The sequence below is a fragment of the Hemicordylus capensis genome, chromosome 1, assembly GCF_027244095.1.
Source record: "Hemicordylus capensis ecotype Gifberg chromosome 1, rHemCap1.1.pri, whole genome shotgun sequence".
NCBI classification, from domain to species: Eukaryota; Metazoa; Chordata; class Lepidosauria; order Squamata; family Cordylidae; genus Hemicordylus; species Hemicordylus capensis.
In genome coordinates, this window is record NC_069657.1 from 271,327,983 (window position 1) to 271,472,161 (window position 144,179).

Below are 144,179 nucleotides of genomic sequence, written 5' to 3' on the forward strand. Positions count from 1 at the left end.
AAATGGAGGGGTTTTTTTTCTGAAGCTGCAGCCTGACTGTAAACTTCCTCAAAAGTTTACAGGAATTTTCCACCCATACCTGAAATTTCTCCTGTTCCATTTCTGACATCTTAGACCCTCAAATTGAAATTGCTTTTAGGATAAATTGCAGTTTTAATGGTCTTCATTGAAACAGGACGTCTGTCTAGCCAGAAGTAGGGATGTACACAAAATGGTTTTTGTGTTTTGTTTCAAACTTGAAACAAAACACAGATGGCCAAAATGTTTCATTGAAACCATGGTAAAAACCGCTTGTTTCGACGGAACAAACCTCAAAATGTTTTGAGTGTTTCGGTCATAGGGAACAATGGGGAAACATGAAATACCCCATTGCTCCCCATGGGTAGCTCATAGCGTCACCAAAGTGGGTTGGATGGTAGGACATGATGGGTGCTACCTACCACACAATGCACAAAGAAATGGGCAAGCAGGCAATTTTAAACAAAATTTTAACCTTTCCCTAAAACCTCCATAGGATCCTATGGTTTTGGGGAAAAGTTAAAAAATGTGTTAAAAATCACACACTTTCCCATTTCTTTTGTGGGTTGGGTAGTAGATAGCACCCATCTTGCCATACCACTCAACCCACTTTGGTGTCCCTAGGACCTACCCATGGGGAACAATGGGGTGTTTCGTGTTCCCCATTGTACCCTATTGGAAGTCCATTTGGAAGAAAAATGTACAGGTCATACTGGGTAATTGTGGATTTTCTGAGCAATTCATACACCCCTTAGGCCCAGATTTAGTCAAAAAAAGTTTTAAAACAGATAATTTGGGACCTGGAGAAACAAAGGGACCTGAGTAGGGTCCCTATTGGAGCTTATAATAATTACTTCTCAAGTTACCCACTTCCAGCAATTTATGTACTTGTCTGCCCTGACCCAAAGGAGAGCATTCTCCCAGGCTCAATTTAATGTCCTGCCATCTATGGTTTTGGAAGGAAGGTATAAGGGCGTCCCTTATAAGGATCGACTGTCCCTGTGGTGCAGAAGTGGTTGAGACAACTGCACATGTGCTTTTACACTGCAACTTTTACAAAACCATTCATACCTCCTGGCTTGAACCTTATTTGTGCAAATTTTTGGGACATCAGGATGAGTTCTGTGTTGAGCTCTTCCTGTCAGGTTGGCACAAGGGAATTACCTTGGCCATGGCCAGATTTTGTGCAGCTGCTATAAAAATAAGAAATGTTTTAACTAATTTTAATTGATATGTTTTCTGTGTTATTCTTTTCTTCTTCTTCTTCTGATAATTGTACTATTGCTGCTTGTTGTATGTACATTACAGTATGTTTGGTCTTGTACCATAAATTTAAATCTGTACCCTATGGGCCAAACAAGCAGATTGCACAAATTTTGAAACCCTGCCTTGAAAAAGACTGCAGAACAGAAGCACACATTCCCAACACAGAATGCCAAACACACAGTCCAGAAATGGCCAAAGAAGAATAACTGACCCAAATCCATTGCCAGCCACAGTGCCTGCATTGCAGTAACATTATTGGCACAAGTTGCTCTCTCACACACAAGTATGACTAGGGGTGTACATGAACTGTTCGAAGTTGAACCAGTTCACATTGAGCTGGGCCAGTTCAGCAGCTCAATCATGAACCAAACCCAGGCCAGTTCAATTCATGATCAAATAAAACTAAGCCTGGTTTGGGCAGTCTGGTTCAACTTGGAAAAGTGGCAGCATGAGGGGAGTGGTGAGAAAGGTAATCTGAGGTTCCTATTGCCCGGCCCAATTGCCAGTGCCACCACTCACCACCCCCTAGAACAGCCCAGTCATCATCACATCCATCTTTATGCAGGCTGCCCGCATGGTGGTGGTCCGGTTCTGGCCTCTGTGGATGTGCAGAAGCCATTTGTGTGGTCTCTGGGCATGCACGGAGGCCATGCAAATGACCTCTGCACATCCACAGAGGCCGGAACCATGGCACCACTGTGCAGGCAGCTTGCTTAAAGATGGCTGGGGTGGTGATTGGGCTGTACTAGGGGGCGGCAAGCAGCTGCACTGGGCTGGGTCAGGTAGTAAGAACCCTAGATTACATTTCTCACCGCTCCCCCACTGCCCTATGCAAGATTCACCATCTCCTTTACTTGTAAAGGGGAATCCTCACTGGATTCCCCTTTACAAGTATTGCTGCTTGAACCGCCAGACTGGTTCGGCCGAATGGACTAGCCAGTCGGTTTGACCAAATCAGTTCGGCAGAATGCAGTTTGGTTTGAATTTGATTTGAATTCAAACCAAACCACATTTTTGGATTTGTGCACACCCCTACTCCTTACCAAAGCTGCCTCAACACAACCCTTAGCAGCCAACAATCATAGCCATAAGCTCAGTGAGAACAATGTCATCAGCCACATTTTGACTGAGTACACCTTGCAATGCAGATTGCAGAGCAGGCCAGGGCAGTGAGTGTAAAGCACAGGTTAGTCTCAAGGACAGACACGGAGCTCATCACAACAATCACCAAGAAATATTACACACAGAGACAGAGGTGATTTGTCACTATCCATTTCTTGCCACAACACCATTTCACAATCAGACCATCCACAATGCAAGGATGGCAGGCAGGTACCCAAGTTCTGCCTTTGTCAATCTGAGATTCAGCAAAAGCAGATAGCTGACAGCAAGCAATAGCAAAGCAAGCATATTATACTTGCTCAGTGCTAAGAAAACCACAAAATTCAAACCTTCCTTCCTCCATCCTGCCTGCCAAAGGGAGACAGGAGCAGTAATGGCCTGATGGACAAGAAGAAACAAAGCTTTTAGACTCTTGTCATGAGAAGAACTCTTCTTTCTTCTCTTCTCCAGCCAGTTCACATCCCTGTCTGCCTGCCTGCATCTAGATAACACCATAGCTTCAGATTGGTGTTGGGCACTGGCTGACAGCCTGACACATGAGTCAAGGCATGAGTCCATCATCTCATCATTAACCATGGCAGTAGCATGTGTCTGTGTCTATGTGTGTCAGCAGCACTAACGGGCAGACTGTGACACATCTGGGTTTGGGGTTGGCCAGGGTGAGGCAAGCTGTCATTGGGTGTTGCAATGGGTGGGGGAGACCATGAGTGACTCACCCTCCATAGTCAGCTTGGGATAGCCCAGCAAGAGGAGGTTCACATTCAGGAAGACCAGCTGCTTCACCATGTCATCTATGAGTGGACAATCCTGTTGACACCCTGATCTCCCTCTGGTATGAGAAGATGGGTCAGGCGACACGGTAATGCCTAGGCATCCTTTCCTGACCTTCCAAGTCCAAGCAACTCCCTGCTATATACGTGAGTTGCAGACAATGAAGCAGGTTGGTAGATGGCTTGAGTGTCGGCGGAAAACTCAGAATGAATGTAACCGGAAACAGGCTAGAGCCCATATTAGGGCTTATTATATGGTGGTGATGGAGAAGAAATCTTACTTTTCCACAATCATTATGTCTGCTCAATTTTGTCCAGCAGAGCTTTTCCAAGTGGTTCGGGGCCTCCTATGTGAGGGCCCCAAAGACCACCATATCATGGATGGGTTACACACTTCCAAGCCACACCTCCTTGCCAGGCTGTGGATGTCTGGCTCTTGCTCCTGAAGGCACCAGAGCAATAGAAAGGTAGAGTTCCACCAAGTTGGAACATCCTGAGGGATCAGGTGTTCAGATAGGCAGAGTTCAAGCTGTCTCTCGTTGAGCATCTGCCTAGCCTTTCATTCCGGTGGAAGAAAGCTGCTATCTTGTAGCACCTCTCCACAAGAGCAGCAACAGGATGGTACCCAGTGCCTGCAGTGGGGATGTTTTGCCTGGCTGCAACCCCAGAAGATCTAAGCACACTCCACATGACCATGTTCAGAGTGTGCACCACACAATGGACATAAACTGACCCTGCTCAGCTGCCTTAGTTATGTTGGCAGCTTTGTCAGTGACCATAAACCTCTGGTGAAGGTTTTGCTGCCTGGACAGCCATCCCCCCCGCCCCGCCCTCGGTGACCCATGGCCACCAACAGCTAATCCATCCTGAGCCATTTTTGGAGGGGTGGCATAGAATTCAATCAATCAAACAATCAAACAAACAAACAAACAAATATGGTCAGTGTATAGCACCTCTACATGTAGCACAGCCCACCTGTGCTATGCTGTATGGGAGGTGCTGGCCACACCAACAGCAGGAGCTGTCCCCTCACTCTCCTGCCCCTACCAATGCACCATGAGGGGCAAGAAAACAGTGTGCCTCTGACTGGGACTAGTCCACAGATCCACAGTGAAGTGCATTCTGGTGTCAGGCACTGCTGTGCACAGAAGCCCTGACATGGCTTCCCTGCACACCTGGGACAGGGAGAGTACCACCCACATGCTGAAGGCAGTCTGTGTGGAGGCAATCCCCATTGGCAGTGCTACCCTCCCATCTGAAAAAAGGAGGAGCAGGAGGCACTACCCTCCATCTGGGGCTGAGAAGGTCCAGGAATTCAGAGGTACTTCCTGCTCCTCCTTTTTTCAGATGGGAGGGTAGCACTGCCAATGGTGATTGGGAAGGATGGAGAGAGCCATCTGTCAACACCACCATCTCCTGTTCTGCTGCCACAGGAACTTTTGACTGCAAGGAGGCTCTTATTCAGGACTTTAGCCAAATTATCACAAGCCTGTAACCAAGACTCTCATTTAGAACCTTAGTTAGATTATTGAATTGTCCAGCCAGACTGTCTTTGCCTTCTGTAACCCCTATTTTACCCATAATAGAGCTTTAGAACTGTACCTACATCTCCTCATCCTTTCCAATATACCAAGACTGCTAAATTGACACTGTGTCAGAACTGCTCCCCCAATCCAAGCTTATTTCCCCACTTTAGCCAAAAGCATAGCTGGAGCACCTTAGCCAATTGCTCCAGGGCAGAACACAGTGCTGTCTATAGCACTGTGGTGCACACACAGAAGTTAGAAAAATTAAATCCTCCCAAATAAAGAAGCAGGCTTTATTTCTTTGGAGAGGGGAGCCTCTTTTTTCTTTTTCTTTTTTTTTTTTTTTGAGTGGACCGAGCAATTTTTGAAATGCCCCATTTCAAAAAGCCCCATTTTGTAGTAGTAGTAGTAGTAGTAAATGGAATTAAATGCCCCATTCCATTTCCTTAGAATGGGGCACGTCTAAGGAAAGTGAAGGCAAAGGGCAGGGGATTACTGTGGAATGTTTAACCCAAGCCCACACCTCCTGTCCTATAGTCCTACTAGTACATAATCCCTCCCTTCCCCAAACTGGGCCCTATTAAAAAACTCTAATAACCTGACCAAGGTGGGATGGGCGGGTGGCTCTCACCTTCCAGCATCTTCAGCTGGAATCTGCCAGGTTTTGCTCTCAGAGGCACTCCAGGCTGAGCAGACACTGGGACTCAAAAGCTGAGAGATGGGGAGATGGGCACCAGTCTGGAACCCATGCACCCACACAATTTTTTAAACCTGGGGGGGGGATGTTTAAAGACAAAAACAAAAAAACAAAACAAAAAAAAACCAAAAATCCCTCTGTCCCAGAATCCACTGCCAGCCACAATGCCTGTGCTGTAGTAACATCATTGGCACAAGTTGCTCTCTCACACACCCTAGCATTACAACAGCTGCTAATGCAGCACCCTTAGCATCAAGTATAGCCATCAGCCCAACCTGAGGAACTGTTTGGCTCCCCCATCTCTACTCCCTTCCCCCAGCCAATCTCTACTCCCTTCCCCCAGTTGTCCATGACAACACTGGATTTGTGCAGCAAGCCAACCAAAAAGAAAGGAGACCATAAGTTATAAGACCATAAGAAAGGAGACATATATGTTATGTTCTTATGTTCACACAGTGGCCCACCAGATGCCTCTGGGGAACCCACAGGAAAGAGGTATGTGCATGCCCTCTCTCCTGCTGTTGATCCCCTGCAACTGGCATTGAGAGGCATTGTGCCTCTGAGGCTGGAGATGGCATACAGCCATCAGACTTGTAACCACTGATAGACCTGTCCTCCCTGAATCTGTCTAAACCCCTTTTAAAGTCATCCAAGCTGGTGGCCATCACCACATCCCATGGCAAGGAATTCCATAGATAAATTATGCGCTGTGTGAAAAAGTACTTCTGCTTGTTGGCTTTAAATTTCCCAACTTTCTGTTTCATGGTGTGACCCCTGCTTCTAGTGTTGTGAGAAAGGGAGAAAAAAATTCTCTGTCTACCCTCTCCACTCCATGCATAGTTTTATACCCTTTGATCATATCTCCTCTCAGTCACCTCTTTTCCAAGGTAAAGAGCCCCAGATGCTGTAGCCTAGCCTCATAAGGAAGGTGATCCAGGCCCCTGATCATTTTGGTTGCCCTCTTCTGCATCTTTTCCAGATCTACAGTATCCTTCTTAAGATATGGTGACCAAAGCTGTACGCAGTACTTCAGATGTGGCCACACCATAGATTTGTATAAGGGCATTATAATATGAGCATTTTTATTTTCAATCCCCCTCCTAATGATTCCAGCATGGAATTATCTTTTTTCACAGCTGCTGTGCACTGAGATGACACTTTCAATGAGCTGTCCACCACGACCCCAAGATCTCTCTCCTGGTCAGTCACTGACACCTCAGATCCCATCGTATCAGTGTAGATGTGAAGTTTGTGTTTTTTGCCTCAATGTGCATCACTTTACACTTGTTTACATCGAACCACATTTGCCGTTTTGTTGCCCAGTCCCCCAGTTTGGAGATATCTTTTTGGAGTTCCTCACAATCCGTTGTGGATTTCACTACCCTAAATAGTTTAGTGTCATTTGCAAATCTGGCCACTTTGCTGGTCACCCCAACCTCTAGACAGTTTATGAAGAAGTTAAAGAGCAGTGGTCCCAGTACTGATTCCTGGGGGACCCCACTCCCTGCCTACTTCCATTGTGAAAACTGTCCATTTATTCCTACTCTCTGTTTCCTGCCCTTCAACAAGTTAACATTCCACACATAAACCTGTCCCCTTAATCCATGACTACTAAGTTTACTCAAGAGCGTTTGGTGTGGAACTTTATCAAAAGCTGTTTGGAAGTCTAAGTATACTACTGTTTGTCAACCGGATAACCTTTATCCACAATCCTGTCGACAGTCTCAAAGAACTCCAAAAGATTTGTGAGGCAAGACTTTCCCTTGCAGAAGCCATGCTGGTTCTCCTTCAACAAGGCCTGTTCTTCTATATGTTTAACAATTTTGTCCTTAAGTATGCTTTCCATCAATTGACCCGGCACCAAAGTTAAGCTGACCGCCTGTAATTTCCAGGATCCCCCGTGGATCCCTTCTTGAAAATTGAAATCACATTCAATGTGGACATTGTGAAGGAACTTTTTTTCATATGTGGTGGTCTTGCGGGAAGGCAAAGGCCTTTTGGGATATGATATATAATGAGTTGAAGAAAAATTTTTAAATGACATTTCCTAAGAGGCCAGAATCCTTCTTGCTGGGAATAACGCAAGGAGAGTTTTCCAGAAGAAACTTAACATTTTTTATGTATGCAACCACGGTGACCAGAATAGTATATGCGCAGAAATGGAAGGACAATGAAATGCCCTCAAAAGAAGATTGGTTGATAAAAATTTTGGAATATGCTCAGATGGCAAAACTTACAGTATTGATAAGGGATGAAAACTTGGAATGTTTTAAAGAAGATTGGAAACCATTCTTACTATATTGAAAGAACTATTTTTCTAATATCGACTTTTCAGCAGGGTTTGAAATTTAGTAATAATAGCAGGTTGGGTAGAGTAAAATCGAGTTTGCAATGTGTAGGATATATGTTTTGAATTACTATAGCAATGGTTGACTTGTATAGTTAATGAATCATGCTAATTGGTAAGCGGGAAGTCAATATTTACTTAATCAGAGGTAATGGGATTGTTAAGATATTGTAAAAAACAATAAAACTTTAAAAAGCAAAAAGAAAATTGGAATCACATTGGCTACTTTCTAGTCCTCTAGTACAGAGCCTGATTGTATGGACAAGTTTTATATTTTTTTTCTAGGAGATCAGCAATTTCACATTTGAGTTCCTTCAGAACTCTTGGGTGGATGCCATTTGGCCCTGGCAATTTGTTAATTTTTAGCTTTTCAAGACAGTTTAGAACATCTTCCCTTGTCACCTCAAATTCACCCAGTTCCTCAGCAACTAAACCTGAAAATTCTGGAGAGGGTATTCATCAGTATCCTCCGCCGTGAAGACAAATGCAAAGAACTCATTCAGCTTCTCTGCAATCTCCTTATCCTCCTTAATAATCCCTTTCACACCTTCATCATTTAAAAGTCCAACCACCTCCCTGGCAGGTTTTCTACTTCTGATATATTTAAAGAAGTTTTTGTTATCCCCCTTGACACTTCTAGCTATATGCTCCTCAAACTCTCTCTTTGCATTCCTTATTGTGTCCTTGCATTTCTTTTGCCAGAGTTTATGTTCCTTCCTGTTCTCTTCGTTTGGGCAGGACTTCCATTTCCTGAAGGAAGTCTTCGTCCCTTTTATAGCTTCCCTGAATCTACTTGTTAGCCACACTGGCATCCTCCTCAACATGGTGGTACCTTTCCTCCTTCTTGGTATATATTCCAACTGTGCTTTTAGTACTGTGGTTTTGAATAAGTTCCATGCTTTCTGGAGTGATTTGACCCTCCTGACTTTCCCTTTCAACTTCTTTCTTACCAGTCCCCTCATTTTTGAGAAGTTTCCTCTTCTGAAGTCCAACGCATCTGCGTTGGACTTCCTTGACAATTCTCCACTTGCATATATGCTGAATTGGATCACATTATGGTCACTGCTACCCAATGGTTCTGCAACTCTGACATCTCACACCAGGTCCTGGGCACCACACAAGATTAAATCCAAAGTCGCTATCTCTCTGGTTGGACTCAAAATGGGTTTGTTTTGTTTTTAGCTCAAAGCAGGCTCTTATTTAAAGAGTGTTTTATTTTGAGCTCGAGGCACTCAAAACGGTCCATTTTTAGTTGAAAAATTTCAACATTGAAACATTTTGCACATCCCTAGCAGGAAGTGCAGTCTGCAGTTTCAAAGCTGAGAAAGTGATAAATGTGTTATCTGTTCAGACACTGCTGATTTACTGGCAGGAAGCAAGTTCCCCTCTTTAATGGAGAACTCATTAACATTCCTGAAATCTGACAGTTACAAAAATAGGATAGGTATTTTGAACTTCTGGAAATTACTAGGTTATTTAAACAATATGGGCTGGTTCCCTCGTGCATGTGAATCATTTGATACCTGGTTGGCAGCTAAATGTGTGAGCGGACTCACAGAAAAGCATTGCATTTGAGTTGACATACAAAAATGCAGTGTTTAAACCTCTGTCACATATTCACATGTGCAAAATGATGACGATGTTGCAGTCACCACTGAGCATGTGTGAATGAACTAATCCTGTTATTATAGCATATGTAGAAGGTAGAACTCAGGTTTCATTTTGACACAGTTGAAAATTTGTACTTCTACAACTTCTACAATTTCCAAAGGAATGTTGTACAGAGCATGGATCTCCAACCGATGAGTTATGACCTGCAGCTGAGTCATGCCTTGGCCTAAGGAGTTCTGGTTACTGAAGACATTATGGCTGTTCTCATGAGCAGCCCAACCCAGCTAGGGCAATCCCTGCATTGAACCTGTGGGTAGCCCAACTTTTTCTCCCGGCCTTTAGCCAGGGTTTTAATGGCACAAGCATGCCCTTAACCCTAGGGCTATGGTCATGTGTTGTGTGAATCAAACACAGATTCAGGCTCCTAGAGCACAGGGGGTTCCCCCAATGCATCATGCTTGCCATATTGTGCATTGTGGGATATCTGGAGCCAAGGACACATTGTCCCAGCCTCCAGAGATCTGCACTGCTCAGAGCAGCATGGATCATGTGGGCACGTGAGCTGCGCTTTCCATCAACAGACATGGATCGCCTGAGGGGAAGGTAGGTTCGCCCCTGCGTCTCCCCCACCCAGCCTGCCTGCCCTGGGATCAGTTGTAAGAATAGCCTTATAATGCAGCTAAAATTGGGGGACCAACATAGATGAAGTGGTTGGCTGGTTTTTAATCAGCAATCTTTTGTGCTTTGTATGCTGTTTCTTCTTTTAAAAGAACCCATAGGCCAAATTCTTTCCAGATTTCAGAGGCTCTGCATAGGAGAATGTCTGTGTGAAGAGAGTGCTGTCTTTTGAAAAACAAGGGCATTCTGGGTAACAGAAGCCCCATGGCATGCTAACCTATTCAGAGGAAAGGCTGGCTGACTGCTGAAATTAAGCAAACAGAAGCAAAGCCTGATAAACAACTGTGAGCTGTGGAATTGCTGGAAGGGTGTTAGAAAGCTTCTAGCTTTCTCTTCTTGTTTCTCTCTCTGTAACTTAAGTCTCAAAAGCTCTTCACTCTCTTAAATGACATATAATAGTCAATCCCTCTCAAGCAGGTTGTGGAAAAAAAGATTCCATACAGACATGGGAGACAAGCAAATGACAGAACTGAAGGCATGCTGTGCTAAGTGTCCAAAGAGTGCTCAGTGTGCCTTTTCTGCTGTTCAGAATACATCTTGACAAATTCCTTCCAAATATCCCTCTTTAAGAATGTGTCCAGTTTACAGCTTGCACTAAAGTGATTTAAGGAATGGATTTTCCTGTGTTCACATGTGGCACTTGGGATTATTCCCATATCTTGCAACACACATTTGCTGCTCTCTTCTCAAGCAGCCAATCAAAATGTTGACTGTGTTGTATGTCTTGAGAAATCAAACATTCACACACTGAAATTAAATTAGGCTGTACACATTCAGGGTAATTTTGGTTAGCAGTCTAGTAACAAGGCTGTTACTCTGGACTGTTATTTACCTTTTGTTATCAATGGCATAGATAGTTTGGATAGCAGAGAAGCTACATGCCCCTGCTAACCAACCAAATATCTAGGGATGTGCAGGGAACTGATTAGGTGCTCCTTTTCTGGAAAGCCAAACTAGTTCGAAGTGCCGGCGTTCAAGCCGGTTTGGAAGCTGAGGAGTTACTTTAAGGGGCAGGGAGGGTGCCTCCTACCTGCCCAGCCACTTCCCTCCCACCAGTGCTCTCCCCAAAAGCGTGGGTGCGGGGATGCAACGTACCTCCTTGCAGCCCCATTCAGTGCTGCCATGCAAATGCCCGATGCGCAAGCACAAGCAGGTAGGCTGAGGAGAGCGTGGGCAGGGGGAACCGGTGGGGCAGGGATGGGCAGGAAGAAGGCATGCTCCCTGCCCCTTAAAGTAACTTCTCCACCCTCCCGAGAGTGCAGGGAACCAGTTCTGTGCACATCCCTACAAGTATCTGTTTGGTTGGTTGGTTGTTTATTATCATATTTATAGAAGTCCTGATATATGTGCCTCTAGACAATTTAAAACACAACTAATATAAAAGGAGTAAAAACAAACAACTTCACAGAATAAAAACAGTTAAAACAATTTCATGAGATAAAAACAATCAGTTGACAATTAATTTCAGTTAAAAGCCTGAGAAAACAGGTGTGTCTTGAGGATCTTTTTAAAAGCAGTCGAAAATGGAGATGCTCTTATTTTGAGAAGGAGCATATTCCAAAGCCCTGGGGCAGCCACAGAGAAGGCTTGGTCGTGAGTTGCCACCAAACGAGCTGGCAACAACTGTAACCGCAGGGGCGTAACTATAATAGGGCAAGGGGAGACAGTTGTCTGGGGGCCCACTGCCTTGGGGGGCCCCCCAGAGGCAAGTCACATGACTGACTCCCCCAGCCACACACCTGCCGGGCTTCCTTCAGTTGTATTCATCCTCCAAAACTGATGTGAGTGTTAAGACCTGGAGCAACCAGAACAGCATGTCTTTCTCTAGTACCATTAAATGACTTGCATCATCCACAATTTACAAAACCTTTAAAAAAATCATTTAGAATGATGTTTGATTGTGGGACACACACACTTCACTATGCTTTTTGTGACCACTATTCAGCCTCATTTAAGATTTCTTTACTTCATGAGCTGAGCTTCAGTGAGGGGGGGGGCCCATTTTAAAATCTTGTCTTTGGGCCCCCTCCAACCTTGCTACGCCCCTGTGTAACCGGATGTCCCCAGATGATCTTAATAGGTGTCAGGGTTCATGACAAAAGAAGGCACTCTCTTAAGTACCCAGCATACAAGTTGTTGAGGGCTTATTATAGGTAATAACCACCACTTTGTAATTCTCCCAGAAACTTATGATCTGTCTGATGCGAGATCATTGGATCTAGTTTTGCTGGAGGAGTTTAAATTATTGGTCCCCGAGGATGTGGACAAAGTGTTTAGTCGAGTTTGGCCAACCACATGCTTACTTGACTCTTGCCCTTCATGGCTTATCAAATCTACTAAGGAGAGAATTTTTAGCTGGGTTCAGCAGGTTCTAAATGCCTCATTGAGAGAGTGGTCCCAGCTTCATTGAAGCAAGCTATTATTCGACTACTCCTAAAAAAACCCAGTCTGGACTTACATAGGATGTAAACAACTATAGGCCTGTGGCCAATATTCCCTTCCTGGGCAAGGTGTTCGAGCGTGTCGTGACTGAACAGCTCTAGACACTCTTGGAGGAAACGGACTATCTAGATCCATTTCAATCAGGCTTCAGGCCCAACTTTTGAACAGAAACTGCTTTGGTCACTCTGTGGGATGACCTATGCAGAGAGAGAGAGAGACAGACAGACAGACAGACAGACAGACAGGGGGAGTACAACCCTGTTAATTCTCTTGGATCTCTCAGCAGCTTTCAGTACCACTGACCATGGTATCCTTTTGGATAGGCTGGCCGAGTTGGGTGTGAAAGGCACTGTTTGAAGGTGGTTCCACTCCTACTTCAAGGCCCAAAATGTGGTGCTGGGGGACTACTGCTCAACCCCTTGGCAGTTATGCTATGGGGTTCCGCAAGGTTCCATTCTTTCCCCTACGCTGTTTAACATCTACATGAAACTGCTGGGAGAGATCATCAGAAGTTTTGGCTTGAGGTATCATCAATATGCAGACACTAAATTGTATCTCTCTTTTTCATCCAGAGACAGGTGAAGCGGTGACTGTCCTGAATTGGTGCTTTCCAGAGAAGACAGAAGTACTATGGTCAGTGGTTCCTCTGCCTGAGTGAATGCTGTTCAGTCTGTCCTAGATGGGGTTGCACTCCCTCTGAAGGACCAGGTTTGTAGTTTGGGGGTGCTCATCATGCCAGCACTGTCACTAGAGGCTCAAGCTTTGACTGATATACCTACTGTGACCTTACCTGGACAGAGATAGCTTGGCCACAGTTACTCATGCTCTGGTAACCTCTTGCTTAGATTACTGCAATGCATTGTAGGGCTGCCTTTGAAAATGGTCCAGAAATGCAGCTAGTACAAAATAGGACTGAAAGATCATTAACTAGGACGGGACATTTTGATCATATTATGCCAGTGCTTTGTCAGTTGCACTGGCTCCCAGTCCATTTCTGGCCCCAATTCAAAGTGCTGGTTTTAACCTTTAAAGTCCTACATGGTTTGGGACTGGGTTACAGAGAAAGCCTTGCCCCATATGGCCCTACCGAACCTTAAGATCTTCAGAGCAGGGGCGTAGCAAGGTTGGGGTGGGCCCAGAGACAAGATTTTAAAATGCCCCCCCCCCCCCACTGAAGCTCAGCTCATGAAGTAAAGAAACCTTAAATGAGGCTGAATAGTGGTAACAAAAAGCAGAGTAAAATATGTGTGTGTGTATGCCACAATAGAACCACATCCTAAATTATTTTTTAAAAGGTTTTGTAAATTGTGGACGATGCAAGTCATTTAATGGTACTAGAGAAAGACATGCTGTTCTGGTAGCTCCAGGTCTTAACACTCACATCCATTTCGGAGGATGGATACAACTGAAGGAAGCCCAGGCAGGTGAGCAGCTGGGGGAGTCAATCATGTGATTTGCCTCTGGGGGCCCCCCCAAGTCAGTGGGCCCCCAGACAACTGTCGCCCCTTGCCCTATTATAGTTACGCCCCTGCTTCAGAGCCTCTCCTCCGGGTGCCCCTGCCAAACATGGTGAGTGGTTTTCAGTAGTTTATGGAATAGACTCCCCAGTGAGGTTTGCCTAGCTTCCTAACTTTGGTCTTTTAGATGCCAGCTAAAGATCTTTTTGTTTACCCAGGCCCTCTAAATTCTGGTTTTCAGATTTGATATGATTTTTACTAATTTTAAAATGAGTTTTTAAGCTGCTTTGTATTGCATTTCGTATTTTCTTTTCACCTTTTTTGTCTATTATGATTTAATGTGTTTTGTGTTTTTATGGTATGGTTTAATCTTCTGTTGTGAGCTACACAGAGAACAACTTGTTATGGTGCAGCTAACAAATAAAGTGTATTAATTATATAATTATTCTTAATATTAGCAGCCAGTGCAGTTCTTTTAACTTCACTGTTGTATGGTCCTTTTGTGTTATCCCAGAGACCAGTCAGGACTATGTGCAACGGCAGTCCCATGCAGAGTGCATTACAATAGTCAAGCTATTAGATTATTAGTTATCATAGATTACCAGCATACGCACCACTGTTTTAAGGTCATTTACCTCCAGAAATGGGTGTAGCTGATGTATCAGCCAAAGCTGATAAAATGCGCTCCTGGCCACTGGCTCAACCTGAGAAACCAGAGAGGGTTTGGGATCCAGGAGTACTCCCAAGCTATGCACTTGTTCTTTTTTTGGGGGGGGGGGATGTAACCTCATCAAGAAGACAGATCTAAACCATCTCTCAAGTCTCTAACCCCCACAGTCAGTACCTTATTTGGATTCAACAAATCCAATTCACAGTCCATCTTATTTGGATTCAACTTGCAGCATTTGCCTCTTCAGACAAACCTAACTGTGAACAGCACCAAGGTGCATGTGTGAGTGAATAATGTGCGGGGGGGCAGGATTTCTGCACCTCGTTGGGAGTCTTGCACTCACATATAGCCTTTTTAAAAATAACATCCCAATAGAATTTCTGTCACACAAGCTGCTTTCATTGGTTCTTCCTTACACTTATAGACACATACTGATAGAGCTGGGGGTGGGGGTTGCAATGGATCACTTCACGAGCTCCGATGGTTCTCCCACATTCCACAAGAATCTTAGGATATCTTCCTTTAAGGAAGCAACTTCCAGATGATGATCAGGCATTGCTTTAAGGCAACAACCATTGTGAGAAGCCACAGATATTAATCAGACCCCATGCTTGTAACTATACTACGGTTGTGACACTTTCCCCGGCAACTCATTATGTGATGCATTGCCATTGTGATATATAATCACCAAGTCACCTTCACCATTAACAGGTAATACATGTCACTGTAGCAATGTGTGATCAGCCAAAGAATGACAGCAATTATATCACTCGAGGGACCATGTAAACAAGGCATGTTGGGCAGACAGAAGAAGCAGAGAGGTGTTTTGAGAGATAAAAAGAATGTGGGAGGGGTATCTCATAGCAAAAAGTGGACTAAATGTGAAACGTTGAAGCTGTTTTCTCCATTAAAGTGTTTAAGGAAGTTGGTATGTACAGGAGTTACATGTCTGCATCACATCATGAATGTATGGATATGTCAGTTGTGGCAAATCTATTCAAAATTCCCCGTGTTCCTCGCATCTGGCATGCAGTCATCACAGAGTGCCAGGCATTAGGAAGAGGAGGTAGAAAGATAAAGCCTTCTATTCTTCTTTTGCTACCTGATCCCATGAATGGTGATGAAAGATAAAGCCTTCTATTCTTCTTTTGCTACCTGATCCCATGAATGGTGTGGTTCCTTCTGGGATTGGTAGGTTTTTTTTGATACTACAGTTATGACTGCAGCCTCAGGGGAAAACTCCATTTTCCAGAAGCAACCACACCACTCACAGGACCTAGAAGAAAAGTTAAAGAAAAATACCCCTTTTAAATCCCAAACTACAGAAGGCAGCTCCCTGCATGTGCATGCTTCATCTTTGCTCTGGAGGGAGCAATGGAGCATGTCCCCTGCCTCCACCCAGTCAGAGGGAAATGAGAAAGAGGATGCAAGGGTCCAACAGAGAGTCCAGAGCATGAGGGTCTGACAAAAGTCATTACAACAGTATGGATCCTCCCACCAGTTCCAGCTGCCAGGAGGCTTCCTACTGTCACGCCAGAGTTCTGCGAATTCCTGACACAGGGCTATTCAGGTTTGATAGATCTGTTGGATCCGACATGATGCACAGCCCTACTAGCCACTGCTCTCTGGGCAAAGCTTAACCAATTCAGTAAACCCATGGATAATCTGCATTTCCACAATGTTCCATAGAGGAAGCTAGGCATAGAAGTCATTTTACAATCCTGTGAAGATGGTTTTCCCTAGGATGGTTTCCCCTGATATCTTATCAGCAGTATGACTATAAATAAATACATATCCATAGCAAACCTTTGTTTCTACAAACCAGAAATTCCACATAAATACAAACTGGATTTCCATTGAAACTGCTGGAGATGTTCCAAGTTATGAAAATGGTTACTTTCACATAAGGCAGAAAAGCCTTTTCCCCTTCACACCTAATAAAATAAAATAAAATAAAATAAAATAAAAATCAACAGCTAATTATTTATATTGAACAAAAGCTGGGGAAAAATATTTATTATCCTGTTAAAAAAAAACCTCTGACCATAAGCTTGTTATCATTAGCTACAATTATGCATGGCATCGAACTGGAAATCTCCAGATGCCGCAACCATTTCACATTAGATCCATAAGGCATATGATACGGAAGCCTTGCAAAAACCAATTGAGCAAGTCTGAAAAGCAAAACGCCTCCCAAAGGCAATTAACATTTTTCTGGATAAATGTGCCTGATTTTTAGACTATGTGGACCAAAAAGAAAATTATGTGGGAAGGATAGAACCATAACCATGCATATCCATGTTGTAAAATAGTAAAGGCAAAGCATCATATAAATATATTATATATTATTGTATTTTAATTTTTTGTAAATCACCTTGGGACATCTTATGAAAGGCAATATAGAAATTGAACCACCAACCAAGCAACCCTAAAACTATGGACGAATTGATCCAGAGTTAATTTTTGCCATCAAGTTGTAAATGGTATGTCTGTTGAGAGGTAGGAGTCTGGCCAGAGAATCCCATCCTTTCAGAAAATGGAAGCAGGCGCTTTTTATGTGGTGATTTTCAAACTGTGTGTTGGGGCACATCAAAGTGGCACAAAAAAGGGTGAAACACTGAAAAATCAAGCCTTCAGGCTGGATGCTCCCACCACTCCATGCCCTTGAAAGTAAGCAGACTGTGTGCAGCTATTATCCCCTCCTTCTTTTTGTCAATGGGGAGGGGAGGGGAGGGGAGCAGCTGTGATTAGAATTTATTTCTATATGTATTAATTAAGCCTTATTAAGGGCTATTATGATCAAGTTCAACAATCTAATGGTGTATTAAGAGAAACTTCATCTACCAAAGTTCTCTTTTTATTTATATCCAACTATTTATTAAAGGCAAAAGTGCACTTTTGGACTCTTAGAGAGAGGAGGGAGTGGGGAAATAAATATGTGGGATGGGAATATGTTAGGTTGCATGTTGAAATGTTTCTGCTAATGCACATTAGGCAAGAAGAAAACTTTTCTTATAAAATGGAAGTATTTCTGTTGTGCTTGCTTAATGATAATAACACTCTGTTTTAGTTGGTTAAACCATCCACCATCATGACCAAGCTCTCCCCCCACTGGTTAATAAAAACAGTTCAGAGTTTTTAAACTATGTGGATATGTATTTGTTATTAATGTCAAGCATACTCCTGTTAGAATTGCTTAAGGAAACCCACTTACTGTTTTGTTGAATTGTTTTAACAATTCAATAAAATTTGAAATTTTATTGTATTTATTAAAATCATTGATTCAGAAAATTGCAATTTCTGTTGATTTTTGCACAACTTCAGTATAAATGCCCCAGGCTGCAAATTGTTTTTAAAAGGCCATATAACCTGGCCTATCCCCCACTTTCATGACCCCCCCTCCCCACAAGACTTTTAAGCTGGCTACAGGCCTGGCATTATCAGGAAACAGTTACATTAGGTATCTGTTCAGAGCTCAGGCGAGAAACCATTCTATTCACAGATCATTATTGACACCCTGACATTTGTCACCGTCTTTCATAGCAGTTAAATCTTGTTTTATCTGTAAATGTCACTGTGTCATTTATTCATGAAAAAGGGTCACATTCCCAAAATAGAAAACTCAGGGGGTTTTTTCAAAAGGAAACTTGAATTTTATTCACAGCAGGTAATCCTTGGACAAATTCACTGCTGATAATTGTTTTTCCTAAAACAGTTGTTTACATCTGTGGATACCAGTTTTAGGGTCTGTGTTTGAAAAACTAAAATCTTAACAGGAAAGGGAAAATAACTCCGATTTTTTTTTAAAAGCTCTTTATCCTTTAAGCTCCCTATATACAATCCACAAAGCTTTATCAGTACTCCATTTACCTAGTGAGCATAGTCTCTTTAATTTGACATTTAAAAAAAACTAATATGTGAAACCAACTGTTTCTCTGTATTTCAAAGAGCTGCAAAGAGTTCCTTTATGGGCTTCTGATCAATCTCTTCAAATACATTAACTTTTGCAATCCCAGATAATTTCAAGGCCATTTGCAAAGATTAGCTAATCTCTAAAGGAACACTTAGAGTATGAGTGTATTAAATATAGCACTCTAGGCTACAGCTGTAACATCTTCCTTACTATCATAGGGATAAGCAGTTTCCCCCCATTTCATAAGAACAGCCCTACTGGATCAAGCCCAAGGCCCATTTAGTCCAACATCCTGTTTCCCACAGTTGCTCACCAAGATGCCTCTGGGAAACTCAACAGGCAGGAGATGAAGGCATGCCCCCTAAGAACATAAGAACAGCCCTGCTGGATCAGGCCCAAGGCCCATCTAGTCCAGCATCCAGTGGCCCACCAGGTGATGTTGGAAGCCACAGGTTGGAGTTGAGGTCATGCCATCTCTCTTGCTGTTACTCCCCCGCAACTGGTACTCAGAGGTAACTGGTACACTGGTACCCCCTCACCTGCCTCTGATCCTGGATGCAGCCTCAGCCATCAAGATTAGCAGCCATTGATAGATTTGTCCTCCATGAATTTGTCCAAATCCCTTTTAAATCTATCCACGCTGGCAGTCATCACCACACCCTGCAGTACATAATTCCATAGATTAATTACGCTCTGTATGAAAATTAATTCCTTTATTGTTCCATAGATCATTTCTGCCTTTTATCCCACTCCTCTTGAATTCTGGTTTAACCAGGAAAATTTCTAAAATTAATTATATAATTGGTGTACATGTAGTTTGCTACAGCTTTCAGTTCTTTGAATATTATTGGCTACATCTTTGTGCCTTCTGTATTACTGATGTGCAGGTGTGCATTTATTTAAAAAAACACCGCAAAAAAGGAATCTTGATGTGACCCTACTATGGCCACATAAAATTTCTATGTGATGCTTTATTGATGTGCATGAATAACCCCACTCCTCTTTAGGTTAAAAACCTAAGAACTTTTAGCCTTGTCCACTAGGGGGCCATAAAATGAGGTATGGGTTGCCACATATGATTTTAAAAGTGGATTTTTTGTTTGTGAAATTTTTGTTTGTTCTCCCCCCCCCCATTTAAAATGATATGTAAGACTGATTAATCGGTTTTCTAAAAATTTAATTTTTCTGATAGGGATGAGGTAGGAGGATTTCCTCAGGAGGACTGAGGGGAAAAGCCTGGTTTGTGGCTTTTTGTTAAGCCTGTAAATTAAGTATTTCAGTCATGAGGGGTTTCTACATCTTTATTTAAGGTAGGGTTCTGTATTTAATTATTATTTGTTATTTCTATAGTTTATTATTGCTGTTGTATTTATAATTGTGTTTCATTTTTATTTTATAATGACAATATATTCTGAAAGAAGTTTTGGAGGAGTCAGAGAGCTTGCCTGAGGGGATAATTTACTGCCTGGTTTTAGGTTCATTGATAAGCCTGTAAATTAAATATTTCTGGAAAGTACAATCTACAAACAAGTTGTTCGAGTAAGAATTACTCTGCCTACTTTCCTTTCACTATCCCTACAACTGGACTAAATTTGGCCCAAATAGGTTAGGCAGTTCACAAGTTAGCTCACTTGCACCTCAGATGTTCATGCATCCAACATCTTGAATTGGGGTAGATGACATCATCACAAACTATTCCACTGAGATGTCGCTATGTGTCCCTACAGCTGTTGCAAATTTGGTTCAAATCAGTTAGGGAGTTCACAAGTTAGCCCACTTGCTCCTCATATATTTATGCATCAACCATGGCATCATTACAAAGTATGCAGTTGAGGTATCCCTACAACTGTACCCAATTTGGTTCATATTGGTCCAGGCATTGCGAAGTTGATAGGGGGACAAACACAAACAGACATGGACACACACGGAATGTGGGGTGTTACTGGAAAGTAGGCTAAAAAGGAGGAGAAAGTAGCAAAAGATCAGATCTCACCACAACCAGGAAGTAGGCGAATCAAGCAAGGGAACTGTGAGATACCAGATTTGTGGGACATTTATAGGAACAGAGAGTGAGAACCCTACTGGATCAAGCCCAAGGCTTAAAGTTGCACACCAGAAAATGTTTCATCATACACACAACAGGAGAGCAGCTATTTTCAACTCTCACCCCTTCTCTCTGCAGCTTATTGTGCCTGCTGAAAATATTTCCTGAGGGTTGCAGGACCCGTGGGGACATATTTTTGGAGGAATAGAGGGCTTCAGAAGGGCGCACACAGAGGGCACACACAAACACACATATACACGCACAATAAAATTCGACACCGACTCTTTTTTTTTTTTTTTTACATTAAAGCTACTGTAGGAGCAGCAGCATAGCATCCAAAACACAGTTTTGTGATTAAATAAAGGGAAACAATTAAAAGGTTTTGTCAGGTGTGGGGGATGGTTTTCAGTCATTGTTTACAAGCTGCCAAGCAAGGAAGCTGCCTCAGTGTTACATGTCCCACAGGAGTGAATTTCACACTTTGGGTGTGATAAGGATGTAGTTGTATCCTTGTAAAGCCAAATATGTGTGTGTGGGGGGGGGGATGAGCCTACAAGAACCAGGATGGAGCAGTGTCAGCCATTCCTACCCTGTGTAGAGGACTGCATTTCTTGCACCGATGACAAACTGCATCCACAGTACATGAGTAACTCAAAAACATTAGTACCACCATCCAAAAAATTAACAAGCCCAAAGGATGCTAGCTAAGTACCGATTGCCAACTTACTTGCATCAGTGTGTGTGTGAGGGCTGGTTCAGCAGCAGCCCCTTTGCAGGGACCCCTACATTCAGGCAGAGAGCCAAACCCAAATGCACATAAACGTCAGCCATTAACAAATGACAGCAAAATTTAATGTAGATAACTTCTCACTATAAGAAATAAATCCCTAGTCTGATCCTCCAGGGACAATTAAAAATTCAAAGAAACCATCTGGCTATTACTTAGTCATTTGCCTATTAAGCAATTGGATGCCCTCCCGCTAATGTGTCGCTTGTGACAATGTTTAGTACATCAGGAGATGAAAGGTTGTCTCAAATGTCATGTCTAAATCCAGCCCATCAGCAGAACAGCTTTTCTCGCTCAAAGCCAACAATTTCATAATTGATTTCCAACATCCAAAGTCAGTCAAGGAAAAAAAAGGAGAGGTTTATTTGTGAACTATCCCAGTGTCAGGTTTCAAAGGTTGCAGTGCAGTCATTAGATGAGGTCTGCACATTATTGCTAGAATTTGAATTTAAATAAGAAGTCAGCATTTACACAACATTTTATACTCAGAGTTTCATTCAGGAACATGATTGCACTGTTTGTCATGGTATAATGCGCTGTCAAAGAATCTCTGTATTTGTTGAGGCTGCCTCATTCTATGCAACTACAGGCACAGAATGTGACAGTGGCCACATAGAGGTCATGGAAATCACTTGCTCATGTTGATTCTCCACACAATCAGTGTAACATTCAAAAGATCCATGTGCCAGCCCATACACTGCTGTGTTTCAACACCAGCATAGCTGTCTCTTGGACAATTCAGTTCAAACATGTGCATGCATGTGGGCTGGTGTGTGAGGCCATAACTGCATTCCAAACCTTATACTACCCATGTGGAGCACCTATAAAAGGAACTGCTTTTTTGCTGCATTTGTGAAGCTGCTGTTACATCTAAATCTGGTCCTGATATTGACCTCAGAGTGGTGATGGATGAGCTCCTTCTTGCTCACTTCATATTAACTCAGTGTTGATCTGGTTTCTTCTCCCTCAAATCAGGAAGAAATTGGATCATTTTCTGCATCAAAATGAAGCCCAGAAAAGGATCGCCCTTACCTGCCAACACACAGCTCTCCGCTTTCCAGACCAGGACACCTTGAAAACACCTCACCCGCCCTTAACTAACATTGCTGTGGGAGAAGTAGCAGTGGAGAAAAGTGGGAAGGAGAGAGAATTCCCCCTCCCTCCCTTCCACATCTCTGCAGCACCCCAGAAGTAAAGCAGGCTCCTTTCCAACAGCTACCAAAAATGGAAGCAAATTAACAAATGAGCAGAAAAACAAAGCAAAGCTTTAATGTCAAATACAAAAGGGGTATTGCCTTTTAAAAACTTTTTTTCCCCATTCACACTCTTATTGGCTGGCTTGGCGTGTGGATTTATTTCACTGCGGCCTCCCAGAGCTATCCAGCCATGCAAAGGGTTTGGACCGAAGTACTTACATTTCTTAATGTATTATGATATGTCCTTCAACCATGCTGGAGATTTTAAATTATGCTCTGCAGATGAAGAGGACAACTGTGTAGAAAGGAAAGTGGGATTATTCTATTGGCCATGTAAATGAATTCTATTGGCTTTGCAGTTGGTAAGGATCGGGTCTGCTTTACACACCCCCAAAATTTGGGTCACTAAAAACTAGCGATGTGCCCAAATCGATTTTTTTCCATTCAGTCTGTGCCTGAATCAAATCACCCTTGATTTGTTTTGTGTTTGAATCTGTCCCCACAAATCACCCCAGATTCAATTTGGAGTTGATTCAATTCAGATTCAGATCAATTTGGACCACTTAACAAGGTCCTAGATGAACCAGATTTGGGTGCTGGGTAAGTCCCCATGGGTGCCACCTACCACCAAAATTTCAAGGAAGTGGGGGCACTTGGTTGATTTGTAATGATTTTTTTTTGTTTTTACTGATTTTGTATATTTCCACCATAGGAAATAATGGGGATTTGAAGTTGCCTCATCCTAACGCTAACACGAATCCCCAGCTTTAATTAAATAAAAAAAAGCTAAGTGCTAGCCCTTGTAAAAGTGGAGTTATGGAGCAAAATGTGCAGTCACCATTTTTCAAGTGTTTGGATTCTTGGGTGTATAATAACTTGTCCTCATAATGAATCCCTATGAGAATTCATTGCGCAACCATGTCTTCTGTTCATTTTGACCATCATTGGACAGTGCCAATTATCAGCTGCCATGTGCCAACTACACACACACACACACACACACACACCCCTGCAAGGCAAAAAAGTTTATTTTTTTTAGGAATATTGAAGTGTTTATTTTCTTTGGTGTCTTAACAACTTTTCCTCATAATGAATCCCTATGAGGATTCATTATATGCCCTCATTTCTTCTGTCCATTTTGACTGTCATTGGACAGTGCCAACTGTCAACTGCCACATGTCAACTGCACAACCCCCCCACCCCCCCACACAAGGGTACTCAGTTTATTTTTTAGGAATTTTTGAGGTGTTTTGACTCTTTGGTGTGTAATGAATCCTCATTGGGATTCATTATGAGAAAAGGTTATTAGACGACAAAGAGTCTAAACACTTGAAAAAAATCCTAGAACATAAACTGAGTAGTACTCCACTGACTTGTGGGTGAGAGGAGGGTGTAGTTGGCACATGGCAGTTGTTGGCACTGTCCAAAGAAAGTCAAAATGAATAGAAGAAATGAAGTTGTGTGATGAATCCTCATAGGGATTCTTTGGAGGACAAGTTATTATACACTAAAAAATCCAAACACTTGAAAAATAGTGACCACACATTTTGCTCCATAACTCCACTTCTACAAGGGCTAGAGCTTAGCTTCTTTTAAAAATGAAAGCTGGGAATCTGGGGAGATGAATAGGAGGAATCCCAATCTTGAATTGATTCAAATCTAATCTGGTGTGATTCAATTTGGACACAAATCTAGCCAATGGACCACAGGGGAGATTTGTTCTATCTCCAAACCACCCGAATCAGCCAGCTTCGGGTACAAATTGATTTGTACCTGAATCGATTTGCACATCCCTACTAAAAACAAGCAGCAGTTTAGCCTCCATCCCACTATATGCCTTTATTTTCTCTGATGTAAGTGAATGGCAACCTCACTCCTGTAGAGAGAGAGAGAAATTTACAAGGGGTCAAACATTCCCCTCCCCTGACACTGGGTGGTCAGACCTCCAATGACAGGGCCCCCTCAATGAGGCACAATGCCCTAGGATCACTGTATTATACAGGCTCTCTTCACCTGTTTGTACTGGGATAATTTTCTTACTGTTGAATAAGCAGCTGTACTAGTAACAACAGCAGCAGCAGGAAGAAGCAACGACTGGAATGACAAGCGACTATTCTGTGTTTGGGATGTTCTACCACGGCATGTGCTCTGCTCTTGAGCTACAGCCCCCTTCCCAGTCTCAGAAGCCAGTGGGGTCACCAACAGAGCACATGCTTTGCCTATATGAAGCTGGCTTTTGTTCAATCACTGGTCCACCTACCTCCTAGAAACATATACGGAATCAGACCATTGTTCCATCTAGCTCAGTATTATGATTGGCAGGGGCTTCAGACAAAAGTCTTTCCCAACCCTATCTGAAGATCCCTGCTCAAGACTGTCCATGTTGCTTAGCTGTGCCTCTCCAGGCTATCAGACCGGGGTCTTTCCTAGTCCTACCTGCAGGTGCCAGAGATAGAACCTGGAACCTTCTGCAAAGGATGTGTTCTCTCACTGTGCTAGAACCCTTCCTCTACGTGGCCCACATAACCAGTACAAAATCCTGTCACATTTGAAATCTCAAGCTCAGTAATAATTATTTGCCCTGACAGAAATACATTCAGGACATCCAGATGAAGTGCAGCATCTTCAGCAGCAAAGTGACCTTCTCTTTGTGTGCATGTATCATTTCACCAAGTACGAATGCCAGTCTTGCCAGAGGGATCCCAGCTCTACCTCCGAAGGCCTTCTTGGCGTTGTCTTTATCTTGTACATGCAGTCCAAGGAACAACAAGTTCCTTTCCTCCATATTTCTTTTTATTTCTATTTTAATTATATTCATTTAAGGATGAAGGTTTTACATGGTTAGGCACAGGAGAGAAAGGCGGGTGGTAGCACAGAAGGCAGACACAAATGTCAAGATTTTCGAAGCTGGAGAAACATAAATCCACAGAATTGTAATTTTAGCTCTAAATTAGAAAGCCAGAAGGAGGCAAAAAAAAAAGAAAAAAAAAAGAGTTCATTTGCACTTAACCTGTTATCCAACACTCTTCCAGAGCAGCAAGAGCCAGTGCAGATTATTTTTATTTTAATCATTTGGAGATAATTATTATTTTATCAGGAGAACCTGTGAGTCATTTGAAAGAAGGCACTGGCAAAAAGAGTAAGGTTTTGTACAGTAAAGTGCATGACTATCACCAAGTCTGTAATTTGGGTTTCAAATATATATAAAAAAGTTAAAATGCAAGTCACACACCAGGGAGTCCTCCAAACACCACCACAAAAGAAAAAGCTGGTGCAGTAAATACATGACATGGCAAATGAAGGGTTGTGAAAGTAGTGTATAAAATCTTGGCAAGGGATTCCTTGGAGGGCAGGAAGAATTGAGGGGGAAATGAAGTCATATCAAATGTGATATGTGTTCTTTTGGAACGGCTTTAGCAAGGGATCAGAAGGCAAAGTGTACGCCAGGGTTTCTTTACCTTGGGCCCCCAGACGTTGTTGGACTACAGCTCCCAGAATCCCCAGTCACAATGGCCATGTCTGGGGATTCTGGGAGTTGTAGTCCAACAACATCTCGAGGCCCAAGGTTAAGAAACCCTGGTGTACGCCACTGTTCAGCAAAGTTCATGTTCTCCTTCTTTTCATATGTTATGAATCAAGGCTGGTTTATACATTTGTCTAAGCAAGAGGGAGACAAGGAGATACTTGCCTCTCATGTCATGCAATTCACCAAGGTGAGAGGGAGCTGAAGTTCAACAGAATAGAGTCCCTGGAGGATGCAGTAAACGTGCAGGTGCATACAGAGACATTGGGAAACTGTGTTCCCTATGGCTCCCAGCATCCCTGGGCACTGAACTCCACTCCTTAATGTGAGATTTGCTGAGTACCTCTCTGCATCTCTCTCACCACATTAAGATATGAAGTGAGGTAGAGTAGTGGGGGGGGGGAAGGGCTTCGGAGAACAGCACAGCAGAGAGACTACAGCCACAACGGTTCACATCTAGTTCAGATCAGGCCAGGACACGGACACCCTCTCTCTCTCTCTCTCTCTCTCACACACACACACTCTCTCTCACACACACACACACACGGTCATGTCTCGTCTAAGGGCCAGTTATACATAGGTTGACGCTTCATATTTCTTTTTTAATTAAAGAGTCATTGCAGTGGCAGTCAGGATCAGGCCCAGGCTCCTCCAGTACGTTTTGTGTCTGAGTGGGAATCTGTATGTGGGTCAAAGTCCAGCACTTTTACCATTATCCCAACCTGGCTCAGGACACACAAATATTGTGTGTCAACCAGGTGGTCTTGTGGTCGCAAGCATGACTTGTCCCCTTAGCTAAGCAGGGCCCACCCTGGTTGCATATGAATGGGAGACTAGAAGTGTGAGCACTGTTAGATATTCCCCTCAGGATGGAGTCGCTCTGGGAAGAGCATCTAGGCTCCAAGTTCCTTCCCTAAGATAGGGCTGAGAGAGATTCCTGCCTGCAACCTTGGAGAAGCCGCTGCCAGTCTGTGAAGACAATACTGAGCTAGATAGACCAATGGTCTGACTCAGTATATGGCAGCTTCCTATGTTCCTATGATTAATTGTGTAACCACATCCTAACTGCCATGGAGCCAGCCGTGCCTGAGAAAAATGGTGTAGTGTGAGCAGCCTGAGCAGCCACTGATACCGGGGAAGGAGGGAGGGAGAACAATACCATCAAGCTCCTCTTCCATTAGGATTCTCCTTCCCCAGTTTATCTCTGCTTCCACTTCCTCTCCTTTCTCTGTTGTCTGCCTTGAGTCAGTTTTAGACTGCGAGTCCTCTGAGGCAGAAGCCTGACTTCTTATTGTTTGTAAAGTGCCATGTTGACAGATGGGACAACACAAATGTATAAATAAAAGTAATAATAGCTGTGTGAGCCTCTCCGTGAGAACTCAAATGGTGTGTCAGGGCACACTATTGTATCACAGGGAAATTGCCAATGCACTTCCAGCTTTGTATACAGCTGTCTATATAGCCCCATCCAGGGATGGGGCTGTAGCTCAGTGGCAGAATGTCTGCTGAGCATGCAGAAGTTCCCACTTTCAACCCATGGCATCTCCAGGTAGAGCTGAGAAAAAATTGTCAGCCCTGGAGAGCCATTGCTAAATTCAATGCACCAATGGTCTGACTCAGTAGACCAAAGCTCGCTATGTTCTGCACATGCACATGCACCAGTTTCCATTCATGTGTGCCTTTCTCCCTCACGAGATTACCAATGCACATGATAAAACACTGTGAAAAAGCAGCCTTCATGGACAGGTTCACATGACCACCACCTGCTCTGGAAGTGAGGAATATGCCAAATTGGGAGGTATATGGGTGGTAGCAAGCATGACTTGTCCCCATAGCTAAGCAGGGTCTGCCCTGGTTGCATCTGAATGGGAGACTTGACGTGTGAGCACTGCAAGATATTCCCCTCAGAGGATGGAGCCGCTCTGGGAAGAGCAGAAGGTTCCAAGTTCCCTCCCTGGCAGCTTCTCCAAGATAGGGCTGATGAGAGAGATTCCTGCCTGCAAGCTTGGAGAAGCCGCTGCCAGTCTGTGAAGACAATACTGAGCTAGATAGACCAATGGTCTGACTCAGTATATGGCAGTTTCCTATGTTCCTATGTTCCTAAGAGCGCACGCTCCTGGTGTCATGATGTCTGAACTCATCAAAGTCCACGTCCTGCCCTCACTTTTCCTGAGATTTTACTGACTTTTGTCTGCAAGTTTTGAAGTTGGGCAGGAACTGGACTTGGATGGGTTCCGACATCAGGCCTGCCAGGAGAAGTGAGTAGAATCTCAGGAGAAGCAGGGCAGGAAGTGGACTTGGATAGGTTCAGATGTCACTCTGGGGACATGAACCCTTGCCTCCTGATATATTCCCCGTTCAGACCAGGTGGTGGCCATGTGAACCCACCCTAAGTGTAAATATCTTATAATCTTGCATGCAGAATTGTATCAACAATATTTTTGTGTGGTGCTTTACCAGTACACAGGAGGGCAGATGTGCATTTCTAGGACTTCACGTCAAAAGAAGTTTGTTGCGGTTATCCATCAAGATTACACTACAGTGCCATGATTTATCAAGGGACACAAGGGCACTGGTAAAGCAGAGGGGGAAGAAGCAAATCAAAATAAGTAAAAGCTGTAGCAAACTGCCCATGCTCCAATTCCAGTTAAATTAGCAGAACAAACCCAGGGAACAATAAAGCAACTGAATGGAGGAAATCTGCTCACTTTGAGCTGTGCAAAAGAAACATGCCTCTCATTTTAATTCGGGGGGGGGGGAGTGTGCCTCTGTGGTCAGGAAACACAGATCTATGTGAGAAACTGCCCATTAGTGAAAGAAAGAATATGCTTGTGTGATGTGTTGTAAGGATGTGAAATGCTGTGCAGGTAACTAGGTGGATTGCAGGGTTTAGAGAGAAGGTTTTTGTTTTATAGCTGCTTCCCTCTCAAACACAAAAGTAATCCTATGTAGATTTAACTAAGAGCTTATTCAGAAACCACTCCATTTTCTCCCCCTCCCTTTCCCTTTGTGACTCCACCCCCCCACACTCTCTACAGGATCCCCACTGGGACAAACATCTAAACAAAACATAAAAAATACTGGATGGAATACAGCAGTTTTATCCAAGCGCAAAGAGACATTTGAGACAGGGAGCCCTTTCTCAGGACTGGTGAGAAAAGGCTCGAGGGGAAGTGGGAAGGAAGGCTGCTAGCACATACTTCCCTGCAGACGACCCCTCTTCTCTTTCAGGGAAGGTGAATCGCCCGCTCACACGATTGCCAGTAGCCGCTGGCTGCGTGGAGGGTCGGGATAGGAAATGGTGGGCCGCCACCCCCAAACCCCCATATACACTGCACGTGTGCGTGGTGCATTGTGGGGATTCCCCCAATGTCGGCTGGGGACAGTCTCCAAGCCGTCGGGGCTGGCAGGCGACCGAGAAAATGAGGTTAAGAGAGCACTTACTTCCTTAACCTCATTTTGCAGGAGGGCTCTGCAAGTGGGTTTGCCGTAGCGGTGGCAGCCACTTGCCTCCTGCTGCTTCACACGAGCAGCCAAGAGCAGGCTTGGCTGCCTTAGTCCACTCGTGGCTACTCATTAGAACAACCTCAGAGTAAATCAGTGACCCACCATGGCTTTGGTGAGTCAGTAGCAAGCAGGACTTGTCCCCTTAGCTAAGCAGGGTCCACCTTGGTTGCATATGAAAGGGAGACTAGAAGTGTGAGCACTGTTAGATATTCCCCTCAGGGGATGGAGCCACTCTGGGAACAGTATCAGAAGGTTCCAAGTCCCCTCCCTGGCATCTCCAAGAGAGGGCTGAGAGAGATGCCTGCCTGCAACCTTGGAGAAGCCCCTGCTGCCAGTCTGTGAAGACAATACTGAGCTAGATAGACCAATGGTCTGACTCAGTATATGGCAGCTTCCTATGTTCCTATGATCCCATGCTATGAGGTGACATGACAGTGTCTAAGACTCCTCCTCTACCCAATATGGAAATGTCTGATAATCCCATCCATGGATGAAATAACTAACAAGAGCCTAATGGATTCTGTAAATTACCGAGGCACATTTTAACCAGCTGGATGCTAATTTCCCAGCACATCCATGCTCTTTACACCTGTCAGTCCTACTTTGTTTCCTTCTGCACAATTCCAGCCCCTTCCTTAAGCTCTGCTGATTGACCTGACCAAGTGAGCACACACACTGAACGGCATGCTTGGTGGTTACTCTTGGTCTTGGGCCAAGGAAGTAGCCGTACTCTTTTGACCCCTCCCTACAGTGCACAGCTTTTCACTCCCTTCTGTCCAGTTAGTAGTTTTTGAAATGGAGGGAGTCTGGAACGCTCAGCATATAGCCTTGCTGTACATCCATTGCTTTTTGCTCATATCTACCCCCTCCCTCAGCCTCAAGTCTTACCAGGCTCAAGATCAAGGGGTCAGCTTTCAAAATGTTGGAGGAGAGCAATTTATCTAAATGATTCTCATTAACACGAATGGAACTTAGACAACTAATCCTCACACAGTTGGCTGATCAGATCTATTTGCAAAGTCAAAGCCAGCTTTGGATAATCTTGTAGGATGCTTTCTGTGGTGAGAGGCAAATGAGATATCACGTTAAAGCACTGAGCTGTAGAACTGCAGGGGAAAAATAAGGGAGGCTGCCCCCACAGGAGACATGGACACAGAGAATTAGCCTATGAACAAATGAATACAGCTATAACCTATATTTGTACACCTATTGGCTTTTCCTTCATTTGAAATGAACGCCCCCCCCCCCCGCCGCCTTGGTTCAGCTTTGATGTGCTATGGAGTGCTTATGAACATTCCAAATGTAGAGAATCCCCACCACCACCACAAATTGTCAGCACTCAAAAGATCTAGGACAAGTGATTATACGTGCTTTTCTCCCTGGTAGCATCATACATCAACCTTTTTTTGGCAAGTATGACATCCAGGAGAACAGATGAGCAGGCTCAAGTGCAGCCTAAAATACATATGCAGTTCCCGTGCCATGGAGCAGTATTCTCCCTGGTAAGCTGAAGAAACAGAAATGTAAATCTTTCAGATATGTAAACACAAATCTAGCCAAGTCAGGACGTGGCGGGGGGGGGGGCGCAAAGCGGGCTTCAGAGGGAAGGAGGGTTGGCAAAAGTTGTCCCTCCCCACTCATGCAACAGTGCAGCATTACTTTGGTTTTCAGCACTGTTACACTAGTGCAATACTAGTCCAGATGGCAGCCACTGTTATTACTAACTGACATGCAGACTAAGGTAGCATCAGCACTTCCAATGGTGTGGTGCTGCTTGTTCTATGTACTGCCGTGCATGTGCCCTGAGGGGAAATGATTTTCACTGATCTCCCCTGTTCCCAGAAGTAATCTGTGCAACCTGGAAGGAGGTCCCTCAAAACAAACACTTTTGGGGACATGGGGGATCTGCAAAAATTGTCCCCCCCATGTGAGCAGCAGATCAGCAGCAGCACTTTGTGAGAAGTACTGGTGCTTTAGTCTACATGTCAGCCATAGGTATTGTACATAGGAGGCTGCCTTATAACAAGTCAGCCCATTGGTCCATCTAGCTCAGCATTGTCTACACTGACTGACAGTGGCTCTCCAAGATTCCAAGCAGGAGTCTCTCCCAGACCCAGGAGGTTTTTCACACATGGTTCTGTGCCCCGGGGTATCTGAAGAGCGAATCTGCTTTGCTGCAGATTCGAGGCATTTTAATTTTTTAATTCGAGGGATTAGATGGACCATTTGCATAGCCATCAGCACCTCCATCAACACCTTCAGAGAAAGCAGAAGCCCCAGAGTTGTTCCCCCCCCCCAAGCTGCTGAAAATAGAGGATTTTTTTAAAAATCCGGACATAACTCGGGCTAAGCCAGAATTCACAGCCTCCCTTCGGAGCAAAACAAAGCCCTGTCTGTCCTGGTCTCTGATAGCCTGCAGGGAGGTCAGGTTAAATCCAGCGAACATGTGGACCGGCATGCTCCAATCAGGAGTGGATTTGTGGGAGGGGAAGCCCTGTCTGTAAGGTTTTACAGACAGGGCTCCCCCCACAAAAAAATCTACTCCTGATTGGAGCACTCCAGTTGGAGCTGCTAGGGATTGAACCTGGGACCTTCTGCATGTGAGCAGATGCTCTACCACTGAGCTATGATCTCATCCCCTAAGGGAAACATCTTACAGCAGACATTGCCCACATGTCACCCATCCAAATGCAAACCCTGGCAGACCCTGCTTAGCAACATGGACAAGTCATGCTCGCTACCACAAGGCCAGCTATCCTCTCCGATAGTTCCTAAAAGGGGCTCGCACTCTTAAAAGAAGAAAGCATGGATATACTAAATCATGATAAACTTCCTGCACTTCCAGGCTCTATATTGGAGTGCAGCTCTAATATTCTTAGAAGGGACAGAAGAAACCCAGTGTATGAGAAACGATGGCTAGACAAAACTCTGTTACTCACAGTACCGCTTAAAAAACATGCAAGAGCAACTCCACCAAGTCTGAAGTTTCCTACTTTCTAGGTCTCCATTTTTATTATTTATTCTCTGCAAAGTACAGGTCTGATGTTGTTGTTTCCTATTTGGAAAGTCTCATCACACATATACAGTCAGCATAAGATGAAGTAATAGCTTTCAACGCTGCTTCTATTATAAGAATTTCGACATCAGCCCAAATTACCTGTCATCAGCTGTTCGAGTCTTTTTCCTATTACTGACAAAACAAATGAACAGCTGTTTGCTTCATGAAACGGATGCACTAAAAGAGAGAAAGAGAGAGGGAGAGGGAGAGAGATGCTAATAATGAAGAGGAAGGCAGGATACAGCAACCAAAATAAGAAAGCGAGGAATAAGAAAGGAGGGTTTTTAGGGACATGACAAAAATATTCTTTAGGAACTAATGCAAGCTTGTTATTGACTTGCAATGAAGAACTGATTCCACCCTGTGCCTTTAAGCAGTGCATTATAGTTCTCAGAGCTTGCATAAGAAATTGAAAACCAAAGGATGTAATCCTTGACATGAAGCAGGAGGACATGATCTGTGGAAGGAGAGCACTGCAGTGAAAGGCGTTCCCCCATCTCTCTCTCTCTCTCTCTCTCTCTCTCTCTCTCTCACACACACACACACACACACACACACACACACACACACACTTACTTTGAACTGGGGGAGGGGGGCAGTCAAAAGCTTTCCCTGTCAACTGTAATATGAAATGTACTAGAGAGACAGGGTCAAGCTAAAGGGCTGGAAGGCACTGATTAGTACCAGTGAACATTTCCAAATAAAAGGAGGTTTAGCTCTTCTGTAAGGAGAAAGCAACAATCTCACTCTCTGTATGGCCGCGCAGCCGTCAGTCTCCCCTCAATCTTATCTTTTCTTTTGAATCTGCCCACTTTTTGAACCTTATCTCTTTTGTATCCACCCATTCCCGACCTTCTCTTTTAAGTTACTCCCTGGTGTCCCAGGCCTCACTGTTGGTTGGAGCATTTTCCTTTTCAAAGCATGCTCATTACTACCAGTAGCCACAAAAGGAAATGGATCTGTGCAGTGTCCATCCAAAAGATCTGTTTAAGCTGGCACTTTAAACACACACACCCCCCATAAAGCTATTCACAGGACCGGGAGGTGGGGAGGGCGGGGGGGGGGGCTAGGCTATGTAAAATGTACCTTTCCCCCAGACAATTCTGCAATGTTGGTGGAAGCGTAGACTGCATTAACTCACACTGCTGCATGTAGCGCGGATCTTCGAAGGCCAGGACAATGTGTCCTGACCTCCACATATCCCGCAATGAGCATACTGCATTGGGGAACACCCCTGTGAGACGGGCACTCTAGGGGCCCATCTTTGTGCGCGCTCAGGCTGCAAGCAGCCCAAGCATACACACGATCCGTCACCGGGATCCCAGCACCATGCTCAAACCTCAGGCAAAGTCCAGGCTTAAAAGTGGGGTTAGGCGATTGGGCAGCACCAGAATCTACAGGAATCCCAGCACTGCACATGAGCAGCCTAATCGAGGCTGGGCTGCCGTAGCTTGGGTTAAGCTGCTCGTGAGAAGAGCCTTCATGTTATAGATCCATTGGCAACAGCGGGAGTAGAGACTAAGCAGCGAAAGAGAAAAGTGAGTTGCTGGTTATTTCTCCCCACCCCAATTTACTGTCCAGGAAGAAACAAAGAAGGAAGGGCAGAATGAAAGAGAAAAGGAGGAAATTACATTTTTTTTTAAATTGAACAGAAAATTCATTCCTAGTCTCAGTTTAGTTTTGCAAGGAGCTTTTGTGCAAGGTGAGACACAATGGTCTCCCGAGCAACTGGGACACCCAAAAGGTAGCCCATAATTCTGGTGAAGATACCAAGGATAAGCTTACATCCTCTTGGAAAACATGAGAATATGGTCTAGTACAGTAATGGTGTCCACATACTGGGCAGCATCCAGGCTAATTAGTCATAATTAAGTGTAATCCTGAGTTTGTGCAGCCCTCTGTTGGATGGGGAGAGCTGTTAATTCTTACTTACGCCATTCCTTTTTACTCTGGTGGGTTGACCGTGAAGGAGAGAATTCTGAGGGAGATGTTTTGTGAGGAAAAGAAGGAGATCTTGAGGAGGACTGAGATTAAGAAGGAGAAGAGTTTGGGAGAAGAAGAGGAAGGGCAAAGGCAGCAAGAAAAAAGAGAACAGCAGCTTTCTCCCCAGCACCACTCTGTCAGAGTCAGCAGCAGGAGCCAGGGAGACTGCTGGACCTAAGAACTGCAGGAAAAGCTTGAGGAGTGGCTGCTTCACCCATCCTGTGGGCATTACAAAAATCTGCGAGACTCCTGTGGCCTATTATGTTTTACTGGTTTCTGTTGTTCTGAACTGGGGATTGGGGTTGTTGTTTTTAGTCCTGTATATACGACATGTGTAGAATGTGTATTTGTTTAAGTTGGTTACATTTAATCCTTTTAATTATTAGATTTGCCTCTACATCGTTTTCAGTACTGGAGGTCATGCACACGACCTCTCTGGGGAAGGAGGGCGGAAGTGCACACACGACCCCGACGAGGGGTTAAGAGAACGCTGGCTCTTTTAAACATGACTAAATGCCAGGGTTAAAAGTCAGGTTAGGCGGGGTGGAAGCATCAGGATTGGGAGCCATCCCAGCACTCCACATGAACAGCCTAATCCAGGCTAGGCTGCCTTTATGGCCTTATGGCCTCTGGAGTGGGGACTCTGGGAGAAATAGGTTACACAAGCATCACTGAAATCAATGAGACAAGTTAGTCATGACTAGTTCAGTCCCAATAATTTCAATGGGGCCAAGTCATGGCTGACATAGTATGGATGCTGCCCACGTTTTCTAGTTCTGCTATGGCTTCATTATGCATAGCTTTAAGCTTAATTCATATGTCAGCATGAACCAGAATCATATGACCCCTCTTCAGTTTACTTAAACACACACACACACACCACACACACACACACACACACACACAGTAAATGTGTGAGGGGAAATGATTACATGCTGAATTTCCACACACACATCTGTGGTGACATGCCAACTAGTCACACTCCTGAATATTTGTTCATTCAGAGCTTGTCTGAAAAACAAGCGCTGAATGTACAAAGGCTTTCTCCACATAATTTAGGACCCCGGCTGGCCTAGTGTATGCAGAGAAAACCTCTGATGTGTGGTTTGCATACAAGTGCCCAATGCACAGCTGCTTTGGGTGTGTGGCTGGTTGGCACCGTAATATTGGCTTTCCTCTACATGTTCCAGCCTCATGCCTGAGTAGAACTGTGGGTGGCTCTCTACGTAATGAGCAGCTTTTATGAAATTGTACCCACACAGTTTCGGCCAACTCTCAACACACGCTCGTTTCAGGGGGACGAAGGTTTGGAGTGTCGATTCTGATGTTATAATGTGGGAAGTAATTCACAGAAGCACAAAAAGAGGTTACAGAAGTGGCTGAGAGGCAGCATGGTGCTGTGGTTGGACTAGTACTGGGAAGATCCAAGTTCAAATTCCCATTCTGCCATAAACCTCACTGGGTAACTCTGAGCCAGTCACTTATATCTCAGCCTCAGGGCTGTTGTGAGAATAACCATAACCATGTATAACACTCTGAGATCCTTGGGAGGAAGAGTGGGATAGAATTGTATAAACAAATAAGGAAGAGCAGGATAGAAATGTATGTATGAATGAATGAATGAATAAAACTATCCTAGCAGCAGCCAGGCTGCCCAGGTAATATACGAATAGGCTGTGAGAATGGTTACAGGCATATGTAATGATACATCCATTCTTGGTTAGGGATGCTTCCAAAATTCCCTTCATCCAGAACTTTCCCCAGATTTTAGAGTTCCAGGTTTCCCAGTCTTTATTCTGAATTGGAACTAATACATTAGGAATCTTCCACAGTTCCTTTTTTTAAAAAAAACTTTACAAATTCATACCTGCACAGTTTGTCACAGGTGTCAGTTCATTAGTGTCTTCCCCCCACCTCTCACCTGCCCTGTCTATCAATGTATTTATCAATGCATTGATAAAGCGCGGCAAAAAAGTGGTCTATGCACATGTGTCATGCAATCTACAGATACAGCTGTATCAAAAATCTTCTTGTGTACAGGAGTGCATGTGCATCTTTTTGTGTGCAGGAGTGCACACCAGAGCCACACACAAAATATTGATGCAGTTATCCATACAATATCTTGATGCAGATATCCATGTGATCACACCAAGACTGCTTTTTTGCAGAGTTTTGTCAAAAGACACATGAGCACTAGTAATGTAGAGGGGAAAGATGCAAATGAGAAAAATAACTAAAAGCTGTGATAAACTATGCATGCCCCAATTTCAGTGTTAAGTTGATAAATTTCCCTAGTTAAATCAGCAGAGCAAACTCAGGGACCAATAAACTTACGAATGTGGGAAATCTGCTCATTCTTTTTCCTGGTGAAGGAGGCTAAACTGGGCAAAATAAGTTGTCAGGGGAGAGGAAATTAGTAAAGAAAGTCATGAGTTCTGCTGCTTCTTGCTCCAGTGGGGAAGTATTATAGGACACCAACATGCTTAAGGAATGCTCTGTTTCCTGCAACACTGAGGAACTGCCTTATGTATATGGAGCACCACATCAACAGTACACTGCATTAAATCTCTCTCAAACACAGAAAGGGAAACACAGTAAAGTATTCTTGGATCTATTTAGTGGAACAATAATCAGTCCCCAAAAGTCATCCTGTGAGACGTTATTCATTCAGACTCTTGGCTCTTATTGCTTAATTGCATAAATGCATAAGCAGTCAAGGGATTAGGGGACAGGTTTATTAATGGATTGGTAACTGGTCGAAGGACAGGAAACAGAGGGTAGAAATAAATGGACAATTTTCACAATGGAGAGAAGAAAGAAGTGAGGTCCCCCAGGGACTAGTACCTTTTAATTTATTCATAAATTATCTAGAAATTGGAGGAAGCAGCAAGGTAGCCAAATTTGCAGATGACACTAAACTATTTAGGGTAGTGAAATCTAAAATAGATTGTGAGGAGCTCAAAAGGAATCTGGGTGAGAGGGCAATAAAATGGCAAATGTGGTTCAGTGTAAGTGTAAAGCGATGGATACTGGTTCAAGAAATCCCACCTTCACATACATATAGACTGATGCAGCCTGAGGTCTTCTGCAACTGATCAGGAGAGGGATCTGGGGGTCATGGTGGACAGTCACTTAAGATGTCAACTCAGTTTGCAACAGTTATTTTAAAAAAAGGCAAATTCCATGCCAGGAATTATTAGGTAGGGGATTGAAAATCAAACTGCTAATAATATAATGCCTTCACAAAACTCTATGGTGTGGCCACATTTGGAATACTGTATACAAAGAACAAGAAGTACTGGTAAGAACTAATCTGCCTACTTTCCTTTCACTATAATCTTAATTGGTAACTTCCACCTCAAACATTCACAAATCCACCATCATGAATTGGGGTGGATGACATCATCATAAACTACACAGTTGAGGTGTCCCTGTGTGTCCCTACAACTGTACCAAACTGCGTTCAAATCAGTTCCACTTGTGCCTTAAATATTCGTGCATCTGTCATCTTTAACTAGAGTGGATGACATCATCCACTTTGAGATGTCCCTATGTGTTGCTACAACTGCAGCAAATTTGGTTCAAAAGGGTTAGGCAGTTTGTTAGCCCACCTGCACCTCAAATGGTTACCCATCAGCTATTTTGAATTGGGGTGGATGATATAATCACAAACTACACCACTGAGGTGTCCCAATGTGTCCCTACAAATGTGGCAAATTTGGTTCAAATACATTAGGCCAAGGTTTTTTAACCTTGGGCCCCCAGATGTTGTTGGACTATAACTCCCAGAATCCCCAGACATGGCCTTTGTGGCTGGGGATTCTGGGAGTTGTAGTCCAACATCTGGGGGTGCAAGGTTAATTAACCCTGCATTAAGCAGTTCACGTTAGCCCATTTTCACCTCAAATGTTCACGTGTCTGCCATCTTGGAGTGGATGACATTATTACAAACTACATCATTGAAGTGTCCCTACAACAGTACCAAATTGGGTTCACATTGGTCCAGACATTACAAAGTTGATAGACACACACAGCTGGGTGAATGGCTAAAAAAGGAATACTGTGTACAGTTCTGGTCACCATATCTCAAAAAGGGTATGTTAGAATTGGAAAAGGTACAGAAGAGGACAACAATGATGATCAGGAGGCTAGAGGGAAAGGGCAATTTTTGTTGATCTCCCCTTTCCTCCATAGCTGATGGTGAGTTCTGGAAGTATGTCCCTGAGGATTTTCAGCCTTAGGGGCATTATTTCCCTAGTCACAAGCAGTGACCAAGGAAAGGGGAGATCAACTAAAATCATCCCTCTCCAACCCATCTTATTTGAGCACTTTTGTTGAAAAGTGGTATATAAACATTTACAGTGTTGCTGTGTGTGCTTAGTCTAGATGGCAGCCACTGTGTGAAGCCATAGGACACTCATGTTTGAAAGTTTCTGTGTTTCAATCCATTTTTAAAAAATTAACAAAACTAGAAACTTCACAATCTTTCTTAGCAATATACTTCATTACCTGGATACATCCAAGGTTAAGATACTCTTTCCAAGACCAAACCTTTTGATTAAAGTCCAAATTACCTCGAACGTACACAGAAAATGTGTTTTGCTAATTAACATGGCCTCTTTTATATAATAATGATTATACCAGATAATGGTGGGGAAAATAAACTTTTAAAGCTGAGATCATGGATGCCTGTGGTGAAATTCTGAAAGCATTGAAGTAAATGGCAGAACTCCTATTAACTTAATGGAGTTCAGAACTCAGCCTTGCATTTTAGATTAAGGTGATTCAGCAATAGGTCTGATCTGAAAAGGGAAGAGATTTCCACAAACATTTTTGTCAGCAACAAAGCGTGCCACCCCGTTTGGCAATTTTTTCACTGATTGCTTCCGAGGGAAACAAAATGCTTCACCTTTTCAAGAGAAATGGCACAGCAGCTGAGAGGGAAAACAATGGCAGCCATGGCAGAAAACCAATATAATTGTATGTTATTCTTTGATGTAAACTGCCTTGGGGATCCTTCCCAACTGAAAGGCAAAATAGAAATCAAATTAAAAGCAACAGCAGTGACAACAATTAACAGAGTTAGGAAAAGGTGACCATTCTTGCAATTCTGGAGTATATAATAATAATAATAATAATAATAATAATAATAATAATAATAATAATTTGATTTCTATACCGCCCTTCCAAAAATGGCTCAGAGCGGTTTACACAGAAAATAACAAACAAATAAGATGAGGAAAAAATGTTTCTGGCACCCATCCTCCAAAGCATTACGTTCAAATGGCTTAGGCCCTGGGTATTTAAGAGAACGTCTTCTTCATTATGACCCCCACTGCCCATTGACGTCATCTGGAGAGGTCCGTCTCCAGTTGCTGCCTACTCGGCAACACGGACAGGCCTTCTCAGTTGCTGCCCCAAGCCTGTGGAATGCGCTCCCTACTGAAACACGATCCTCCCCACCTCTGACCATTTTTAAAAAGCACTTGAAAACCCATCTCTTCAGCCAAGCTTTTTCAGCTTTTTGAATTGTTAAGTTTTAATCTGTTCTTTAACTTTCAGATTGTCTAAATTGTTTTAAGATTTTTGTGTATGTTTTAACTTGATTTACGTCCTTGTCAACAACCCAGAGACAAACGCTTGGGACAGTGTACACATTTGACAAATAAAATAAATAAATAAACCAAAAACCAGAAATGGGAGAACAAGTTTTTGAGTACTGTTTGAAGATAAGGAGGAATAGGCCACAAACATTTTCACTGGGATGGCATTCTGGTGATAAAGCACAGCTATACTAAAGCATCAGACAGAAGTGAAGATCTTGGGCTTTAAAGAAGACAGGTGGTGGGCACAAAGAAATGGGAGCAGAAAGTCACAGGGATGCTCAAAACTGTGCTCTTGTGCTATTGCACAGACATTCTGTGAAAAACATATTAAGCATGCCACAGGGTGCACACCTTGTGCACAAGCGCCAACTGTTTTACACTATTGCAGCACTAGTCTGGAATGCAAGCTCTAAGCTTAGTGCAACTAGCTAGCACAACAGTCTTGCGCTAGCACAACACATTTGTGCAAGTGCTCCATTAGTCTGAATGTTTGCCACTGTCCTTGGCTATCAAAAGTTTGAGAAACCATGCGCTGCAGAGTCTAAATAAAACCCTCAAACACTTATGCACATTAATGCAGTTCCCCAATAAAGATTGACAAGTTGACTGGTGGATATATCAGTTTGTAAGACAGGATAAGAAAGGGTGTGAAAATAGAGTTTGTGCAAGCGAGGAGAGAGCGTGAGCAACATACGGAGAAAGACACCTTATATTATCACACCTCAAAATGACCCTTGCGGTACCTTCAAGGCTTACAGATTTTTTTGTGGCATACGTTCTGGTGGACTTGAGCCCACTTCATTGATGTATCTTTCAAAACTTGTACCACAGTTCATTTGTTAAGCTTGAAGGTGCCAAAATACTTATTTTGTGAGTTTGACGTAGCAGATTGGAATTAAACTAACAGAAATTTACCTGAAATCCCCTCACTACTCATTGCACAGAAATCCAGGGAGCCAGATGATAAAGTGCTAATGTACAGAGAAGGTGTAACACAAACCTCAGGTAGCTGGGGCAGTATTACAGTATGGCTGTTGTGGCAATTTATAGAAGACACCAAGTGATGCGCCAGACATCATCAAGACAAAGCAATTGTTCAAAATGGTTATCATGGAAGAGCCTCCATTGCCTGGTGATGGAGACTTTTTAGGCGTGAGTGCTTTTTATGCATGCGTGTGCTAGAGCACTCATGCATAAAAAGTCTCATTGGAAAAGACTGCATAAAGTGACACTACTTACCAAAGTCACTTAAGGACTCTGTTTTATTATATGCCTTGCAGATGTATCCATAAGCAAATAAATAAATCCAGGAGCAAAATAAAGCTCAGAAGGTGGTACAAACATGTCAAACAAACAGTGCCTCTTATTATGAAAAGAAGATTCACACACTGATTTATTATCATTATTTTTATACTTATCTACTACTTTTCATTAAGAATAACCTCAAGGCAGTATATAAGGAGGAGACACCAAGAGCTCAACATATAAAATGTACAGTGTGTCATTATGATCCTAGTAAAGTTGGTTCTTCTGAGTAGTCTCTCTCCTTCACGCTATTGGGCTTTGCACCTGTGTGAAGGTAAAACCTGGAACTTTCCAAGCTAACCTTATCTCTCAGCTTTTTGGTGGTGGCTCCACCTGCTTCTGATCTAATATCACATGACCAGCCCTCTCCTCATTTTTTCCAACTTTTTTTTTTAATGGCCAGTGCATCTTCTTTCAAAAGATGTATTAACTGCAAGGCCAAATTTCCCTCTTCTGGCGGCCACCAATTGTGTTTATTTTGTTTAGGAGAAACACATATTGTTCAAGCTTGAGTGCACAGTCAATGATTCACCAGATAGGTGCATCATAATAGGGCTCCCAGGCTCCAAGCTAGTCTGTGGGAACAAGCACTCCTTTAATCAAATGACATGGATGTTCTGACTAATCCATCGGCAGATCATGCTCTGCCCCAAACACCAAATATTGCTTCAGGTACTGTCATAGGTTCTGAGTCTTGGTCCTCTGAATTGGGACCTGTTCCCTGATCTCAAGCCTCTCTCCAGCACTATTGAAAGCCTCATCTCCTCAGTGTCAAACCAAGTAGCCCTGGCTCCCTTGGGACTGGCTCGAACCAATCACAGTTCTGTTCCAACAGTGCTTTCTCTAGCGCCCACACTGAAAGCAAAAAAAAAAAAAAAAAAAAAAAAAGTTTTCTCCAATTGATGAACACATTCCAGAGCAAAAGAAAGTACCGTCTTTGAGAGTGGGGCAGGCCCTCTAACTCCACCCCTGACTCAGCATCTAAGGTTTCCACAGCAATGTCTAAGAAGGAGCTTTAAAAGACCATAGGCCCTCAAAGTCTCTCTCAAAGCCTGCCATGACACCAAGTGGACAGCAACACTCTAGTTTACAAACAGAACCTGAGGGGCCTGTGGGCTGCCCAGCTGCCTTAAATGTTTTTATCCTTCTGACTGTGACAGAGAATCTAATTATTCCAGCCCATCACTACAGAGGGATTACACCCCTGCCTCCGACAGATGGTAAAGATCAGATCACTATGCAAATTCTCCCCACTCATTTTCACAGCAAGAATTGCAGGGAAAGTTACTCTTGTCCTTCCTGCTCTCCAGATACAGCTACTTCTATGATCATTGCTTTAATTACAAAGCAAATAAACAAATAACCAAAGCTATGGTGTCTCAAAGCTATGGAGCTAGCCATGGTTCTTGCTGAACGGTGGTATATCTAGTAGTATGAAGAAGTTGTTTACTTAACTTGAAAACTTCCTTCTGTAACCTGATGGCTGAGACTTTTATCTGGAGCTAAGAAATCCAAATATGGCTGCAACTTCTCCTATTATAAGTTATTGTACCTAGACATGCACATTTGATAGTTTGTGATCAGAGACCAGATGGTATATAATCACTTCAATGGATCAGAGGAGTGAGGTTTAGGAGCCGAAAGAGCCTGTGTAGACTCAGTTTCTAGTGGGTTGGTTGTAAGCTGCAGCACCCTGGGTACATCAGAGGCCTGTCATGAAAATGTTGATGAAGGAAGAGGGAGCCCTTTAGCAACATGAATAATATGTTGTACACTGCCCAGAGCCTCTGGATGGGGCAGTTTATAAATGTAATTATTAATAACAACAACAACAACCTTGGCCCCCAGTGAGGCAATACCTTGGTGTGGTTGTGGGGCTTGCATGGTCTGAGGAAGGTGAGAGCTATGCCAGAGGTCCAAACATACTGGATAGGTCTCACCAGAGAAGCCAGACGAAGAGTGCCTCTCCCATCAACAATATGGTGAGACATAACTTTAGTAAATCTATACCGGATCGGTCGTCACCCGGGTCAACAAGGACCGCGCCAGGTGCTAGAGTTCTTGGACATCTGGTGGCAAGTGGGCTATAGGACTCAGGATCTTCAGTTGAGTAACCAGGGCTGGAGACTGCAAGGTTACTGGAAGAAACGTTGCTTAACCGAAAAAAATACGAAAAACGCCAACAAGGAAATAATGATCTGCTATTACAAGTCTAGTCCAACTAGAAGAGGTTATTTAAAAAGAATGTACCAAATTTGGAAAGAGAAGCATCCAGATACAGAAAAAACAAAACAAAGGCTAGCAGACCAGAGAAGATTCATAATAAGAAATAAAGTATTCCCAGAAGTTGAGCTGGAAGAACTGCAAAGACCAACACAGCCTCAAGATATGGAAGAAGAATTACCACCGACTGAAGAAGTTGCTCAGGCGCAGGTGGAGGAGGAGGTGTTGGAAATAGAGAATGCCACTGTTGCTGAACTGTTTCAAAATCAAAACCAGGCAACCTCCCCTTTGCCTTCACCTCAAAAACCCAAATGCCGTTTAACAGAAAGGCAACAAGAACTAAAGCAAAAAATAACTGAGCACATGAACCAAACAACCACCAGGGTTCAAATTCCAGCTCTAAAAACAGTTGCCAAGAAAAAACTTGCTCAGGCATTAAAAGATGTCAATGCTGCACTTGCAGAAATAACAACCAAGAATTTGCAAGAAACAAACCAACTAATGTACATTGCAGCAACAATAACAACACAAGAGCTGGGATATAAGATCAGTGGACCTGTAAAAAAAGAAAGCAGTACATCACCTAAATGGAAGATTAGATTAGAAAATAAAATCTCCAGGCTTAGATCAGATGCGAGTAAACTGAAAGATATGAAAGACAAGAAGCTGAAGAATGAAAACACCAAACAGTATCAGATCCAAAAATACCACCTAGATTCAAGGAAAATTAGAGAAGTCCTGGAAATAATAAAGCAGCAAATAACAGCAGTGTCAAAGAAGATTAGCAGATATGAAGCCAGAGTTACACAACACAGGCAGAATCTCCAATTCCAGTCAAATCAGAGACGTTTCTAAAGCATAGAAGGAGAAACTGCAAGAAACATAGAAACACCAAATAACAGTGCAATTCGGGGGGGTGGTGGTGGTGGTGGAAATTATGGGACAATCCAATAGATTATAATAAAAAAGCAGGCTGGGTGAAAGAGGTCGAAAAATGTAACCAACAAATGCAAGATCTAATAATAACACCAGAATTAATAAGTGAAAGAGCAAAGAAAATTAAAAATTGGACTGCGCCAGGCGATGATGAACTGCATGGCTTTTGGCTTAAACACCTAACAAGCCTCCATAAAGAACTATCAAAACATTTTGCAAGGAGGTGATATTGAACAATGGCTAACAACTGGGAAAACTCATCTCATCATGAAAAACCCAGCAAAAGGTGCAGTTCCAAGTAATTATAGACCGATAACCTGCCTGCCAACCATGTTCAAATTATTAACTGGAATAATAGCAGATGAAGTCATGCAACACTTATTAACTAACAAACAGCTTCCAGTTGAACAGAAAGGAATTTGACCAAACACCAGAGGCACAAAAGACCAGCTGCTGATTGACAAAATGATTTTAGAAAATTGCAAGAGAAGAAAAACCAATCTAAGTGTTGCATGGATTGACTACAATAAAGCCTTTGACTCATTGCCTCACACATGGATACTAAAATGTTTAGAAACAACTGGTGTCAGCAAAAACATTCAGATATTTATTTAAAAAGAAATGAGCATGTGGAATACACAGTTAACAATAAATGGTGAATTATGAATGCTCTGAAAACAATCATGGAAATAACAGAAGCAATAAATCAAAGTAAGTCCAACAAGGCCCCAGGACCTGATGGATTGTCAGCTTTGTATTACAAGTCATTCAAAGACCAAATTTTACAGCCTTTTCAATGGACTATGAATGATATTTTACAAAAAGGGATTATGCCGGATTCGTGGAAGTATGCAAATATTGCAGTAATCCCAAAACCTGATCAAGACCTAACGTTAGTTAAAAATTATAGACCAATCTCACTTTTAAATAATGATTACAAACTTTTTGCTGCAATTTTGGCAAGAAGAATGAAGGTTATATTAAGACATTTTATTCATGAAGATCAAGCTGGCTTTTTGCCAAAAATTGAGAGATAATGTGAGAACAGTCTTGAATGTATTGGAGTATTATGAAAAACATAATGACAAACAGATGGCGATGATTTTTCTGGATGCAGAGAAAGCCTTCGATAATGTTTCGTGGCAATTTATGTGGAGATCATTAGATGTAATGGGTGTTGGCAACAACTTTAGTAGGGCAATTAAGACAATTTATTCGGATCAATATGCTAAGATTATTGTAAATGGGGAATTATCAGACAATTGTGAAATACAAAAAGGGACCAGACAAGGATGTCCACTTTCCCCATTGCTTTTCATATTGGTCCTAGAAGTGCTTTGTAGAAGTATTAGAGAAGATGATAAAATATATGGCCCCAAAATTGGGAAACAAGACTACAAGTTGAGAGCCTTTGTGGATGATGTTGTGGTTTTTTTTAGAAAATCCAATTGACAAGATTGGAAGACTCTTGGAAAAAATACAACAATTTGGCCAGCTGGCTGGATTTTATATAAACAAGGCCAAAACTAAGGTTCTGACTAAAAATATGGATCAGAAGTCCAAGGATAGATTCTCTGAAATAAGTGAGCTGAAAGTGGTGAAGAAAATCAAATACTTGGGGGTCTGGCTAACAAACAATAATTCTTTGTGGTTTACAAATAATTATGTTAAAATATGGAATACAGTGAAAATTGATTTACAAAGATGGTCTAAAATGAATTTGTCTTTAATGGGAAGAATCTCAGTGGTGAAAATGAATGTCCTGCCTAAAATGTTATTTCTCTTTCAGACTATTCCTATAATCAATACTTCAACTTGTTTTAAGCAATGGCAGAAGGATATAACTAAGTTTGTTTGGGAAGGGAAAAGACCAAGAATTAATTTTAAGAATTTAACAGATGCAAAGGAAAGAGGTGGTCTTACCTTACCCGGACTTAAGGTTGTATTTTGATGCTGTTTGTTTAACGTGGTTAAAAGAATGGATAACATTAAGAAACCCTAGAATACTTGACTTGGAAGGATTTGATAGAAGGTTTGGATGGCATGCATATCTGTGGTATGAAAAAAGTAAAATACATAGAGATTTTTTGAACCATTATGTGAGAAGGAGTTTAATGAGGGTGTGGCTAAAATATAAAAAATGGTTGGAACCTAAAACTCCGTTATGGGTATCTCCAATTGAAGCTTTATCACGTAAAAAAGTAAATATGCAACTGCATTGGGGTACCTATAGGGATTTGCTATATTTTCAGGACAAGGACTGTAAGTTAAAGAGTTTAACTGAAGTACAAAATTTGGTCAGAAATTGGTTTCAGTACCATCAGTTAAATGAGTTATACAAGAAGGATTTTAAAGTTGGATTTGAAGATCAGACTTCGAACTTTGAGAAGGAATTATGTGAAAATGATGAAAAATTAGTTTCTAAAATGTATAAACTTCTACTTCTGGAGGAGACAAGTGAGGAAGTGGTTAAAACGATAATGATAAAGTGGGCTCAAGATGTGGGGTGTAACATAGAAATGGCAGCCTGGGAAAAATTATGAAAAAATGATTTAAAATTTACTACATGTTATACTTTAAAAGAAAATTATTATAAAATGATGTATAGATGGTATTTGACACCAAAAAAATTGGCATTAATGTATAAAAATGTTTCAAACAAATGTTGGAAGTGTGGACATTCTGAAGGTACTTTTTTTCATATGTGGTGGACCTGTGGGAAGGCTAAGGCCTATTGGGATATGATATGTAATGAGTTAAAGAAAATATTTTAAAAATGACATTTCCTAAGAAGCCAGAATCCTTCCTGCTGGGAATAACACAAGGTGTAATTTCTACAACTAATTTAACATTTGTTATGTACGCTTCTACGGCGGCCAGAATAATATATGCACAGAAATGGAAGAGTAATGCCTTCAAAAGAAGATTGGCTGATAAAAATTTTGGAATATGCGGAGATGGCAAAACTTACAACATTGATAATCAACCAAAACTTAGAATGTTTTAAAGAAGATTGGAAACTATTTTTGTTGTATCTAAAGAACTATTTTCCTACTATGGACTTTACAGCAGGGTTTGAAATTTAGTAAAAATTGCAGGTTGGGTAGACTAACTGTGTTTCTAAGGGTTTAAATTTATGTTTTGAATTATTATTATAGCAAGGGTAAATCTTATAGCTGATGATTCACGAAGAGATGTGTGCGGGAAGTACACTTTTGTTTATTTGTTAATGATAATATTACTATTGTTAAAATCAATAAAAATTGAATTTGGGGAAGAAGAAAAAACAATAAATGGTGAGACACTTGGACAGATTAGCATTAGAAGAGGTATTTTCCAAGGGGACTCACTATCCCCTCTGTTGTTTGTAATCACCATGACTCCACTTTCACAAATATTAAACAAAACAGGCCTCGGATATCAAACATCTAAAACATCAAGTAAAATAAACCATCTGCTGTACATGGACGATCAGAAGTTGTATGGAAAGTCCCAGTCAGAAATCAAATCACTGCTAATCACCACCCAGAGAAGTAAATTTTGGGCGGTATAAAAATGTTTTAATAAACAAACAAACAAACACTGTCCGTATATTCAGTAGCAATATAGCAATGGAGTTTGGACTAGACAAGTGTGCTGCATTAATAATGAACAGAGGGAAAATAACAAAAAGAAAAGGAATAGAACTGCCCAATGGAAGCAAGATCAAGAACCTGGAAGAGAAAGAACATTACAAATACTTGGGCATTCTCCAGGCTGATAACATCGCACATACTGAAGTTAAAAGAAAAATTGGAAGTGAATACATCAGGAGAGTTAGAAATATCCTCAAGTCCAAACTCAATGGCGGGAACACCATACAAGCCATAAATACCAGGGCTATACCTGTTATCAGAAACACTGCAGGAATAATAGACTGGACCCAGGCAGAGCTAGAGACGCTCGATCGTAAGACCAGGAAAATCATGACCATCAATCATGCTCTGCACCCCCGCAGTGATGTAGATAGGCTATACCTCCCTCGCAGCTCAGGTGGAAGAGGAATGCTGCAAGTCCATCAAACAGTAGAGGAGGAGAAAAGAGGCCTTGAAGAATATATAAAGAACAGTGAAGAAGATGCACTTAAAATGGTCAATAATGAGAAACTATTTAACTGCAATGAAACAAAGCAGGCCTACAAGAAAGAACAAGTCAAGAACCGAGCAGAAAAATGGAAAAAGAAGCCACTGCATGGTCAATATTTGCACAATATAAGTGGAAAATCAGACATCACCAAGACCTGGCAATGGCTTAAGAATGGCAACTTAAAGAAAGAAACAGAGGGTTTAATACTGGCTGCACAAGAACAGGCACTAAGAACAAATGCAATAAGAGTAAAAGTCGAAAAGTCAACAACAAACAGCAAGTGCTGCCTTTGTAAAGAAGCAGATGAAACCGTGGACCATCTAATCAGCTGTTGTAAAAAGATCGCACAGACTGACTACAAAGGCATGACAAGGTAGCAGGGATGATACACTGGAACATCTGCAAAAAATACAAGCTACCTGTAGCCAAAGATTGGTGGGACCATAAAATTGAAAAAGTTGAAAAAAATGAAGATGCAAATATATTATGGGACTTCCGACTACAAACAGAAAAACATCTGCCACACAATACACCAGATATAACTGTAGTCGAGAAGAAAGAAAAACAAGTCAAAATAATCGACATAGCAATACCTGGGGATAGCAGAATAGAAGAAAAAGAAACAGAAAAATCACCAAATACAAAGATCTACAAATTGAAATTCAAAGGCTGTGGCAGAAAAAGACCAAAATAATCCCAGTGGTCATTGGCGCCCTGGGTGCAGTTCCAAAAGACCTTAAAGAGCACCTCAACACCATAGGGGCCACAGAAATCACCACCAGCCAATTACAAAAAGCAGCTTTACTGGGAACAGCCTATATTCTGTGACGATACTGTATGTATAATAATAACAGCAACAACATTGATAATAAAATTCAGCCATCCCAGGTCCTTGGGAAGGACTTGATGTCTGGATAAAACAAACCAGTCAATAACACCTGTCTGACTGTGTAAACAAAAGCACCACAACAACAATAATAATATTCTCTGTAAGGGGACCTTGAGTGTCTCCAACATGGGGAGTGAGATTGGGACGGTGAGTGGGATCTAGAGCAGCAGCCCGTAGTGTAACCGTCTCTGTAATCCCTGCAACTGTAGAGCCTGGACCCCTCTCCCCACCACCACAGTCCTCCCCCCGCCCCTCCCACTGCACAGCGGTAGGGTTTTTTTAAGATTAGAGGGGGAACACTCCACTCACCTCCCCCCACCACCAGCCCTTTACTTGCAAAGATAATCCTGGCTGGATTCCCCTTTACATGGCCCTTGAGCCAGCTCATGAACGGGAGGGGGGGCTTGGCTTGCCACCAGACCAAGCCCACTCCACCAACCACCTACCCCCGTTCTGGTTTGGGGGTGAGCCAGATCGCATACCCCTAGTCACTGCAACATCCAAGAGAGTTTAAAATTTTTATAAGGTGTGATTAGAGGACTGGCCCTTTCTTCAGAAACACTCTGTTCCTAATTAAATTGTTGTGGGAGCAGCCCAGAATCAGTCTCAAAAGAGGGCTCTGTCTATCCCAATTGATACAGAGGTAGAGAAGTTAGACTCCATAGGTAGATGCTTGTATTCCACATCATCCATATTAATTGAAGTGATTATATACCACCTGGTTTCTGATCACAAAGGTATAATAACTTCTAATAGGAGAAGTTGTAGCCATATTTGGATTTCTTAGCTCCAGACAAAAGACTCAGCCATCAGGTTACAGAAGGAAGTTTTCAAGTTAAGTAACAACTTCTTCATATTACTAGACACACCACCGTTCAGCAAGAACCATGGCTAGCTCCATAGCTTTGAGACGCCATAGCTTTGGTGTAATCTGGTTTGGCACCTATCTGGACACTTGGCAAGCAATAACAAAAGACAATTGGATACTTGTCATTCATCTAGGCTATTCCACAGAGTTTTTTGAATGTCCACCAGATTTTGGACTCAGAGTTCCAGAAGTGCCAGTTCAAAGCCATGCCCCTTGATCTTTCTTCAGCCCCAAGGTCTTTAAAAAATGCATGGTTGTTGTTGTCACCTACCTGCAAGAAAGAGGGATCCAGATATTCTCTGATTTAGATTATTGGCTCTTAGAAGCTCATTCAAAATACACTCTACTTTCTCACCTCACCACCACCATAGATCTTCTACACTACTTAGGCTCAAGATCAACTTGGAAAAGTCTCAGTTACGGCTCTCACGGAGGATAAAGTTTCTCAGGACCATGTTCATCTCTGCAGTAGCTCTATTTATCTACCAGTGGAGTGTGTTCAATAAATACAGACTGAAGCACTTTTGATCCTATCAACACCTTGTCATTCAGTGAAGCAAGTCCAGTGGTTGTTGGGCCTTATGGCCTCAACTACAGCTGTCCTACCACTTGCACAACTATGAATGAGATACCTTCAGCTATGGTTCATAGATTCTTTCGACCCTCTCAGGGATCCTCAAAATGTGCAGTTATACAAACCCCATGAAATTCTCAGGAGTGTCAGGTGGTGGGGTTGTTTAAGAGGTCTGCTGAGCAATTCTCCATTCAGGATACCAGAACCTCATGTCCAGATCACTATGGATGTATCAGAATTTGGCTGGGGTGCCCACTATGGGGTTTATGTTTGAATGAAATATGGACCACCCGAGACAAGAGGCAGGTCACCACATAATCTATCTGGAATTACTAGCAATTTAGAAGGCATTAAAGGGTTTCTTACCCAAAATTGCAAACCAACAAATTCAGATCTTAACAGACAATATGACTGCCAAAATCTACATCAACTACCAAGACGGCATGGGATCCAGGTACCTTCTAAAATTGTCTCTCCAAATTTGGGACTGGGCCATTCTTCATCAGATCCATCTCTCTGTGATTCATATTCAAGGTCAGAGGAATGTTGTAGTGCATTACTTAAGCAAGAATCAGGCTTCCTCAAACTGCGGCCCTCCAGATGTTGCTGAACTACAACTCCCAGCATACCCAGCCACAATAAATAGTTCAGCAACATCTGGAGGGCCGCAGTTTGAGGAAGCCTGAGCAAGATTCATATACATTCACAAGAGTGGAAACTCCAATCTGCAACACTTCTTGAGATTTTCAAGGTGTGGGGACAGCCTCAAATAGATCTATTCACAAGTGCAGAAAATCAACAATGCCCCAGCTCCTGCACCTGTGTGTAATCTTTGCCACATGTATTGCCCGAGCACAGGTCTTCAAATGTGCTCTATGTTGTAATCTGTCAGATTCAAGTTGAGTCTTTCTCCCCTTGTGATCCAGTTGTCTACCTTGCTGCTTCAGCTCCCATAGTTCTTCTGTATACCAAGGGGTCAATTTTGAAGCTTAGGAGCAATCATGTCTACTGCCCTGGTGAGTTTGCCATTCCAGTTCTCCATCAGGGCACCAACAGACTCACCGGCAGAGCCAACACTAAATCCTTCCAAGGCTTCTTGGAATTCCATTGGATCCAATAACCTTCTTGGGCAGACCATCCTAATAGGCCCCTCAACCCTGCAGATATGGGACATGATTCTGAGTCCAACTTTAACCAGATGGTGGTCTGTCCATAACAATGGGGAAATCACAGGAGTTCCCACCCACAGAACACCACCCTGATCAGAGTGAGAGACCAGATCAAGCGTGTGACCAGCAACATGTCTCGAGACCGCTTGGGATCAGCACATAGTTGTCATGGCTGCTATGAACTCCTGAGCCACCCCAGAAAAATTGGTCTTGAAGTGAACACTGAAGTCCCCCACCACCATAAGCCTGGGAGACTCCAATGCTGAGCCCAAGCCTAAGTCCATCAGCTCAGTTCAGGACACTGTTGGGCAGCGAGGTGATTGGTACACCAACAGAAGTCCCAGTCTATCCCTGGTCCTGAAACTTCAGTACACGCATTCAATATGTTCAGACACGTCAACAGGGATCCTGGTAAGGGATGTTATTCTTATAATTATATACGTATAATTACTTATAATACATTTTACTTCATTTAAAACAAAAACCTTTTCAGGTGCAAGCAAGAAGGCCTCCAATTTTAATCCAGAAAAAAGTGGGAAATTGGATCACTGCATTAGAGTGTACATGTGTGTGCCTGCTCTTTGTCAGCTTAATTTGTAAATTAGGCAGTTGAGAAAATGATTTTATTTTTTTTACAGTACCTAGCAAAGCTGAGTGTGATTTTGGTTGCTCCCTTGGCACTGCTGCAATAACTATGCTTAGTAATGATGATTTGTTGCCTTTTGGAGATGATGGTGTGCAATCTGTTGCTCGGTTTATGATAATTATATAGCATTTTCTCCTCATTTTAAAAGCTCATGAAGTGCAGTGCTTCTTTTTGGTGTCAAAAAATTGGAAAAAGGCTGAAAGAGCCCAAAAACATAGCAAAGCCATTTAAATCAAGAAATGTTAACAACTCTCTCTGCCAAGCCAATCAAGCATGCAAATCAGAGCTACCCTCCCCCTACAAAAAACAGATGTTCCTAAATGAATCCCACTATTTTGAACGATAGGAAGTGAACTCATTAGGTGTCATTTAATGATGAAGGCACATGATGAAAACTAAAAGACAGAGTCCTGTCCACTGTCTTGATCATGATGTAGTGGTTAGAGTGTTGGACTAGGACCATGAAGACTCAAGTACAAATCCCGCTTCAGCCAGGAAACTCACTGTGTGACACTTGGCCAATCTCTTATCTCTCAACCTGACATACCTCACAAGGCTGTTGCTATTGTAACCATGTACAATGCTCTGGGGTCCTTGGAGGAAGAGTGGGATATAAATGCAAAATAAATAAATAATCTTTGTCCATTTTCAACACATTCCAACTGAAATCGCCCAAGGAATTTGATTGTGTGTGTGTGTATGGATGATATCCTAACACAGCATGGGCGCTCCTAACATCAGAGCCTACTCCGTGCTACCCCCAAAGTGCCTGCACTCTGGAAGCACTCTGTTGGAGCAGAAACACATTGAAGCTATTCTCACGATCACTGGAAAGCGGGCTAAGGGAGCTTAGCTCGCTTTCCAGGGATCGCGGGAATCACCGGGCTCACAAGCGAGCCCAGTGCTTCCGAGGCGGCTAGCCCGCCTAAAACACCCTCCCTGAAGATGAGGTTAACGGAGCGAGTGCTCCATTGACCTCATATTTTTGCACCAATCGCGAGCGGCTGGTCGTGTGGGCAGCCGATGCAGTTAGCCCCAAAGCTCTTTTCACTGATCGTGAGAAGAGCTTCATTTTCTGGCTCTCAGCAATGTGTTTCTAATCTAACAGGCAAGCTCCAAAAGTCTTTGCACTCTTGTACAAGAGCAGCCATGTTTCAGGACTAACACAGGCGGAGGCTAATGTGATGCCCTTACTGATGATAAGAGTGCCCATGCTGCATAAGTCAGAACATCAGACATTGTCTTTTAATAGTACCGCCCACTCCCCCGCAAAAAAATCTGCTGCCAGAGATGGGCTGTCTTGTGCTGCCAGCCACTGACCTGGGTTAGCTGCTAAAGTTAGTATTCAAAGTGTAAAAAGTTGCCAGTTAGCTTTCCAGCATGACTTAACTTGTTGGTTCATACCTTTAAGACCATAAATTGTTTTTGATCATGTGAACTTTAAGGAGCATCTTCCTCCTACACATGCACACAGTTGTGCATAAATTGCCTCCTCCAGAAGGCAGAAGAACTGGATGGGTGGATGATCTAATGAACTCCTGCTCATGGCCATCAGGTGACAGAGTAGTGGTCCTGAAGAGCAGAGCTTTCTCAGTGGTGGTGGCACCTGCCATATGGGACAACCTCCTTAAGGAGGTCAACAGGCTCCTTCACTGCTTTCTTTGGGACATGTAACTGAAACCTATCTATATCAGGGCATCTGGAGACTAAAAATTTTAACCGCTGGACTACTATGATGAATGAGATGATAAGAGAAAGAAAACATAAATCAAATACATGATAAACAAATTCACAACAAATCTTTCAGGGTTTCTTTTTCCACAGATCGATCACAATATTTTATTTTTCCCAAGACAGGCATCTACATAAGTTGGCTTTCCTTGCCTTGACACGTCAATTCACATTATACATTGTTTAGAAAGAACAGATTGAGGAGGTCTGTTACCATTTTAGGTGTTTTTAACATGCCTTGATTGTTTTATTGTATTTTGTATATATTACATACCACCTTGTGGACCTACACAGCAAATGTCGAGGTATATATTATTTATTTGGCAATAACAATATTTTGGCTTTTTCTCCAGCAACCAACACACCACTACACGTTGAGGTCATTCACACAATCAAAACCTGTGCTCTATCTGGGTTTGGGAGCTGTATATGTTCACAATTTTTGGTTGTGTGGGAGCAAGTTTAGAGGAAACCCTGGGTAGAAGTGATTGTGTGGAAGGGAGGTAGGAGGAAAAGCTACTTTGCCTCCAACCTTGCTTCCACACAATCACTTCTACCCAGGGTTTCCTCTAACCTTGCTCCCACACAACCAAAAATTGTGAGCATATACAGTTCCCAAACCCAGATAGAGCACAAGTTTTGATTGTGTGAAGGGCCTCAATATATATGCAAAGTTGAGACGTACGTGTGTGTGTGTGTGTGTGTGTGTGTGTGTGCGCGCGTTACTTTGGCACCCAGTCTTAAGGAGATTAAGTTTAGATCCCTGGATGCAAAACACGGCTGGCAGTGGCACAGCAAGGTCACTCATCTTCCCACCCACACAAACAGGATGACAACAACAGCACACATTTCAACAACAAAAATTCTGCAATGGAACGGAGCCTGTGTCAACAGAACCTATTGTAGTGCAAACAATCTAGTTCAAATAAAATGATGATGCTTCTTGAACACAAATCACAATATGACCCAATCTTCATTGCAAAGATGTCACAAACACAGAACCTGTCCTGTGCCAAAACATGAGGTTACCAAAATACAGGTAGAGGCAGGCAAAACAATGAACCAAGGCATTTGAATTAATTACACATACATATACTGCTAATGATTAATGATGGAGAAAAAAATATCATATACCTGTGTGTGCTGTGCAAAAGGATTAGGGTTTGGGTTATGTTTTGCCATGGCCTCAGAATACTATGTCCTCTGTGTGACAGACAGGTTGACACATGTCAGAGCACCAGCAGCAAGCTGGGGGCAGGGGGAGCCAATTTATTTATTTATTATTTATTAAAAGATTTAATATACCACCCAATCCACAGACTCAGGGTGGTGTACAAACAAGAACAGCATCTGAGATTTATTTTATTTTTTTAAGTAAAGGGCAAACGGCTAGCGGAAAAGAAATGTCTTCAATAAGGTTTTAAAGGCTGAAACGGAGGAAGCAAACCAAATCTGGGGGGTAGGATAATTCCAAAGTGAAGGGGCAGCAACAGAGAAAGCCCTTCCACGGGCCCTACTACTATGGACTTCTCTGAGACCAGGGCCGAAAGAAGGGCAACCTGAGAAGATCTCCCAGGACAGGACAGGACAGGACTGGCTAGGAGAGGTGGTCCTGAAGGTAAGCAGGTACTAAGCCCCGAAGGGTTTTAAAGGTGAGAACTAGCACTTTTAATTGGACCTGGAAGCAAATAGGTAACCACAAGAGAGGTGTCACACTATCATATCTCTGAGTGACCATAAGCAAATGGGCCACCACATTCTGGACCAACTAAAGCTTCTGGGTCATCTTCAAAGGCAACCCCAGGTAGCGCGCATTACAGTAATCCAGACAAGAGATGATGAAGCATTGAGTTAGCATTGCCAGGGCCTGCCAGTCGAGATAGGGCAGACTGGCCAAAGCTGGGCAAAGGCACCTCTGGCCACAGCCTCCACCTGCTGCTCAAGCAGGAGCCAAGAATCCAAGAGGACCCCCAACCTGCGGACCACCTCCTTCAGGGGCAGTGCAACCCTGTCCAGGGAGAGACTGACTCGGCAATTGGCAAGATCGAGGAGTAAGCAAAAGGAACTCTGTCTTGGAGGGATTAAGTCTGAGATTGTTTTGGTCCATGTAGACCTTGACAGCATCCAGACACTGGGCAAGCAAAAATACGGCATCTCCAGAGCGGCCTGGGGTGGCAGTATACAACTGAGTATCATCGGCATATTGATGGAATTTCACCCCAAACCGACGGATGACCTGCCCCAGCGGTTTCATGTAGATGTTAAAAGGAATGGGAGCGAGAACCAAGCCTTGAGGCACCCCACAAAGGAGTGGCCACAGGGCAGAGCACTCGCCACCAATGCACACCGACTGAAAGCGCCCACTAAGGAAGGAACGGAACCACTGCAGAACAGTGCCCCTAATACCCAACCCGTGTAGGCACTCCAGAAGGATAACGCTGAGAGATCTAAAAGGACCAAGAGAAGGGTGCTACCCTCAGCAAGGTCATGGTACAAGACATCAACCAGAGCAACCAATGCCATTTCCATGTTATGCCGTGGCCTGAAACCCGACTGACAAGGATCTAGAAAATCAGCTTCATCCATAGCTCTCTCAAGCTTGGTACATACACACTTCTCTAAAACCGTCACAAGAAAAGGGAGATTGGAGATTGGTCTATAGTTATTAAGGACCTCGGGGTCAAGAGAAGTCTTCTTTAAAAGAGGGTGCACCAAAGCCTCTTTTAAGGCTGCTGGCACAGACCTCTCACGAATAGAAAAATTCACCAACACCCAAAGCCAGGATCTTAAATTCCTGCTGGCTACTCTAGTAAGCCAGGAGGGGCAAGGCTACAGGTCGCAGCACCCATACCAGAGAGAATCCTGTCCATATCCCCAGCCTCAACAGGCTCAAAAGTATCCTAGATGACATCACAAGACAATGAGGCTATTCACATGATTGTAGAAAATCGGGCTAGCCTCCGCTAGCCCAATTTTCCACAACTGTGAGAACCACCAGGCTCAGCTGCGAGCCCGGTGGTTCTTGAATTGGTAACCCGCTCAAGTAGCCCGCCCCTTAAACCGGGTTTGTGGAGCGAGCGCTCCACAAACCCGGTTTTTGGAATTGTGAGTAGCCACGGCTACTCATGAGTAGACCCCCGGTGGGAGGCTGAAAAGCAGCCTCCCCGCACGGGGGTCTCCCCAGTAAGCCCTGTGCACTCGCGCAAGGCATACTGGAGCTTCCGGGGGGGCATGCAGACCCTGAACTCCCCAGCCCCTGCTGGCTCCATCATGGAGCCAGCAGTCGTGTGGGTGGCCAATCTGGCCGCCCAGGGCTCCCACCCTGCTCGTCTGTGGGGATAAAGGACTTAGACCACTCTCCCCGCTTAGCTTTACAAACCGGGTCTCACTGATTGTGAGACCCGGTTCAAAGTCTCTGTCATCTCATTGGATAAGGTGCCAAAGGCAAATGACTTTATCAGTGAAGAATCTAGCAAACATGTCACAGCGGCCAGATGGAACCTCCATTGGATCAGTATCCCCAAGCAAGGAATGGGTAATCTGGAATAAGGCCAATGGACGAGAGTCAGCTGATCCAATAAGAGCGGAGAAGTGAGCAGACTTCGCCGCCCTTATTGCCATGGAACACTCCTGAAGATAAGAGAGTAACCATGCTCGGTCAGCTTTGGCATTAGTTTTCCTCCAGCAAAGCCCCAGGAGCCTCTTAAGGCACTTCATCTCCCTAAGCTCCTGAGTAAACCAAGGAAGCTAGGATCCACGAATCCTGAGAGGCTGCTTAGGGGCAATCTCATCCAGAGCCCTCGTGGCCTCGATGTTCCAGGCCTCAAAGAGCTGCGCTAGAGAGGTGCCCACCAGATCACTGGGAATATCCCCAAGAGCCCTTTGAAAACGATCAGGATCTGTAAGGCACCTAGGGCAGACCATCAAAGTAGGTCTACTGCCCCTGTAGATACAAGGAGCAAATGAGCAAAGGGGGCTGGCTAGTGTTTTTTGGGGGGTGGGGGAGTGATCAGCAGAGTGTGCCCCACCCACCGAGTGCCAATGGGCTGCTGGTGGAGACTCATTGCAGAGAAAAAAGGCTTGGAGGCTTTTTTTTAATATATACTTTACAAAACTCTCTGGGTGGGGGAGACTGGGAAAAAGAGACAGAACTATGGGGATTATTTTTTTTGTATTTAAAAACTAAATACAACTTTTTAAAAAATGCAACCCTTAAAAAAAAAGGCCAACCTCCCTCCCAGCTTAAAAAAGAAGAAGAGTACAATTAAAAATACACAATTCAAAATCAAACAATACTTTATTCTATGTCTGTATGTGTGTAGTGTATGTGTGTGTAAAATGAGGTACTCAGTCTAGGGCTTCGCCATGTAGCATCCCAGTTGTCCCCTTCTGCCTGGTCTGGTCTGGTGGTCTCTCTCACCTCTTTTCTTTTCTTTTCTTCAGTTCAGTCTTCTTCTCCTCTTCGATCTCCTCCGTCTCTCTTCTTCTCTTGACAGGGAAGCCACCCAGGGGCAAAAGCCAGGGAAATTAAAAATAAAGGGTGGGAGGGGCCTGGCCTGGTGGTCAGTGGCCACAGGGGACCTCTCTCTCCACAGACCAGGCAGGAAAGAGGGTGAAAAAAAGGAGACTCTCTTCTCTTTTCCTCAACCTTCAAGGGGGAGCAAAAGCAGCAGAAGAATCCAAGGAAGGCAAGGCAAGCAACAGCTCTTCTCTGACTCTCCCCCACCCCACAAGGCAGAAATAGCCCATTTGAAAATCCCTTCATCTGCCTCCCCCCAGCCTTGTCCCTTCCCCCTAGCCAATCCTGGCACAGTTTTGAATGGAAACAGGCCATTCTGGAACCAGGGGGTAATCACCAGCCAATCGTTACCACTTGTAAGTCATCAGACTGAAGCTTGGAGGGCAGGATTTTCAAAACAAATTGCAGGCACACAAAATGGAAAGCAAGAGAGATGCCACAAAATGGAGGTCCGAATCTCCGAATTTATTTGGATCAGAATCTGGGTGATTCGTTTTGGACCCAAATCTGGCCAATTGACCACAGAGGTGATTTGTTCTGTCTACAAATTGTCCAAAACAGCTAGATTCATGTACAAATCGATTTGTATCTGCATTGATTCGCACATCCCTATTTAAAGGTCAAAACCAGCACCTTGAATTGGACCTGGAAACAGATTGGCAGCCAATGTAGCTCTTTCAAAATGGGGTAATATGGTCCCAGAGGGGAGCTCTGGATAACATCCTAGCTGCCGCATTTTGCACTAGCTGCAGTTTCCGAATATTCTTCCAAGGTCAGCCCCACGTAGAGAGCATTACAGTAATCCAGCCATGATGTGACTAAGGCATGGGTAAGAGTGCCAGATCTGCCTTCTCAATAAAGGGATGCAGCTGGCGCACTAGCCAAAACTGTGCAAAGGCACCCCTGGCTACCGTCTCCACCTGAGCTTCCAAAAGCAGAGCTGGGTCCAGCAGTACCCGCAGGTTGCGCACTTGCTCTTTCAAGAGAAGTGCAACTCCATCCAGAACTGGTAGAATCTCCTCATCCTGATTGGCTTTCCTACTGACCAACAGTACCTCCGTCTTGTCCAGATTCAATCACAGTTTGTTAGCCCACATCCAACCCATCACTGCCTCCAACCCCCAATTCAGGACGCCCACTGCCTCCCTAGCATCAGGTGACAAGGAGAGATAGAGCTGAGTGTCATCTGCATATTTCTGATAACTCAGTCCAAGTCCCTGGATGACGTCTCCCAGAGGTTTCATGTAGATGTTAAACAGCATGTAGGACAAAAACAAATGGGACCCCACAGGCCAATGGCCCCGGAGCCGAGCAATAGTATCCCAGCACCACCTTCTGGACCCTTCCCCCAAGAAAAGACTGAAGCCACTCAAAAACAGTGCCTCCAAACCCTATACTCAAGAGGCGGTCCAGAAGGATACCATGGTTGATGGTATCAAATGCCACTGAGAGGTCCAGCAGAAGCAACAGGGATGCACTCCCCATTTAGCTCCTGGCTAAACTAGAGCGACCAAGGAAGTTCCAGTCCCATATCCAGGATGGAAGTCAGATTGAAAAGTGTCTAGATAATCTGTATCATCCAAAACCCTCTGCAGCTGGGATGCCACCACGCGCTCTATCATCTTGCCTAAAAAGGGAAAGTTAAAGACAGGTCTATAGTTAACCTAGGCTAGAGGGATCAAGGAGGAGCTTTTTAAAATAATGGTCTTACCATCACATCCTTGAGGTATGATGGCATCTTACCCTCCCTTAATGAAGCATTGATAATCACCTCCAAGCATCTGTCTGGACCATCCCTGGCAGTTTTTATTAGCCATGAAGGGCAAGGGTGAAAAGCACATGATATTGCCCACACACTGCCCAGGATATTTTCCACATCCTTAGGCTGTACTAACTAAAAGGAATCCAACACAATAGGACCAGATGGCACCTGAGGCATGTCTGCCTGAACTGCCAAAATTCTGGTGTCCAAATCAGCATGGATGTGAGTGGCTTTATCTCCAAAGTGACATGCAAACTGAACACAACAGGCTGTAGATGGTCCCTCACCCATTACCTGGAGGGATGTATGGAGCAATTCCTTCGCTACATTGAACTGACCTGGCATTCAGCAGCAGCCCCCTAATCCTAGAGAGAATGTTCTCAGAGCTCCCTGGGGCCACAGGTTTCGGAGAAGAGCCAGAAAAAGGAATTGGCCTCAATTGCCAGTTAAAGTGCACACCACACATATTCACCAAGAAATCTAATGAAAACTGTGGATCCTATTCCCTAGTAGGGGGAATTTCATCTCCAGGTTGTAACTCTGGAATCACCCAGATTAGCCCACCAAAGATTTTTCACTGCTATCAATAAAGCCACAGCTTTAAACCCCCTCTGTGATATATGCTGGTGGTTGGATCAAAGCTGATCATCCAGTTTTTGATTTGTCACTGAATTTTTTTTGAATCACACCAGCTGTCATACATTAACATCTAAGACAAGCGTAGTTCTAGATGCCTCCACAACCTGACAGTAAAAAATAAATAAATTAGGAGGTATTCTATGAGTTACTACCAGAGAATAACAAGCAGACCGAAAATCAAGGAAAAACACAACTAATTGTACTTTTACATAGATTGAATCGGCTTTACAGTAGATGTGCCAGGTATAGGACCATACTGGAATCCATTTCATATTGTAAGCATTTCTAAGTCACATAGCAAAAACATTAAAAGATCAGCATTGGGGCAGTCTGCTTGTTTTATAGTGGGTTAGCAAACATTGTGGCTTCCCTGACCTCCAGCTTTCCTCCCCGCAAAAGGCAGAAAACCTGATACAAAGTGATCCAGATTGAAAGTTGGTTCAGAGGACCCTTTCCACATGGCAGTTTCCCCAGTCCTCACACTGCATAATCTCGGTGCAACTATAATATTTGATAGCGAGCTCACACTGCAAATTAAGTATCAAGGTTCGCCCAAGAAAAATGGCCATGTGATAGGGAAAAGGCTTGTCTCAATCCGCTTCTGAAATGGACTAGGTTGTGTAGAAGTTTTGTTTTCTGATATATGCTGCCAATACAAAACTACACTACAATATAAAACCAATACAGAATTACACACCCAAACAGCATACATGATGATGTTGCATGCTTCTCCCCTAAACTGGTCTAACACTATGCCTTGGGCTTTTTCTGAGTATATGCCAATAGATGAAAAATGAAAGTGCTCGCTGTTGACATTATTTCATTCCAAGCGCCTGATCTTTTTGGATAGCAGATACAGAAGCAGTAATGTAAGTCTGAAGGTGAGAAATTCATGCAAATCATAACTTTACAGAACAACCAGCAGATGTGTTTTAAACTTATATATAAGAGAAAAAGAATGGGAAGAAGAAATCTGTTAATCCAATTATGTAAATCATTAGAAAAAACCAATACAGGTTTTTTTTAATGGCTAATGGAATTTTAAGTTTTATTGACAATGAAAACCAATTACATGTTCAAAACTTTTCTTCAATCTGTGACTGTGCTTGCATTAGTACTTTAACAAAATGGAATGACAATCCTTAAATAACCAAATGAATGTTAATTGTGGCAATAGTTAACAGGAGAACATCCCCTCTCTTTCCGTATCACCTTAATTTCAGGATGTTGAACAGCAGTTTAGTCATTCACTTGGTGTGTTTGTCAGTGCAAATATAACAGTATTAAAATACTTTAGAAGTGATTTACAAAGCTTATGATGAAATTGTAAGGCCTAATAACTACACCACAAGTGTATATCAGTTTATGAGTTCGCCTAAATAATAATGGGGCCAGGGTGGGCTTATAAAGCCACCACCAAGAGGTCACTGATTGGCCAATGCAAGGTCCCATGACTTCAGCAATGGTGAGACATGTCCCACCCAGGAGAAGAAACTGTAAAATAGTCAAAACTGAGTTCCAAAGAAATCAGAGCAGAATCCTAGGGTCCAGAGGCAGGAGCAGATCTGGGCCAAAATTAAGTTCCCAAGGAGATGGCAGCTGTTACAGGGATCTATGAGTCCATACTATTGCTCCAAGGGACAAGTTGCTCATACTGATCAACAAAATCTAAGGTTAGGACTATATAGCTCTTGGTGAGCAGAGATTGACCTGTGGGGTCAGCTGACAGGTACTCAGTTATTGCAGCCTGCATGCCACTCCACTGCAAAGTCTACTCTGTTAGGTTTGCTGCAGAGGCACAGCACCTGGGGTACTGGAGGTGAACAAAAACCAGTGCCCTTGGGGTTTTTTGGTCTATGTGCCATGGTCGATGCTTGTGAAAATTACGCTAGGGGATTTAAAGGAACCACAGCCACCATGTTTTATTAGCATAAGTGGCTAATGTCTTATAGGAGACATTAGCTTAGAGGTAAGGGGCCCACATCCAGATTAGCAAATCATGATGATTAAGCACCACTGACAGCAATGGGACAACCTACCCATTTCAATGAGCCTTAGTCATGACATGGGCACTGACCATGGTCTTTTGTTTGTGTTCCATCCAAACCAGTTGAAGTCTGATCTCAGCAAGCTGCAGTGAGGGAAGAGCTCTAAACTGAGACTTCCTGTCCCAATTTTTCTGTTTCCTTTCCAATCTGCCTGCCCCAATAAGTGGAGAGACCATCCTGAGTTTCCTCATTAAGATCTGTTACTCATGATTAGGATTTGAGCCAAAATGTCTCCAGAGTGAAATTTGAAAAAGGATTTCAGGGTCCCTCTAGGTAGAAATTGAAATTCAAAGAGAATTTCAGTGACTCTCTCAAGCAAGACATCAGAAAATGTTCTTGGATGCTTTATCCACATTCCTGCTCGTTATAAAGTAAGCTACTGGAGCCTGACTGACCGGAGTTCAAGCAGGGGTGAGGGGAGTGAGGATTTTGCTATACATTAAATACCTGAAGGGGTAAGGCAATTGTTAGAGTGCTGGACTAGGACCAGGGAGACCCGCGTTCAAATCCCCACTCAGCCATGATACTTGCTGGGTGACTCTGGGCCAGTCACTTCTCTCTAAGCCTAACCTACTTCACAGGGCTGTTGTGAGGAGAAACTTACGTATGTAGTACACCGCTTTGGGCTCCTTGGTGGGCTCCTATCTATAAGTAGATAATAATTCACCTTATTAATGAAGCTGAATACTGCTGCTGCAGATCTGTCTACAACTTTCTTCAGATAAAAAGACTTTGACAACTTTTTTTCAGTGCCCGTGATAGTCAAATTTCTTAATTGGTCATTTGTCATGCAGTTCAGAAAATGGACCAGAGTTCTCTTAGACAATACCAGGCTGGTTCAGATGAATATGGCCCCTACTGGCCCCCTACATGGAATGAAGGCAGGAACGTATAGGGAATGTGCCTGCCCGAATGTCATTAAAGGATGTGCCAATGCATTCCTGGCACATCCTTTAATCACATGTGAGGAGTGTTTATCACTATCACCCTTCTACACTTGTAGAGGGGTTTGGAACATGTGTAGAGGAGCAATTCCAAATTATTTTATTTTATTTATTTACTTACTTAATGTATTTATTTATTACACTAGTATTTGTAAGCCCGGTTTAATAACGGGCTCTAGTGGGGGTGGGGTGCTGCTCTTGGCCTCACCTTGGGCTGCCAGCGGGCCCAGTCCCACGTCGCGGCCGCCGCCGCCACCAGCGGCACCAGTCTTCTCCCTTTCTCTTGCCCTCCGCAGTGGCAGCGACGGGGACTGAGCACGGCCGTGGCTGCAGGAGGCAGAGGAACAGCAGCAGCGGCAGGGCTAGCTGGGTAAGGCGAGGGGCCGGGTTTGGCTGGGCTCGGCTCAGCATGGCAAGCGGCACTCGCGGGAAAGCAAAGCAAGGCAGGAGGCCGTGGCGGGTTCCCTTTGTGTGGTTGCGGAGCTGCTGGCGGGGTCCCTTCCCTTCTTTGCTTCTTCCTCCCCAGAAGTGGCTTGTTGTGCCGTTCCCTTCACACCCCCGTGCCGCCCACCGACCTCCTCCGCCTCTGTTCTCCCGGTCCCCCCGCAGGCCTGTCTTTTTATTCTTTTCTTTTCTCCCCGCCGGTTTTTTTTTTTGTTTGTTCCCCGCTGCCGCCTCTGGTCTCCCGGTTCCCCCGCTGCCGCCTTAGCCCTCCCGGTTCCCCCGCTGCCGCCTCAGCCCTCCCGGTTCCCCCGCTGCTGCCTCAGCCCTCCCGGTCCCCCTGCTGTCGCTCAACATGGCCACCCGTGTCTGGGCGGCCGTATCTTTCACGGACGTTCTCGGACGGAACGGCCGTTTCACGGACGGAATGGCCGAGAAAGACACGGGCCGGAAAAGGACACGGGCGCACACTCAAGCCTTTTATTATAGAGGATTCCAAGGTTCCTCCCTGGCATCTCCAAGATAGGGCTAAGAGAGATTCCTGCCTGCAACCTTGGAGAAGCCGCTGCCAGTCTGTGTAGACAATACTAAGATAGATGGACCAATGGTCTGACTCAGTATACGACAGCTTCCTATGTATGTTCCTAGAATCAGAATGTACTTCCACATAAATGTAAACTGGGTAGCTAAGAACCATTCTAGGAAACCTCTGTACATTATGCACCTGGGAGTGGAAACCCAAGAGCAGGCATAAGCCCCACATAGGCTGAAGTAGTCTAAAATACTTGGCTTTGAGCTATGACCATGTGGCTGGATATATATTCTGCTGTGTGGGATTTTATAAATGAATGCTTCTTTCCCAAGATGCAACACATAAATGCCAGATTACTGAACTTAATGATTACACAATACATTTTTCCCCATCACAAAATGGGCCATCTTGCTCTTGGATTGCAAAGCTCACAAGCCACATTTGCCTTTAAAAGAACATTGTGACTCATTTTTTCTTTCAGAGGAACCCACAAATAATTCATTTTCCCAGCAGCACAGTTGCATTTAAACTGGTTCATGAAGGGGTTGTGCCCTATATTTTGGTAATGGTTTCCCTCTAGGAATCTTGAAGTATATTACAAAGTCTCCACCATGCCACTTTATTATACTTGTGAGAACAGGGACTTGAGCTGGCTTTAATTAACAAAGGTATTTTTCACTCCAGTGGTGGCAGATATAATTTTGTGTACTAGTAGCGGCGTTAAAGAGCTTCATTACTTTTATCTATTTTGTGTTGTCAGGCACATATTGTATCTGAGAATTACAGAACACAGAGTTGAAACAGCAACATTAGATCATCCAAGCCATTCCTTCATCTTCACAGTGCATTCCCTACAGGCTAGTGTAATCATCTGAGAACCATCCATCTCCATGCGTGGAAGTACAATCCAACGCTCTGTACTATCAAGTCGGAACCACTGTCAAGAGTCGCTGGGAAGCAGACTACAAATCCCAAAACTGAATAAAGTGAGACATAAATATCAGCAACATGTGTATTAATTATTTGCCAGGTCATCCGCACATTAAAGAGCATTACTCAGTATCACCCTGAAATTTGCCATACACCACCCTGCTTGATGGATTATCTCAGAGGCAACATTGTGATCTCATTCTGTGCCTATGTCATTTTCTCGGGAGGGAAGAGACTAAGACAGAAGCAAAACAAGGAGATGCGCTGGGAAAGAATGGCTACATACAGCAGTCGGAAGGAAAATGTTATCAGAAATATCCAAATCATTAGTCCTTGTGCAGCCATTCTCTCCGCAGCAATGACGAGCAGCCCTTGGACAATCATTTTGATGATCATTCTGAAAGGGAACCTGACAGATGGACAGAACTGAAGACTTTGGTGACAGCAAGGTCAAATGATCATCAACAGCGAAGTTGCTTTAAAAAAAAAATAACCACCTTTTTTTGAGGACATTATTTATATGGCTATTTTGAAACAATGCACAGATTCCATAGTAAAGATTATTAGTAGTAGTAGTAGTAGTAGTATTTTGCATTTATATCCTGCTCTTCCTCCAAGGAGCCCAGAGCAGTGTACTACATACTTGCGTTTTCTCCTCACAACAACCCTGTGAAGTAGGTTAGGCTGAGAGAGAAGTGACTGGCCCAGAGTGACCCAGCTAGTATCATGGCTGAATGGGGATTTGAACTCGGGTCTCCCCGGTCCTAGTCCAGCACTCTAGCCACTACGCCACGCTGGCTCCTTAAAGATGAGCTACATGAGAAGGCATATATGCCAAATAAGAGGATGGGGTCCTCATGCTAAAGGGGAAAAGTAATGGTTCCAATCATTGGTGCATCTGAATGAACTGATCACTTTAGTAGTGGCTTTAACTTTCTGGTTATCCAAAGGTGCTAGCAATGAGAAGCTGGGGAGACATTCAATGGGCACGTTCAGACCTAACAGCAGCACCTGAGGTTGCTGCCACCCTGGGAGCACATCCCACCCCCCTCTGCCAATCCCCACACAAGTCTCTGCTTCCAGTCCTGGTACTCATATGCCGAGGTTCATACAACACACTCAGTCTCGGCATGTCCTACCTTACTTGCAGCAGGAACCTGATTTCTGTTTGTTAGATTTTAAATGAGTGACAGATGTTGGGCTTCCTGCCACAAGTAGGGTAGGTTATATCAAGATTGGTGGATTTGTATGACATGCCCAATCTCAGCATATTGTTAGAGAGGAGAGCTGGTCTTGTAGTAGCAAGCATGACTTGTCCCCATAGCTAAGCAGGTTCTACCCTGGTTGCATATGAATGGGACCCTTGATGTGTAAGCACTGTTACCCTGTTTCCCCGAAAGTAAGACCTACCCCGAAAGTAAGACCTAGCAGTAATTTCTGATGTACCGCTAATTGCCCTAGTGCATATTTTGGGGCTAAAATTAATATAAGACACTGTCTTATTTTCGGGGAAACACGGTAGATATTCCCCACAGGGGATGAAGCCACTCTGGGATGAGCAGAAGGTTCCAAGTTCCCTCCCTGTCAGCATCTCCAAGATAGAGCTGAGAGAGATTCCTGCCTGCAACCTTGGAGAAGCCGCCGCCAGTCTGTGCAGACAATACTGAGCTAGACAGACCAATGGTCTGGCTCAGTATATGGCAGCATCCTATGTTCCTATGTTACTGAGACCAGAAGTAGAGGCTCGCATAGGGGTAGAAAGGGAGCACATGCTCCAGAAGTGCTGGCAACCTCAGGTTTCTCTGTTACATCTGAACCCACCCAATGGGTACGCGTCTGTCAGCATTCAGTACTGCCAAGTCCCACTGATTCCAGTGGGAGAGTTAACTCCATGGTAAAGTATGTCCTTTTGAAATTAATGGGAGTTTAAAGTGCTTAACTTTTATGGCACCACACTTGAAGGTATGAGGAAGCTGTCTCTTTATTCCTATGGAATTTTCTGCTTTGCTTGGATATTCATGAAAAAAAATCTGTGGAGTGTCTCAGATCCCTGTGCTTTTTTTTAACCTTTTGCACACACACACACACACACACACACACACACACACACACACACACACGGTTTTTGTGTTTTCCTCCTAAAGAGCAGTTGTACGACCAAAACATGTAACAGCAACAACATGGTGCATGTTTATTGATATTTTACTGTGCCAATGCATGAACGCTGTTGTTGGTTGTATTCCCATTCCATGTTGCTGCCTTGCATTGAGGAATGAGTGTATGTATAATGGGTGGTATAGTGGTTAGAGTGTCAGATTAAATCAAGGAGACAAGGGCTTAACTTCCCATTCAGCTCTGAAGCTCAATGCATGACCTTGGGCAGTCACTGTCTCACAACCTAACCCATGTCACAGGGTTATTGCAAGTAAAATGCTGGGGATGGGGGGAGAACCATCTACACTGCCATAAACTTCTCGGAGAAAGATGGAATAAAAATTCAGTGATCAGAAATGCACAGCTTGAGAAGGGTAGAAAAGCTGAATCTGCCAGAATATATCCACAATTTGCCCTGGAATGTGCTGGCTATAGGTTCAAGAACCCCACTATTTATGTGGAACACCAGACTTTGTCCATATGCACTTTGATCCGGTTTTAGTGCCCCATAGTTATCTGTGACTAGTTGCCCAAGTTGTGCATGAGTTGTGGACATCTGCGCATGGATGCACATTCTGAGGAAAACATTCCAACTTCGGTTCCCCACACATACACTCACAACTAGCTTGCACAAAGGTCTGTGCACATCCAGCCCTTCTTTCCCTCCCTCACAGAAAGTAATAAACAGTAGAACTGGACACAAGGAAGGCCTTGAAAGCACTCTCCTATCAGAAATGGAACTTGATGGGTGACCATAACATCCCTCATCAGACTCGACATTTTCCCTTGCATAATACATGCCCTGAAGCACATGCTCATATTGTCCATCCCCACTGCCATGGAAACAGAAGCATGTCTATCTTGAGGGGCCCTCAAGTACACCATTACCCATGTTACCCATTCATATTTGTGCCACTTATTCGACAGATTAAGAAGACACAGGATGAAAACTGGTTGTGGATGCTTTTACAAGGGTGAAACTAATGTCTGGTACAAAAGAAGTAGGACCCACGACTTAAACAACAAAAACATAGGCATCAACATCTTCATCTAGTATAAGATGTTTCTTTCTAAACAGGAAATAAAACACACTGTGTACGGAGCAAATATATAAAGCAGGTCACTTCAGTCTTGGAGACCTTTATACCATAGCGCCATCTAGCCAAAACAGGCATCATAGCACACGGGATAATCATTGCCCGGAAAACAACTTCTCTGTTCTAATATGAAATGTTAAGTTCATAAATAATTTGTGACCTTGGACGAAGCTTAGCTTCTAGCTTTATTGTCTGGGTTTTTATTCACATTTGTTTGCCTCAACATAATGCAGCTCGGGATCCCATGGGCCATACTGCTGCTGCAGGAAACAAACCAACATATGCTATTTTCATTATTTCTAGAATAGAAAGGCACGTGAATTAATGCATTAAATAAAACCTTTGTACATTTTAGGATAGTCTTTCATAAGGAGGGACTTCAAACAGCATAAAAGCCAAACTTAAAGGCTGCAATAATAGAAAGGTTGTGCATGAATGATAGATATCTATTTCATGAAGGGGGGAAAGGGTTCTGTATTCTGGTAGTGTATTTATTGATCCCTTAAAAATGAATGAATGAATGAATGAATAAAACTAAGGGCAGAATCTAACCAAAGGTAACCATTTTAATTCCCTTTGGTTTCAAGAAGAGGGATTTAAGTACACTCCACTTACATCTATAGTACTTAAAATAGCTTACTTTTGTCTGGATCATGCTCCAAAGGCCAAACTGCATGTTACAGTAACATGTGGTTGGTGCAGACATGCGTATTTTATTTCTTCAAATAACAGCTCTGATTTAGATCAGAACTAAAGTGGCGGTGGTGGGGGACTTTTATCCTGCCACAGTTCCAATCCAGATCCCACTCGCACCTGGCTATTTGCCTGGGAGGGACGCTCCCATGGATGCTTAACATAACCACAATTTGTCTCAAAAACTCCTGCCAAATGAAGTATCAGCAGCACATATAACTCTAGCTGCAATTATCCAATTTAGACCTAGATTTTTTTTTAAAAAAAAAGAAAACATGAAGGTGTCACAAGTGCCATCAGTTCTTAGTGCATAGAGCAGGGATGCATCAATTGTCTATTCTTTGAGGCTTCTCTTCTCCACACAGTGATCCAGGGAATGGAGGGGATTCCCCCTCCCCACCCAGAGATAGTAGCATTTCACACAGTCTAATAGCTATTCCACACATCAGAAAAAGGAAAATCTGGGGTTGCCACTCAGTGTACACTGAAGGAGCTTCAGACAACCATGGCTCTCTATGTACATCTCCATATGAATGTGTTTGTTCTACATACCAAAAATGTAACGTGTGGAAGTGGTCCTAGAAAGAAAGAAAGAAAGAAAGAAAGAAAGAAAGAAAGAAAGAAAGAAAGAAAGAAAGAAAGAATAGCTGTGTACTAGACACCAGTTACTGTGCACCTTAAAGGCAGCGTTGTCACACAATAGGTAAGAAATATGATAATTATAATACTGGACCTGGAAAACAACTCTCTCCTCCTGAGAACTACATTCTTTTGATCCAAGTTGCTAGAATCCAAAGGATAGTGAGTAGCAGCTTAGGAACATAAAAACATAGGAAGCTGCCATATACTGAGTCAGACCATAGGTCTATCTAGCCCAGTATTGTCTACACAGACTGGCAGCGGCTTCTCCAAGGTTGCAGGCAGGAATCTCTCTCAGCCCTATCTTGGAGATGCTGACAGGGAGGGAACTTGGAACTTAGATGCTCTTCTCAGAGTGGCTCCATCCCCTAAGGGGAATATCTTTCAGTGCTCACACATCAAGTCTCCCATTCATATGCAACCAGGGCAGACCCTGCTTGGCTCAGGGGACAAGTCATGCTTGCTACCTTCCTCTCCAAACCAGCTCTCCTCTCCTCAGTTTATCTGAGATAGATCAACAAAGCAAGAAAAGGTTATCAGATGGCCTAGAACAGTGACTATAGTGGGGTGGGGGCGTCTTCAGTTGGAGAGCCATTTCCTACTGTGCTGACTTGCACACAGCCCCGTGCTTTTCGCAGTGCTGGGAAGGCTATTTAAGAAAGGTGGAGCCCTCTCTTAATGTTGGAAGTTAAAGGACTTTGCGCTGTCTCTTGTATCAGACAGTGGAGGACAGACTAGTGAGTCAGAGGGCTAGAGAGTCAAGACATTGGTCATCACTTCTCCACTGCTCTGATGCTATCCCTTTGAAATGTAGATAGCTACTCTTAGGGATTCAACTTCCTTCCTCTCCTCTCTTCCCTACCTGTCCTCCTACCTTGCAACATGGCAAGCCTCTCTCCCTGCACCATACGTGCAGAGAGGATGCAGAATCCATCTGCATCCAGCTAGATAGATAGATTAGCGATCCTAACTCCTCACTTTCCTATCTAGAATGGAGTTCCTTAATAAATACCACTTATATTGATTTGAAACTATGAACTGGCTCCAAGTTACTTTACTCTCAGCATACATGCATGCCAAAGTACATTCCGCTGTGTTGTGCCTCTGTGCACTCTGCTATAATGAGAAAGGGATTCTCTCACCACAGAGAATTTCCAACACTTAAGAGCTCTTAGGGGAAAGTGCTAGGAAGGGCTACACTTCCCAGCACGCCATGTACACCTTCAAAGATGGTGTTGGGGCTCAAGAGGGCTTAATTTCCATTAAAGGAGCCCCGCTGGCATTGGGCAAAAGGCAGCACTGCATGGTGGGAACGGTTGTCTCTGCAGGCTGCGAGGGGGACTGTGCAGGATATTCAGCTTCGGCTGAAGCTGCACACAGGCTCAAGAGACAATTAGTCAGGCAGTCACACATAGTATTGATGGCGGCTGCTACTGGGCCCCCAGGCCTTACAATGAAGAATACTGGCACAGAAAAAGGTCAGTGCACTAAGGATGGGGGACTGACCACTTCAAGCACTTAGGCCATTGGCCACAGGTGCTGCTTTGCTCTCTCATTCAGCTATTCTTATAACCGTGTTTCAATTCAGTTGTTTTCTTTTCAAGGAATCCTTTCAGAAAGAAAGAAAGAAAGAAAGAAAGAAAGAAAGAAAGAAAGAAAGAAAGAAAGAAAGAAAGAAAGAAAGAAAGAAAGAAAGAAAGAAAGAAAGAAAGAAAGAAAACCTGTCTTCAGTCTTTATGGTAACTCTTCCTGTCATTCAGAGATATGGACTGAACCTGGAACATCATTTCTTAGCACATCATTTCACCTTGCCAACGTGGGCATTACACTTGTTCTTCATATTTATATGCAAAGGAGAACCATAAACTTCATGTATAATATACTGCATTACTTGGCTCTTGTTTCGCCACAGGAAAGGATGGATTCAGTTATAAATCTTTAAATAAACCACTCAGCCTCTAATTTGTCATGCTGGCCTTATTACTGCTTCAAAAAATCATATAAGGAATTAGGAATACAAGACACCCAATTCTCCTTCTCCCCCTCCCGCTTCCTAACTCTACACTCCCCACTTTAAATATTATAGGGTCCAAGCAGTCTTACATGCTGTCATCCATCAGCCTGTGGTAACCTCGTGGCACACAGCTGCTCTATTCAGTTTTAGAATCCTTGTTAACTGGGCAAAGAGGCACCTTTTAAAAGTGGTGATTCTCTTTATTTATCAGGGGGAGAGCAACTGGCCCTATCCACTCCCAGCATAGTATCCCTCCAGTGACTGTTGCTGGTGTCTATCTTATGTTTCATTTTTAGGTTGTGAGCCCTTTTGGAGACAGGGAGCCATATTTAATTTATTTACTCATTTATTTATTCCATATGTAAAGTGCTTTGGAAACCTTTGTTGATAAGTGGCATATATGTAGCAGCAGTAGTAGAATCCCCAGTCACAACACACAACCACAAGCCATTAGCACGTTACAGAAAAAGACTGAGGAGACCACCCATTCTTTTAAGTATTTCACATAAGACTCGTTCATTATTTCACTAGCCAGTGAGAGTTATGGCTGGGTATGTTCACCAATGCTATTCACTTTGTGGGTGGGGCCAAACAGATAGGAAGTGCTGTGAAAATTAGGGGAGAGAAAAAGAGGGGTATATATGTCCTTTAAACTTACTACAACTTCATTCTTGAGAATACAGAAGGAAATATCATCTGGGATGGGAAGCTAGAGAACTGGAAAACAGATTGCCTGTATGCCTGCCCTGGAACCCTAGAAGGGACATCATCCATGGGGATGTTCTATGAGGAGGAAATAATGACTGGGGAAAGCTAAGATGATGATTCCAGTAAAGCTGGTAAAGGTAGCAAGTTCCTCTGCTCTTTTGTCCATACCAGATCCCTGTGGCTAGAACAATATTGCCTTTTTACAACACAGTAGAGAAGGCAGAAGGCTGGACTGTAATGATACTACAGCAGCGCTTAGCAGACATTGGGAGCTTTCCCAGATGAGGGACTATATGTCTTAGGTTTCCACAAGTTAGGACGACTTAGGACGGGACACATAATGCACTGAAGCACATGGAAGCTGAAATAGCAAAGACTGTATTAAAGATGGGAACATTCACATTGCTGCCCTTCCCCTCCCCCCCCCTCAAAATAACAACTGGATCACTTTCCCTGGCCACCTCCCCCTGCCCCATCCACTTCTGCTTCCTGCTTCCTTGAGATTCCTCTCCTCTCCCTTCACTCATTGCCTCCTTGCAACCTCATTGCCTAGCTGGTGGAACAGCTGCTTTCTCTCGTGCTGTGAGAGCAAGCATCTAATCTGCCCGGCTCCCCAGCGAGGCAAAGAGAGAGGGCGGAGGAGAAACAAACACGTCTGCCCTCTCTTGCCACCTCCCCAGCAAGCCAGGCAGAACCTTTCTCTTGCACGCGCAAGAGAAAGCACTGATCCGTGCGGCCTGTTCAGGGAAGTACAATGTACCACCCTTGCTGGCCCTACGCCATGGACCAGAGCCCAGCCCTGGTGCTGCCCTGCCCCCTCACCAACCCGGGCCTCTTGGGAGGTATGGGGTGGGGCTGGTGCACAGGGGGAAGGTCCAGAGACAAGGGAGGCAGCAGTGGAGAAGAGACAGGGCAGCAGCAGGCAGGTAGAGTGATGCTTGTAACACTTGCCACTCCGTGGTGCAATCGTTGCCTGAGGCCATCACCTCACATGGACCATGGCCTCATGGGAGAGCCACCCCTGGAGAGAGAGCACAACCAAGCAGGAGAAGGAAGTAGTTGCTCCTGAAAGTAACATGCCTCTCTAGGCAGCCATGCTGACCACAATTCCACCCCCACCCCCCTGTTCCAAGTATGCTGCCCAGAGAGGGAGGAAAGGAAGGAGGGAGGGCCCAGGCCCAGAGCAGCGGCCTCCATCTCTGGAGGAGGTCTTCCTGCAGCTGCTGGCAACTCTGAGCCTCCCTTGAGCTTTGGAACATGCTTCCTGCTGAGATATTTATCATCTCAGCTGGCCTATAAGAAGGCCTCAAAAACACATTGCTTTAACCATGCTTTTGGTGGATGTTCTTAATTGTTTTAACTTTTGGTTGTAAACCACCTTGGGATTACAGGATTTGGTGGTATATACATGTAATGTAATAAACAAAACACTTCTACATATCACACCAGGCCTCGTGGAGTCCTTTAAGCTAAAATTCCACATCAGCACCTTTTCTGCATCAAGGAGTCCTCAAAACCCCTATGGAATGCTATCCCATCCCTCAAAGTGATATTTATTCTTGAGGCAAATACATATGAAAGTCAAAGAGACACAAAATCAGTGTGGCAAACAAGCCCACAGAGAAGTGCCATTTTCTTATAAAATGATGCAGTCCTGCTTGGTTTCACTTGCAGTTTAAAGTAAAATAAAGCCATTTCCTGGTTGATTTCAGTTACAATTGGCGATGGTTTTTCAATTTGACCAGCAGCAATGCTTTAGAAAAAAAAGTTAAGAAGGGGGGAAAGACAGATAAGGTATTGAATGGAAATTGCAACCTAGCACTGAAAAAAAAAAAAAAAAGTGGTGTCCAATATTCTAGGGAATTAAACTTGTAATGAGAAAAAGAACTGCAACTAAGCTAGATGTTAAGATGAGTCAAAATTTTAAAAGAGATTAATTTATTTTAATAGGTTAGCAGAATCATTGAAATCTTTTGCCTTTTAGTGATGCGATAAAATAGTTGGTGGCACCTGAATACAACCGTTCTTCCACATAACAAAGGCACTGTTTCCAATGTAATAAATTGTCAAACTAAAAATGATAAACCCCAACAACTGGGACATTTATTTCCCCCAGTAGCAAGTTATTCATCACCACAAATTTCTTATACTGCTGTTTCCTATAATGAATGTGCCACCTTATCTTAATTATCAACAGCAAGACTTTGCTCATTTATCTTCGGAACTATTACATACTGCTCACCACAACCTCCCTGTGCATTCATTTCAATTGTTGGGATGGCTCTAGATACTTCTAATTCCGATACTGGGATGGTGTTCTGCAGCAGGAAGATTCCCATTTAATTTATATCAGTCTCTAGAGTACATCCAGATTTACACTCCATGCAGCTGGTATCAGGACAGATCTAGCTTTGTTTTCCAACATTTAATATGAGGTCAGGGGGCTGCTGAAAACAAGAACTGCACTGCAGATTAACTCTTCCTCCTAATGAGCCACTTATCTGCAGAGCAGTTGGGGTAAGATTGAAATGATTTGAGTGAGTCATTCAAGTGTGAGAGCAGGTGAAATCACACAGGAGGGGTCCATGAAATTGGTCCTCATCTTCTTGAAGGGTTCTGATCCAGGCCCATGCAATTAGGCCCTGCCATGTGTTTGGGTCATTTACCTGTCACCTCAGCCACGCTGGATACACTCACAGAAAAGTGATGGTGTGATTGCCAGGCAGGTAGGCTAATATTTGCAGGTTCCTCTGCTTGGTGCAGTGCTGGCTTATCACCAATGATGCATTTCTCCATGGCTTTATGTCTCCCAGCCTTTAGCAGAGAAGTGAAGAGTAGACTGCCCAGCTTATCCAGGCTTTTGGCCAATCAGCTGTCCTTTTTAAACTTCTAGCTGTATTTGTACTCTTTTGAATTGTTTTTATCCTGTTGTTAACTGCCCTGGGAGACGAGTAAAATAAGCTGTTGCTTTCCATGAACCCTCTAATTGTACAGCTTGGATTTACTGTAGTTTACCCGAACAGAAGATGGCTCTGAATTTAAGATGACACCCTTTAAAAGTAGAGGTTAAACACAGGTTATACCTGCATTTAATCCCAATTTCTAATATCAAAAAGCATGGAAAAAAACTGGAGCCCTTTCTCATGAGCAGGGAGGAAGCCTTAAAAAGCTTTGCTCCCCGCAGACAACAGGGCCCTCAACGGTTACCCTGATGGTGTCCTCTTTGGTGTGTGGATCGCCTGCTCAGACGACTACCAGCTGCTGCCGGTACCTCGGAGGGCCAGGATGTGATGCTCTGTGTCCCCCCATCCCCGAGGCTCCCATAATCCACCACATAAGTGAGGTGCATTATGAGGATCCCCCCTCCCCGAAGCTGGCCAGGAGCCCCGCTGTCCGCCAGGCCTGGCTGCAAGCAGCCATGGCTTGCAGACCATCACCACAACGGAGTTAGGAACCTTGTCCTTGAGGGTGGCTACGGAGGTGGGTTTGCCACCGAGGCACCGCTGGGAGTGGGCCCAATCCTGGTGGTACACATGCACCGGCAAAACCAGGCTGGGCTTCCTTAGCCCGGTTTTGCGAGTGCATATGAATAGCTTCCTTGCCTTGGACTCAGGTGAATACAGTAATAACTTGGCTATCCATGTGAATGTACAATTGTCACTATTCTCTACCTAAAAGTCCACTTTTTAATGTATTAACAGAACTATTATGACTTCGCCAGACTGCCTCCTCTCTGACCTAAGTGCAAGGAGAAGGAGGACACTCCACCAAGTTGCCCAGGGAGACACTTCCTGTCTTCTAGAGATAATGATGTTAAGTACTATCAGCATCATGTACGTGCTTTATTAATAATACTTTTTCACTAAGGAGACTTTAAACACTTCATGAAACTGCTCAAATTCAATCACAGGTACTGCATATACCAAAAATATTGATATCTAAAGTACATTTTTCTAGACTGAGAATGGAGGTACACTCTATACTGGCTGACTGGAAAAAAGAGCAAAGGCAGAGAAAGAGGCTAGAGGCACGGAAGGAGGGCTGTAAAACAAAGGGAAGCAGCTATCCTAAGGGTCAAGCAACTTCCGGAATGACACAAGCCACTTGAAAAGACAGACAGGCACTTTGTCTACTTACAATTGTGTGGCAGACCAGCTAATACAAACTCCCAGCCAATCAGTGCTTAGGAATGGGTTAATGATCTCTCTGTGATAGTAACACTCCTGGGATGCTTCCTGTTAACCACAGCATGAACTGCATTAAGGGAATTCTGGTTCATTCTCAGGAAGGCTTCACTCAATAAGGTCATGCACACAACCATTTTCTCCAGGGCGGACGGTGCGAGGGGAAGGCAATAGCAAGCTTACCTTTCCTCAGATGATTCCAACATGTGAGACACGCTGCTCCCGACACGATCTGCGCTGCTCCCGACAGCATGGATCTCTGGAGGCCGGGAAAATGCGCCTCAGCCTCCAGAAATCCCTAAATGCACCATGCAAGCAGCACAGCACATTTAGGGATTCCCCTGAGAATCGGGTGCTCTAGGAGCTCGGCTCTCCAACCCCAAACCTGGGCTAAAGTGCACGCTCATGCCCTTTAACCCAGAGTAAAGCCTGGGATAAATTCCCGGGCTTACAGGGGAGGCAGTCCAGGATCAGGCTCGATCCCAGTGCTTCAAGGAGCCAGCCAAACTCCTAAGCCTGGGTTTGGCTGCTCAGGTGAAGCGCCTTAATGGTCTGGTTGCCACAAACGAACCTTTGGTCCCTGGTGAGTTTTTTTGTTTTTTTTAAATGCACACTTCTCACAAATGCAGGAATTGGAATTTTGAATGTTACTTAGAAACACAGGAAAACAACTTCTAGCTAGTCAAACCATTGGTCATCTGGCTCAGTATTATTATACTGGCGCAGTTGTGCCAGTATAGTTAAGAGGAGAAGTGTTTTCAACATTCCACCATTATAAGCCCTGAACACTCGATTGCTTATAAAGTCAAAAGTATACATCCAATCCCCATGAAACTGTGCACATAATAAACTAGGGGACAAGAGATCAAGACCCCTCCAAATTTGCAAAGTGTCTGAGATACCGCAGTTTAAGTTCTTAACTCCTAAGAAGAGCGTTCAGAGTGTTGGCAACATTTTTTTCACCACAGATAATATATAGGCAAGAATGTGGGTTCTCATTTTTTCCCTTCCCCCCAACCCCTCAGCAAAGCATGGAAAGGGGGAGCCCCATTTATTTCTTTGGGGCTTACTTCTGAGTAAAAATGTATAGTCTCGGGACCATGGACTCTGTGCTAGTAAGTTCCAAATAAGGAACCTCAAAGAAATCCTAAAACCCATTCACACTCAGCACCAAGAAACCATCGTTCTGGTGTAGGCTGCTCTTGAAAATGGAGGTTCTACATCAGAACCAAACTGCCAGTGAATATGGAAACTTCACTTGGCCATTCATAAAAAGTGAAGCCTACATATTCACAGGCAGTTTGGTTCTCATGTAGAACCCCCATGTTCAAGGGCAGTCTACACCACAATAATGGTTTGTTGGCACTGGGTGGGAATGCTTTCTGGGATTTCCTTGCTGCGCTTCTTTGGAACTTTCTGGAAGCATGTAGTTGAGAACTTCTTCTTCTTCTTCTTCACGTCTTCTCAGCAGCATTTTGATAACTGAACCTGCAATTCTATGTGCACAATTCTATGTGAAGGAAGTAAACTCCATTAAACTCAGTGGGACTTGCTTCCATATAATGAGGGCAGTTAAACAATCCCTGAAAAATGGTGTTGGGAAGGCGAGGAGAATAATGTAAAGGTCCTTTTAAAAATGTGAGTGGAAAACAATATAAAAATTATGTGAGGTAAACCCACCCACCCCCACTTAGCACACAGATTGTTCTCAAAGAATCTGACATTACCCAAAGCATCCCACAGAGAATAAGTCCTGCTAGTACATTTAAAACAAAAATGCCAACAATCCATTCCTCTCCTACTTGGTAGAGAATACAGCAAGAAAGAGATCCTGGGCGGTGGGGAAAGCAGCAGCAGCAGCAGCAGCTCAATTTTCCTGCAGACGGTCCAGCTGCTGCTGGGTCAGGACGTGAGCACTGCATGCCCAGGCAGCACAGAAGTGCCACAGTCAGGGTGCGTGGTCCCAGTCCCCGGAGATCCCACAAGGCACTGCACAAGCGTGCGGTGCACTGTGTTGCTTCACCTGGCGATGGCTGGGAGCCTGCTCCCTTAACCACAGCTAACTGGCAGGCTCCGTAGGCGGGTTTGCCACGGTGGTGCTGGAGGAAGGGACTCTGTTCCTGCCGGTTCTCAAGCGCAGCCAAGCGGGGGCTTAGCTGCCCTTGGCTGCTCGTGAGAACAGCCTCAGTGACTGATATTAGGAGGAACATTATTCAAAGTAATTCTCCTGAAATTAAAAGAACATGTTAAGGAATGCCTAATGTCCTTTTAATTCCAATGAGACTACTTTGAGTAAGCCATTATCCTCCTAACCATTAAGTGGAGACCTGAGATATACTGCCTCAGAATAGGAAGACTCCACTTAACCAGACTGGGCAACCTCTTCCCCATAGTGTCTAATCTGATTTCCCTTTTTAAAACGCCCGGAAATTCAGTAATCCAAAAACCTCGGTTTAAGATGAGAGTTAAGATTCTAGACATTTTCACTCATGCTCTAAAAAGCATGGAAATTGCAAATTAAAGTGCCCATCTTAACTTCCGCACCATATCAGCTGTAAAGACTTTGTACAGTCTGATATATGGCGATGGCTTTAGAAATGAGGCTCCATGCACCTACACTTTGCCTTGATCAGAGATGCATCAGGCAGAAATTCATCAGGGGCATCTCTAAGAAGTGATTAGGGAAGCTGCACCTGTTAAATGTCTGCCTGGATGCATCCCTCACCAGCCCAATGTCCAGCTGAAAGATCAAGTCAAAGTGTGGGTGCGTGGAGCCTCATTTATAAAGCCATCACCATATACCACATTGTACAAAGTCTTTACAGCTTATACGGTGTGGAAGTTAGGATTACCTTAATTTGTAATTTCCATTCTTTTTTAGAGCATGAGCGAAAATGTAAAGCATCTTCCTAACTCTCATCTTAAACTGAAGGTTTTTGGATTTCTGAATTGTCTACACTGACTGGCAGAGGCACTCCAGCAATGTTAATGCCATGTCCCCATAAATGGATGCCTTTTTACAGCAAATTGTAGAATTTCTGCAACAATATTTTAATCAATTATAACTTCCATCTGCTCATGATTCTGTAACGTTATTAAAAAATCAGAATTATGTGTCCTTCCTTAATGAGCTTTTTGAGCTGAAGCACCTCAAAGTGATTATGTAGAGTGTGTTTTAGCATTTTTCTTCACATGACCTTAAATATACACATACGGGGAGCAAAAAAAACCCAACCAAAATTCAGAAAAATGTCAACATTTCATTATTCCCTTGACCAATCATTCTGCAACATTTGGAACTTCATAGTTATAACTATATACTTGCAATTGGTGCCTGTGGGAGCTTTTTGCACAATACAAGTAGCAGCTGTGCAGAGGGCCCCATTGCAGATTAAGACTGCAGGGAAGGCAAAGCGTTAAAGTACTTCCCTCTGCCGCCAGCCCCCTGCAATTGCAATGCAGTTCTGAGACAGATCAGAGCTGCACGTGGCTGCTATTTATCTTTGAAAATCAAACAGGTCTCATGTGAGAGGCAAATCAGCTAGTTTGATCTTAAGGGAGACATGATAAAGGTACATAAAAATATGAATGGTGCTGAGAGTGACTAAAGAGAATGGTTTCTCCCCTTTTCATAATACTAACATTCAGAATTACCCCATAATAATAACTGGCAACAGGGTCAGAATTGCTGACAAAAGGAATGACTCAGCCCACAAATACCTTACGAAACCCACTACTGAAGGTGTAGTGATGGCCAGTATCTCTTCCTGGCAATTCAGCTAATTCAAAGTAGCTTGGAGAGGGGCTGCAGCTCAAAGGCACAGCCACTGCTTTGTGTGCAGAGTGTCCTAGGTTCAGCCCCGGCATCTTCAGGGAGGGCTGGGAAAGACCTCCATCTGAAACCCTGGAACTGAAAGGCTTGTGTGAGCTAGTAGCAGCTCCCATCAACCTGAAGTGTAACTCCCTCGTCGGTCCTGTGTGAAGTTTTGGGCAAAGCTGAGTACTCTGCACAGTCCCTCCAGCACCATGTGTAGGCGACCGTTCTCACTGTGCAGGGCTGCACTTTGGCCAGCACTGGGGGCTCCTTTAAGGGAAACCGAACCCTATTGAGCCCCTGCACCGCCTTGGAAGGTGTGCATGGAGTGCTGGGAAATGTAGCCTTTCCCAGCACTTTTCCCATAGAGCTCTTAAGAAAGAGGTCCCTTAAGGGGCTCTCCCAGCACTGATAAAAGCACATTACTGTGCAGAGTTCAATGCAGTAGGAAGTGACTCTCGTATTGAGAGTTTTTTGCTAAGGTGGCTTCCGCTTGAAGAATAGTGACGATCACTGGCATAAGCAGTACTGAACTAAATGGACCAAGGGTCCGACTTCATAAGACAGTGTCATATATGTACTACCTAGATGTATCATCCTAACAAGTGGTACCAGCACAATGTGGTTAAATGTATGTTAAAATGGTCATTTGTATTTCTGAGAACCAGATGCTAAGACGCAGGAGGACTATTGTCCTCATGCCCCTCTTATGAATTTCCCATAAGCATCTGATTGGCCACTGATGGAAACAGGATGTTAGATGGACTCTTATTGTGATCTAACATGGTTCTTACGTAAGAACATAAGAGCAGCCCTCCTAGATCAGGCCCAAAGCCTTTCTAGTCCAGCATCCTGTTTCAAACAGTGGCCCACCAGATGCCTCTGAGAAGCCCACAGGCAAGGGGTGAAGGCATGCCCTCTCTCCTGTTGTTGCTCCCCTGCAACATTTAGAGGCATCTCTTACCTCTGAGGCTGGAAGTGGCCTCTATTGTCAATCTCTCTATTGTTAATTTTTTATATCAACTTTCATTAAACAATCCCAAAGTGTTTACAATACATCTGAAACAATACAAGACGATTAAAAGTTACACAATAAAAATATTAAATGGGAAAATAAAAATAGAAAGCGAATTAAAGGTTTAAAAAACAACCCTTGAGAGCAGGTGGTACCTCAGGTATTCCAGGCCCAAACCCTTAAGAGCTTTAAAGGTCAAAACCAGCACCTTGAATTGGACCAGGAAACACATTGGCAGCCAATGTAGCTCTTTCAGAATGGGTGTCATATGATCCCAGTGGGCAGCTCCAGATAAAATCCTAGCTGCCACGTTTTGCACTAGCTGCACTTTCTGAATATTGTTCAAAGGCAGCCCCACGTAGAGCATGTTACAGTAATCCAGTCGTGACATGACTAGAGCATGGGTAATTGTGGATCTGCCTTCTTGAGAAAGGGGCATAGCTGGCACATTAGTCGAAGCCGTGTAAAGGCAGCCCTGGCCACCGCATCCACCTGAGCTTCCAAAAGCAGAGCCGGGTCCAGCAATATCCCCAAGCTGAGTACCTGCTCTTTCAAGGGGAGTGCAACCCCATCCAGAACCAGCTGAATCCCCTCCTCCCGAATGGCTCTCCTCCATCTTGCCCGGATTCAGCAGCACTTCCATCTTGCCTGGATTCAAACTCAGACTAGTAGCCATTGATAGACCTATCGTCCATGAATTTGTCTAAGCCCTTTTTAAAGCCATCCAATCTAGTGACCATCACCACATCCCATGACAGAGAATTCCATAGATTAATTATGCACTGAATGAAAAAGCACTTCCTCTTGTCGGTCCTAAATTTCCTGGCCTTCAGTTTCATGGGATGACCCTGGTTCTAGTGTTGGGAGAGAGGGAGAAACATTTCTCTCTGTCCACGCCATGCATAATTTTATACACCTCTATCATGTCTCCCTGTCGTGGCCTTTTTTCCAAACTTAAAAGCCCCAGATGCTGTAGCCTTGCCTCATAAGGAAGGTGCTCCAGCCCCCTGGTCATCTTGGTTGCCCTCTTCTGCACCTTTTCTTCTGACAGAAATCAATATATATTATTATATACATGAAAGTAGGGACGCTGCTAATCCTCATTTATCAAAGTTTTTGTAAAAACAAGTCCCTGACATTGTCTAAATTGCAGCAGCTAAGAAAAAGCTGCTATAATAATAATTCGGGGGGGGGGGATTGCTTTATTCATCTATATCTATGAGTAAATGACAAGGCCCTGTCCCGCAAACATGACAGCTGAGCCGCTCTCATTGTCGGCACGCGAAGCAGAGCTCCCTACGATGATATGTATGAGATCTATATCATGAGTAAGACTCCGTCAAATTTTTGTGTGTTTCCATTAGTCATTCCACTGGGGACACTAAGCATCTGACATAAGCCATGTGGATACATTTCTGAATTTGGACAAAGGAGACTCAAGTTCAAATCCTTACTTGGACATATCTCCCACCCTCTGAAAGCTCTTTGCATGGTGTCCTAGATGCTAGGTGATTGGTAGCCCATGATGCTAGGTGATGCTAGGGCAGGTCTCGAGCGTCGTATTTGGTCCTATGATTCACTGTAATGGGTTATACTCCTTCTTGCACCCGCTTTGAGGGACTGAGGTAGGCAATTGCTTTGCTGCAGTTTGAAATCTGAGATACATAATTTGGAAACATCCTTTTATTGATTTTTTTAAAAGCGTATTTCTTGAGCTCGTCAGATATGTTGCTCCAAGCACCTGCAAGATATGCTTAGTTACTTTGAAAATTTGCCTTACATAGTCTAATTATCATTCAGTTACTGAATCATACCACACCATAGATTTCACATTCATTAAAAGTAAAATTATGGATCAGCATTTGTATTGGGTTATCAGCTGGCAATCAAAATAAAATATTATCTCTGTTTCAAGACAGGCCAGTCATTAATTAAGAACTCTGCAACCAACCTAATAGATGAAAGCCCTAATAATTCATAAATGCATTAACTAGAATGTATTACTTACTTTTAGCGGATATTAATGTGTAATTGGAAAAATGTAACAGCCCTGCTGCAGCATTCAGGCCTTGTCAAAAGCATATGTTATTATCTTTTGTGAAGAAAAGTGTTTTTAGGCGCTCTCTCCTCACTCAACCTGAAGGATTATCTGCACAATGATGCATCCTGCTAAGAGAGAGATTTCACCCTTAAGTATTTGCCAAAATTGTAAATCACGTTTATTTATAGAGGAGCAAAAGTTATTTAAAACGCATTGAGTGCTTCTACCACTGCTCTTTATCATCAAGAATGATATCAACTTAAATTAGCATTCTTAATTACGTCCTTGAAATGGAAGAGGGCTACAAATCATATGGATGTTGGGGGAAGGGGAGAAGGAGGCCAGGGTCATGTGAAATAAGATTCAGCTTCAGAAAAACACGTCCTAATTTTTTAGAAGGATCTTCTGTGCCGCTGAACTAGCAAGACCTTGTCGAGTCGCAGGAAGCATTTATTTATCATGTAACCTTGATGGAGAGAACACTTTCGACAAAGACAAAATTGAAAACTAACACCTGGGAAAGTTTCATTCACACCAAAGCATGTTTATTTTGAAATCCAGGGATAACAGCCTGGGAAGGTCTGGAAGGAAAGTGATAATGGTGATGAAGCATCTGGGCATAGTCCAAGGGCACATGATACAGTCATCTTGCTGAAGCTAAGCAGATCTGGGTCAAGTCCATGCCTGGATGGGTGACTGCATGGGAACCCCATGGATGCCATCTTGAGTTCTATGTTAAGGAATGGAATGTACATGTAGGAAATAAATGATACATGTCTAGATCATTTGACTACACAGATGGTAATCCTAGGATTAGCATTTAGACTAGCTCAGTAACTGCACAAGAATTAAGAGTGCCCCCAACACTCCACTGTTCCTCAAACTAGCCAGTTTCACGTCTTCTCCAAGTGTTTTGTAGCCATGCATACTGTACACAATTACAGTGATGACAGAAGTGTTATTCACATGTTATGTTAATACAGTGCACGCATTGTAGAGTTATTCACACAGTATGTTCCATGTATGTATAGCAGTATACTTCCTATCTGTACCCTGAATTTGAAGAGTCATACCCACTTTTAAAGTCATTCACTGAAACACAAATACAGATCTGTTTGCACAAACAACATAGTGAGGCTATTCACATGATTGTAGAAAATTGGGCTAGTCTCTGCTAGCCCGATTTTCTACATTCGTGAGAACCACCGGGCTTGGCTGCGGGTAACCCACTCAAGTAGCCTGCCCCTTAAACCGGGTTTGCGGAGCGAGTGCTCCGCAAACCTGAGTTTTGGGTCCGTGAGTAGCCGCGGCATGGCTTTGCGCCGCAGCCACTCACGCGTCGACCCCCAGTGGGAGGCTGGGGATACTGGAGGGCAGGGCATACTGGAGCTTCCAGGGGCTGCACAGCCCCCAAACTCCCCAGCCCTCGCCGGCTCCGTCATGGAGCCGGCAGTTGTGTGAGCGGCTGATCTGGTCGCCCAGGGCTCCCGCCCTGCTCATCTGCTCTCCCCGTTTAGCTTCACAAACCGGGTCTCACTGATTGTGAGACCCAGCTCACTGTATGAATAGGGCTACTAGCAAGCCCTGCCTTTTCACCAATGCATTCTGTAGCCTCCCCACTCACAATCCAGGAGTATAGCAAGATGTCGTCTTCATGGATGGCAGGGACAAGGCTGTTGAAACACTCAATACTTTAACTGTGCTGAGTGTTTCAACAATCCTCGTCCCTGCCATCCATTAAGACGGCATCTTGCTATACTCCTGGATTGTGAGTTAAAACTTATAAATATTTAGGCATTGTTTTCCACTCTGGAGAGTCATGGAAACCGCATTATGAGTATGTAGCAGCAAGGGCCCAAAGGAGTGCAACTGCAGTTAAAAAGTTTTTCTATACTAAAAGGTAGATATTATATTCTGACAGTGCTCAAGGTGCTCCAGGCCGAAATATTAGCCCAAATGTTATACAGGATTCAGATCTTCCCTACAGATAACTTTTCTATATTGGAAACTGTTCAGGCGGGCTTCCTTTGGGCTATTTTTCATCTTCCTAAATGTGATTCCAATGCCGCCTTATGCCTTGAAACTGGAGTGATTAGAGTTGAAGCCCAGACGTGGTTATATCTGATTAATTTTTGGCTTAAACTCCACGCCCGCCCCTTGGGCCTTGTGCCATTAGTGTTGGAAGATGAATTCCAGTCATCCTGATGAAAGAACTCACAGGTCATCTTTGGTAAGTGTGGGTTCTCATGGCAATATCTGTCATCTTTAGCACTTGATGCTGCTAAAAAGATAGTCAAGCAAAGAGTGCTAGATATGGAGAAACAAAGAACTAAGTTTGATTACTGCAAAGAACACCTTAGGCAGTTTTTTGAACTATCCCCAGCCAGCAGAATACTTGACACACCTGACCACTTTAAGTCATGGAACAGCTTTCTCACAGGCATGCTTTAATGTGTTACCTTCTGCAGTGTTAGAAGGGAGGTTTAAGGGAATTACCTTAAGGAATCGGTTATGCCCTTGTGGCGTTGGAGTTGTTGAGTCGGTAGCGCACATCCTTTTACACTGTGCCTTTTATAGGACTATTTGCCCTATATGGATAGAATCTCTTTTAAAAGACAAACTGGGTTATTCTGATTATTTTTATAATTTTTATTTTTTTAATGGATTGCCACACGGAGGTTACAGAGAGGGTTGCAAGATTTTGTGCTGCAGTATGTAAAATGAGACGAGATAAACTTAGTTGTGTATGACCTTGCCATCTTTGTAACTCAGTTTTATCTAATTTATTCTTTTGAAGTGGTATATTTTTACTGCATTGTATTGTTTTTATTCCTTGTTTTCTTGGTCATGGACCGTAATAATAAATTTGATTTGAATGTACATAAGTAAGCCTTGGGATTATTTTAATGAAAGGCAGTATATAAATTTAACAACAATAAAATAAAGTATGTCATGCCCGAAAAGGGACAGGAGCACAGGAGTTGAAGCAATTCCTTTGCAAGCTTTGTTACAGCCCCGGGAATTGTTTTGTTTTGTTTTACTTGTTTTAGTCTCCCAGCGGGGGGTCTTCTCATGAGTGGCCATGGTGCAGAACTGCGCCTTGGCGACTCACAATTGCCAAAATGGGGTTAGCAGAGCGCTCACTCGGCTAACCTCATTTAAGAGGGGGGAACTTAAACAGGCTAACTGCTGGGAGCCACACGGCTCCCAGTGGCCCCCGTGACCGCAGGAAAGCAGGCTGGGCTCCCTTATCCCGCATTCCTGCAGTCATGAGAATAGCCTCACTTACTTTAAAGAACTTCCTTTTTAAATAAATGCTGAAAGGAAATAGCCTAAGCCAGTGATTTTTCACTCATTTTTGAGCAGGGACCAATGAGGTAAAACAGTTCCAACATAAGAGCTATTTCCCACCACTCTGCGCAGTGCTGTGATTTTCCACTGAAGAGGAACAAAGCCTTATTAAGCCCACCGCCATCTTGGAAGGTGTGCACAAAGCGCTGGGAAGTGCAGTCTTCCCCAGTGCGTTCCCCAGAGAGTGCCAAAGAGAAAGCACTGGGAAAGACTACACTGCCTTCCAAGAGGGCCATTTCCCTTAAAGAAACCCCACTGGTGCTGAGCAAAGGGCAGCACTGCGCAGTGGGAATGGTCGCCTCCATGTGGTGCTGAATGCATGCCTGTGTGGAGTATTCAGCTTTGGCCAAAGCTTCACCCAGACCTGACAATTTGTCAGGGAGCTGCTCTTAGGGCTGATGGGAACTGCCACTGGCTCCTGTCCTTGCAATGAAGAACACTGGCCTAAACCATGTTGTGCACTGTTAAATGGACTCATATGGACTTTGGTCTAAGGCAGTGCTGCACAATTGAACTCCCATCATCTCCAGCCACAGAGACCAATAGTGAGGGATAATGGGAGTTGTAGTCCAACACCTGCAGGAGGGCCCCAGTTGTACAGCTCTGATCTAAGAGCTCAAGCTCACCAAAATACCAATTCCCTCACCATTCCCCAGTGATGCTGTAGTGGCCATCAAAGTGGCTTCGCCAGGAGCAAACTTTGCTCTTGCAGGTTTTTGCTACTTGGTATTTTATTAACCAATTCCGTGCTCTTCAAAATCAACAGTCTCTCTCTCCACTGATCACAGAGGTGGCAAATCAAACATGTTGCTCTTTGTCCTATTAAACAATGCAGCATTTGGCATAAGAATGGGTGCCCTCTTGCTTCTTTTCATATCTATCTATCTATCTAAAAACCCCTGAAATCCCACAAAAGCCATCAATACACATCATATCACAGGGGAAACACTATGCCAAGATCAGCCCTACAGCTGCAGCTTGCCAAAGTCTACCAAAAGCGATTTTAAGATACAGGATTATCAAATTATTTTGGCGGAAAGGTACATTCAATGACCTTCCAACTAAGCTACCATACAGATTGCCTCAGAACACAACCATAATTCACAGACACATTTTTCTTCTCCTTTTAAAACTTGAACTGAATGGGACTAGGAAAGTTACTTTTTAGGGGCACGACTAACTAGTCTGAATAATCCCCACAGTGTTTGACAATTTGGAGGCAATGTATTTCACATATTATCATGTCTCATTTGATGTTTGGGGTAGCAGATGTATTCCTGCCTATGTCAGCTCATGCATTGCCCCTGTACTTCTCAATTTCAACAACAAATGCTGGAATTGAAAGAACATGGCAACAAGAACTGCAACACATCTGCATGTGAGACCTCAACCTACTGTTGGGGTATGGAATGTTACATTCTCAGCAACACTGGACTGTTGTGGTGTGGTACACGGAATGCTTTGCTGATACATGGCCTGGATGAGTCTGAAACCTGTATATATCCCCCTACTTCATTTCTATTAAATATCTAAGAACATAAGAAAAGCCCTGCTAAATCAGGCCCAAAGCCCCAGCATCCTGTTTCACACAGTGGCCCACCAGATGCCTCTGAGAAGCCCACAGCAAGAGGTGAGGGCATGTCCTCTCTCCTGCTGTTGCTCCCCTGCAACTGGTATTGAAAGGCATCGTGCCTCTGAGGCTGGAGGTGGCCCACAGCCACCAGACTAGTAGCCACTGATAAAGCTGTCTACCATGAATTTGTCTCATCTCCTTTTAAAGCCAAACAAGCTAGTGGCCATAACCACATCTCATGGCAAAGAATTCCATAAATTATGTGCTGTGTGAAAAAGTACTTCCTCTTGTCAGTCCTAAATTTCCCAACCTTCTGTTTCATGGGATGACCCCTGGTTCTAGTGTTGTGCGTGTGAGAGAGAAAGTTCTCTCTGTCCATGCTCTCCACTCCGTGCACAAATGTATAAACCTCTAATATGTCTCCCCTTAGTCACCTCTTTTCCAAGGTTAAGAGCCCCAGATGCTGTAGCCTAGCCTCATAAGGAAGGTGTTCCAGGCTCCTGATAATCTTGGTTGCCCTCCTCTGCACCTTTCCTAGTTCTACAATATCCTTCTTAAGATACAGTGACCAAAGCTGTACACAGTACTCCAGATGTGGCCGCAACATAGATTTGTATAAGGACATTATAATATTAGCATTTTATTTTCAGTCCCCTTCCTAATGACTCCTAGCATGGAATTAACCTTTTCACAGCTGCCACGCACTGAGACGACACTTTCAATAAGCTGTCCACCATGACCCCAAGATCTCGCTCCTTGTCAGTCACCAACAGCTCAGATCCCATCAGCATATATGTGAAGTTGGTGTTTTTGGCCCAATTATGCATCCCTTTATGCTTGCTTACACTGAACCACATTTGCCATTTTGTTGCCCACTCCCCCAGTTTGGAGAGATCTTTTTGCAGCTCCTCACAATGTTTTAGATTTCACTGCCCTAAACACTTTAGTGTCATCTGCAAATTTGGCCACTTTGCTGCTTACTCCAACTTCTAGATCATTTATGAACAAGTTAAAGAGCACTGGTCCCAGCGCCGATCCCTGGGGGGGACTCTTTCCTACCTACCTCCATTGTAAAAACTGTCCATTTATTCCTAACCTCTGTTTCCTGTCCTTCATCCAGTTACCAATCCACACATGAACCTATCCCCTTATCCCATGACTGCTAAGTTTACTCAAGAGCCTTTGGTGGAGAACTTTGTCAAATGCCTTTTGGAAGTCTAAGTATACTATGTCAACTGGATCACCTTTATCCACATACCTATTTAATGTATATCTCACTTTCCCCCATGCATGGGTATCGTACATGGTCCTCTGCCCTCCTGCAACATCAGAAGTAGCTGAGGCTCAGGTTGGGAGTGAATGACTAGACCTCAGGCTGTGCAGGGATTTCATCACAGGTCTTCCTAGCCGAAGTCCAACAGTCTAATCAGTCTCATCAGAGTAGCTGTCAAAAATGAAACCTTTCTTAAATCGATGTTTATCTCAGCCTTTCTTCAAGGATATCATAGGGAACTGACTGGTTCTCAGTCCTCCACCCCACTTTATCCACATAACTTTGGCTGAGGTACACAGCAACCTTCCAGTAGAAGGGAAGGGCCATGCAGACTCAGGCACACAGCATGGGGGAGTGAATTCTGATGATCCACTCTGTCTCTGGGGGTGCCCTGTGTCACTTGAAAATGTGTCCCTGAGGATCACAACAGTCCTCAGGGACTTGTTTTTGGATGACATGGGGCACTTCCAGTGCCAGAGCAAAATAGCCCAAATTCGCTCTGCTCTACTGTGTACAGCCAGAGAAGTAGTGCAGAAATTCTTCCACGCATCAGTCTTCCTTTCATACTACCGGAACACTGCTCTGGATGTCAGCAAAGCCTGGAGACTGGCCCAAGGCTACTTAGTGAGGTTCATAGCTGTTGAAGGACTGAATATGGGTTTCCCTAGTCCCAGTCTGGTATACTAACCACTACAACACACTCCTTCTTAGTCCAAAGGAATCCTCTGAAAGAAAATAAGATACTGCTTCCCATATTGAACTGGCCATATATTTGCCATGTCGTCTTTCTTCTGTCAGTGTAGAAGGGATCTGGGTTGTAGAATCTGGGTCCTGACATTTGGAGCAACTTACTGGGCAGCCCTTCCATGAGGCGAGATGAAGCGGTCATCGCAGGCAGCATATCAGATGCCCTTTTGCCTCCCACTTCTTTAAAAAGGGGAAGGTGGGGAGGGTGTGTGCACAGGAAGGCAGCATTTGCTGTCCTGCCTCAGGTGTCCTGAGGTCTTGAGCCACTACTGCTCACGACTGCTGCATCAGTGGGTGTAGCACCTCAGCACAGGAAGAGGGTAGTGGACTGCATCATAGGATACTACTGGTGTAACTAGTTAAAATGAAAAACCACAATTTCCATTCTTTCCCATGGTGCTTCTAGTAGATTTGCAATCTTACATTATGCCTGTTGAAAAAAGTAAGAACACAGTATTATCATGGCCAGATCATCAAAATGTCAGGGGAATTTCTAACAGATTGCATTATGATTGCTGTTGTATTTTAAAAGCCTGCATTTGACCTACTGTACTATGTTACAGAAAGCACATTTTATTTACTCCTTCTAATAATTTCCTAAGACATTTATCACTGTGTGTTTAATAGAACAAAAAGTCAGTGTGTGCATACTAAATGGGAAATGGGGCATCTTAATAATTCAGAAGTTACATTTCCTAAAACAATGCTCAGAAATGAAATTTCAGAAGGAGAGTTTGATGATGCTCATTTCATATGAACATACTTTGCATTTATTAGTTGTAACCATGTTCATCCTCAACCTTCCTAATCAGAATTACAATAACCACTCAGTTGAGAAAAGTAATTAAATCATTAAGGTATTCTTTGTTAGGGTTGGATGGCTCTGCTTATATGTAATAATTGCTTAACTTCAGTCATAAGCCTCTAGGAAAAAGGATTTTTATCCCCTTTAATTTCAGGAGGCGAACAGTTTCAGTACCAATAATCATCACTTTCTACAATATGAAGATACATATAATAAAAATAAGAATCAGTCCGTGAATTACAGGGGAAGCAGATGGGGCCCATGCCCCTTACCTTTTGTGCCAGCCCCTTGAGGTACTGTTTTTAAAAAATGACAGATTAAAAATGGGGGGACTCAAGGGGTGGAGCTTGTGGATTTCATTAAGTGCTCCTCTACCTTCCCTACATAATACAAGCAGCACAGATCAAAACTGGCTCTGGATTGTCCCAACATCCCAGCCACTGTATGAGATTGGTAAATATGGGGAAAGTGGAGCACTGGGGGCTCATTCATCCCTGATTTCAAGAGTTACTACTCTGCAAACACCATATTGTTTCATGTTCACAGGTTGTGTTGTTTTATGGAAAAGAACCCCCGCTCCCTTTTTCTTTTTTTTTTGGAACTCCACAGACCTTCAAAAAGATGGGGGGGCAGAAAGTATATAACACCCCTCCCTGCAAAATCCAGATAACTGAGGATTGCAATACACAATGACCAGCTATGGAATGAATTCAACACATTCGGAGTTTAATAAAGGAAGCTCTTCAGTTTTACATACAGCAGACAACCCCGTCTGCTTTCCTGTTCTACCCCCAGCCTAGGACTTTAACTAACTTAAAGCACTCCTTAAAAGCAGGTCTGGATCAAGGAACTGATTTCTAACGAACATGACATGCCCCACAAGTACACACTTCAAAGTCTTACATAACCAGAATCTTGAGATGGCTAGGAGTCAAAGGGATCTGTCATTTTGAATACATCCATTTAAAGACTTAACTACAGACTTGGGTTTCTTCCTATGCCAAAAGAGATAGCATACCTGAAATGTAAAATACAAACAAAAAAAACACAAATTCCTTGGATGCTGTTGTTGTGGTAGTTGTTATAATGAGAAACTGCATTTCTAACAACATGTCTGTGTTTCACACATATGGAAATAGAGCAGTGTTTCCTAAACATTTGCTACCTAGGGCCACAGGTTTTTTCTGGATTAAAACTGGAGGCACACTTCACTCTTACACTCAGTAAGTCATAGACATATATTCCTCAATCCATACATGGGATAGTGCTGGAGATCCTGGCCACCCACTTGCCTTGTCTAGGGGCAGACTTACTTTAGTCTTGCATGGTCTATATTATTTATTCCCAGAATCCTTGCAGTCCATCAATGTGTTTTAAACTTAGAAAGCTCTCCTGATCATGAGCATGCACTTGCTTGAAAATATTAAAAGTGCCTTGCTAGAAAAACCAACCAAGGTTCTCTATTCCAGCATCCTTTGCAGAACTCTCAGCAACCAGCAAGCACTAACTATATCTTGGCCTGTGATCCAACTTCTGTCCACTCCCACCTAATAAATCAGGGCACAGGGATACTTTATGGGTAATGGTGGTGCTTCAGGGATTCACCCCATGTCTATCAGCACAGATATGAAACTGAGTCAAGAAATCCAAAGCATCCTTACTTTCCCCCTTGGATTGATGCCACTGTCCTTATATTTACAGGAATGCACTTGAATGGAGAAGAACTGGTGCTAGGTGGACATTGATCTTGATTGGAGTGCCATGGGTGGATCTTTCCAACATGAAGGTGCTGTTTGTGGGCAGTGGGTCTGCCCAGGGAGGTGGCATTCAACCTGTTATGGATGGGATTGCAGCCCCACAAAGGATCAGGTGCACTTCTGGGCGGCGGGGTAGCGGGGCGACCTCATGGATACAGCTCCATCACTGGGAGCCCAGCTGAGAGATGCTAGGCTGCTAACTAGATAGATTCCTTTATTATGGTCATGGACCAGATAGACAATCATAATACAGTTTGCAGCAGAGGCTGCTAACTATGTCTGAGTGTTCATATCTCACTACTGTCAAACTGGTTCCTTGACTCTTTCTCCATTCCTGAGCACAATTGAAAAATGCTGGTATTTCCCTTTAAAAGCCTGCAGGGCTTAGGATTTCTGATGGCCCAACTGGACACAGCGGTCATCACTGGAGACTCTCCATGTCTCCTGGCGTAAGGTGGCTGGTACCTGGGGAAAGTGTAGGGCACCCCAGGCACCCCCTTTTGGCCATGGCACCCCAGTGAGGCTCACCTACTCCAAAGTCATTCCAGTGCAAGGTGAAGACCCTTTTTAGTTTCCCTAAGTCTTTTAACCCACGTTTAACTGTTTTATATGTTCTCTCTTGCTGTGTTTTCTTGCTGCTTAGTTTTTATTTATATCTTTCCAATTGTCTTAGATTTTGATATTTAAACCTTGTGAGCCGCCCTGAGAGTACTTGTGAACTGAAGCAAGGTGTCCATCTATTAAATCAATATATGGCAGCTTACTCTTCCGTAAGGTACACTTCAGCTCCTCTTGTGGTACACATATTCCTCTCTTACTGCATGGGAGGAGGCAATGGTAAACCCCTCCTGTATTCTACCAAAAGAAAAACACAGGGCTCTGTGGGCACCAGGAACTGAAATCACCTTGCCGGCACACTTCACCTTTACTTTATACTGATTTATTAGATTTGTATGCCACAATGCCTCACAAAATAATACTATCAATAAAAACAAAACAAACAAACAAATCGTAAGCCATCATCAATCCAGAAGATGTAGCAAAACAAACACGTCTGCAATCACTATTCTCTGAGAGAGGTGGGGCAGCATGAACCTCCAAAGCCTGGGCACTAGCATGGAGCAGACTCTGTTTTGTTCTGTCTCCAGCTACCTTCATGCACAATAGAGACTCTGAGGCAAGTCTCACGATCAGTGAGACACGCCTGAATGGGGTTAGTGGGTAGAGCGGACTTAGCCAACTCTCCCTGCAGACAAGCATGCTGGCAGCCCTGGGCGGCAGGATCGGCCACTCACACGACTGCCAGCTCCATCATGGAGCTGGCGGGGGCTGCAGGGATTGGGGGCTGTGCAGCCCCAGAGGTTCCAGGATGCCCCGTGCAAGTGTGCGTGGGGCATCCTGGAGAGACCCCCAGGGCCGGGAGGCTTGTTTCAGCCTCCCGGCAGGAGTCTCCTTCTGTGTTGCTATGGCATGGAGCTGCACCACGACAATATACAATCAAACAGATGGGGTTAACAGAGCGCTCGCTCCACTAACCTCATCTAAGGGGAGGGCTAGTTAAGCGGGTTACCCACTTAACCACGGTGGTTCTCACGCTCACTCAAAAGCTACTGTAGCTAGGCTCCCTTAGCCCGCTTTTGGTCGATCGTGAGAATCTTCTCTCTCTCAAAGATCTTAGTGGGTGGGTTGATTCATATGCAGGCAGTCCTCGAAATACACAGGGCTTAAACCATTTGGGGCTTTAATGACCAGCACCTTAGATTGCACCCAGAAACAAATAGGGGCAATTTCACTCCAGTGAAGTGAATCGTTGGGCATTTCAGTCTTGACCTCTGTAACTCACAAACAGCAAAAACAAAACTAAAAACCCTTGTCATACAGTTTAACTGCTGTACTATCAATGATGACCATCAGCAAGGTTAAAAAAGCTGATGGCAATAAGCGTGTACACCATAATGAGCGACACCTTAGAGCTTATTAGTCTCACATCTCAGAGACATGGAATTGGTTTGACATTGGAACTATAATGTGTGGTTGCTAAAGCTTCAGTTCTGCTATTCAAAGTTTTTGTTTTTCTTTGAGTCTGTGATAAACTGAAGTGAAATCAATATTTAACAGAGCTCTGCCCTTCAAAGGTTATAATCAAGGCCAATTTTTAAGATGCAATTGTTATTAGGACTGTGATGTCAGTTTCATTGTATTTGCTGCATCTGTGAATTATGAGAGCACCAGATACTGTAGTAACTGCTGAAATGGAGAAGGTGAGGTCCTAACGGCCCCAGCCAATCTGAAACAGGAGAAGCGGCACCGACATGTTTTTATTTTCCCATCCTCCTGAAGGTTTTCCCACTATGGTATATAGTGCTAAAATGATTTGGATTGAAGTTGCAGGCTCAGCCTGGCCTGAACAATCCTCCAAAATTTCAATAGATTAAAAAAAAATCAATTTCTGTTTGAAATTAACTAGGGTGTGATGTAATGGTTAGCATTGTACTAAGACTGGGGAGACCCGAGTTCAAATCCCCATTCAGTCTAACCTACCTCAAAGGGCTGTTGAAAGGATTAACAAAACATTGTACACAGATCTGGGCTCCTTGGAAGAGTGGGATATAAATATTAAATAAATACCTACATACATACCTTCAAGTTATTTATACCTTAGCTATCCAACTAAGGTAAGGTATCCAATGGACCTGTTACCATTTTCTGCTTCAGTCTATATTCCTCTTATCACTGACAAGCCATAATTTGAGTTGTGTTTGGTAGGGCTTACTCCTAGATTTGCATATGGAGCCTGCGTGGTGTAGTGGTTGGAGTGCTGGACTAGGACCGGGGAGACCAGAGTTCAAATCCCCATTCAGCCATGATACTAGCTGGGTGACTCTGGGCCAGTCACTTCTCTCTCAGCCTAACTTACTTCACAGGGTTGTTGTGAAAAAGAAACTTAAGTATGTAGTACACCGCTCTGGGCTCCTTGGAGGAAGAGCGGGATATAAATGTAATAATAATAATAACAACAACAGACTGACTACAAACAAAGGCATGACAAGGTAGCAAGGATGATACACTGGAACATCTGCAAAAAATACAAGCTACCTGTAGCCAAAAATTGGTGGGACCATAAAATTGAAAAAGTTGAAGAAAATGAAGATGTAAAAATATTATGGGACTTCCGACTACAAACAGACAAACATCTGCCACACAATACACCAGATATAACTGTAGTTGAGAAGAAAGAAAAACAAGTTAAAATAACCAACATAGCAATACCAGGGGATAGCAGAATAGAAGAAAAAGAAATAGAAAAAATCACCAAATACAAAGCTCTACAAATTGAAATTGAAAGGCTGTGGCAGAAAAAGACCAAAATAATCCCAGTGGTAATTGGCGCCCTGGGTGCAGTTCCAAAAGACCTTGAAGAGCACCTCAACACCATAGGGGCCACAGAAATCACCATCAGCCAATTACAAAAAGCAGCTTTACTGGGAACAGCCTATATTCTGCGACGATATCTATAACAACAGCAACAACATTGACAATAAAATTCAGCCATCCCAGGTCCTTGGGAAGGACTCGATGTCTGGATAAAACAAACCAGTCAATAACACCTGTCTGACTGTGTAAATAAATAAATAAATAAATAAATAAAATGATTGCACCTAAAACTCCTTAAAAATGAATATAAAGCAGGAGACAACAAACCCACAGATTTAGGCAATATCCATAGGAACTGACCCAGTGATTAACACTTTGTGGAAATGTTTTGAGGGCTTTTAAAAATAAATGGGTCTGACATTATTTGCCTACTGTGAAAACTCAGCAAGGAAAAAGCAACCCACCTCCCACCCACCCACCCAGAACATTCTAGAGTGTGGAGGCTATTACTGAGAAGGCTCCGCTCATTTCAACTATTATTCTCTAACTTCTTTGGAAGAGCTTACAAAGAAAAAAATCATAATAAGCTCATAATCCCACCACCACCTCTGTTCGCTTTGCTGCAACACGTATTTCAAGAACAGATTGTTTCCCCCCTAGTTTTTAATTTTATTTGTTTTTTTGATTTTTATACTACCCTCCGTAAAGTGGCACAGGCCGGTTCATTTTTTGATGGCAGCTAGCAATGTGAAATATCATTCCAACCCTCTTCAGACTACCTGAACAGATATCCATTAGCTATTTATCTTAAAACCTAAACCTGTTTTCACATAAATTGTATTGAAATTGTCACTCTATAACAATGATTTTCCTTCAGCACATCACTTCAGTTCTATTCCATACAAGACAAATATTACATGACCGTATTAAGTGGCAAGCAAAGGAAGTAAAGCAATTTGTAATGAGGCATCGTTATTAACACGTCTTAATCTGATATTCTCCAAGCCAGCACAAAGAGGGCATCTCATTGCAAAGACCACATTCATGCAAAGAAAAGGTTCATCTAAAGTGCAACAATAAATAATATATGGGGAACATATTTCTGAAAGGTTACTCTGTCACCAAGTTAATTTTGGCATAAGATGACTCAAACCATCTGCAGTTTGAGGAAGAAGAATTGAACATTTTGACAAGCTTGAAACCTCATTCTTTGATCTACGATTCTCTTTTTTAAAAAATCCCCAGTATAATTCCAGTTCTTTTTAAGAACATGCTTGGCCATCAACTCTCCATTAAATTCCAGCAATGAAAACCCCCTGCTGCCTTATACACTCTTCACCTCTTAAATGAGGGTTGAAAAGGTTAAGCTGGTTTTGTGAACTTTATCAGACAAACCACTTCCTTCACACATCTTATAAAGGTACATGTTAAATCCTCTAAAATGTCTCCTTGTTGAGAACAGTCATAGTCATCCCTCATTTTGGTGGGGTTGGAAAACAAATCTTTTTCTGTACCACCTGTTGAAGATTGGCATTTGCCATCTTTTGTTGCAAAACATTATTTTCATTTATTAAAGACAGAGAACTCCCTCACACACACAAGCAGTAGGAGTTGTATTTGAGGGAATGGTGAGGATTTTTATTTTAAAAGGTTTCTAAATATTAAAATGAACAAGTGAGGATTCACTACAAAATGTAACGGGCTCTAACAGGACAGTACTTCTATTCTGGGCCCAGATGTCTGACATTGTTTGACACTGACATTGACATTTGACATTGTCCAGCATTGTTTAGGGCTCTCAACAGGGAGATTTCAGGAGACAGAGGAAAGATCAGCTTTCCCCCCCTTTCCTACCCTCCTGAAACTTCCTGTGTGATACATAGTGCTAGGTAGCTCAAGTTCAAAAGGCAGTTATTAAATATTAAAATAAAGAAACAAGTGAGGACCCAGAACAAAATATAGTGATGTATCTTCCTCAGGCTGTAACAGGAGTACTTCTGGGCTCCAGCTGACGTGGAAGAGGAGCCTTTTAGCATTGTTTGGGGCTCTCGGTGGAGAGGTTTCAGGAGAGAGGGAAAATTAAAATTACTTTCTTTCCTAGCCTCCTGAAAGTTTCCCTTGCTATGCTATATAGTGCTAAAGAGCTCAAGTTCAGACTCAATGCCAGCCTCAAACCTGAGTACATTGTTGCTATATAGGACCTAAAGAAATGCAGGAGGGTACCTTATGGAATGCATCTCCCAACTCTAATTTCCCCCCCTAATCTTCAATACTGGAGGACCTCATTAAACACAGCTCCGACATCCACGGTACCGCGTATCTGCGGTTGGGCGACTGACACCTGGCGGGTTTTTTAAAGGGTCAATTTTCAATGTATCTGTAGTTTCAGGGTGGCTGGAAATGACCTCCAAGGTAATTTCTGGCCACTATTATGCCACACAGAGACATTCTCTGGCTCTTTCTTGGGGCGTGGGGTTTGCCACAATTTTTCCATAGAAAATCCCTGAAATTGGGTGGTTGGGGAGGGGGCATGGCTGGACACCTGTGAAGCATGGTAGGGCACTTTATTTCTCTGGTTTGCACCATTTTTGCCATTTTAAAGCTGGTTCTTTGCCCTGCAGGAACCTGCCCACTGCCATTGCCATTGATTCAATGCCTCGTTATCTACAGTTTTGTTATCCATGGAAATCCTTTCCCCATTCCGATTGTGTGAAATAATAAAAAAGCATAATGAATGAGTGAGTGAATGAGAGGAGACTTGTTAGTTGGATGGGGGAGTACTCAAACATTTGACCCCCTTGTTTGCAATCTGTATGTTATAGTCCAGGGGATATGTAATCTGCAAGGTGATCTTGCAGCAATCACAGTCTTTTTATTCATTTTACATCCAAAATACATGGCTAACCATTCTCAAGAATTCAGCAGAAATTGTGGTGGGAAGGATACATATCATTGCGGTTCAACTGAGAACCAGATCAAATTCGAATCGATTTGCACACCCCTAGTAAAAATATTGATGTTTAAGATGATGGGGCTATTTTGCATACCCAATGAAAAGATGAAAAATAAATTGTTATTTAAAATAGAACTCAGCATCTGACATGGCTTTCATCAAAACAATGATGTTCAGTGCAGCACAAGAAAAACTGATATCCTTGTTAAGAGATTTTGGGGGTTACTGCAAATTCTGCTGTAACCCCAGGAAAATTAATATGCAAGCATGTTGCTTGTACATTTTTGTATAAGATACAATATTGTAGAAACTTGTGAAATATAATGTATGTACTCATCTATTAATCAGCATGAAAGCCATTAATAAGCAAAGCCTTTAATATTTTGTGATGTTAACAGATTTCTTATTAGTAAACCCATTATATAGCCTGGTTTGCATTTCATCATTTACTAAGTAGCATAATAATTATTTGAAGATAATGAGAATTAGTTTTGAATCAACATACGTGATATTAGTGTTGCACACAACTAAATAAATGGTACTTCATGCTTATTACTGCTTTGAGGATAGTGCGCAAATAAGAAAAATTATACAGCTTGCCAAACATATGGCCCAATCCAGCGCAAATTAAGTCCCACTGATTTCAATGAGAAATAGTAAGCACATGGCCATGCATAACTTCCGCCAACTGTGGTTAGTGGGATTTCAGCACTACTAACTGGCACTTAACTGATTAATGCCCACATTATTATGCAACTTTTTACACTAGATTAAATAGGACAATAAAATGTCATATTAAATAGGACAATAAAATAGAAAAAACCTGCTTCATGGCAAAGTTTGTAAGAAATATATATGAGTGGTTTTGTTTGATTTGAAATCCTCTCTAGATGAAGAATTGCCATGGTGCCACCCCTACATGTGTGGCACTTGGCTGTGATGACCTCATCAAGATGGCCACCATCACGTGATTATTAAACCCAATTATCTCCAAAATTATTTTGCCAATTTTGTTGTATAAGGCATCATTGGAAAGGTATTTTCACAAAATACAAAACATAACCATATGATTTCTGGTGACTTCTTTGCCTTTTTTTTTTTTTTTTGGTATACCAAAAATGAGAAAAAGTGGTTTTTAACACCAATTTTGAACTAATTGGCTGGGATCTGGGCTTAGTCTTACTCAGAGTAGACCCATTGAAATAATGGGAATTCATTTGCGCAGGACAAACTGAAACACCATTGTTTCAATGGGTCTACTTTGAGTAGGACTAAGTCAGGATCCTGGCCATTGTGTATAGAAAGGATGCAAGCCTATACACACTTTACAGAGAGTAAGACCCGTTAAACTCTACAGGGCTTACCTCTTAGTAGACATGCATGAAATTGCATTGTATGTAACAGGGCAGTTGGTGAAACTGGATTCCTTTCCTTCCCCAAAAACCATTGCTAGAATCTATGAAACTCTTCACAGTAAGGTAATATATATTAGGCCTATGTGCGAGAAACCCCCCCCCCTCCCCAGTCCTGCTATGCTGCTTCATCATGGCTGGGGGGGGGGGTGTTCCTGGGAGGGATGAGCGAAGTATGCCGGGAGGTATACTCCCAGTAGGGTCACCCAAAATGGGAAGATCATCCCAGCTGCCCAGCTAAAGCAAGTAGGCACCTATATTGGGCAGCAGCGATTTAGGAAGGTGCTGGATGCGGATGATCACTTCAGTGACAATAACAAAGGCATCATTTCATACTGATGCCAATGGTAAACCGCTCCTGGTGGCAATGGTAAACCACCACCAAGAAAACCACATGGATAGACAAAATGTAACAATTGTTGATGCAGTGCCGGATGATGGGCCCCTCCGGTTGGATGGTACTCACCATGCTACCAAGGAAGAGCTGAGGATCGCTCAGAATACCGATGGTGTTTATGACGCGATTAGACTAAAGTCTTTTGGAGGTCTAGCAGCTGATGTTGCCATGCGGGAAAAGAAAATCCGAAGCTGCAAAGACAGAATTACAATGGGAACGTGGAACCTAAGAAGCATGAATATAGGAAAGCTCAACGCAGTGAAAGATGAAGTGAATCAACGACAGATTGACATCTCGGGCATCAGTGAATCAAAATGGACTGAAATTGGACACTTTCAGTCAGAAAATCATACCGTTAACTACTCAGGACACGAGAAACAAAGAAGGAATGGTGTTGCTTTCATAGTCAGGAAGGATACAGCAATGACAGTACTTGGGTACAATGCGGTAAGTGACCGACTAATATCAATTAGATTTCAGAGACAACCCTTTAACATGACAGTTCTTCAAGTCTATGCTCCAATGACTGATGCAGAAGAAGAGGAGGTTGATGAGTTTTATGCTCAAGTTCAGTCTGAAATTTACAGAACATGCAAGCAAGATGTGCTGGTGGTGGTTGGAGACTGGAATGCCAAAGTTGGAAATGGTAAGGAGGAAAACACAGTTGGACTATATGGCCTAGGAAAGAGAAACAAAGCAGGAGAGCGATTTATAAGCTTCTGCCAAGCCAATCCAGTCATTATCAATTCAGAAGGCTATATGAATTGATGGAACAGCTACAGAAATATGGCAGGCAACAGAAGAAGAAACAGTCAAGGCTCTAACCAAACTATGCCAGCAAATTTGGAGAACGACACAGTGGCCAACAGATTGGAAGAGTTCAGTCTACATACCCATACCAAAGAAAGGAGACTTAACAGATCGCACAAACCACCGCACAATATCCTTAATTTCACATGCTAGCAAAATAATGCTCAGGATCATCCAACGCAGATTAGAGCCCTACGTGGAAAGGGAAATGCCGGATATTCAAAAGCAGGTTTCAGAAAAGGCTGGAGAACAAGAGACATCATTGCTGATGCATGCTGGATAATTGAGAAAGCCAGAGAATACCAGAAAGTAGTCTGGTAATATGTGCTTCATTGAGTACAGAAAAGCCTTCGATTGTGTCAGCCATGTCAAGTTGTGGAAAATCCTTAGGAAAAATGGGTGTCCAAGAACATCTCATTGTTCTCATGAGAAACCTATACACAGGACAGGAAGCCACAGCCCAGCTGGAACATGGTGAAACAGACTGGTTCCAGATCGGCAAAGGAGTAAGACAAAGCTGTATACTTTCTCCTTCTTTATTCAATTTATATGCTGAACATATACTGATAGAAGCAGGGTTGGAAGAAGATGAGTGTGGTTTTAAAATTGGAGGAAGAAACGTCAATAACCTGTGCTACGCTGATGACACCACTCTGATAGCTGAGAATGCGGTTGATCTGCAAGTTCTAGTGATGAAAGTCAAGGAGCACAGTGAAAAAATGGGACTATAACTAAATGTAAAGAAGACTAAACTAATGACTACAAGTATAGCAACCAGCCTCAGAATTGATAATGAAGACACTGAAGTGGTGGATAGCTTCTGCCTTTTAAGATCTACCATCAACAGTAAAGGATCCAGCAGTCAAGAAATACGCTGCAGACTAGCACTTGGTAAGGTTGCAATGAAGGCCTTGGAAAGGATATTTAGATGCTGTGCTGTATCTACACCTACAAAGATTAGAATCGTTTGGACAATGGTTTTTCCTGTGACATGTATGGATGTGAAAGCTGGACTTTAAAGAAGCAAGATAGAAAAACCATTGATGCTTTTGAACTTTGGTGCTGGAGAAGATTTTTGAGGATACCATGGACAGCCAGGAAAAAAAACAAATGGATCATGGAACAAATCAATCCAGAATTTTCACTAGAGGCACAAATGACCAGGCTCAAAACTATCATACTTCAGACACATTATGCGAAGAGCCAGCTCCCTTGAGAAGTCCATAATGTTGGGGAAAGCTGAAGGAAAGAAAAGCAGAGGACGACCAGCAGCAAGGTGGATGCATATGACAGCAATGAATGCAATGAATCAATCCATCAATGTGCAAGAAAAAACATTGTATTGGATCTGACATGGTATAATCCAACATAAAAATTGTCAGAATTGGAATTAGCATTTTTTAAAATATCATATAATTGAATAACGTCAGCTTTCATTAGGAAATTCTGACAAATTGGATTTTTCCCTATAGGGATCAAAGGGAAACAAAATTCAATAACTCCAGAGTGGCTTGGCAGAAAGATTTAAAGTTCCATATAGTGGAAGTAAATGATGAGAGCACTATGTGCATTGAGATTGAAGGTAATTGCCCAAGCTATTGGTTTTTAATGAATTTTTAGAAAAGATTTTAAAACTTTTTAAAAATGCTAAAAACTGTTCGTTTTGTGGCAGAAGGTTACAGAGTGCAGGGATTGAAGCTCCCACTCTACCCCCCACTGAACACAGCTCAAATTATGGCTTCTTAGTGATAAGAGGAAAACAGACTGAAGCAGAAAATGGTAACAGGTCCATTGGATACCTTACCTTAAGAACATAAGAACACAGCCCTGCTGGATCAGGCCCAAGGTCCATCTAGTCCAGCATCCTGTTTCACACAGTGGCCCACCAGATGCCACTGGAAGACACAGGCAGGAGTTGAGGCATGCTCTCTCTCCTGCTGTTACTCCCCTGCAACTGATATTCAGAGGGATCCTGCATTTCAGCCTGGAGGTGGCCTATAGCCCTCCAACTAGTAGCCGATGACAGACCTCTCCTCCATGAAGTTAGCCAAACCCCTCTTAAAGCTATCCAGGTTGTTGGCTGTTACCACATCTTGTGAAAGAGAATTCCACAAGTGGATTACTGCTTGTGTGAAAAAGTTCTTCATTTGTTGATCTTAGATTTCCCAGCAATCAATTTCATGGGATGAGCCTTGGTTCTAGTGTTATGGGAGAGGGAGAAGAATTTCTCTCTATCCACTTTCTCCACACCATGCATGATTTTATAGACCTCTATCATGTCTCCCCGCAGTCGTCATTTTTCTAAACTAAATAGCCCCAGGTGTTGTAGCCTTGCCTCATAAGAAAGGTGCTCTAGGCCCCTGATCATCTTGGTTGCCCTCTTCTGCACCTTCTCCAGTTCTACAATGTCCTTTTTTAGATGTGGTGACCAGAATTGTACACAGTACTCCAGGTGTGGCCGCACCATCGTTTTGTATAAGGACATTATAATATTAGCCTTTTTTGTGAGGATACAATAACCACGTACACCGTTCTGGGCTACTCAAATGAAGAGCAGGATATAAATGTTAAAAATAAATAAATATTTTCAATCCCCTTCCTAATTATCCCTAGCATGGAATTTGCCTTTTTCACAGCTGCCGCACATTGAGTCAAAACTTTCAACGAGCTGTCCACCATGACCCCAAGATCCCTCTCCTGGTCAGTCACCGACAGCTCATTTCCCATCAACATATACTTGAAGCTGGGGTTCTTCGTCCCAGTGTGCATCATTTTACACTTGCCAACATTGAACCACATTTGCCACTTTGTCGCCTGCTCACCCAGTTTGGAAAGATCCTTTTGGAGTTCCTCACAATCTGTTTTGGATTTCACTACCCGCAAGAGTTTGGTATCATCTGCAAATATGGCCACCTTTCTGCTTAGCCCTACTTCTTGATCATTTATGAATAAATTAAAAAGCACCGGTCCCAGTACAGATCACTGCGTGACCCCACTTCTTGAAGGTAGCACTTACATAGCAATAGCACTTACATTTATATACCGCTTTATAGCCGGAGCTCTCTAAGCGGTTTACAATGATTTTAGCATATTGCCCCCAACATTCTGGGTACTCATTTTACCGACCTCGGAAGGATGGAAGGCTGAGTCAACCTTGAGCCCCTGGTCGGGATTGAACTTGTAACCTTCTGGTTACAGGGCGGCAGTTTTACCAGGTAGGTAGTTATCTATTCATTTTTTAATATCCCGCTCTTCCAAGTAGCTCAGATCTGTGTACATGGTTTTGTTTATCCTCACAACAATCCTGTGAGCTGGGTTAGGCTGAAAGATAAGTGACTAATCAAAGTATGCCAGTGAGTTTCATGGCTGAATGGGGATTTGAACTTGGGTCTCCCCAGTCCTAGTCCAACACTCTAACCATTACATCATGCTGGCTCATTTCAAACAGAGGTGAGTTTTTCTTTATCTATTGATATTCATCTGGAGGATATTCATCTGGAGAGAACTGGTCTTGTGGTAGCAAGCATGACTTGTCCCCTTAGCTAAGCAGGGTCCACCCTGGTCACATATGAAAGGGAGACTAGATGTGTGAGCTCTGTAAGATATTCCCCTTAGGGGATGGAGCCGCTCTTGGAAGAGCATCTAGGTTCCAAGTTCCTTCCCTGGCTGAGAGAGATTCCTGCATGCAACTGGCCACTGCCAGTCTGTGAAGACAATACTGAGCGACATGGACCTATGGTCTGTCTCAGTATATGGCAGCTTCCTATGTCCCTAAATCAAACAAAACCACCCATATAAATTTCTCACAAGCTTTGCCACAAAACTATATATGCTTCCAGACTATTAAGAAAGGCATTCAGTAGCCAGGTCTTACACAGAGCAACTGCCCACACAGATGGAGAAATAAGCTTTTTCTGCTCTCTTCAGCAGGATGAAGGTGCTAGTAACCAGGCCCAATTTTTAAGTTGCCAGTGGCTCCTGAATTGTCATATATATCACCCATTTATATTACTTACATGGGAACCCAATTAACACATACCTATTTAATAGCAATGGGTTCCACATAATGTTACACACATAATCAATCATCAAACATGTTTTGAAGTCCTGTTCCCACAGGCTACAGTGGATCAAGTTGGGCAAATAGATCTGTGTTACCTGTGACCATCTGAACATCAGGGTGGCTCCAAGTAATCTACATTTCTCAGAGCAACAGGGTTTTCCAAGGATTAAGAGCTCTGCTTACATTACGCAGGAGGGGGAAAAAATAAACCTGGATATTCAACAAACATTCTCAAAGTGGCTGACTCAGTGGCAATATACCTCTATTTTGCAACTATTAATTCCCTCATTTCAATTTACTACCTATAGATCCTCAGCCAGTCCGCGATAATTTGGAGCTCATCAGGGTCCTTGGCTTTCTCAGATAGCACCCTAAGAACCACTGAGCAGGCCTAAATTGATCTCTAACAGCAGGCCTAAATTGATCTCTAACAGGAAGCCTCAAAGTTATAGCCAAGGCATGCAATTAGAGATTCATCTCTTACATATTGGTATATGCAAGACACTTGAAAGCACACAAAAGACTCTACATCACAACTGATAGCTAACACCTGTGTCCATGGAAATCACCTTATTTTTCTAGCCACTAACCTAATCATCTAAAATGATATACAATTTTGGAGCAATTTTGGAAACAATTCTAAGATAGATAAGAGGCCTGGTAGTGAATCCAATAGTAGTTGTTTGCATTCACTACTAGACCTATCAATAACAGTAGAGCCAAAATGCATTCCAGTGCCTCTATAAATACAAATAATTGCACATAGTTCCACAGCTAACTTTCAATGGCAGGTATTGGTCAGAATCACTGCACTCCCAAATAGAAAGAGCTGGAAAAAATATGCTCGTGTAACAGTTGATCTACAGGAACCACTGCTATGGGGGAAACCGAAACCCATGTAGCCTGTAGCATTACAGTAATTCTAAGGAACTGCTTATAGCTGACATCTGTCATAGATCAAGCCCTACACTAGTGAATAGATTAGCAATGAAACATGCAGACAAGGCTCAGAGATTAGGATAGCTTGACACCAGTTTGGCAAATTATTACACACACACACACACACACACACACACACACACACTGTTGTGAACTATACCTGGTTTCGCACTCTGTACATGCTAAGAGGGAAAGACACAAAGTCACATCATACACAAACTGAATTGGTTCTTGGAGATGGTGACCATGTAGGATCTGGGCGCGCAAACAGATAGAGAGAGACACACTCAGAAGGTTAAATGGGCTTTATTATAAAAAGTTGATCATCAGGATAAAATAATCCACATTAAAAACATGTTTCCGATTCAAGGTATAGTGTAACATGCCTAACTAACATATGTGTGTGCAATCAGTAATTACAGATATCTAATAATCTAACAAATCCTAAATGAAACATTTAGAGAGAAGCAGAGAAAGGAGGAGGAAGGGGGGGCTTAGGAAGGGGGTAGCAGTGATTAGCAGGAAGGAGGGAAGAGGGATCCAAGGCTTGTGAAGGCAGCATATTACCAGGATCAGAGGCTTGAGAACAGTGGATCTTTCAGCTGAAGGAGAGAGGCTGTAGCTGGGAACAGCAACTTGGGAGCGGTCGTCTGGCTTCTGGTGGTCAGGCAGGCCGGTCAAGCAGACAGTTTGCTCAGAGCAAGGCAGAGCGTGAAGGTACCATGGCTGGGGAAGTCTTGACTTCTTACTGCACAGCAGAAGTCACAAACAGACAGTCCCTTCTCCCATGGAAAGAGTTCCTGCCTCTAGCCCCGCGGCTTGGGCAGCAAACTCTTGGATTACTCATGAGCAGACCTTGCTTGTAGGCACAAGATTGCTTGTAGGCCAAAGAATGCTTGTAGGCAAAAGACTTCTTATAGTTGTATCTTCCTTTGATCTCCCATCATCTTTCTTGGGTCACAAAAAGGTGACAATGCTGTTACCTTCTGGATAATGTCTTTTAATTATTCAGGATATTAGCCCAGTCCAGGGAGATCTTAATCTCATCTTCTGTTAGCTGCTATCTTGAGGAGGGGACATTACCCAAAGCAAATCTGCATCTCTGAGCTGCAAATGGGCATCTTCTCTTGTCCCAGATTTGCTAGCCTGATCCCAAAAAGGTGTTACAAAGGGTATTAGTACAAGGATTTAATCTACAGGTGTTCTCTTTGTGTGCATTTACCTATGTTGAATTTCTACAGAGAGCAATTGAGTATAGCAGAGCAATCATTGACAAGGATTAACATAGACTTCTTGCAACAAGAAAGGGGAGATCAGCCTTTGGCCTCTTCCACAGACATTATCTGATAGTGAGTTACATTTTAGCATTTGGATTGTTCTGGCCTGGCTTTTGTGCTTCCTTGAGTACCCATTTCACAATACAATGCTGGATTGCCTCTTCCTTCACAGAGCAGTTGACCTGGGTGTCAGTTCACCCTGAGTTCAGGCATTTAATCGAACTCTTATAAAATGAAATCAGACACAGGCCTGAATTCCATATACTTCTAAGTTGCCTCTGGGTCTAATATATTGGGGGGAGGGGGCATCAACAACAACAACACACACCAGAGCCAGTATTACCAGAACAAGAACAAGAACAACACACACACACACACACACACACACACACACACACACCAGAGCCAGTATTACCAGAAATAACATGTAATTAAAACAAAAATATTGTATTGAACATGGAAGATGCCTTAGGCTGAATCAACCGATTGGTCCGTCTAAATGAGTGCTGCTGTCACCCTGATGGACAGCAGCTCTTCAGCAGGGGTATTTCCTATTACATGCATCTTGATTCTTTACCTGGAGGTGCTGGAGATTAAACTTTGGACCTTCTGCATGTTCTACCACTGTGCTATAGCCTCTTCCAAAGCTTTTTTTTTTAAGCACTTGAGAGCAATAAGGTGAAAAAATGAGAATATTTAATTATTTGATTTCTATACCGCCCTTCCAAAAATGGCTCAGGACGGCTTACACAGAGAATACTGGATGTTAGGAGGGAAAGGCACAATAAATACACCCTTGCTCAAGATTAGAAATACTGTGGATTCCAGAAACTAGCAACAGAATACTTAGATCTTAACCAGAGCAAGCAAATAGAAGTGGATCAAGTGTCATCCAGTATTATATTGTAAGAAACTAATATTTTGCTTACAGTTCCTTTACTGGGCAACAGTATATTTTCCTAAAGTTAAAATGCAGGTGTATAGTATTTATTATTTCCCATAGTCATATGTTAAAAGGAAAGATATATTAATTATGCTAACATTTTTTGGTCTGACTGCAGACTAGGAAATGTATTTAGAAGAAAAACAAAGTCTCAAAAATCCAAAAGATCCAATTTTGCTATGACAGACCATGCAATAAGAAGTGGTATCTAGTAGATGCAAATCAAAAAGTAATGGCTTAGGTATTGGTTTTGCTATTCAAGTTTAATAATATGTGATCATCGCATCCTACATAGGGGTGGGAAGAGCCATTCAGGACAACTCCTGAATCAAAATACCTGTGTCGATGGGAGGAATTTTTTGTCAGCCACATGAAATACATCCATTCCAACAACATTTTTGTATGTCATCCTGGCATCAATAAGACCAGCTGTCTGGGCTAATGGAAGCACGCAATCATCCTGATGATTTCTGGAATAATCCAGGGGAGAAGATGATGATGATTACCTTTGAGACACCTGCCTTTAAAATGGCACAGGTCTTTTTTCCTCCTGATAACAGCCCATAATCTCTGCTGAGAAACTGCTGAGCTTCATTTGGAGCCTTCATGTTTAATATATTTATTTAGAATTCAGAATCTTAGGTTTGAAATGAACCAATTAAGGATTGAAATGAGCAGTAAACTGAGAAATGCTTACAGGCTCTAGCATTTAGAAGAGTTTCTTTGGGATATGCACACACACGTGCAGCATACATATAGCTGGCATATGGCTGTTAACAGAACAGAAAAATTTGCTCCCAGGCTTCCTTTAATCAAACTCTCTCATCAGTCACCTTTTCCTACAAAGGCACAAGAGGCTTATATAGCAGTGATCTCTCTTCCAGAGTTTTGTTTCTTAAAAGGATGCTGTTGTGGGTTTGCTGTCAGTTATTGTGACAGGTCTATCGCCATACCCTTGCCTTAGAGCAATGCCTTGTCAATCTGCTATTGGCTCCAAGAGGAAAGCTTCCATACCCACCTCCTCATGCATTATGGTCCCGATCAGGCCGCCTCCTTGGCTATTCATGTTACACACACTCCCCTTCCTAACTCTGGGATTAACGCAGCCTATATAGGAAGCTGCCCTATATCAAATCCATTAGTCCATCTAGTTCAGTAATAGGGATGTGCAGAACATTTTGACGTTGAAACAGATCATTTCAAGTGTCTCAAGCTCGAAACAAAACACCCTTTAAATAATGGGACTGTTTTGAGCTCGGAACCCCGTTTTGATTCAAAATATTTCAAGCACCATTTTGGAGGCCTGTTTTCCCCTTGCTGATCAGCACCAATGTGAGGCCATGGTGTTATCCAGACACAGGCAGCAGTGTTGCGAGATACACGCTCAAGAAGAAAGAAGAGTTCTCCTTTCTCCAGTAAAAGTAGTGCAGCACCTGAACCCAGCTCAGAGCTTGTCTTCTCCACCCAAAATCCTGTCTCGCCCACTCCTGCCATTTCGCCCAATCCTCAAGCACAAGCAGCACAGGTTCTGCTCCTTGTCTCTATAGGAAAGGTCAAGCAGCAGCTGGAAGACTTCATCCATGCACCGAACTGCTTCTATGAGGCCAGTGTGAACGACATGTGTGCCTTCTCACTGCCCAGCTTCCCTCTGTTACCAAGGCCTCAGTGCCACAGTGTAAAGAGCCTGTGACAAAAATGCTGGAGGCTCACGATGCTGTGCACTTTATCCCCATCTCTGCAACTCTATCCAAACTCAAAGCAGCACAGAGGTCTTCAACATTGTGAGGGTCTGGGCAGGGCAGGGCATGGCGCGGCTCAGGAGCCTGCCACGGAAATATGGTGAAATTCTTCTCTGAAGTTTCTCATCACCAGCATGGTGGCCCGAAAGATCCAACTGCTGCAGCTGCTACCTTTTTTTCGACCTTCATCTCTGGCTACCAGCACATCTCACTGGGACTCCGAGTTGACTGGGAGAACCAGGAGCTAAAATTCCTCATTGATGGTACCCAGTGTCTCACAAGAAGAAGAGTTGGTGGTTCTGAAAGATGAAGGCTGGCCTTGGGGAGAGGGATTGTGCCACAGGGAATTGATACAAGAGACGGGACACTAATGCTGTGTTAGCTGTAACTCTGCAACCTTTTTAAAAAATAAATAAATAAAACCTTTTTCCACAATAGAGTTCTTCTCATGGTAAGAGTACAGAAGCTTTGTTTCTTCTCAAACCATTGGTTCATCTAGCTCAGTATTGTCTACAGTACACCAAGTCAGAATTCTCCCACGTTACAGGCAGGAGTGTCTCCCAGAACCCTGTATCTGGGGATGCCAGGTAGGAAACCTGGAACCTTCTGCACACATGCAAGCATGCAAATGCTCTTCCCAGAGTGGGTCCATCTCCCAGGGAGGATATATTAAGAATGCTGCTCACATTTCTTCCTGCTCCTTCCATCCTGGTCAGTGTCTTCAGACAGCTGAGCTCAGAGCTGAACTGCCCAGGCCATGACTGCACTGTCCTCCTGTCTCCTGTGGCTGGCAGGCAGGATGTAAGGAAGGTAGGTTTGATTTAGTGGTTTTCTCGCACCGAGTATAATATGCAGTGCTATTGCTGCCATAACTATCTGGTTTTGCTGGATCATAGATTGACAAAGGCAGAACTTGGGTACCTGCCTTCCTTGAGTTGTCATTTATTTGTGAGATACTGTTGTGGTGAGAAATGGACAGTGGCAGCTGTGTATGTAATATTTCTTAGTGATTGCTGTGATGATGTGATTGTGTTAAATCTGGCCTTGAGACTAACTTGTGCTTCACTCACTGCTCTGGTCTGCTCAGCAATCTGCATTGCAGGGTATACATACTTGGTCAAAATATGGCTGAAGTTGCTCTAGAATGAGCTTATGGCTATGCTTGCTGCTAAGGGTGCTGCTGTGGCATACGTTGCAATGCCAGGAAGGAGTCAAAATTGTGTGTGGAGAGCAACTTGTGCCAATCATGTAACTGCAGTGTGGGCATTGTGGCTGGCAGTGGATTCTGGGACAGTGAATCCTTTTTGGCCATTTTTGGACTGTGTTCAAAAACGGGGTTTTTTGGGAAAGGTTAACAATTTGTTTCAAATCACCCATTTCTTTGGTGGGTTGGGTGGTAGATAGCACTCTTCATGGCCTACCACCCAACCCACTTGGGTGTCCCTAGGAGCTACCCATGGAAAACAACCGTGTGTTTCTAGTTTTACACTGACTGGCAGTGGCTTCCCAGGTTTTTAGACAGGAGGCCTTTTCCAGCCCTACCTGGAAATGCCAGGGATTAACCTCCTACAGGTGAAACTCAGAAAATTAGAATATCGTGGGAAAGTCCATTAATTTCAGTAATGCAAATTAAAAGGTGAAACTGATATATGAGACAGACGCATTACATGCAAAGCAAGATAAGTCAAGCCTTAATTTGTTATAATTGTGATGATCATGGCGTACAGCTCATGAAAACCCCAAATCCACAATCTCAGAAAATCAGATTATTACATGGAACCAAGAAGACAAGGATTGAAGAATAGAACAATAGCGGACCTCTGAAAAGTATAAGCATGCATATGTATTCAGTACTTGGTTTGGGCCCCTTTTGCAGCAATTACTGCCTCAATGCGGCGTGGCATGGATGCTATCAGCCTGTGGCACTGATGAGGTATTATGGAAGACCAGGATGCTTCATTAGCGGCCTTCAGCAATTCTGCATTGTTTGGTCTCATGTCTCTCATCCTTCTCTTGGCAATGCCCCATAGATTCTCTATGGGGTCAGGTCAGGCAAGTTTGCTGGCCAATCAAGCACAGTACACTGTATACTTTTCAGAGGTCCGATATTGTTCTATTCTTCAATCCTTGTCCTCTTGGTTCCATGTAATATTGGCTCGGGGGTTCGTGTTTAAATAATATTTTTTTAAAAACACACACACACACACACACAACCACCTCTAGAGGGTTCCACTGCAGCCAGGGTGTGTGTGTGTCTCCAGGGGTTCCCTCTCCCCCACCAGCCTACCTCAGCCTCGAAATGACTTGGTTTGGGCTGTTTGCAGCCCGTTCTGGGCCTCTCTGAGCTGGTGGCAGCCATTTTTTAGGCTGCTGCACATGCACATTGGCCATCTGTATGACCCCAGTCAGGCAGATGGTCAGTTCACATGCACAGTGGCCTCCAAAATGGCCACAGCTAGCGTAGAGAAGCCCAACGGGGGGGAGGCTGGTGACCCACCACAGCCGTGGCAGTACCCCCCAGAGGCAATAAGTTTTTGTTTTTATTTTTTATGTTAGAACCCCCAAAGCGGCTCAAATTTGAGCCGGGGGGGGGGGGGGCGTGCGCCTGAACATTCCTGGTTCTGTCTGAGTCCATGACGACTCAAACCAAACCAGGCAAACCAGTTTTGTGCACACCCCATAATGGTGACAGCACCCCTCGATTCCCTCTGAAGGCAGGTGGAGAAGTGTCACTGCAGGTATAGAGATGCCAGCAAATTTCACCTAAAGTTCAGCTGAGATGAATTTGGAAACAATTCCTGGGGGAAACTTCAAAACAAAACAAAAAGTGAGGAAAGCAGAATTTTCAAGACAATTTGCAAACACACATTTGGGAAGAGGTACATTCCTACTTGGGCAGATCCTGCTACTGCTAACCTCTTCAGGGAATGGGCAACTTAGCAAGCACCATGTCAAGAGGAAGCAGGCACAAGAGGGATTTGGAAAAGAGGCAGCAGAGAGCTTCCAGCTGCCATGGCCTCATTGTTCAACTCTAAATTAATCCTTTTGGTCTGATTTGACTTAACAACATACCAGGAGCCTGAGTTAATTGGCACCTTGAACTTAGAAACCAGGGAGTGTATCCAAGGCAGAAAGTGATACATGCAACACTGAGTAGGACCGAGGCTTTACTATGACTCACTCAACATTATCACAGTCCAGAACAGTGGGAAGCTTCTCTTCAGGCAACTGCAGCATCACATCATTTCCCTTTCTCTGGTCTGTTTTCACTTGCTGCTCCACACAAAGAAACATACCTATATATTTCATCCCCACCTTCCATTACAATGCCCAAACCCCTCATTCATCCTTCCAAGGTGCTGGGTGGTCTTTGTACTGTATCATCTTCACTTCAGTTTTGTTGCAAAGGAGAGAATCTGTCAAAGAGAAGCAATTTCCTCATTGAAGCCTCATCTTCAGTCTTTCTACATTGGATTGCAAAATGTCCTTTTCTCTTTTCTGAACCAGTCAGAGAGTGGGGGCAGCAGACATTTAAAAGAAGCTGCATAACTGTTTACTGACTCTTCCCAACCACCCCTTCTGTTTGTTGATCATGTTTATCCCTTGCACTTTTCAGATTTCTGTCAACAACCTGTAGTAGCTATGTTAGCACGTCTTCTTGCAATGTTTGAGATCTTTACAATCCAGTGTTGTTTGCTGTCTAGACTTCCAGTAACCACCAATTTGTGTAAAGCTGATAGTTATTCTTTGCCTTGGCAGACTATTACATAGGTGTCATTCTTGTGTTCCCTTTTTCTCATGGTTATTTTCGGGATGGTTGATCATTAGAATGCCTATTGGTTTTTCTTTTTTCAACCTTTGTATATTTTGTTTCTCATGTTAGTAGGCATCTCACTGTAGTCTTACTTTCAAAGTCCCCAAAACTACTGCACTCCTGTGGGGCAGCAAAATCTAGAGCTTTCATTCTACTCTAGCATGATTTTTTTAATCTTAGATTTTTTAAATCTAACTTACCCTTTAACTTTTTAACTTACCTTTTAACTTTTTTATCTTAGATTTTTTAATCTAACTTACATTACCTCCACACCTCTGCATTTTAACCAAACTGAAATTGTACAAGTTACTTCCAACATCAACAGAGATGAAGAAAAACATCACAATTATTTAATAATGCAGAGTACAGAAAAGAAAATGGAAAAGACTCAAGAAACATCATTTAGAGGCTGGATGCCTCCAAATACCAGTTGCAGGGAAGCAAGAGCAAGAGAGAGGGCATGCCCTCACCTCTTGCCTGTGGGTTCCCCAGAGGCATCTGGTGGGCCTCTGTGTGGAAAAGGATGCTGGACTGGATGGGCCTTGGGCCTGATCCAGAAGGGCTGTTCTTGTAGTTTAGAAAGTTGCATATGAATCTATTGTAATTGGATTTTTTAAATGCACACAAAGATGGCACAAGCATTCATTGTTATCATTTCATATTGTATCTATACAATTAAAAAATTAAAAACCTAAATTAATCTAGTGTACAGCCCTACATATATTTATGGGACGTAGTCCTATGTGGATATATAAAGAAGCACAAACCGAATTCTCCACTGGAGTATCAGCATATTTGAAACGATGGACTGACTCTTGGCCTCACACAAGTTCCACCTGGGAAAAGTCTTAACCTATACAGCAGATGGCAACAATTCCCTTCTGTCCCCCCCCCTCCACTGTGAAGAATACAGAGAATGACGATGGGAGGATAATTCAGATGGTTCCCCCCTTTGAAGAAGATCATTACTACATGTAAGCAGGATCATTTCTTTGCACAATTCATACTGTCATCTTTTGCACAGTTCATTTGTGTGACTGACTACAGAAGTTTCTATTATAACAAGACCAAGACTTCTAGATGGATTTGAGGTCTAACACACAATGTATGGCAAGATTAACCATAACTACATAGACTGTCAGAACAGGAATATATTACATAAATCTTATATTTTTTGCAAGTTGTTTCATATACTACACCACTTTTTAGACTGTGAGCCCTCTGAGGACAAGGAACCATCTTATTTTATTTATTTATTTATATTGTTAAATTTCTATACTGCCTTTCATTAAAACAATCTCACAGTGGTTAATACAGAAGTTAACACAAGACTATAAAAATAAAATATTAAGCTAAAATATAAAAATACAAGTCTGATCAAGAGATTAAAAGCAAGCACAATACAACCATAAAAAGCATACAAAGCAGCAGCAATAGGAACAACAGAATACAAAGCAGCAGAAATGGAAATCGCAATAGAACAGGTTCATAGCTTGGGAATGCTCTTGGACCCAGATCTCTCCCTGGTGCCTCAGGTTAAGGCTGTGTCCAGGAGCACTTTTTACCAGATAAGTCTGATTCGACAACTCCACCCATTTCTTGAGGAGAATGACCTAAAAACAGGGTGCACCAGCTGGTAACCTCTGGACTGGACTACTATAATGTAGGGCTGCCATTGTATGTAGTTTAGGAAACTTCAGTTAGTTCAAAATGCAGTAGCCAGATAGGTCCCTGGAGCATCCCGGAGAGAATACATTATGCCCATTCTCAAACATCTTGGCACCATCTGCCAAGACGTTTCCGGGCAAAGTACAAAGTGATGGTTATTACCTTTAAGTCATTCAGGGTTTTAGGTCCAGCTTACCTGAGGGAATGTCTTTCTCTACAAGATCCTCACCGCTTATTGAGATCATGAGGAGGGTGCCACTGGTTCATCTTTGGATGCCACTGGTTCACCTGGTGGCAAGCTGGAATCAGGCCTCCTCAGTTGCTGACCCCAGGTTGTGGAACGTGCTCCCAGAGGATATAAGAGGACTGTCTTCCTTGGACGCCTTCAGGAGAGCCTTAAAGACCCATCTTTTTAGTCTGGCTTTTAACAATATCTAGTGTTAATGTTATTTCATTTTAATTGTAATTTAAATTTGATTTTAATTGGCTTTTTAATTTCAGTTATGTATTTTTTATTTTAATGTAAACTGCCCTGTGCCACCTTTGGAAGGGTGGTATATAAATCAAATAAAATACAATATTAGGCCAACTAACTGAAGAGGGTGCCGAGCCAAGTTTGGTGGCTCGCTGTTTGTTGAGCACACTGTATGCAATAAAGTAGGGAGAAAGAGGCAACAAGACTGAAGGAGGCCTGTGTGAGGTCCCAAACCAGAGCAGAAGAGAATGACAGGTTGCTTACCTGAAACTTGGGTACTTCAGAGACTAGCAGAAAAGAGACTAGCAGAAAAGAGACTAGCAGAAAAGACATGAGAAGAGGGGAGGATGGGTGGGCATGTAAGAGCACAGATAACCACTAGAAGAACCCAAGTTACAGGTAAGCAACCTGTCGTTCTTCGACGTGGTCTCTGTGCTTTACACGAATGGGCGCATAGCAAGCTGCACCCATGCCATGCTCACCTGGAGACGAGATCAGGTAAAGATAGATTGTAGCACCGCCCTGCCAAACACTGTGTCTTTTCTGGCTTGGACATCCAGGGCGTAATGGTGAATGAAAGAGTGCTTTGACACTCACGTAGCCGCCTGGCAGATGACATCTAGGGGAAGAGACCTGTCAAAGGCAGTAGATGTAGCAACTGCTCTCCTCAAATGTGCTTTAAGAGAAGGAGGAAGAGGTTTCTTGGCAGTCTGGTATGCCAGGGAGATGGTACGGACCACCCATCTGGATATGGTCTGTGCAGAGGCCTGTTTTCCCTTGTTGGGGCCAGAGTGGAGCACAAAGAGAGACTTGGAGGTTCGAAGGGTAGAGGTGTGGTCGACGTAGAAGGCGATCGCCCTTTGGACATCCAGAGTGTGGAGATGTTGCTCGGCTGCAGTTGCCGGTTCAGAGAAGAACGCAGCTAAGGAGATAGGTTGGGCACGGTGAAACGAAGTGACTACCTTTGGAAGAAAGGCAATGTCCGGTCATAGGACGGCCTTTTCTTTATGGAAGGTGAGATAAGGAGGGTCAACTCTAAAAGCCCTGAGTTCACTGACCCGTCTGGCCGAGGTGATAGCCTTAAGCAAGGCCACTTTACAGCAAAGGAGGTCGAAAGAAATCGAAGCCATGGGTTCAAAGGGAAAGTTCATGAGGGAAGAGAGGACCAAAGTCAGGTCCCAAGCCGGGGCCATGACCAGCGGGTCCGGATAAAGGTGAGTGAGCCCTTTAAGCAAGTGCTTGATAGTAGGGTGTTGGAACACGAGGGTGTGGAGATAGGGGAGTTAGCTACTATGGCTGCCAGGTAGACCCACAATGACGGGATTTTAAGTCCGGCCTGCTTAAGGGATAGTAAATAGGCACAAACATGTTGCACCGAAACAGAGTGCAGGGGAATTTCTCTGTCCCTTAAATAAGTCTGAAAACGGGTCCATTTGTGGAAGTAAGAAGAGACTGTGGAGGGTTTACATGAGGCTTGGACTATTCTGAGCAGGTCCGCCGGGAGGGTGGGACTATGTGCCAGGCTGCGAGGTGGAGATGCTGTAGGTCTGGATGGAGAAGGTGACCGTTCTGCAGGGAGAGGAGGTGCGGGATGTCCGGGAAGCGGTGGTATTGGTGGTTGGAGAGACGAAGGAGTTGGGGAAACCAGGGCCGCCTGGGCCACCACGGGGCGATGAGGATGCAATGAGGGCAGTCCTGGGAGATCTTCTAAAGGACTCGAGGAAATAAAGGGATTGGATGGAAGGTGTAGACGAGACGGTCCATCCAAGGCAGGGCAAATGCATCCCCCAGGGAATTGGGTCCAATCCCGGACCAGGAACAGTAGTGGTGACATTGGGTGTTCACCTCCGATGTGAAGAGGTCTATTTCTGAGAGGAACCAACAGCAGAAGAGGGAGCGGAGCATGGGTGGATTTAGTTGCCACTCATTAGACGTTGTGTGAGTTCTGCTTAGCCTGTCCGCCGTGACATCATCTTGTCCTTGTATGTGAACCACCAAGGGTCTGATATCGTGGTGAATGCACCATAGCCATAGGTCCATGGACAGGAACAGGAGCGGGGTGGAGGACGTGCCACCCTGTCTGTTCAGGTAAACTTTGGTGGTAGTATTGTCCGTTTGAACGAGGACGTGGGAGCCTCGGATTAGGGGAAGAAAGGCTTTCAAGGCCTTGAATATGACCAAGAGTTCCAGGTAACTGATATGATGGGAGGCTTTGGTCGGGGTCCAGATGCCGTGGATGTTGTGATTGTTGGCATGAGCACCCCAACCGTTCAAGGATGCATCCATGGTGAGTAGAAGGGCTGGGTGGGGAGGATGGAAGGGGGAATCGACGGTGCGGTTGATCTTGTCCATCCACCATAGAAGGGAGTGTAGTACCTGAGGCAGAAGTGTTAGTTTGGTGGCGAGGAAGTCCTCTTGAGGAGAGAACATGGAGAGGAACCAGTGCTGGAGAGTCCTGGCATGGGGGATGACATGGGTGGTGGAAGCCATGTGCCCTAGCAGGCATTGCACTGTACGTGCTGACTGGGTAGGGTGGCAGAGAAGGTGTGTTGATAAGTCTAGGATCGCCTGGGTTCTGCGTTCAGGGAGGAAATTTTTGGATTGCACTGAGTTGAAGAGGATTCCCAGAAATTCTATGGTTTTTGAGGGTGTGAGCTTCGATTTGTCGTAGTTCACCCGTAGAACCAGATCGGAGAGGAGAGTGATGACCACGTGAAGGTCTCTGAGGAGGGATTGTGGGTCATGAGCCACCACGAGCCAATCGTCGAGGTATGGAAATATCTGAATATTTTGTTGTTGCAGGGCTGCCACCACCGGGGCCATGCATTTGGTGAACACCCGGGGTGCAGATGCCAGTCTGAAAGGAAGGGTGCGAAATTGGTAAGTGTTGTGTGCTATTTGAAAGCAGAGGTAACAACGATGCAGAGGTCTGATGGTGATGTGATAATACGCATCTTTGAGATCTATGGAAATGAACCACTGGTTCTTTTGCAGAAGGGAGATGATAATAGGAATCGTGACCATATGGAACCGGCGGTAAGTTATGTAGGAGCTGAGGTCCTGGAGATCCAGAATGGGGCGAAGGGAGCTGTCCAGCTTGGGAACAGTGAAGTATTAGGAGTGGAACCCTGGGGTTTGTGGATTGTGAACTAGTTCTATTGCAGATTTAGAGAGTAGAGAGTCGACCTCTTGCAGGAGAGCCGGGGTGGGTGGAATGGGTAACGGAGGGTTGTATGGAGGGGTGGATGCAAACTCTATAGCATACCCCATCCGTACTATGGTCAAGGTCCAGGAGTCCATGGTGATATTCTCCCAAGCAGAAATGAACGGGGAGAGTCTGGTGCCCCAGCGGAGCAGAGGGTGCAAGTCATTGTCCCTTGGTTGGGGGCTGAGATCCCTTGGATCCGTGTTGCATTTTGGTTCCGGAAAAGTTGGAGCACTTTCTGTAAGGCTGATATCTGTTGGAACGAAAGGACTTGTCCTGGGAATGGTAGTATTGTTGTTTAGAGGCGAATGGCTGGCGTTGCCATTTCTGTGGTTTGTAGTGGCGGGTTGAGGGGTTTTGAAGGCCCATGGAGCGGGCTGTATTGCTCAGTTTCTGTACTTTCTGAAGGGTATCATCCGTTTTCTCTCCAAAAAGGGAGGAGCCATCGAAGGGTAGATCCTCAACTCTGGATCTGGCATCTGGCATGAGACCGGAAGATCTAAGCCAGGCGTGGCGGCGAAGGGCGATGGAGGTTGCCATTACTTGGCGGCCCCTCAGTGGAATGGCGAATTGCATGCAGTTCTTGTTTAGAGAACTGCGTGGCCTCCCAGAGGAAGACCTTGGCTGGAGCTGTTAATCTGCGGGGAGATGGTCTAAGAATGGAGCAACATGGTCCCAGAGAAAGGATTGATACTTGGCATAGTACGCCTGGTAATTAGTGATTCTAGTCAATAAAGAAGTGATTGAGCATAAACATCTTCCAAAACCATCTAGTTTCTTTCCTTCCTTGTCTGGTGGGGTGGAAGATGAATATCACCTGAATTTAGAAAGGGACGATTTGACTACAATCAAATCTGTAGAGGGATGTTGCCTTAAGAAGGAATCATCCTGTTCCGTGGATGCATGAACCTTGTAAAAGGAATCAAGCCTTTTAGATGTCTGTGGGAGGGAAAACGGCTTGGTCCAACAGGCCTTGGCTACTTTAAAAATGGAAGGGTTTAACTGTAACAATACCAATGGGCGGGCGTCCTCCTCTATTAATTGAAAGAGAGGGTTGTGTTCAGATTTGCCACCTTGGGGAAGCTGGACTCCAAGGGAAGTTGCCATACATGAAACAAAGTCTGTATAAATATGGAAGTCCTCCGATGGAGAACTGGGCCTAGGGTCCAGTAATAGAGAGCGGGGCGAAGATCCCAGAGATATGCGGTTGGAAATGGAGGATTCTGGGCCCTTTTTGTCCGAAGGAAGGATGAATCGTTCGATACCAGAGGCTGAATGGATCGAATCCAAAACCGAGGCGTTGGCCTGGAATCGGGAGCAATAGTAGACGTAGCTGCCTGTACTGGCGAGTTTCTAGGTGGAACCCGTGGAGCCAGAAGAGACGTGGTCCGGGGAGGCGGGGGAGGAGACAAAGTTGTCGGTCCCGAAGACGGGTTCGGGAGCGAAGCAGAGGCCAGGTAGGCTGGTACAGAAGAGCAAGGAGAGGCGGAACACCGAAGGGGAGGCTCCGCAGCCGTGGAGGCCCGCTGGCGTTGACGAACTTCTTGGTGAGAGTAGAAGTAGTCAGCCTTCTCCTCGAGCTGTCTTGCATAGCGCTCGTCCAGAGCAGCCTCCAGATCCTGGTTAGTCCAATGGCACGGTTGTTCTGGGGGGAGCTCCTCGTGAGAGTCGTGGTCGGACTCGTACACAGGATCGTGAGGGCTGGAGACATAGGTGACCTCTGTATCCAGGACGGTTTCAGTTTGTAGAGTTCAGGATCGACGTTCGGTATCGTGCGTCGATTTCTGCCTCTTTGTTGGAGGTTCAGAAGGGACTCAACAGTCCTTCTTCCTCTTTTTCTTTTTGGACGGTTGGATAGAACGCGGTTCAATCAACGCTGCCGTCGAGATCGATACTGCCACCTAATTCCTCTGTTTCGACATTGAAGCCCGAGCCACAGGATCGACGGGCAGATTCACCTCGGGGGTAGTTGCCGAGACTCCCGGAGGGGATGAAATGGGCTGGAAGCAGGGGAGGTATTGGACGAGACCTGCATAGTGGACAGTTTGTCCAAGCCCGTAGGTTGGAAGGATTGTTCCAAGAGCCAGAAATGAAGTCGAGAGGCCCGATTTTTGCGCGCCTGCTTGGTGAAGGCCGCGCAGTGAATGCAAGAACCAACCTTATGAGATTCCACAAGGCAAAAAAGGCAGAGCTTGTGGCCGTCGGTCGAGAGGATCTTGGATTTGCAGCAACCACACTGCTTAAATTTTGTAGTCTTTGCCACAGGCTGAAGAAGGTAAATGGAGAGAAGCGGAGGCAAAGAATCAGCAAGACACCGGGCCCGAAGGCCACGACGGGGTGGAAAGCGAAACTGAAGTTGTCCGAGGGGGGGATCCAGGGGTAAAATAAAAACACTAAAGAGGGGAAGTACTGAACTAAAAGTTGAGGAGAAAAGGGAGAAGGAGAATGCAGTACTTGCGAAGCGTCTAGCAAGGAAGAGCTCAGCGATGTGTCTTCGATCACGGACGAAGAAAGATTGGAGAGGGAAGCCTGCGTAGCTGCCTATATACCGAGGGAGCGGGGTTACCGCCAAAAAGCAGTTCTCAGCTTGGAAGCTCCGATGTGGTCTCTGCGCAGGTGCAAAGCCCATTCGTGTAAAGCACAGAGACCACGTTGAAGAACTGGCAGCAAAGCAGCAAATTACTGGGAGGTAGTTCTGGGCCCTTTTCATGAGTCTTTTTTTAGAAAAACCTGGGGGCAGTAGCTTGGCAACATGGATAAACTAGGCATGTGGGGGGTGGGGTGGGGTGTCACCCAGGGCACCGTTTATCCTATGACCAGCCTGGTTTGCACATAAACACTTCCCTATCTGTATCCACATTTGAGGGAGTCTGTACCCAGGTTGACCTTTTAAATGAACACATGTTGTGTGAATTAGTGCACACGTACAGCTACATACAATGTAATGTCTGAATGTGGCTAGCAACAGAGAGACAGAGAGGGAACAGGACTGTGGAAAAGAGAGAAAGACAGGTGTGTCTGTGGATGTGGAAATGAGAAAGCAAGAAAGAAGCAGGGACCGGGCTCTGTGTGTGTGTGTGTGTGTGTGTGTGTGTGTGTGTGTGTGTGAATATGGAAGGTGGGGTGAGTGTGCGCATGTTAGTATAGGAGAGATATCTGGCTTATTGCGTGAGTGATTCAGTTCACATGGTTCTTCTGTTCTCTCGTGAATTGCTAGGTTGTCTTATGTTGGCTTGATATATGTGGAGCAGTTGTCTGTGAAGAGTAAGGCACTATGCAGTGCACAGCCTGATATTCCACATGCTGGCAAGACTCATTTTAAACCCTTGATAACATATTGTAAGGCAATTACGTTTTTCAAGTATAGCTCTAGTCAACAGAAGAAACAGCCTCTTTGATTTTAAAACTGCCACAGAGTAAACGAAATACAGTGGGTGAAGTAGACCCTTCAGTAACGTATAACAGGAGGAGTGTGCGCATATGTGCATGTGCATAGTGTATAGCTGGGCCCTTAGGCCCATTGCAATGAATGGACCTCCTTCTAGCACACTGCCTCTCCCCATCAATTAAAATCTCTTTTAAAAGGCTCAGTCCTCCTGGATTGCTTTGCTAAGAGTGGAAGGTAACAGTATATTTCAGGCTGTGGAGCCTTTTGCCTCCTCTCCAATGCATTTTTCTGCTAGGAATAGTGGGGGGGGGGGGGAATAGCTTTACCTGCTCAAGGGGGAATCAGTACCTTCGTGACATCAACAGCCATTGCACAAATCCTCACCCTCATCTTAGACTTAGTTTCACACCTAACAATCATCAACACACCTCACACTAGGGAAAGGGGCAAAAACTGCCATTAGTAAACAGGCTGCAAGCAAAGCATACGGAAGAAATGTCGGTATACAGAGGTGAGCAACATTTGACACAGTGACTCATACACATTTGGTGGACATTTCATTGGTCTGAAGGTAAAAATAGATAATTGATGGAGGTAAAATGGGTGCTAGTGGAATCTTAGTGTCATTCCTTAATAATGCTACAGTATTCTGCTATGGGCTATAAATCTATCTGACTAATAGCATATCAGCAGACTGATTTGACTGGCCCTTTGAACCAAAAGCAGGGAGTATATCAGAGGCAGAAAGAACCTCTACATAGGGGTGAAATAAACCTACAAGAATGTAGAATATGCCTTGCCATTTTTGCTCAGTCTATCAAATACAACAGGCTTTCTAACCCATAGGCCTTCACCTCTTACCTGAAGGTCTGAGTAGTCAAGCTACCCTTGGTTGGAATGAAGGCTGGGCAGGACACAGAAACTGTACACAGATGATTGGAGAGATGTCCAAGAACAAAGATCCTCTGAGACCTCCCAAGTCTCCTGAATTCATTTCTGTGTCCAAATACCCTCTAAAGCAAAACTGAGAGAATCCTGGATGGACCAGGCTTGATTGTGCGCCGCAGCCTCAGGCGAAGCTCAGATGGGAATTCATCGGAGCTTCTCAGATGAGCGCAGGAACTCAGTGGACTTCTCATCTGATAACTTCCTTTTGGAAGAAAGTGGATCTATATTATGCCCCCAATACTCACTGTCACTTTTATCATGTGATAGCTTAGATTAAACTCTGGTTATCAAGCTGTAACAACAGATGAGCAAACATGAAGGAATAACAGAGGCAAGAGAGCGTGGAGAGTCAGTGCAGCATGTTAATCTCTACGCCAGCCTATCAAGAGGAATAGCTCTAGGGAGCACTAAACATTATCCAGTTAAGGTAGACTTTGTATATAGCATGAGAGTACATACTGTATGTCCTGTCTCTCTAGATCGCCAGTCTCAATTTTTTTTTGTTTTTTTGTTTTAACTGTATTACCTTTGTGGCACGGTATCTGTCAGTCCCTGTTACACCTGAAAGTTCCCGTAAACAGAGAGTATTATGATAAGTCTCTGGAGTTCCCCTGAGGCATGATTCTGCTGCTCTTAGCCTGGGGTCACTTTGCAGTCAGTCCTGCAGATATTCCCCTTGACTATCAACTACGGAGTCACAAGCCTGCGTCTTACGACACTGGGCCAATTTAATATGAAGCTCACACAACACAGCTTTCTTGGAAACTGGCATCTTTAGCAACTTTTGTGAAATCTTCTCGTTTCCTTCCAGGGACCAAGAGAGAAAAATTCTGAGATATCAAGCTGTCAGAGAAGAAATGTAATTGTCTCTGGGCATCTGCTGTTCAGGAACAAGACAGTTCTGACACAAAGCTCTGCCACTGTATAGCAATCCTGACAAGCTGTACAAAGGCATTTGCCCTCTTTGGGACTGGGATGCAATGAAATCAAGTGACCTGCTTAGGTTAATGAGAAGCTGGAGGGGGAGGGGAAGAGAGGTTTCAAATGCTACATATAGGCACCTAGGTGCAGATGTGAGCACACACCTAACTGAATCATGCTGAGCTAATACCTACATCTAATAGAAAAAAGTAGTCATTTAATTAAATCACCCACAATTACTACTTCAACTCAGATTATTATTCCATAAAATATGGGCTAAATCCATGCACTATGTGGTGTATAAATCCATGCAAAAGGCGGTGGACTATTAAGAAGTTATCCACATGCCATAGATGGAAGCTGGCTCTGAGTATCTCCACTACTTCCTTATGATCTAGCAGGGGAAAAGGATATAAGAATAAAGGATTTGGCAAGCCTTTAGAGGAGGCTGAGTGAAAGCAAATACAATTAAGGTAATATAAATTAGCCAAACCTGCCACATATTTCTTCCCTGCTACCTGAATTTATTCTGGTCTCCGCCCCCACCCCCCTTCACTCATTTGCACATAGAAGCACACAATGATTTTTAGAGGAGGCACCAACTTCCTGTAGTGAGGCAAGAAGGCATATTGTACATATATGTTCTAGTACTGCAAGGTTGAGCCACCTAATGGCACAGCGGGGAAATGACTTGATTAGCAAGCCAGAGGTCGCCGGTTTGAATCCCCACTGGTATGTTTCCCAGACTATGGGAAACACCTATATCAGGCAGCAGTGATAGAGGATGATGCTGAAAGGCATCATCTCATACTGTACGGGAGGAGGCAATGGTAACCCCCTCCTGTATTTTACCAAAGACAACCACATGGCTCTGTGGTTGCCAGGAGTTGACACCAACTCAACGGCACACTTTACCTTTACTGCAAGGTTATTTTACCATCCTGGCAACAGGTGATCAAACATATACATAGTTCTAGAGGTTTTTTGTCCCTTTTAAAGCTTAATCTGATTACACCAGTTCACCATATGGACCTTTTAAACCAGTGAAGGTAGACTTTATATTAAAAAAAAAAAGTCTAGGTCCTGGAAGTTTATATTTGAAAAAAACCAAAGTCCATACATTCAGCTGATGTATGGTTGAATCACCAGACGGGTCTTGACCAAAGGAGTGGAGAGCTATCAAACACAAGACAAGGAAGCAGTGGTTGTTGAAATTATTTGTGTAAAATTTGTATTTATATCCTGCCCCTTAATCACACTGGCTGACTTCCTGACACCCGAAGCACCGGTGCTTCTGAAAAATTCAATCAGTGACTCAATGGTGGAGGCAAATTTCAGTGATCTCCCCTTTCCCAAGTTCTGTTTGAAAACCAAAAAATATGCCCCTGAGAGTCACACAGCCCTAAGAGACATATTCCCCAAGAAGCCCTCAATGACACAGAGGGGTTCTGGGGAAGGGGAGTTGATCAAAATCCCTTCCCCACTAGCACTCATATGAAACTCTTTAGAAACACTGGTGCTGCACTGGTGCTTCTTCTATTGCACCTGTGCTTCGTTAGTCAGAGTATCAGCTACAGATTAACGAAATGGTTAATATAAAACAAAACAACATGAACATAGTTAAAATAATGGATTGCATCCTAAGGAGTATGAGTACATTGGCATCTGCACAAACACTCTTCCCTGTCGCCATTCTCCCTAGGGAAGAAGGTGCCTCAGTATGGTAACCAGGAATTCCCCTCTCCCACGGTAGCCCTGCCATGCCATATTTCATTCCGTCTGCAGGAGCAGGTTTTGGGGGCAGTTAATCTCTGAAGATTATTTTAGCAATCAGATTCATGAACAAGAATTCTGATCAGGGAGCTGGTGGACCTTTCGGAACCCTGGTTGTATGCTGTTTCGGCTTTAAGGGCAAAGACCAGCATATACGTACCCAGTTAGAAGTCCTGCCTCAGGGACAACAGAATACAAGTCTACTTTTTGTGAGAGACAGTCTTTCAGATATTACAAAATAACTATATCATTCCTTAGTCTTCTCTTCTCCAGCTCCTTCAGCCACTTCTCAGAAGATCTGGTTTCCAGGCCCCCATAGGCGTAACGATAGGGGGGGCAGGGGGGCACGTGCCCCCGGCGCCATCTTTGCAGGTCACGTGGGGGGCGCCGCCATGACCCCCGCTGACCCCCCCCCAATTAAAAAATTTTTTTTTAAATAAAAATTTCTCCCGCCAGCTCAGCAGCAGCAGTCCAGGGAGCGCATCGGCGCCCCTCCCCCATGAGCGGTCCCTTCCGCGTGGTGCCCACGCCCCCCCTTGCTTTGCTGGCCTTGGACCCGTTTCGCGCCACCACCGCCCCGCCCCACACTCCAGCCTGCCTGGCTCTCCTCCAAGGCTCTTACACCACTTCCTTGAGGTCTCCCATCGGCTAGGGCCGCCCCTCCCCTGAACCTGCCTGCCCACTTCCCGGGGGCCCTTTTAGAATCAGCGGGTTTTCACGGCGGTAAAGATACCATCTGGAGCCTTATAAATCCAGTCCCCGCTGCGGGGTTGGCCCTTCATTACAACGAAAGATTTTAGTGCACTTTACAACCACCCCGGCCCGCGCCGACAGCACAGCAGGTAATTAAAGCAATAATTGCTTCTGATGGGCTTCCTAAACGAGGAAACTTTGGTGTTAACCCTGAGGGGAGAAGAAGCGAGGGGGTTGGCCAAGTCACGAGAGTGGAGAGGGAAGAGCTTTAACTTGTTTTACCCACTACGTGCAAACAATATGTATGCCTTAAAACCCGCTCTTCCGCGTGTTTGTTCGAAAGTAAGCCCCTGTCACCGTCTTCGCTGAGCGAAGAGTCCCTTTGCAACGAAAGTTCAGGCTTCAGGGCGCGGCTGGAGGCGGAGGGCCTCCCGCGCTGTTTCTTGGGTGGAGCGCTGCCGCCGCCTTTGGCCAGCGTCTGTGTGTGTGTGTGGTGTGTGTGTCCTGAGCCGCGCACGCTTTGCAAAGTCCTCCGCAGCTGGCTGGAGAGAGGGTGGTCTGGTCGGAAAAGGCATAGGAGGGGCGCTTGCTTGGTTGTTTGGCCAAGAGACACCTGTGTCCTTTCTGAGTGCCGCCCCTGCGCCTTCCCTCTCATTCTAAAAAAAAAACAAAAAACCAACCACCTTGTACAATATGATGCCTGAAAGGGGCTCTTGCCCTTTAAAAGTAAAGAACCTCATTTCGCTCGTTTGTTCCCCTCCCTCCCCAGCCCTCCGCTGGGGACACGGTCTCACATCAGGTAAAGCCATTAACTAGTGATGTTTAAAACGACATCGCTTTCATGTCTTCATAAAGAGCAGCTCTCTGTAACCCGGGACGGGGTAAGGGTGGGGCTGCTGCTCGTTTTGATCTACCCCTCCTCAAATCACAGCAGCACACAGATTTAATCAATTAAATAAAAGGCACAAATTGTGCCTAGAGTGGAGAGGGAGGAGCTTTGGAAAGGCAGACGCTCCACCCCTGCAGTTGCCTTGAGGAATCTTAACAAGGTGTCAGTGTTGTGTCTAAGGAACGAGCGTGTAAGAAGTTCCGCTTTGATTTGCAGTGATGTCTGACTCTGAGCAATGTGTACGTGAGAGAATATGTTTATTGGTGTGCATATATGCTAACTGAGCAAAGAGGTACCTTTTAAAGTGGTTATTCTTTTATATTTACGAGGGGAGAGCAGTGTCCCTATTCAAACGCAGCACAACATCCTTCCTTGCAGTGGTTGTTGCTGGTGCCTGCCAATGCTTTATGTTCTTTTTTAGATTGTGAGCCCTTTCTAGACAGGGAACTATTTTATTTATTTATATTTATTTTTTCTGTGTAAAGTGCTTTGAGAACTTTGTTGAAAAGCAGTATAAAAATATTCAGAGATGTATTACAACTGGATGCGATTTCTCTTCCCCAATGTATGTCCCTGTAAGTGATTGTGTTTGAATGTGTGAAATATGTGCAAATGACATAATTTAAAAACAGCAACAATGAATCTTTGCATAGGACTATTCACAAGGGAGTTTATAAGCAGATTATTTCATTTAGATAGACAATTTGGCTCAGCAAGAAGAAGCCCCAATTTATTTGATGCTTGTTGATTACATTATCTATTATATTTGTTCTCTTCCAAGTTCAGAGCAACCTGCATAATCTTCCTGCTTTGTTCTCACAACAACCCTGTAATGTAGGTTAGGCTGAGAGATCATGACAAGCCCAAGATCACCCAGCAACTTGGCTACCTCATGATTCTTCCTGCCTTACTGCTCTATTTCAACATCAAAGTGGCAAAAGAAGTTTCATGAAAGTTTAATTAACACAGCATACAAACTTGGATATGGTGTTGGTTCATAGCACTCCCACTGCTTTATATCTAACCGTGGACTCCTTTAACTGCTGCCAAACTGAAGATTAATCCCGTGTTTACAAAGCACTAGGTTTATCCCTGCCCAAAACGCTGTTCCATGTTTTGTGGTTTATAACGCCATCCACAATTCTCTTCTTAATTTTTTAAGGTGATTAACATGCTATATATTGAAGCAAGCAGCATCTCCACAGAAACTCATGCGGCAGGCTCACAGAGTTGTGCAAAAAGCAAGAATAAAACACACTTCCATGGCTGGAAATGAAATGTGATCACTTTCTGTACCAGGCAGAATGTGAGCATAGGCAGGCACTGGTGGAAGAGTAGATTACGTGTCAGTCAGATGTTTGTTGGGTGGGCCGCGGGGGGGGGGGGCACAATTTCAGTGCTATGTTTTCCTAAAATAAAAGAAATCTTTTAAAACATAGTACTACCATTTAGCATCTCTAAATATCCTTGGATGTTTTGCTGTTGCAGGAGACCTTCAGATTTGCCTCATATTTTACTTTAGGTAAAATCTGACAGCAATTCTATATAAAACAGTCTAAAGTAAAATATGAGGCATACTTTGATATCTGCATATTGCAACATGTCATTACTTCCTGTTGGTTGGACAGTTGGCCAACACAGTCTTAGAAGTATTTAATTAAAAAAATATAATTGTGAATGGAGTTTAGGGGAGGGAGGATAGAGTAGTTTTCAATATGTTAACTTTCAGATTACTGTTTTCAACAATTAATGGTCCCTTTTAAAAAAAAAAAAGGTTGTTTAAGCTGTAGGTCAAATGTTCGGATAAAATAAGTCCATGCAAATTTGCCTTTTGTTGTACACAGACTTATCTCTCCCCTATTGTACTATTCTGGAGTTTTCTGTTTAAGCAATAAAGCTTCTAATCTTCTTTGCTGCAGTATCTACAGACATAAGAACAATGATGGAAACACTCAGAATTAATAGTTCAGCGGCTTAGAGTAGACCAGGCATTCATCAAATAGAAATAACAACTACGTCTGGGTACATAATTCCAAATTCAACATCTCAAATTTAGTTTTGAATAACAACAGTGGGATTACTATTATTGTGCACTTAATGTCTTCTGGCTTAATTGCACTGTCCAATCTTACATAAAGTTATGTCAATCTCATCATTTAAGTCAGTTGAAAAGTCTTTCTTTTCAAAGGCAAATAAAAGATTCTTTATTTTCCAAAGAAGAATTTTTTTTAAAAAACACAACACCACACCTACACAAATTACTGGCAAAGGGTCCAATATGAAATTCAGTGTCATTGAGACTGCTCTAGAGTAAGTGGAAGCAGATGGAGGCTTTACAGAATACTAGGGCAGCTGTAGATACTGGGGAAATTATAGGACAACTGCAGCATAATTGTAGAATATTTAGGTCTTGGATTGTATCCTAAGTGCCTGTAATATGAGCAGAAAAATTTATATTTGTATGAGGAGGACTGACTTTAATCAATCAATCAGCCAATTCATCTACAGTTCCCCGTGGCCCTAAAAATCTGCTCCCAAGGGCTCGGGGGCGGCCCCCCCCATCCAGAATAGCATCTGGCACAGTGGGCTATAACGGGAAGGGAGATAGGTAAAAAGGAGATGCCATTCTTCTTTTTTGTGTGAACAGGACTTTTCCAAAGCACATTTATCCAAAGAATAGGAGAGGAGAGCTGGTCTTGTGGTAGCAAGCATGACTTGTCCCCATAGCTAAGCAGGGACCAACCTGGTTGCATATGAATGGGAGACTTAATGTGTGAGCACTGCAAGATATTCCCCTCAGGGGATGGAGCTGCTCTGGGAAGAGCAGAAGGCTTCAAGTTCCCTCCCTGGCTTCTCCAAGATAGGGCTGAGAGAGATTCCTGCCTGCAACCTTGGAGAAGCCGCTGCCAGTCTGTGAAGACAATACTGAGCTAGATAGACCAATGGGCTGACTCAGTATATGGCAGTTTCCTATGTTTCCTATGTTAATCCTAAGCATTTTGTCCAAGTGCTTAGGATACAACCCACAGTTTATTGCACAATGTTAGATTTTACACTTAAGTACTACTACGCGATTTCCCCACTTACAAATGGAATCAAGTTAACAGCCTTGGAACCATTTTCAACCATTAAATAAAAAAAGAAATAAAAGCAGTTATACATCATCATCTTCTATTGTTTGCACTAGCTTTAGTAATATTTGATTTAGACTTGTGCTCATATCAGGATCATTCTGACAACACAAGATCCATGAGGCACTCACACTGAAAACCAATTATTTGAAACACAGGAAGAATATGGAGGTGGCCAACTCCGATTATCGAAGCAATCAGTGTTCATATCCACACTGCAGTTGATCCAATTGTGCTGCCTGCCCAAGAAACGTCAGCCCGCATGATGCACAATGCAGGTGTTGCTGATCAGCTGGTGCTGTGGAGCCCACTGCAGGCAGCCTGGTGACAATGCACAAGAGGACATTTGTGCAACTTCTTAAAGAGAGTGCCTGCAGTTGTACAACACTACTTCCATCATTGTTTCCAATGGAAGTAGCACTGCACAACTGTAGGAGCACTACTTCAAGTAGATGTACAGCTGCCCTCTTATGAAACACTAAATCAAGGCTGCCTAAAGACATGTGCAGTAGCGCTGGTTAATCAGCAACCATATGGGCTGTTAGAAAAAATACTTTTGCAATTCTGCCAGAAATTCCACATACATTGTTAAGCCTTACAGAATTTTAACCCCATATAGTTATGGAGGCAGCATAAGAAAAACAAAATGAATATAGACTTGCCCCAATAGCTCTAAGTAGTGATTTCTCAAAATAAATGTACAGTATTATACATAGTGAAACACACCAAAGGCATTTTTAGAAAATACAAATGGAAAAAAAATACATACAATCAAAATTGGAAACCTCCAACTCTTTTTTTCTTCTTCATTTTAGAATATCACAACTATTTTTGGGATGAATCAATTTATAATTTATGGATTGCATTGTTCAGGAATGTTTTACCAAAAAACAATTTACTGTACATTCATGACAACCTCATTGACCTGAACCATGTTGCAGATATCGGAGTGCATGAATTGTCCATTTCACCAGAAAAGCAGAATAAGAAAGGCACAGTAGGAAACTGATGAAATGGCTGGTAATGGGGTTTGTCTAGCGACCATGCAAACCTATAGATGGAAAAACCTCCCCTTCCTCGCAAATGGTCCTTCTGCCAAGGAACTGCAAAATACACACACGTGCACACGCACACACAGACTTGAGTACCACTTGTAGTGAACCACAAGCTGACCAATCCTGTCCCAGGCTGCTCACAAGTATTCCTAATTTTAAAAGATCTGGCTGCAAAAAAGGAACACAGTAATTAAGGCTCCCCACCCCCACAAAACAGGAACTGAGTAATTAAAGGCAATTCAAGAATGCCACCACCATGAGGACTGAAGAGGAAGTAATTAAGGAGTAGTTCAACAACAACAGCCACCACCAAGAAGGAGGAAGCAACTAGTTGAAGGGATAGTAGTCCTCAAAAGCCTCAACAGCTGACAGGCTGGAGCTGCAATTGCATTTCAAGATAAAAAAAAACCCCACCACAAATAAAATCAGTTAATCAGTTCTGGTAGGATAAAACAAGAAACACTGGAATGAAATGTGACAATTACATTCTCCAGATTTAACAACTAGTGTGCAAGCACCACACCTAGGTAGAACTCCTAGTTAGAAGCTAAATGTCCCTTGAACTGGCCAAAAACATACATTGCAGCTTCACTGGTCAGAAGATGAAGCATCCCCAAACAGAAACACTACTTTACGGAATGAAGTCTAGATCCCTAGGCAGTTAAAAAAAAAGAAGAAGAAGAACTTAATGCTGCATACAATATTTATTATATTTTAAATCACCTCAGAAGACCTATCATGGCAACTTTTAAAAGAGTTGTTCAATATTTAGCACATGAATACCACACGGAAATTATATAATTCAGTATTCAGGACAACTCACAGTTTCAAGAACTGTCAAATATGTTCATAGTTATTTTGTGCTGAAAGCTGTTTTTAGTTCAGTAGCAAATCTTCATTTAGGAAAGTTAATACAAAGTCTCCACCTGGTGGCCATATGTTGTATATATTGCAGCAGTCCCTAAATGCTGTCATGCTTTTGTTTGCGGGGTGTAGAGAAAAGAGAGAGATGTACCTTTAGGAACTTTGTCACATCTAACCAAGGCTCATGAATAACACCACTAACAGCAGCCGTTCCCAGCATTACCCAGTGGACCCAACGAAGCTTTGTAAGAAGCACTGATTGGCTACCACTCTCTTCCCTCCTTAATAAAAAGCATGCCGTGATGTGATCATGCTACACAGTACCCCATTCACTGGTGGTCAGTGGCAGGACAATGCACAGCCCCATGACATGCATAGTGTTCAGCTGGATGTTAAAAAGAATGGGGGTGGGGTGGCAAGCATAGGGCTGATCTCTGTTTCATACTGGAACTGTTCTAAGGAGTCTTTAAGAAAAAGAAGTTGCACAACCTAGATGGATACCCTGAAGTATCCCCTGTAAAGGAGAAGACAAGCAAAAGGACAAGATGCTAAAAGTCCAGCATTTTTATAGCTATTGTGATAAATATATCATTCTAGACTACCAAGTTTGTCTCCATGTACAGATTGTTTGTTGTCCAGTTAAATGCAGTAATACACTTCCATTCTTTGAACTCCAATCAGAAATACTGCTAAATCATAACAATCATGCAAAACTAGTTAATTTTGTTACTAATTAGATATACTCGCAGATGACCATTTTGACATCTTGAATACATTATTAGTCTAAGATACTCTACGCTATCCTTCTACTAAATAAAGCCCAGGACAACTTTACATGGTCAAAGTTTCTTGCCTGCAGAACGTGTGTCCCCACAGTCTTTTCATTTAGCAATCCAGCATTGTGCCACTGAATAGTCTGCATAAGCAGCAGTCAATATCTGGCGAGAGGATCAGGCGGCTACTAGTGGTGTGCATGGAACCGGCACTTGCCAGTTCAAAGGTGGGGGGGATTTCTTTAAGGATGGGGGAGGGTGCTCTTACCCCTCCTGCTGCATTTCCCCCGCCAGTGTTGCCTTTTAAAATGATCTGGCAGGGCAGCAGCATACTTCCTTGTTGCCCCGGTGCCTCCTCAGACCGGAAGTTGCCACTGCACATGCACACGTAAAGGGCTTCCAAACCGGTCCCGTACACATCCCTAGCAGCTACTCATCATCATAATCAATAAATGCCAGTGCACGTTTGTTAAAGTATACTGAACGCTATAATTTCATTTAAGTACATGGCAAGAATTTCATTTCCCCCCTATTACTCCTAGTTAAACACACATGAGTTGACAGGGAATGGGGTGGACGGACCTTTTGCCACCAACTCACAGCTGCCATGCTGTCAATGTGATCCAAGGAGACAGGCAGCCTGCAAACACTCATGGCATCATTGCAAGCTCCTTTTCTTAATTTTCTCAATCCCATCTGCACAGCACCAGCCTTGGGTGCTAAGGCACAGTGGGACAATCAGCAGTAAGTGGGTACTTTGAAAGACCTGGACCGACAATCAGATACTATACCCAGCTACCACCACCAACCACACTGCAGTCTCTTCTCATTTTCATATGCCAAGTTCCATTAAGCAGGCATGACCAGGCAGGCTAATCGATGCTGAGAAGAGATCCTGCAGTCTCAGAAGACTGCAGAAGAGCTGAAGAGGAACCAGAAGCCATTGCTGGCTCCCTGTAATGAGGCTGCAACCTCTGCAGGCCTTCTCCACTTGCAGTAGCAACCACCAGCTACCAGAAGCTGCCATTACAAGCAGAGTAGGGCTGCTTTTCTGACCCATAGCATATTCTATCAGTTATGAAGCTGCTAGCACTGGGAGAATAAGGACTACCGTATCGATCCTAGGCCATCAAGTGTATCCGAGAGATGTGCTGGCACTGTATGCATGCTTATGTGACCTAATGCAACTGATACAAAATCTGAGTATTCGTTGCAAAAAAAAACACCTTAAAAGCCAGATAATGCTTTCATTACTGAGCATGATGTTTAACAAGGTTGGGTCCCCGCCCACCTCCACCCCGCTGGCTAATAAAAGATTCTGGGACCATCATTTTATGTCTATAAAGGGAACATCCTTCATGCAATACCTTCCTTCAAATGTACTCTCTCCAGCCAGGAATGATAAAGACTGCTGCCATGGGGGAGAGAAGTTGAATCAGTCACACTAGACCTTCTCATGCAAAGGCTCTTGCTGGGACTATTTCTAGTATATAGCAATAGTAAAGTGGGGGGAAACATCACAGGAGTTAAAATTACTTGCCATCTAGAAGAAAGGTTACATTATCACTGGGCAGTTCAAATTAGTTCCTCTCAGGCTGCAACTGCCTTGCTTCACATTTAAAGTCCCAATCTCTAGAAAAGCAAGCTGGGAGGAAACTCCTGTAAAAGATTAACCCTACAGCGAGTGAAGGTAAACGAGTCAGATAGAGAAGCATACTTGTGTGGATCACAGCTGCTTCCATCCATTCAAATAGTCCAAGGGAGTTTTACAGCTGGTAGCTGATTATTCCATTATACTGTATCATGTATAATAGACCCAACAACATTTCCATAACAAAATCCCACCATCATTTTATAAAACGGGGTGGGGGGGGAGAAGAAGAGGACAAGATACGTACCTCAACAGGCACATTCTCCTCAGACACACTCTTCTTAAAGGGATTTTGGAGGGAGTTTGATTAGTACAACCTCCAAGATGCTAAATTCCAAGATTCTGAAACCAACCAGTGACTGTGGTTAGTTGGACTGAGGGATGTGCCTGGGAGAGGGGGAAAGTGGGGTTGGTGTGGGGGCAGCAATATCACTGGTAGCGGGCAGACTGAGATATGGCACTGGGCGTTGGGCTGGCCGTTACAGGGGGAAACGGTCCAGGTAACAGGCATGTTCCTTTTTCCAGCTCTTTTCCCAACCCTAAAACTCCTGGGAGCTCTGAGAACACTCCCTCGAGGATTAGGGTGCTGCTGCTGGATGCACCCTAATGCTAAAACGTCTCTCATCCACAATCTGATTGTGGATGAGAGATGTTTTAGTATCCAACCAGGTCTCTGTCACACATACCAGGTCAGCATGCTCATCCACAATCGGATTGTGGATGAGCATGCTGACCTGGTATGTGTGACAGAGACCTGGTTGGATGAGCTGGGCGGGGTTGGTCTCTCTCAGGTCTGTCCTCCAGGTTTCCTGAGCATGCAGCAGCCCCACCTGGAGTGTCGGGGAAGGGGCATTGTAGTCATCTATCGAGAGATCCTCCCCATTGCCAGGTGCCACGTCAGGCAATCTCAGAATTTTGAGTGTTTGGCCTTGGGGGTGGGCCTCCGAGATAGGCTGGGGATTCGGTGTTCCGGCCACCCAACTATACTTCAGTCTCCCTACCTGAGCTGGCGGGGGTGGTCTCGGAGGTGGCCTTGGGTTCCCCCAAGCTTATTGTTCTGGGGGATTTCAATGTCTATGCTGAGGCCCCCTAGTAGGTTCGGCTCAGGATTTCATGGCCTCCATGGGCATGTCTCAAGTGGTTTCGGGAGCTACCCACACGGCAGGATACACTCTGGATCTGGTTTTTGCTGACCAAGGAATAAATGATCTGGAGGTGGAGGAGTTTGAGATAATTCCCTTGTCATGGACAGATCATCATCTGGTGAGGTTTAGTTTGACTGCTCCATCTGCCCTCTGCAGGGGTGGTGGACCGATTAGAATGGTCTGCCCCAGAGGCTTATGGATCCACCTGGATTCCAGACAGCCCTCAGGGAGTTTCCAGTGTCCAGAGTTGGTGACCCTGTCGAGGCCCTGGTTGAAGTCTGGAATGGAGAGACGACCTGGGCTGTTGACACGGTTGCTCCTAAATGCCCTCTCTGGCTTGGTGGAGCCCATTCGGCTCCTTGGTTTTCCTCGGAGCTTAGGGTGATGAAACAACTTGGATGATGACTGGAATGACAATGGAGGAAGAGTCATGACGAATCCGACCAAACACGGGCTAGAGCCCATTTTAGGGACTACTCTGTGGCAGTGGCGAAGAAATGTTTTTTCTCCGCCTCCATTGCATCTGCTCAGTGCAGACCAAAGGAGCGGTTTCGTGTGGCAAAAACATTGCTGCACACATCCCCCCAGGTAATGGGGGAGGAATAATCTACAGCCCGTTGTGATCAGTTTGCTTGCCACTTTGCAGATAAAGTTGTTTGCATCAGTGCTGACCTGGACTTTTTGTTTTGGCAGTTTTGGCAGACATGCCTCTGGTACCATTTGGTCCTGTTGTGTTGGATTCTTTTCAGTTGGTGCAGCCTGAGGATGTGGACAAGATCCTATGCAGTGTGCGAGCGACAACGTGCGCTCTTGACCTTTGCCCTTCATGGCTAATAAAAGCTGCCAGGGAGGGTACAGGCAGATGGTTGGAGGTGATAATGAGGCGGTGGTAAGACCAGTATTAAAAAAGCACTCCCTTGATCCCTCCAACTCGGACCACTATAGACTGGTCTCTAACCTGCCTTTTTTGGGCAAGGTGATAGAGTGTGTGGTGGCGTCCCAGCTGCAGAGGGTCTTGGATGATACAGTTTACCTAGACTCTTTTCAATCTGGCTTCCGCCCCAGATATGGGACAGAGACTGCCCTGTTCGCTCTAATGGATGACCTTCATCGAGAACTAGACGGGGGGAGTGCATCCCTGTTGGTTCTGCTGGACCTCTCAGAGGCAATTGATACCATCGATCCTGGTGTCCTTCTGGACCACCTCTTGAGTACAGGAATCAGAGTTAATGTGTTGGAGTGCCTCTGTTCCTTTCTTGGGGGGAGGGTACAGAAGGTGGTGCTGGGGGACTACTGCTCGGCCCCGTGGCCATTGGCCTGGGGGGTCCCACAGGGTTCAGTTTTGTCCCCCATGCTGTTTAACATCTGCATGAAGCTGCTGTGAGAGGTCATCTGGGGACTTGGACTGAGTTATCAGCAATATGCAGATGACACTCAGCTCTATATCTCCTTGTCACCTGATCCTAGGGAGGCGGTGGATGTCCTGAATCAGGGATTGGAGGCCATGACGGGTTGGATGTGGGCTAATAAACTGAGACTGAATCCAGACAAGACAGACTTAATGCTGGTCAGTAGGAAAGCCAATCGGAATGAGGTGATTCTACCTGTTCTAGATGGGGTTGCACTCCCCTTGAAGGAGCAAGTACACAGCTTGGGGATATTACTGGACCCAGCTCTGCTTTTGGAAGCTCAGGTGGAGGCAGTGGCCAGGGGTGCCTTTGCACGACTTCAGCTAGTGCGTCAGCTTTCTCGAGAAGGCAGATCTGTATATTATATATTTTAAATCAGATCTGTTTTCATGTTTTTAGCTTAATACTTTTAACTGCCATTTTTATTGTATGTTTTTTAACTTTTGTAAACTGCCTTGGGATTGTTTAATGAAAGGCTGTATATAAATTTAACAATAAATAAATAAACCAGATTTGAGCAGTCCCCCCACCCTTAGCCATTCCAGCTTAATGGGAACCCACCTCCACTTTAGGAAATGCCACAGAGTGAGGACGAGTCTTTCATTTTTCCTAACCATTCCACACCACACTTGCTACAGGATGGCCTAAACTTGCTTGGTGGTACCCTTCTTTCCTCCCACCACATAAATGAAATCAATAGTTATCAAACCCTTCTGATCTTAGAAACATGTAGGATGTAAGATACCATGTCCAGGGATGGACTCCATCAGTGCTGTTCCTTGCTATGTCCCAATATGCCCTGTACTGATTTGGATCTACACTGCTTGTGGATCCTTGCATTCCCACACACATCGATCTCCTCTGAACAAAAGAGAGAGAGAGGCAAAGACAGACTTTTCTCTTAAAGTGTCAATCTTATAACACAACAGCACCAGTATCTTGTCCCCCAATTTCAACAGAACTTGTTTGATAGTGCTATAAGTGAAAAGCAACTTAACTGTTGCCACCGATTTATTATATAGTACTGCAACAAGTTTGGATCACTGAAATTCCCTTTTTTTATTTAAACAAAGTACAATGCAATTTAAACACATCTTCCGATATCCAAACCCATCCTAATGGCATGTTTCTTCCAGTAGAATTGACATGGATTTATGTATTTTTACAATGCATGCCAATTATCTCAATCTCTAGTTAATCAGTGGTAAAATAAACCTAGTACTTTGAAAATGCCCAATACACTAAGATTTTTGAGATTCTATGAGATGACATGCATGCACAGGCCTAGTTCACACCAGAAGGCTAAAGAGAGAGAGATCCTCCTTAATGCTGCACGAAGAATTTCTGCACTATTAAAAGGATTAGTGAACAAGCTTTCCAGCTGACAAACTCTTATAAGAACTAGCAGTTGCCACAGTCAGTTGGAGGCTTCTCGAGGCACTTTGCAGGTTTTTTAATCAACTCTGCCACAGGTATATACACAGGACAGGATATCCGGATCTAGATATAATAATCATCAGCATGCATTTTAATCTGTAGGCTGGTTTTCAACAACTAATAGGTTCAAGAGAGAAGTGTCTCATGCAGAATTCAGAGCCCTAGGGAGAGCTCCCCTTCCCATTGCAGCTCCTCTCCTGCCCCAAGAAGTCATTCCACAAAATTGGGAAATTCTCAGAATTGGTATCCAAAGCAGCATGAAAACCTGCAATAGAACTGCAACATTTTGGATGTCCTAGTGCATTCATGGGGTTCTCTGGATTTGAATTTTCAAGTATATCCATCACACATACATAAAACACTGTATACGTGACATATTAGCAAATAAAAGTATAACTGGCTTCCCAATTCCTTAAAACAGGATGACCAGTAAAACTCATACCAGCATTCAGAGCTGAAGAACACTGGTTTCTTTCATTACTCAATAGCAAACAATTCCTTCTTCCTGCATGACAGAAGAATACTAACATGTGGCTTATTCCTTAGACAGACTTTAGTTTGATATGCAAAAAATACTGCTGCCGCCTCATCAATATTTTAAAAAGTGATAGGTTTTTTTAAACTTTCGTTGTGAGTGCCGAGACTCATTTACAGGTGACAAAGCAGAGGACTGCACCACAAGTAAACAAACAACAAAAAAACAACAACCTGGAATTGCTGTTATGTGTGGAAGTTCATTTCCACATATTTGTCTTGCCATTTATAAGATCAATGTACTTGTGTTTCACTGAAATCAAAGGAATATGCTTCCTATTAAACGTGGTTTGAATCAAAGCCTCAGGGTGGGTAGAAACATTAAACTAGCAGGCTTGGGCAGAGGCAAGAGCCACAGCAGTGTGTTTTAGGCAGAAATTCACAGCTTTCAGTCATGGTTGAAAACGAGAGTTGCTGCTTCTCACATCAACTTGTTCCTTAGATGGACAGATATGGGAGTGATTCCCACTTCGGCAACAGACTGCCACACACATGAAGTGTCCCATGGATTGGCTGTACGTACAGCATTTCAGAATTTAGCTGATTTCTGATGGGCATTGTTGAAAAAACAAACAAGACAGACGTGACTATATTGTTAAGATGCAAGTTTCAATAAAGCAGTAAAAATTAGGGCAGGAGGGTTTTTATGATTTAACAGGACCATCACATCTTTGCCCACAGGATACAAAATTAATGTTTGCTGGAAAACATCCAGCAATAATAAATGTCAGTTCCTTTCTTTTTTTTTGTCATTCTAGTAACAAATACCAAATCAAGGTATGAAACAAAAAAACTGATAAAGGATTATCATTAATATGGGGTGGGGAGAACCAAATACAAAAGATGCCACTCAGTGTCAGCATTATAGGCCGAAGAGTCACAACTTTTCAAGTTCATGGATGTTTAGCTTTGAGGTTATACTTATGTAGCAGTAATTCTGTGAGAGACTTTGGCCTTTTACAGTCAGTTATCTTCTGTCCTTTTACATGTGGAAGTCGATCTGTTGACTTGTCTATCCATTACTTGCTCCCAAACAATCCATTTAATGAGTTTTAACCTAGAAAGCAAATCATTTAAGAAGAAAATATACACATACTCCATAATATCTTGAACAGGTTTAATATAAAAAGGCTGTACCTTTTTTCCAGGTAGCAGCTTAAAACAATTTCAGAACTAGATTTTGGAAAATGAAGTATTTATCCCCCAAACCTATTGGTACGTTTCCACAACTGACCTGAAACTCTTTATGCCTAGCTTCATCAACTGGTGACCTTACGGAACATACAAGGCTCTTACTGGGGGCATGGGCAGTGACAATATTATGGCTAAAACTAGACACGATGACAGCAGACTTACATGGCAGGATCAGAACACCATCAAGTCCCTACCAAGAAAATGCTTTACGTTCGTTAAATCACATCATATATGCAAGAGAGAGGGAACTGAACTGTTCTGTGTGTGCATGTGTACACACACACCCTTTTAAAAAGCGGTTTCCCTCCTTCCAATTTCTGAGTATTTTTCCTCATAGGGTATACATGGAGCTTTCAGCAGCCCCATAACTGCACTTGGGGGGTGCTGGGGTGGCCCAGAACGAGTGGTAGTGTAGTGCACATAGGGTGCCAACCACCCCCATGGGTTTCTAACCCATGGGGTACAGGGTTCTGTTGTTTCAGAGGTATTCTGAGTGTGGATTCTATGATAGCTAATGAGATTTTCAATGAAACACCATGAATCCACTCTAATTTGCTATCATAGAATCCACACTCAGAATACCTCTGAAACAACAGAACCCTGTACCCCATGGGTTAGAACCCCATGGGGGTGGTTGGCACCCTATGTGCACTACACTACCACTCGCTCTGGGCCACCCCAGCACCCCCCAAGTGCAGTTATGGGGCTGCTGAAAGCTCCATGTATACCCTATGAGGAAAAACCTTAAAGACGTGTAAACTTTAACAATTCCCCAAAAACCAGCCCTCTGCCCAAATCCTTTGAAAAAATTCAGGTAGCTTCCTTGACCCTACCTGGCACTACCACCAACCCCACACTGCTCTAGGCCACCCCTTTGCCCACCGCGTGAAGCTATACATTTGCTGACATCTCAATGCTTCTCTATGGGGAAAAACCT

General features: G+C 43.7%; 1 protein-coding gene across 4 annotated transcripts in view; it reads right to left on the bottom strand.

The window, feature by feature from the left end:
- Positions 1-141,117: 141,117 nt before the first annotated feature.
- Positions 141,118-144,179, bottom strand: part of TDRD15 (tudor domain containing 15) — a 13,076-nt gene continuing 10,014 nt past the window's right edge. For all 4 annotated transcript variants that reach the window (XM_053285186.1, XM_053285188.1, XM_053285187.1 and 1 more), the window contains one exon: positions 141,118-143,105. The gene's annotated coding sequence lies outside the window, so the exon portion shown is untranslated. The remainder of the gene's footprint in view (positions 143,106-144,179) is intronic.